Below are 144,179 nucleotides of genomic sequence, written 5' to 3'. Positions count from 1 at the left end.
AAGTAAATAGTACTCCTAAGAAGTATGTCACCTACAAACTTGATGAAAAAAAACACTATCATTTTTCCGCCGTGATTTATACACCACACAGCAATTATACAAATGGCCCTTGAAACATATAAAAAAAATTGTTTCCCTCATAATTCCTCTCCACCACCTTATGGGCACTGTACAGAGTTAATAGTGTTCCTAACCTGCCCTCTACTACTTTCTTTCACCATACTCCTTTGGAAAATGCATCACAATATCACTGACAACAGTGAACCGTTCCCACCCAATAAAGAGCAAACTTGTGCTCGGAACACTTTAGCCAATAAAATGTCCATGTTGCTCCCCACAGGAGGAAGGAGTGACCACCAAACCTTCTACTTTTATTACTTCACAGCCAAGGAACATTAAGCTTTGTAAAGTCCCGCTTGGAGCACGTTACCCTAATACTCCCCGAACAGGAAGGAATCGCTTACAAAACTTTTCCACTGACGACTTCTACGACTAACGGTTCCTATGAAAAAAATAAATATAAATCTCCAGCACAGTAACTATTTCAATTAGCAACATTTTGTGGTGAACTTCTAACCTCTGTACTCACGCAAGTGATCCATGAACTGTTACTATGGTAACAGGCAGAAAGGTACTGGCTGTACAAAAAAACGTTATATTTACCCTGGAGCCTCCACAAGACCGAAAGGAAAGCAAAATACCACATTTACAACCCCCTTGCACAGTTTTTTTAATAAAAAGAGGCCCCTCGGGGGGAGGCGGTCCCTGGAACTATATAGTTAAAGACCCGGGGGTAGCGATCCCCATGCAGGGGGATCCTCTGGGTCCCCCATTATGAAAAAAAAATTGTCCCCGGGATTTGGCCGCCCCGGAGGCTAATTAACAATAAAGCGGGATTCGCGCTTTTTTTCTTTTTCGCCCAAAACGGGTACCCCGTATTTAAAAAAAGATAATAAAAAAAAATCCCGCATGACGTCATGTACGGCGCCCCGTACGCGTGCGGCGCGAAAGATTCTCATTGTTCAAAAACATATATTTATGTCTTTAATGTACATATTAAGGGAAGACATTATCTGGGATAATCACGAAAATAGTTTTTAAAAACTTTAAAAAGCGTATATTACTTTTAAAAGCAATTACCAAAATAGCGGCCGTATGTCGTAAGAGCAAAGATGGTTTGAAGAGTTATACATTTTATAAAACAATATAGTACTGCACGCAAAAGGAGAAAAGTCAGCACAATTATTGACCCCTCTCCCAACATTTAAAAGTCCCTGGAGGAGGTGGTAAATTAATTGAGACTGAATACGATAGTACAGCCTACTGTGCTGACGCTACCAGGAAAACACAACAACAGTACATGGCCGAGATTTCCATTGTAGTGATTTCTTAGTTGCAGGTCTAGTTGTCAGATCGACACACACAGTCCCTCATGGCTGGTTTACACCCACATCACACCCATCCAGCACATTCGTCACTACACACGTGACCCTATGCATAAAAAAGACGGAGCGCACATGTTGTACGTCATTTTAGAGTTGTTCCCAAAGTACCGAACAAGGGGCCCACTACTACATGCGTGGCCTCCTTGGTCACTGAGTTAGTGGTGCCCGAAGCACTGAGCGGGTGAAGAACCTGGGATGATAATGATGGGAGCAGGAGTATGTCATTAGCCATAGAGATATCAAGACTCGGCACCATATATGGGACTTCTTTGTTGGAGATCGGGACTACATCATGCAGAAGGTGTCTTTTCCACAAAAAGGTGAGCAGTGAGACTTGAGTACGCATCGGAGGGAGGCAAAGGGTTGTAGCAGACAAGATGCAAAAACGTAACTTAGCGTTTTAGACAAACGCACTCCTATATAGTGTATTAATTTCTATGTATAATTTTTTTCCCCAATAGCAGGAACGTTTTTATAATCGCTGAAATGGCCGGAATATTACCAATACAAACAATTCATAGAAATGTGAGAAGGAACGTGTATAAAAGCGCTTATTAATGAGGCTTTGATGTCTCCCCCCCGCTTACAGACCCTGCAGCTCCACTCTTCTTTTTCCTTGAAGTTAAGCCCCCCCGAAAACATTTTCTAGCCCCCCTCGATATTTTTGACTGTGGTTGCGCCTCTGGCTTCAGGCACCCCCCCCCCCCCTGTCGTGTGTGTCTCTCCCATGTTTTAATGTCCTTTTTCTCTCTTTCTCTCTTTCTCTTTCTTACTCTCTCACATCGTTTCTCTTTCTTTTTTAAAGTTTTGGACGCTGCTATCTCTAGTCTGTTATATACAACCTTATCTGAGTTGAAGTGGTGAACTCTCTTGATTACTGTGAAGGCTTCTTCAACACGTAGAGCACCCTCTTTCAATCACGCCAATGGCACTAGGTGAGCAAAGAATTTTGTTTCCGAAACAACAACAAAGTATTTGTGAAAGGAGAGAGTGGGTAGTGTGCAGCAGCTTCACTTTGTAGAAATGTATAATTACCTCCGAGCAGTGACAACAGATAGGTTACAACAGTCTGAGAAACAGATCTACAAGCTTATTGCGCCACTTTTGTGTCACTTTTAACATGGGAAAAGTGGCGCAAGGAGCTTATAAATCTGCATCTGACTTTGCAAGGAAAAATCTCAACTCCAGACTCTGCGGGACAGTTTTAATGTTGTTTTCTCTCTCTTTCTCTCTCTCATTCTCTGTGACATCATTTATCTTTCTCTTTTAAAGTTATAGACACTGCTGTCTACTTTGACGTGTAAAAGCAGAGTTGAATTGAGGTTGTGAACTCCGGTGGCCGCACTGTTTGGCCGCATTGTTTATACAAGGTAAGCACAGTGGCCTAGATATACAATGCCTCCATTGCAATGCATTAGAATTAAGTCGGCGTATTTACAATCCCGTTGTGCCACTTTTGTGTCAGTAACGCAGTAGGCACTTCAATATAGACACCACTTGATCGCGGGACTATAACAGAAGTGAAATGTACTGGGCACACGGCACACGTAAAATCGTAGTGTTACCTTCACTTGTAATGCTTCACCTTATTTAGTCACATCTACATAGCTTTAAACTCTTTTTTCTTTTTTGTTTTGCAGATTACCTACCCAACGTCTTTTGAAGTCCACATCACAATTTGTTTATAACACTGTTTTATTAAAGTTATTTTTCTAGTTATTTATTACATTATCTTTAAGTTACGTTTACAGTTATTGTTGTTTTAATAAAAGTTAATTAAAAAAACTATATACTTGTTTTTTTTGGGGGGACGGTCCACAACAAAAATAATATTTATAATTTGAAATACTATAGTAAGATGTTTGATAGTAGGGTTGAAAAGTACTGGCTTTACAATAAGTTATATTTTCTCTAGATGGACTACAACATAGAAAGGAAATCAAAGTAAAACAATGTGTACCACATTTACAAACCTCTTGCGACATTTTCGTGTGCAAACTACCCCCCTACAAAATTACCTGTGTGGGCCTCAATGACGCCCCTCAAACCATGAAAACGACCGCCCCCCGGAGTTTCTATATAGTGTGAGGGAGGCTGCGTGGCCCACCGCCTGATGCCCTGGAGTCCGCCACACCCCGACCCGGTTCCTGCAGTGTCCTGGGGGAAAACAGTCATTACAATGCGGTCATAACCATGCGTGATCATCACCACTAATTCATTAGCACGCATATGGCTTTACAGCGCATGCCTTTAGCATGCATGCTTTTACAACTAGTATTCATTAACCACGCATGATAAAGGCATAAGGATGATAATGGCTTTGTGGTGACAGACACACGTTTTAATGGCTGTGGCTTACGTGCTTCAAATTAGTTTTTAGGTATGCGTGTGACCAAGTCTGATAACATCAGAGGCCAAGGACAAACACCGTGGTGTCTGTGGCAGGAAATCTCATCAATCACAGAGAAGATAGGCGGAGGGTAAAATGAAAGTAACAGGTATAATAAAAATAACGGAGGAAAACTACTAAAATGGCGGTGGACGGAGTATGTAATCAACGTTTGGCGCCTCGGCAATACGTTTCAAATAAATATAGATAGAATATGATTATTATTATATTACAAAAGTATAGCAGCGGATGACACACACGGCCCGGGAAAAGAAAACGGCAAATTTAATACCTGAAATGAGGACAGCTTTGCTTGGCGAACTTGAAAAAAAAGAAATAAACATGGGCTTCGAAACGAGGCTGCGCATGTATAGATAGTACAACTGGTGCACAAAAAAACCCGGAAAGTTTTACATACTATCATAGAAATATAGCTTTTTTTTTTTACCAGTAAAGTTAGTTCTCAAAAAGAACTGTTTTTTTTAGCCCCAATGCCCCCACGATCCCAGACGGCTCCCCGCGTCCTTCGAGAGCCCGCATTGCTTTGTCAGAGAGAGCAGCTTACATGCTGCTCTCTCTGACAAAAAACAATCTGCTTTCCTACTTGAAAGAGAGAGCAGATTAACTTGCTCTCTCTTTCAAATAGGAAAGTGGTTTGCTGTGGTAAAGTGGGAGCCGCGACGGTCCCGCCCTACCATAGCAAACAGCAGTGTCCCGGTGGTAGGCACCCCGAGACACTGCAAGAACTGGCTCTGGGAGGTGGGTGGTCCCTAGGGCCATCAAGGGCTCCAGGAGGGGGGCCACGCAACCCCCTCCCAACATTAAAAAGCCCCGGAGGGTGCAGGTCCCCGGGGCTGGAGGGTCATTTTACATATTACTGCCCCAGGAAGGTGGCGGTACCCGGGACGTGTACGGGGGGAGATGGAGGGGGAGCTGAAAACATTCTTTAAATTTTTTTTTTTTTTTAAAACCCCGAGGGGATGCTGGTCCCTGGGGAAGTGGGGAGGGGGGGTCCGTGAGCCCCCTGCATACTTCTAAATAAAACCCCAGGGGGTGGCTTTCCCTGGGTCTCAGGAAGCCCTATTAGCCCCCCATTATGGAAAAAAAATGCCTCCGGGATTTGACCCCCCGGGGGCTAATTAAGAATAAAACAGACTTCTAGTTTTTTTTCCTTTTCCACCGCGTACGCGTACAATACACATACCCTGCGATTTCTTATTTTGAAAAAATTGGGGGCCTAAAGATCCATGTAGGACCCCCTGAGCAGGCCTAGAGGGTCAGGATGTTTCTGCCCTGCCCCCTTTCCTTATTTTTCAACTTTGTGTTATGGTTTTCTTGTGACTCTGTTCTACCAGGGCAGAAGATGGCTGCCAACACTTCCTGGTTTGGAATGTTGACAGACAGTTGACATCCAATCAACATGCAGCTCGTGCTCGGAATTGTACGAATTTCCGTACACGTACAGTACTTCGTCTATAGATATCACTATGATTTTACTTTTGATTTTCTCAGGAACTACTGCACGGATTTACACCATTTAACAAACAGCACAATCTGCGAACCGAACTCTAACTGTCTGCCGAATTTGGTGTCATTTCGTTCAGCTGTTCGGGCTGTAGGCCTGGCTAAAGTTCTCCATGGAAAATTGCATGGGGAAAACACGTTTTGGGACCCCCTTTTTTCTCCACCCCCACTTGACGAATCACCCCCAAACGGAGCGGAGCCGAGCAGGCCTTTTTCTTGGTGAATTTCACGAAGATTCATCCACATGCGCCAAAGTTATTTCAAATAGAATGTTGTGGATTTCCTATGGAAAGTAGGTCCGCCAGTAGGTAATATATACACACACACACACACACATCTATATGTATCCACACGGAGAAAGAAATGTTAAAGCCATGTTTCAAAATTGCCAAGTTTGTAATTCCATAGATAATAGAAGTGGGAGCAGCATTTCAAGTTTATAGTCCTCATATCCTAACGTATTTCAGCTCACATCACGAGCCTTGGTCACAGGTAAGGAAGGTTACTCTGTTGAGCCAGTGACCTTGTGATTTAAATGCAGGCTTGCATTGCACCCAGTGGTCATGTGAAAAAATAAATCACCCAGCATGCATTGTCAGTAAAATACTCAAGTTCCAAAATAAACTTGCAGTGCTTTCCGATAAAATGTCATTGTAGCACTGGGTCTGCAATTATATTTTCAAGTAAAAAGCATGCTGGGTGAATAAAAGACTACATGCATTTGAATTATTAAAATGTATTTTAGGTACACAGTGAAACAGTAAAATACTCTTTCCAAAAACAGGGGAATTCTGAGACCAAAAGAAGCAATTCCATACTGCTCTTTTCTACTTTACTTGCCCCATGTACTTAATTATCTGGGAAGTTCCTCTGGTAATACCAATGCAGCGGGTCGTGCTCCCATTTCCGTATTGAAAAGTCACTGATTCCTCCATACATGGAGCCCTATATAACCGCATCAAAGAATCTGTTAACTAAACTTAATTTCCACCTATTTAACTAAGTGATTGAACTGATTAGGAGAATGTGTTGCATTAGAAATAAATGTACGTAGATTACGGGTTCAATTGTCATAATAACAATAGTAATGATCACAAAAGCACTAATAGGAATTTATTTAACACTCGAGTCAAGCTTAAGGACAGGAGCACTACTAATTTTCACTTTCACAGCACTAGAGAAGATTCCTTTTGTTACTCATTTGTGAGCTCTAAGAAAGATGACTATTATACTAATGTCTATTCTAGGTTAATACAAGCATACAGTATCACAATGTACACAAAAGATTGCTATCTCTGGCCCACTTATCCTCATCAGTGTCAGAAGAGGTTACCTACTAAAGCATACCTTTATCCTATGCAATTTCATGCAGTATTTTAATGTCATTAGTATAAAAGGACATTTTTAGTACTTTTATTCTAATCATGATTTAATACTTTCCCAGGTCGCACTAATAGAAAGCATGAACTCACACTCAGTAGCAAAAGGAATGCATACAGCCTGGTATTATTTCTTCCCTCATAGACCCATAGATAGTGTAAAGGTTTATAAAGACAACCTAACCTGTTTAATGCAACCTATAGAAAAGGTTTACATAATGGCTTTAGAAGAAAGATGCATTAATATGACATTTGCTAATGACAGAAAGAGTGATGTTTTACAGAATGCATGGAAGATAGAAGAACATTTATTTGGAAAGAAAATAGTCTACCCTAAACTTGAAAGCCAACACAAAGGGAAAATGTGTGTTTACAGAAGATGGACACCTAAAAGAACTAGACATGTAGGGATTAGAAGTTGCAAACACACTTTCAAACTAATAAGTTGAACTTGGCAAATTTTCAGGGAGACAAAATTGCAATTCCAGAGGTTTATTACATCTGTGGACAGAATGCTTACTTCCTACTGCCAACTGATTAGGAGGGGATCTACTACTTAGGCATATTAATGTAAAAAATGTATCATGTAAAATGTATAGCTGCACTAACACCTGCACATAGGGAGAAATGTAGCACAGAAACAGAAGCTGAGTTAGTAGGGGACATATATGGAACTGTCATTCCACCTGTAGGAGTTGTTTTGAATGGCAAAAAGATTAGAAATCTGTCAGCTGTTATCAACAAAATGGCAACTAGCACATCTGGAAGCTTTGCTTTTAATAAATACAGAACTCATAGCTATAACATCAATGGTCTTACAAGCCCATCTTGCTTTAGACATTCTACATGCTGAAAAAGGTGGAGTCTGCCAGATGCTGAAATTAACTCACTGCTGCACATACATACCAGATAAGAGCAGACAAATAGAAGGATTTGCAAAGAATATATCAAGTTTGGAACCTGAAATACATAAATTGGAAATACCAAGCCTGTATGAACATTTTGGGAAAGAAATTGCCACAATTGGGAACTGGGTTTCAACAGCAGGGAAGGGTATACTGAAAGCTATATGTATAATAGGGCTTTGGCTTATATTTCACTATGCACAATTTCCGAGCTGAAAATGCATACTCCAAAAGAGACAGGAAACATTCCAAAAGAAATCACACGTAAGGGACATGGCATTACATGGCATTATGAATGACGATTATATGAATTCACTAAAATGGAGGGGCTTGGAAAGAAAAAGACGAGGCTGAACTTATGATGAAAGAGCACTTTGAAACAGACTTAAATGAGAAACGTAAATGTGTGATGATTTTACAAGTCATCAGATGGGGAAATTTTTAAAGCTCACAACATTTATGCAAATGCAAATTCTGTTTATTGTCTGCAGAAGGCTTTCATTTCGATCATTCTTCACTTGCTAGGTCACAGTATTAATTTATTCAGCTCTATCCATTTAAAAAAAATATTGCTTTTAATAAAATAGCAATTTAACATTATAATCGAGCTCCAGGGCTTGACTTTTTGTGAAATGCGCTCTGTCCTGAGAAAATGTATTCTTACTTTCCTCACACCATATGACTTCACTGTACTTAGATTTTTTTCTCTGCCTCATATGCATAATGATAAATATCTGGATCAATGACACTTATATAGTGCAGAGACATAACAAATGACAACAGTAAAAATCATGGTCCTCTTTAACATAAGGTTGTCAGTGACCACAGGCATAGCTTGATAACATATAGTCTGCTCATTCTTGATGCTGAGTTCTCGAGGCCTCAATGTAGGTTTGGACACATGCGATCACCTTTGACCAATATGTGACTACAGGGCTCTCCCGCCCCAGAGTATTCAGGTAGTAAGAGACTGACTGTTTGCAAAAACACTAATGGAGTAATTCAGAAATCCATATGTTACACATTGTAATCCTATTGCCTGTCTTAGCATGCACTTGATCTTGGTGCTGAGGAAAGCCATACTGAGGCCCTGGGGCGGCATAGACATTATGAATGAAACATGTCGACCTTTATGAAGGATGTGAGAGGTGACTAATTCCTCGCCACGCATCCACCACTGACTGTAATCCTTGTCTAAGGGTACCATTATAAAAAGAATTGGTGGGTGAGAGGTCTCTTAAAAAAACTAAAGCGGTTTTATTCACACTCTGTGAGACAGACATCATTAAGAAACTTGGTATCTTGCTCGCTCCTCTTGATTATTTATTTATTTATTATGCATCTTGTATCGTGCAAACTAAACCCGGAGGTGTCAAGGCGCCTAACAAAAAAGATCAAAATGCAGGGCACATCTACTCATACGCTTGTCCAAAGAGGTGTGTTTTAAGGGCAGCTCTAAAAGTCTGAAGGGAGGGGAGGGACCTTAGCTCTAACGGAAGATCGTTCCACCATTTAGGGGTCAGATGGGAAAAAGCCCTACCACCCCATCTGGTTTTCCGAATACGCGGAACGCGGAGAAGAAGATGATTAGAGGAGCGGAGGTTCCTGCCAGGCTGGATGGATCCAATGCCTGTAGGGCTACTTTTCGCCAGAGCCTTATAGACCATACACATGGACTTAAAGACTATCCGCTCCTTGATCGGAAGCCAGTGAAGCTGCTTCCTGGCCAGCGTGGCCGAAGAGCGGCGGGAAGATCAAGGACAAATCTGGCTGCCGCATTCTGGACTACCTGCAAGCGCTGCAGCTGACTCTTATTCAGTCCAGCATACAGCGCATTGCAGTAGTCCAGGCGAGAACCCAGAAGGGCGACAGCAAGTTGCTTTCTTGCCTTCAAGGAAAGGTAGTTCCTGATTTTCCTTAGGATGTGGATTATACCCCAACAGGTAGATACCGTCCTGTTGACCTGTTGGCACATACCAAGAGTGGGGTCAATCATAACCCCGAGATTTTTAGCCGAAGAGGTAGGTTTAGGGCAGGCACCCAATGAGTCGGGCCACCACTCCATAGACCAAATGTCTTCCTTTCCGCCGAACACCATCACCTCGGTCTTCTCCCCGTTCAATTTCAGTGAGTTGTAGATCATCCACTGGCTGACAGCCTCCATACAAGATCTAAAACTGGAGGCTGTCAGCTCGGTTGACTGGGAGAAAAACACGAGGATCTGGGTGTCATCCGCGTAGGAGACTACCTCCATCCCAAAGGATCTAATAAGTCTGGCAAGGGGGGTCACGTAGATGTTAAAAAGGGTGGGACTAAGCGCCGACCCCTGAAGGACCCCACATTGCACAGACAGGGATGGAGATAGAAATTTTCCCAGCATTACCCTCTGCTCTCTATGATCGAGAAATGAGGAGAGCAACCCCAGGGCTGCCCCCCGGACCCCAATCTCACCCAGTCGAGATGTTAGGACACGGGGAGACAGGGTATCGAAGGCAGCCGTGAGGTCCAGAAGGATCAGGAGGGATGTCCGACCCCCATCCACGCTCATACGGATGGAATCGAGCACCAGGGTGAGGGCAGACTCGGTGCTATGTTCCCTCCTGAACCCATGCTGGGAAGGATCCAGGCAGCCCGAGTTCTCCACGAAGCTAGCAAGATGCCCATTTAAATGGGCCTCAAGCATCTTCGCGGGGGCCGGGAGCAGTGAGATGGGGCGGAAGTTCTTTAATACCCCAGGATCTAGGGAGGGTTTCTTAAGCAGTGGTTTTACCACAGCATTTTTCCACTGCTGTGGAAAGACACCCTCCCTCATTACCCCATTCATGATGTCAAGTAAAGGGGGTAAGAGAGATCCTCTGCACTGCTTCAGGATCTTAAGAGGGCAAGCATCCAGCGGAGACCCTGACTTCGTTTTGTCAAGCAGCGTCTCAAGATCTTGATTAGTGTACTAACAGAACACTTCAACATGTTTTTCTCCATTGAAATATCAGCTGACATAAGTGCAACATATGATTTTTGTCTGCAATTAATATGTCTATGAATAATTACTCCGTCACGTCTAACTCCAAAACATTTTAAGAGAAGAGATGTCCTTTTATAAGTCACTCAATAGAACAGTTTTATATCTGCCAACAAACCTAGCAATGAATCCAGTGACCTCCAGATCAGTCTCCATCTTATCTCAAAAATACCTCTCGAAGCTGACTTGAAAAACTGATCTTTAAGTAAAACTTCTGATTGTCATCTCTCTTTCAGTTCCATACTCTCCCTATCTCCTCTCTGAGCACGACCTACTCCATCGCATGCATATTTTCCTTAATATCTAGTATTGTATCTTTGTAAATCACAACCTCTCCTCCTTCCTTTGAAATGAATTCTCTCTGCTATCTAACAACACCTAATCTCCCATCGCTCATCTATTTATCCCACCTACCATGTGCATGAGCTCGCACACACCCTCACTAATGATCAGAACAAAACTATATTAATTTAATCCACCACAAAGAAATTGAAGTGAATGCATGGAATGGTTTATTTAGAAACACAAGACCAATCCCAATAGCCAAGAATAATCCATAATAGTGGAATAACCACTAACCTTGGGCTACGGAGCAGTCTTGCTGTCCGTCATAAAGCGATTCAATGCTCCGTCCTTGGTAGGAAGTGGTATATAAATGCAATTACAATTAAAATCTTAATTGAAAATTTGGGAAGGGAAAAGTCTTTGGAGCCTTCCAGAAATAACAGAAAAATCATACAGCTGTTATGTGTCTTGTCAGTGAACTCTCTAGGCTAGTAGCAGCACCGATGAATGGATCAAGAAACACTAGGATGGTTATGGATTTTGCGGATTCTTGTGAAAGCAAATACTGGTTCCTGATTCCTTGTTTTCTAGTTAAACTGCAAAGTAGATTGCTAAGATACAGAGGTCTATTTAAATAAATGTTTTGTAAATCAGGATGAAGACTTTAATTTATTCCAAATTTCATTGGGTGTCTCTTAAGGTCTCCTAAATTTGGAGAGATATGATCCACGATGGGATGAAGATCAACTGTTAGACCTGTCAACCTTAGGGTGGTCTTTCCTCAAACCTTTTGTACTCACCATTCCATTTCCCTTAATTTATTTTTGCTGGCCTTAGGACTCTGTGCACGTTATCACTGCTAGACAGTGTTTGTGCTCTCTACCTAAAACATGGAATAATTAACTTATACCTAATTGGCATATTTAATTTACTTGTTAGTCCCTAGTAAAGTGGTATACACTATACACTATACCTAGGGCTGGTAAATTGAATGCTACTAGTGGGTCTGCAGCACTTATTGTGCCACCCACCAGGTAGTTTTATTTAGGACCATGTTTCCATAGGAAAATAACTTTTTGCATTACTTATATCTTTGGTATCATATGTCAAATCTTCATGAACTTTTTCAAAGAAAGGGTGGTTGTAGGTCTTGTTATGCATGGACAGTTTTGGGGCGATTCATCAAAGGAGGGTGCAAAAAAATGGGTTCCCCATGTTAATTCCCATATACATGGCTGCAGCTGAACCGCTGTATGGAATTACACCAAATTTGGCAGAAAGCTAGCTTTTGGTCCATAGAATAAATTTTTTGTTATTTGGTGTAAAACCATGCAGTAGTTTGTGAGATGTTAGAGGAAATCCAAATCTGTAATCATGCAGAAATCTGCAGAGCTCTGATTGGCTGCCAACACCTCAATGAGGAATTGTTGGCAGCCATCTTGGTACTCAGCTTCAGCGTAGGAGTACACATCTATCGGTGCCATGGGATGTTTAAATAAATGTGCTAGTATGTAACTGCCTGCTATAATACCTCTAGGGCTGGCTAAACGTGTATGTAAGTGGCTGCACAAATACTTCAGGGCCTGTGTTAGGCAATAGAGAGCTATGTAGGTATCACTGAAACTACCTTTGAGTCTGCTGCATGCATAAATAGTTTCTGGTGAGTGACTGAATGCATAAGTGCTTCTGTAGCTATCTTTGTAACTGAAAGAGAGGCTTTGTGCTTTTGTGAACAAATACAGCAATTGTTTTAATGTGGCATAGAGGCCTGCAAGTGCACAAGTAAATTATTCAATGTCAATGTCTGAAGCATTAAAACATCATCCTTTAAGGCATACCTACAACATATCTTGGAAGTGTGTTATGTACATTAAAATGTAGGTTTGACATTTCAGAAAGACAAATACCATGCCAACTGAAACTTGCAGTGAGAGTGCACAGACACTTCCCCCGGGATAGGGCCACCAGGGCTGAAATTGTTCCATGCAGTCCACCTCCCCATTGAATTAAGTCCAGGCCCAGGAGGATGGGGTTCACAGAGCTGAAATTGGCATTGGGAGGAGTGGCTGTGCAGCCTCCTCCCCCATGCAATTAAGGTAAGAGAGCTCGGCCTATTAGATCATTATGGCGTCAAGGCAGGCGCGTTCATTAAGCTCTGTAACAGACTGCACAACTTCCGGGAATGCAGCCTGGAGGCCAAACTTTGGAACAAAATAATGACCAGCACATCCAGTCAAAAATATCGGTACCACCTGGCACACTCTCTACATTTACTCAGAGTCACAGAATATTGGGGAACAAACCCATCACAACAGGCATTAAATATTGTCTTCAAGCAAAGTGTCCGGCCTTGGTCTTTTCATTCCAACAGGGCAAACTATCTAGAAGGAAACACGCCTGGGCCGTTATTTCTGACCCCAAACCGGTTGTTGAGAATTAATCCTTAGCAATCACATTTTCACTCTTTTGGAAGCTAAAGTTTATGGCCCTAAAGTTGGGCGAATCTGCCAGAATGGTGGCACCCCTGTGTTAGTATCAAAATCAGGGAGTGCGGCTACCACTCTGAAAGCATGGAGCATATAGCCTGCACATGCCCAGCTTTGCTTAATGACAGACTGATTTTATTGCGGGAGGAGTGGAACAAACTTGGACCTCGCCCCTATCGTCAGGCCATAATAGCTTCTATGAACTCAGAAAACAAAAAGTTGAACATCCGGTTCACTAAATTTGTTAGCAGAGCAGCTAAAGCGCTGGGGAAAGACAGGGCAGCAAATCCTCCGTTGGTTGGTCGCGCCACTTCATCACCACAAAACCTCTTAACAACCGCCAACTTATCCAGCATGGCCCATCTGAACATTGTTTTGATCTCACAAATTAATTGTCATGTTCACTAGCTTCCCTTTTAGATTTTTTTCAAAGCAATGCTGTGACTGTTCTGTTACCCAAGACTTCGAACCATATAGGCTACAATCTCAATACTAGGATTCTCTTAATCGTAACCCATTTTAAAGTAAGATTATTGCACTGTTTTTGTATTAACTTGGGTTCTTTTTTAAACTTTGCTCTGTGTATACATAAATTACATGGTTTTTAACATTTTGTTATGGTGTTTAGTAATCGAACAATAAACTTTGAATTGAAATTGACAGAGCTAGGTGTTATGAGTTGTTGAGCACACCTCCATACTACTATTATAAAGAGAGAGCCCAAACCTTTGAGGCGGGTAAGCTCAAGAAGTACAGCACCAATCACAGCACCCAATACAGCATTGGAAAGGACAGTTGTAGCAGATGGACAGAGGCTATACAGCTGCCCACCATAGACATTACAAAGGTAAAATAACCTTAGGGGTAAAGTAGTCCCTTGTGGGCGTGGGCGTTGTGCTGTCAGCGATGGGTGCGGAAAAAACAACCCTTCACAGTACTCCCTTGTGGATGTGGGCATGGGCGTTGTGAGAGGGGCGTGGCCCAACACCAATGGGCACGGCATTGACGGGGCGCGGCATTCACGCGGCATTACTGGTAAATGGGGCGCGGAAACACTTTAAAAAAAAACGTTACAGTACTCCCTTGAGGGCGTGTGCGTTCTGCTACACACGCTCACGCCTTAACATATTGCTCCGGGGCTCAGGCGGGGGCTGAGGCAAGGCAGCGTAGCAGCGGAGATTACACACTTACCAATTTCAGTGCCCTGAACTACAGCGGAAACACACGCTCACGCCTTAACATATTGCTCTGGTGCTCAGGCGGGGGCTCAAGCAAGTCAGCCTACCAGTGAGGATCACACACTTCTCAATTAACACTGCCCTCAACTATAGCGGACAAACACGCTCGCGGATGGAAACTCCAGCGTAAACGAATTTACAACAGCCACACAACGTCGGCCACAACGCTGTCGGGGATTCTACAACCAACGGACTACACAGCACCCCCAAGCTGCAAACGTTACTGCGGAGGAGGCCCATATCACGAACGCTCTTCCTAACAGTGCATGCACAAACGGACGCCCATATTGCACAGAAAGTACCAAGTAACGTTACCGTATATGACCAACTTCACAAAACAGGTAAAAGACGACGTGCAAGCTCATTGATAAAGGACGCAACTAAAAATGTTGTATAACGTGAAATCTTAAAATAAATTTTGCTTGCCTATTACAACCATTGCACACATTCTATTTCATCCCCGGATAACGTCGGGACGGGCTGCTAGTACATTATAAACAAGCATATTCAAACATCAGGGATTGCACCTGCGGTGCATTCAACAGTGGAGGACAAGCACTCTACTCCCCTAATATGATCCTAAGATCGATAGACAGATACTATAGATTTTAAAGCATACACCATTGAATTTAACTACAGTTGTAAACAAAATAATTGATGAACATAGGAGATTTTTTGAATGTCGTTTTTTTTCTTCCAGATGTCCTTATTTTAGCCAATACGTGTTTTGTCATTAAATGGAAAGTATCCCAATGACTTCATCAGGGATGGTCTGCCTCAATTTCGACTGTCAGACATCCCAATCATGAGTTTCTGCAAAGGAGGACGATAGGTCAGTAAACTTGAATAATTTGAGATCCAAAATAACAGAATGCCACAGTATCCATTGTGGTCCCAGGAGCATATTGGTCAGTATAGCACCAAGCGTCCTGTGTGTGATGGCAGAAGTGTAGAGTATAAGTTGTCCCTCAATTTGGGGCTGATCAGCAAATTAGTCCCTGAAACAGCGAGTGAGCAGCACACTCGCTGTTTGGGGGACTACTTCGCAGCTAGCGGTGGGACAGTAACATTCGTGATTTAGGCACACAAATCATACAGAACAGAGGTATTCTATTCATGGGTTAAATTCTCATCAGCAGATGCATGCACAAATACATTTCATTCTTACACTGAAGATGAAACACCTGATAAATACGGTCCTTAGGAGGACATTCAAGTTCTGCTCACCTACCAGGAGCTTATAAACTGGTTTAAAGGCACCCTCCCACATACAAAGAACAAAGTAAGACTCGGTCTGCTCGGAAGAGATCGAGCCACTTGGCCAACACTGGCAGCTTACACCGCATCCAGACAATGACTCAATAGTAGTAGCAGACTTACGTCCACTTCATCAAAAACTAATAAAACTTTACAGAAACTTAACACAATTTGTGATGAGAACACTCACACTTCAGCCAGCAAGGGCTACATAGGCAGGACCAATTCAGGGGTCCACAACTAAAATTAATCCACAAACTCTACACGCAGTTATGGGTAAAATGCCCACTAGATGGGAGCAAATGCCATTCTGGATAACTCAGAAAATAACACAGCTAGAGGCAGTGTTTCCACTCACAAGCAATCAAGAAAAACACAGATCATTAACTTATCTGCTTGCCAATGGGGATAGCTCCCCAGATAGAGGGTTGCACCTGTTGGGGTACAATCTTCCCTGCCATATGTACCAGGACTCATGGTATCCCTTCAATAGCAGTAATACCAGATGTATTAAGACAAATACTGAATGAGTATGGAGCAGAACCTACTCTTAACTTAGGGATGTAACGTGCGTGTACACAGCGGTAAAGCACTCACAATTTTGACAATATTCTCTTATCCCAATTATGTGAAACTATTTGTGGTTGGTGTGCTGATTCTGAAGTGGATCTACCCGGCCACAAATTCTACAAGAATATAAGAACTAGGACAACGTGTCCTAGACAGATTCTGTACTACCTTAATTCACTCCTACTGAGTGAAAAACTTTTTCTAACGCAATTCAATGAATCAATCAAACTAAAATTTGACAATTATACAACTCGTGCAAAAGTACAGAATCAATTAAAAATAATTTCTTTTATTCAAAAGCACTGTTGCTTGAACTTCGTAATGTTTTGAAATGCGAAGATTTACAAGCTTGTCAAATATCAAATCCGAATGCATTTCGGGTGCTGAGGGTCAGAATGACTGAACATAAGAGCAGAATAAGAACACGCACTTTGAGCTCCCCGCTAGCTACTCATTGGGTGGTGGTAAATAATACGGTAGCTCAAATACGATTCACTATCCTTTAGGTAGTGCCACAGAGACAAGACAGAGATACATCAAGATTTACAACACAGAGAGAGACATATTGGATTAAACATTTGAATACATTAATCCCACATGGGCTGAACAACAAACTGGAATTTTCCTGTTATGTTATTTTTAATTGATTCTGTACTTTTGCTTGAGTTGTTTAATTGTATAATTTGAACACACCTCGGATTCCCTCACCACACAATTTGAGGGGCGGCATGGAGGGGGTACAGTAGATGACATCGTTTATACTGTTTCAGACAATTCATCAGACCCCGAATGGAAGGGATGGTTAGTTTGGCCCACAGACACAAATAGATGTCAGTCAAGATTCAAGGGTAACACCGCAGGGTTTAGTATCCATAGGCCAGACCCACGCTATGCACAATAGGAACACAAGGGATTGTGACATCATTCAGTGTTGGTAATATATGCCTCGATTAGTTAAACACCTCAACACTGTCCCAGGTAAAACAGCACTTGTCCTTAGTGACAGAAGACATGGATCTAAGGGATTTTATATTGGGTCCCAGAAAGCCATGTCAAAAATGTTTCTTACACCATCTTTATAATGACATTTGGAAAATCTCTCAACAAGAAGCTGCAGAGAGTCTTTGTGAAATTGACATAATTAACCAAGAAAAAGCTTTAGAGATTCTTGATATTGGTATGACCACATTGACATCCAGGATTTATTCACTGGGCAACATTGTATCTTCTACTATAGATATACTAGAACAGGATTTGTCCATATTACATCATGGAAAGTCTCAGTTATGTTCTATTATGTTTTTAAGCTGGACACTACAATCATTGCATTCTGGTTATTTGCCTTGGTGATTTATCAACAGTACATCCCTGTTCTCTGCATATAATCTAACTAAAAAGCACAAAGAGGAGCAAAATATACAAAGCTGCGTATTGAAAAATGTGATTACTTATCTTTCACTGTGGCAGAGTCAACATCCACAGAATGGTTAATTCATGGCCATATAACATAGGTACTGGACTGTTAAGAACCTTTCAGACAGTCTTCGGAGGGATTCCAGCCTTCGTACACTCTGCATTCAGAAGCATTTTTGGAGAACTTCCGCTGATCCTGTTTCTAATAGTAGGTATCCTGATTGTCATTTTTCTGCTACGAAATGGACATCCCAGTCACCAAGGAGATGGAATAAACTCTCTTGGAGTGCAAATACCATGATCGCATGGAACTCCATCTGGGCACACCTCGCCTTCGGGAACTAAGAGAGTCTTCGTTCCCATCATTTCTACCAGTCTGGATTGACTGTGTTCTGCCTGTCCTCTACTGCCTATCCTGCGGACAAGAATGCATGTTGGATCTATGTCTAACACTTCCATTGGTTGTGCCACTGGAAGTGGATGCTATATTTGACAGTGTATTCCCATGTTGATGTCGGCATTCTTAGAGCCACCACAGGATACTTCAGCTCCTGTTGGAATGGAGACTGGCTCCTCTACAGCCACACAAGTCATGGATACTGTACAGGCTTCCCCAGCATCAGCTATGGGTACTTCAGAAGATCATCTGTGCTCGATTGACCTGATCTGTGAGGTGTTGCGGAGATCATCATCTGTGATGGCAAGCAAAAGTGATGTTTTGTCTCCCACACAGGACACATAAACATTTGTCTCATTGTGTGCTGGAAAGAATTTAGCCTTTTTCAAAAATAAGTAAAACTTGGAATTTTAAAACAAAAAACACTTTTTATCTCTGTTGCTGAATACCATGGGTTTCAAAGCGATACAAAAGGGGATGATGGACGGAGCTTTGAGCAAATCAAACACTCACCCCAGTCAACTGATCTGGGTTTAATCCATCACCATTCTTTAGCCCACTCAGCCACCCCAGTTCAGACATGGCCATATGCAAATCAGTCTGACCCTGTGCCTCATGGGAACAGTCCAGCCCGAACTGCCAAGCCATGTCTTCCCTGGACCGGAAACAAGCATCCTGGGACCGGTTTCAGATTCATAATCCTCATCAGCCAGGCTATCTTGAATCCAGTGGCTAAGTGAGCAAGGGACTCACGTCTGAGCATACCCTGCCACACTTAGGGCGAACAAAGCAATACAAAAGGGGATGATGGACAGAGCGTTTGAGCAAATCAAACACTCACCCCCAGTCAACTGATCTGGGTTTAAGCCATCGCCATTCTTTAGCTCACTCAGCCACCCCAGTTCAGACATGGCCATATGCAAATCAGTCTGACCCTGTGCCTCATGGGAACAGTCCAGCCTGAACTGCTAAGCCATGTCTTCCCTGGACCGGAAACAAGCATCCTGGGACCGGTTTCGGATTCATAATCCTCATCAGCCAGGCTATCTTGAATCCAGTGGCTAAGTGAGCAAGGGACTCACGTCTGAGCGTACCCTGCCACACTTAGGGCGAACAAAGCGATACAAAAGGGGATGATGGATGGAGCGTTTGAGCAAATCAAACTCTCACCCCCAGTCAACTGATCTGGGTTTAATCCATCACCATTCTTTAGCCCACTCAGCCACCCCAGTTCAGACATGGCCATATGCAAATCAGTCTGACCCTGTGCCTCATGGGAACAGTCCAGCCCGAACTGCCAAGCCATGTCTTCCCTGGACCGGAAACAAGCATCCTGGGACCGGTTTCGGATTCATAATCCTCATCAGCCAGGCTATCTTGAATCGGGTGGCTAAGTGAGCAAGGGACTCACGTCTGAGCATACCCTGCCACACTTAGGGCGAACAAAGAGATACAAAAGGGGAGATGGATAGAGCGTTTGAGCAAATCAAACACTCACCCCCAGTCAACTGATCTGGGTTTAATCCATCACCATTCTTTAGCCCACTCAGCCACCCCAGTTCAGACATGCCCATATGCAAATCAGTCTGACCCTGTGCCTCATGGGAACAGTCCAGCCCGAACTGCCAAGCCATGTCTTCCGTGGACCGGAAACAAGCATCCTGGGACCGGTTTCGGATTCATAATCCTCATCAGCCAGGCTATCTTGAATCCAGTGGCTAAGTGAGCAAGGGACTCACGTCTGAGCATACCCTGCCACACTTAGGGCGAACAAAGAGATACAAAAGGGGAGATGGATAGACCGTTTGAGCAAATCAAACACTCACCCCCAGTCAACTGATCTGGGTTTAATCCATCACCATTCTTTAGCCCACTCAGCCACCCCAGTTCAGACATGCCCATATGCAAATCAGTCTGACCCTGTGCCTCATGGGAACAGTCCAGCCCGAACTGCCAAGCCATGTCTTCCGTGGACCGGAAACAAGCATCCTGGGACCGGTTTCGGATTCATAATCCTCATCAGCCAGGCTATCTTGAATCCAGTGGCTAAGTGAGCAAGGGACTCACGTCTGAGCATACCCTTCCACACTTAGGGCGAACAAAGCGATACAAAAGGGGATGATGGACGGAGCGTTTGAGCAAATCAAACACTCACCCCCAGTCAACTGATCTGGGTTTAATCCTTCACCATTCTTTAGCCCACTCAGCCACCCCAGTTCAGACATGGCAATATGCAAATCAGTCTGACCCTGTGCCTCATGGGAACAGTCCAGCCCGAACTGCCAAGCCATGTCTTCCCTGTACCGGAAACAAGCATCCTGGGACCGGTTTTGGATTCATAATCCTCATCAGCCAGGCTATCTTGAATCCAGTGGCTAAGTGAGCAAGGGACTCACGTCTGAGCATACCCTGCCACACTTAGGGCGAACAAAGCGATACAAAAGGGGATTATGAACGGAGCAGTTGTGCAAATCAAACACTCACCCCCAGTCAACTGATCTGGGTTTAATCCATCACCATTCTTTAGCCCACTCAGCCACCCCAGTTCAGACATGGGCATATGCAAATCAGTCTGACCCTGTGCCTCATGGGAACAGTCCAGCCCGAACTGCCAAGCCATGTCTTCCCTGGACCGGAAACAAGCATCCTGGGACCGGTTTTGGATTCATAATCCTCATCAGCCAGGCTATCTTGAATCCAGTGGCTAAGTGAGCAAGGGACTCACGTCTGAGCATACCCTGCCACACTTAGGGCGAACAAAGCGATACAAAAGGGGATTATGGACGGAGCGTTTGTGCAAATCAAACACTCACCCCAGTCAACTGATCTGGGTTTAATCCATCACCATTCTTTAGCCCACTCAGCCACCCCAGTTCAGACATGGGCATATGCAAATCAGTCTGACCCTGTGCCTCATGGGAACAGTCCAGCCCGAACTGCCAAGCCATGTCTTCCCTGGACCAGAAACAAGCATCCTGGGACCGGTTTCGGATTCATAATCCTCATCAGCCAGGCTATCTTGAATCCAGTGGCTAAGTGAGCAAGGGACTCACGTCTGAGCATACCCTGCCACACTTAGGGCGAACAAAGCGATACAAAAGGGGCTGATGGACGGAGCATTTGAGCAAATCAAACACTCACCCCCAGTCAACTGATCTGGGTTTAATCCATCACCATTCTTTAGCCCACTCAGCCACCCCAGTTCAGACATGGCCATATGCAAATCAGTCTGACCCTGTGCCTCATGGGAACAGTCCAGCCCGAACTGCCAAGCCATGTCTTCCCTGGACGGGAAATAAGCATCATGGGACCGGTTTCGGATTCATAATCCTCATCAGCCAGGCTATCTTGAATCCAGTGGCTAAGTGAGCAACGGACTCACGTCTGAGCATACCCTGCCACACTTAGGGCGAACAAAGCGATACAAAAGCGGATGATGGACGGAGCGTTTGAGCAAATCAAACACTCACCCCCAGTCAACTGATCTGGGTTTAATCCATCACCATTCTTTAGCCCACTCAGCCACCCCAGTTCAGACATGGCCATATGCAAATCAGTCTGACCCTGTGCCTCATGGGAACAGTCCAGCCCGAACTGCCAAGCCATGTCTTCCCTGGACCGGAAACAAGCATCCTGGGAACGGTTTCGGATTCATAATCCTCATCAGCCAGGCTATCTTGAATCCAGTGGCTAAGTGAGCAAGGGACTCACGTCTGAGCATACCCTGCCACACTTAGGGCGAACAAAGCGATACAAAAAGGGATTGTTTTTGCGAATACCATGGGTTTCAGGCACTAATAGTTGTTCAGACCATAGAGATGAACATATTTTAAGAGACTGCTTTCTTCAGTTTCTACTAGATTTTTAGCATTTTTTTACAATTTCTTTTACTTATTAATTCTCTGCGACCTTTAGAAGTACATATAATATTTTAATATGTCTTCCAGTCAGATAAGGAGTGGGTGTTATGTTTCATACAGGTGACCGATATAGGCTCAGGTAGCAATGAGAACTTTCACCTAAATTCCCCTGACATTACACTACATAATATTTCTCAGTACTGACCTTTTGCCTTGTTACGGTAATGCCTAAATGACATGGGGATTTCTCTGAAAACTAGCCTAATTCATTATGCATGAGGATTCTAGAAATCACAGCAAGACTACCATCTCCTGCATAATAACTATGTATAAGGGTCATTCCTTCTGTCATCCTGGTCTGACATGATACAGCAAGGTGTATCCCCTGGGGGTACCACATTGGGTATAAAACACCATATTTTTTCTGAGGCAGGAGAGGAGAAAAGGACTTCCATGCTAACACACTGACACGAGACGCTTAGGTTGCTGCACGCAGACACACCAGCACACAGTAGTCTGACGTCCCTCTGGGGTGTTCATCTCGAGAACAAGACAGGGTACCACAGTCTCTCACTTCAGGTAATGGGGTTGATTTTATCGTAGCAGGATTCTTGGCTCTACACCTACATACATGCTAGGTACATGTAGGTACATCTGGTTAGGGTCGCATCGTAAGAGTAAGCAGTATTACAGTCATGTATTTTTATACTTGCCTATATTCATTGTTTTAGCATTATGGTAGGAATCTGCCATCCTTTTACTCAATTGGTGTTTACCATTATTTGTATCTGTTTCTGTCCTGTGGTTGTTTCAGCACACATATTTTACATTAGAATGATGCTGGTTCAATAAATGCTTTTTGGAAAATGTCACCACCGTTTATTCTGCGTATTTCTCTGAGACGAAGTGAACACGAGTGACTGAGCGAAAAGTACTGTACTGTATCCATGATCCCTGATGGGATAGAGTTGTCATGTTCGATAGTTTCCAAGAACTATTCTCTCCTTGGTAAGAGGGGTTTATAGTGGCACTGTGAACTAGCTGGTATACAGGCTAACATACCCGGTGGGGGCATCTGGAATCAGTCTGGACACCAATCCCGCAGTGTATGTTATCTAAACGCGCAGATCCTATATAGGTTTATCGGAACTATACGACACCCACTGCCCCTTTGATTTGTAGCCGGACCCCAGGAGATCAGGTCCTGTTTTCGTGAGGGGGCTGTGCAGCTCCCCTCCCCCATCAAATCATGGCCAGACCCCGGATTGGGGTGCCCAAGGCTATTCTGGCCCTGATGCTCATTGCACAAAACTTAAACCTCAACTTTAGGCACATACACATTTAAACATAGCAGGTGCCCCCAAGTTGAAGCTCCACTTTTGTAAAGGACATTTCATCCTAACTTCTGGGATTGGCGAAGGCTAAGCAAGAGTGTTTTCTCTGCAATTCTATATTGAAAAATGGTCGGAAATCCTTAATAGAGGTGACTGCATCGTTCATCTACTGAAGCGTAATCTGTATGTGACCGTGATGATTGGGTTCTTTCTTGTCCTCTCCTGGTGAGAGTAGAGTCCATTTTTCCATTAAATTGTTAAGAGTATGCAAATGTGGAAATCACTTAGATGCTTCCCCATTTTGCCCCACCCACCTTAATAGTAGCCAAAGGTATTCCTGCCTTTTGCCAGGATGATGGACAGCTTAGCAAGCAGTCCCCCCCCCCCAGCGCGTTTCCCGCTGATTTTGGTGAGGAGTTCTTGATGCTGGGAAATATGAGGCCATCTCTTTGAAGCAAAAATGCACTTACATTTTCAAGTTAAGTCAAGTCAAGAACTGCTTTATTCGATTTTGTTTCTTGAAAACCATAAAAGCACAATAAAAAGAATAAAAAGTGACAAACACATTTACATAAGCATTAGTATTGTACATCATCATTATGCTTTTAATACCAAATACGTTAATATAATGAAAAGCAGCTCATAATATTTACACAAGAATATTAAACTCAGTCAGTAAATATGAAAAATTAATTCATGGTGTTCCTATGTCTAATAATAGCTTTTAAAAATGACGACATAGCCAGCATAATCAATTCGTTCTCTAGCATTTGAAGCCTCAAAAATGCTATTCTGCATTGTCTAAGTCCCCACTTCTTCACTATAGGTAATAAAAATCTTCTCCTGGGTAAATCATAAAATTTACAGAAAAGTATGCAATGTAACATAGACTGGGTGGAAATATCATCACATGGGCATGGTAACAGATTTTTAGACCATGAGTTTACCTCTGGGAATGTAGCCATTCTAAAAAAGGACCCGCAACGGAAACGTGTTAGTAGTATGCGAGAGTAGCAACTTTGAACCTGTATCAAATAGGGTTGGATACCATGAAATTGCAACATTCGGTGATTCTCCATGACTGAGGTCTTTTCTTTATCAGAAAGCCAACGCTTGTTCTCTAAGTAATTCAAAAAAGTTACTTTCAGGTTTGTCCTCGATATACTTTCTAAACAGTTTGGAGAATCAAAATATTCAGGATGACCAATGTCATACAATAGTTTTTTTACATATTTGATCCATAATAAGCTGGCTACCCCCTCTAATTTGAGACAGTCCTTGATTACATCTCTATTAAAAATAGTCTCAGCAGAGGACCACACCTTATGCCACAATAAAAGGGGATTAACTTTGATAATATCAGATATGTAAGGCAGGCCAAGTTCCTTATGGCATGCAAATGTAGCAGTAGAACCCGAGACAGCTAAAAGATAACGCAAAAACTCATTCTCACAGCGTTGAATTTTTTGAATGTCCTCTATTCCCTAAATCCCCGCCCCATATGTCGCAGTAGATACACATTTGGATTTATAAATATCCACTAGCTCCGGAACTGGTCGGCCGCCCAATGTCTTTGAAAAATTACAAACTGCACCTATAGCTCTAGAAAAAGACAATTTTCTCACATTTACAGCTGATGAACATGAGCCCGATTTCTCAAAATTAATGCCCAGGTAAGAAAATCTGTCTGTCGTGTTTATTTTTGTCTTTTCAATAACATTTTTACATCTATTGCCTTTTTTTATCCCACAAAACATAGTAAAGGTTTTACTTTTATTTATTTTTAAGCCTCTATCTTTCATATAGGTTGTAAATTTGGTAACAGCTCTTTGGAGACCTATCTGTGTCTGTGCCATGATAACTGCGTCATCCGCGTATAGTAAAATGGGGACTGGGGTGTTCTCAATCAAAGGGTAATCCTGCCTGTCCTGAGCCAAGTAAAACCTACACTATTTATGTATAGGTTAAACAAAAACGGGGCAAGTATACACCCTTGTCCTACTCCCTTGTTTGTGCTAAACTTAGTTGTACATTCTCCCTGTTTGCCATACCGGACCCTCGCCCCCGCTCCCCAGTATAGCTCCTTGATAAATAATAGCAAGTTTGGGTCATACCCATCTCTCTCAAGGTGCTCCAGAGTTTATCATGGTTTAAACAGTCGAAGGCTGAACTTAAGTCGACAAACGTTAAAAAAAGTTTTGCCCTTTTTGCTAATACATATTTACCTATGATTAGAGCTATATTTAATCCCAGCTCAGTCGTTCCCAGTCCTGCCCTAAACCCGTATTGACACTTCGAAAGTAAGCCTGTCTCTTCTACCCAAAATTGTAATTTATTTAAAATCAATCAATCAATCAATCACATAATTTGTATAGCGCACTGCTCACCCGGAGGGGTCTCAAGGCGCTGGGGGGGGGGAGGGGTCCGTCACTGCTCGAAAAGCCAGGTCTTGAGTTGCTTCCTGAAGGAGAGATGGTCCTGGGTCAGCCGTAGGTGGATGGGGAGGGAGTTCCATGTCTTGGCCGCCAGGTAGGCGAAGGATCTTCCTCCGGCAGTGGCTCTGCGAATGCGTGGTACGGCGGCGAGGGCGAGGCTGGTCGATCGTAACTGGCGGGTGGGCGTGTAGAAAGTCAGGCGGTTGTTGAGGTACTTGGGGCCCAGGTCGTGGAGAGCCTTGTGTGCGTGTGTGAGGAGTCTGAACATGATCCTCTTGCTGACGGGGAGCCAGTGCAGGTCTCTCAGGTGGACGGAGATGTGGTTGTGTCGGGGGATGTCCAGGATGAGTCGTGCGGAGGCGTTCTGTATGCACTGGAGTCTTTTCTGTAGTTTGGCTGTGGTTCCCGCGTAGAGGGTGCTCCTGTAGTCCAGTCGTCTGGTGACGAGTGCCTGGGTGACCGTCTTCCTGGTTTCGGTGGGGATCCATCGTTAGATCTTGCGGAGAATGCGCAAGGTGTTGAAGCACGATGATGAAACGGCGTTGACTTGTCTGGTCATCGAGAGGGAGGAGTCCAGGATGAAGCCCAGGTTACGTGCATGGTCAGTTGGCTTGGGAGTGGTGCCCAGGGCAGGGGGCCACCAGGAGTCGTCCCAGGCGGAGAGCGATGATCCCAGGATGAGGACTTCCGTCTTGTATGAGTTCAGTTTCAGGCGGCTGTTCTTCATCCACTCGGCGACGTCTTTCATCCCTTCGTGTAGGCTGGCTCTGGCGAGGTCGTTGGTGAGGGAGAGGATCAGCTGGGTGTTGTCGGCGTAGGAGATGATGTTGAGGTTGTGTTGGCGTGCGATGGCTGCGAGAGGGCTCATGTAGACGTTGAAGAGGGTTGGGCTGAGTGATGATCCTTGTGGTACGCCGCAGATGACTTCGGTGGCCTCGGATCTGAACGGGGGGAGGCGAGGAATGAGATGATCCACTCCAGTGCCTTCTCTTGGATTCCGATGTTGCTGAGGCGCTGTACTAGGGTGTGGTGGCAGACAGTGTTGAACGCTGCAGAGAGGTCCAGGAGGATGAGGGCCGCTGTTTCCCCATTGTCGAGCAGGGATCTGATGTTATCGGTGGCTGCGATCAGGGCGGTCTCGGTGCTGTGGTTGGCTCGGAAACCGGACTGCGAGGGGTCAGGGATCCGTTCGTCTCGAGGAAGGCGGCGAGCTGTCTGTTGACGGTCTTCTCAATGACTTTGGCAGGAAAAGGGAGGAGCGAGATGGGGCGGAAGTTCTTGAGGTCGGTGGGGTCCGCTGTCAGTTTCTTCAGGAGGGCGCTGAGCTCGGCATGCTTCCAGCTCTCCGGGAAGGTGGCGGTGTTGAAGGAGATGTTGATGATGTCCCGGAGTTGGGGTGCGATGATGGAGTCGGCCTTGTTGAAGACGTGGTGGGGGCAGGGGTCGGTTGGGGATCCGGAGTGGATGGTGTTCATCGTGCTGGTGGTGTCTTCGGTGCTGACCGGGGTCCAGGCGCAGAGGGTGGTGGTGGGGGGCGCTGGTTCGGTAGTTGGGTGCGTGGTAGGTGCATCGAAGCTGTTGTGTATGTCGGCGATCTTGCGATGAAAGAAGGAGGCGAGTGAGTCGTAGAGGTCTTGCGAGGAAGGGATGTTGTTGTTTCCGGCGCTGGGGTTGGAGAACTCTTTGACGATGCTGAAGAGTTCCTTGCTGTTGTGGGTGTTGTTGCCCAGTCGTTCTTTGAGTGTTGTTCTTTTGGTGGTGCGGATCAGCTGGTGGTGTTTGCGGGTGGCGTTCTTGAGGGCGTTCATGTTTTCTGTGGTCTGGTTGTGGTGCCAGGCTTTTTCAAGGGTGCGGCAGTTCTTCTTGGAGTTTTTGAGTTTGTCGGTGAACCAATAGGCTTTCTTGCTGCCGGGTCTGCTGGGAGGGATACAAAAGGGGATGATGGACAGAGCGCTTCAGCAAATCAAACACTCACCCCCAGTCAACTGATCTGGGTTTAATCCATCACCATTCTTTAGCCCACTCAGCCACCCCAGTTCAGACATGGCCATATGCAAATCAGTCTGACCCTGTGCCTCATGGGAACAGTCCAGCCCGAACTGCCAAGCCATGTCTCCCCTGGACCGGAAACAGCCATCCTGGGACCGGTTTCGGATTCATAATCCTCATCAGCCAGGCTATCTTGAATCCAGTGGCCAAGTGAGCAAGGGACTCACGTCTGAGCATACCCTGCCACACTTAGGGCAAACAAAGCGATACAAAAGGGGATGATGGGAGGGTTCTTCAGTGGTGCGAGGTCATCTGCGCAGTTGGTGAGCCACTGTGTGAAGATGCGGGCTGCTTCGTTGGGGTCCGTTGTGCTGGTGGGAGGGTTCTGGCTGAGGGACGTGGTTAGCTGGTCGGCGGTGATCTTGCTCCAGCTCCTTCGGGGAGCCTGTTGCGGGTGGTGGTGGGTCGTGGTTCTTCTGAAGCTGAAGTGGACGCAGCTGTGATCAGTCCAGTGTAGTCCGGTGGAGTGGCTGAAGGAGATGTGCTTGCTGGAGGAGAAGACGGGGTCAAGCGTGTGGCCGGCGTAGTGATTGGGGGTGTTCACCAGTTGCTTGAGTCCGAGGTTGGCGAGGTTGTCCAGGAGGGTGGTGGTGTTGCTGTCATTGTTGTTCTCCTGGTGGAAGTTGAGGTCCCCTAGGAGGATGTAGTCAGCGGAGGGGAGGGCGTGCGGGCTGATGAAGTCTGCGATGTCTTCGCTGAATTGTGTGCGTGGTCCCGGGGTCTGTAGATGAGAGTGCCTCTGAGGGTGGTCTTGGGGTCGGTGTGTATCTGGAAGTGGAGGTGTTCGGCGGCGGTGAAGGTGTCGTCGGAGTTGGTCGTGATGCGGATGGTGTTCCTGTGGACGATGGCGATGCCTCCTCCGGTCTGGTTGACGCGATCCCTCCGGGTGATCTTGTAGCCTTCCTGGATGGCTATGGCGATGTAGGGGGCTGAGGAGGCGTTCATCCATGTTTCTGTGAGGAAGGTGACGTCTGGTGATGTTGTGTCGAGCAGGTTCCAGAGTTCGTTGGCGTGTCCGTGGACGGAGCGGGTGTTGAGCAGGATGCACTTGAGGTGGTTGTTGCTGGTGTCTGGCTTGGCGGGTACGGTGCAGGTCCGGAGGCAGCGACTTTCATAAGTGAGTCATAAGTGAGTCCAATAATGAAATTGGACAATAGCAATTAGGTTCATTCCTATCTCCCTTTTTGAAGATGGGAATCACAATAGCATCTAGCCAAGTGGGGATAAACCTATGTATATTACAGCTATTCAAAACATTTGTTAAGAGCGGGGCCCATAGCTCAGTATTAGACTTTTATACGTCCACTGGCACACTATCAGGTCCTGGGGCTTTCCCTGAGGCACTCTCGTTAATGGCTGTTAAAACTTCTTCATAGGAGATTTCAATATTCAAGGGGAAAGATGTAATGTGAACGTTATCATCTCCCTCTACAGCAATAATTCCCTCACTCTGGGTTAAGACGTCAGCCTTATAAAGGTCCTTAAAATAATAACTCATTTATCTTCCGTAATTGCCACGTCGATAATATCGTTTAACCTATCTATGAGAAAGGGGGCATTAACAGCCCTCCAGAAGCCTGTGTTATCCTTTGTTATACAGGCCTGATGTAATGCCTGCCATGCTTCCATTTTCAACTGGGTCTTACGCTTTTTAATTGCTTCTTGGTAATCAATTCTAGACAGTCTCACTTCTTCCTTACTTCTGGTCTCTTGTTTTAGGACCTTCATTAAATGAGCATGTGCCTTACTACAATCCCTATTGAACCAGCCCTGTGCCTTATTCATGCCCCGTTTCTGCGTCCCTGTGAGAAGATTTTGTGTTTCCTCTAAGATTCTAAAGAAGGTCTCGAAAACTAGTACATTATCACCTGTCTGCGAGAGGCATGTTTCAAAGTCCATATATTTGTTTTTTACTAGGGTTTCAAGAAAAACCATGGGGTCCACTTTGGTCCAGTTTATGGTGTATCCATTTATCCTTGCGAGATTTATTTTGTAATTATATGTTGTTTCTATTGCTTGGTGGAGATGTGCCTCTTTGCAGTCTTTTTGTCTTCTCAATAGCAGAATTCATGTTCTCACATATTTCTGGATAAAGATGCACCTGTTAGAGTAGTCATCAAATCTAGGTGGACCACCACTTGCATCATTGAAAGTAAGGCACATGGGTAATATGTCCTCCAAACTGACCATCTGGTGGAACTCCCTAAAGCTCCATCTAAGACCCAGCTAACCTATTGCAACATCATACACACCAGGCTCCCTAAGAAACAGATAAATTTGCTACAAATGCTTCAAAAGCGGTATGCAAGAATATGGTTGATCATGAAATTTCGTAGCCACAAAACGCCATCTTGGAAAGCACTGCATTGTCTCCATTTTAATGTAAGCATCATTCCAAAGCTCTTTGCACATTTCAGAATGCCTTTTTGGCCTTGGGATGAAATATAACTTGCTCAACAGATACATCAGCTCAGCAATTGCCATATTGTTTACCCAACAAAAGGTCAAATGGGTCGAGTATAAAGGAGAATTATAGAAGTTGAGATTCCAGAAGGTGGGACGGTTAGAAGCCTAGCTGTAGGGCAGGACCAACCTGCACGCACTTTATGAAGGCTCTTAAACTAGAAAATAGTTGATTTTGCCCAGAACTGATGCAGCCCACACAATTAAGGAGAGTGAGTAAAGAAATTGAAAGATAGAAAATAAGGAATAATGGACTACGGGCCAGATGTATGAAGCGTTTTTCCCGCTCGCAAACAGGCTGATTTGACGAATCGGTCTGTATCCAAACGGGTAAAAGCCTTTTGAGATGTATCACAAAATAGGGAGTCACAAAAATTGCAATTCCCTATTTTGTGAATGCATTTAAGGAATCACAATTTGTGATTCCTTAAATGAAATGCAGGGAGCAAATGTATTTGCGACCTGGCTTTAAGGAATCGCAAATTACCACGAACTTCAAGTTGGTGGTAATATGCGAATTCCATGTAAAATGCAATTTTTTGCTTTTTCAAGGTGCCAAGTGGCGTACATACATGCCCTTAGGGCATGTATGTGTGCCACATGTGCAGACATGCATATTTCAGGGGTGCAACAGGGTGTCCATTTGGCACCCTTGAAATTGAATGCGCTATTTGCAAGTACTCACAAATGGCGCATGCAATTCCCATTCATTCCTATGGGCCTTTAGGCCCTTGGAATGAATGGGAAGTCATTCCTTATTTGTGACTCGCAATTTGTGAGTCACAAATACAGAATATGTAGGAATCACACATTTTTCAGCAAAACCTACATACATTGCGTTTTGCGATTCTCTAATAGCGAATAGGTAAATTTCGCTATTATAGAATCGCAAAAGCAATTCTTGATACATCTGGCCCTAAAGGCCCATCTTTCACTGATTGCAGTCAGACTTTCCTCTGCAATTCTATGTACAAGCTCTACTACATGGATAGAACATCGAAATAACTCAAAGGTTCACTGTTAATGTCTCTTAGGCTAGGTGTGGTTTTCTGTAGAGAGGGAGAGGTCCAATACGTGCCTTTTGTAAATGTGTTTAGTCTGGTAGATAGCAGATTCGCTTTTGCATTGTGCTTCATCCTGACCACAACCAGGAGCCCTGAAGTGGCTGGGTCGGTGGTTGATTCGTGCTCTCTTCAGAACTGCGAATGTCTGGCATGATATCATAAGGTGGTTTGGTCTCATGTTTCGGATGGGAATTGACAAAGTCAATGGGTCTGATTTGAACCTTTAGTTAAAATCCAAAGCTGTTGGCTTTGCCGCTGCTTGCCATCAGCAGCCCGACATGGAGATGACACTGAACCACCAGTTGCAATGGAACATAAATGATCACATGTGCTGTAGTAGTGGCCATGTGACAAAATGAAAAGGAGCTCAGCTGTCTGTTGTGCCCAGTGTAGCTCGCACCATGTCCCTTGTAGGTGTTTGACTATTATTCAAAGTGAGGAATAAACCTGATTGATTCGAGGAGCAAGGTAGGGTGGTGGCCTAGAAAAATTAATCATGTACATTTCCAAGGCCTCAGCAAGTAGTCAACGTGGTGCCAAATAGGTATGCGGGGGATTAGCTAAAAGGTCAGATGAGTCGATCTCCCTGCGGGTATATAAATTGGTTCAGTCCCTATAAACACAAAATTCGGGGGACTGCAAACGAAGCGTCAGCCATGCGTAATGCGCCTTCATGTCACAAAACGGGTGCCCAGGTAAAGCGCGTGATACCCGATGTCTCGAGCTGGTCCCAGCCATTGGCCCCTGTGAACTTACCGCGATATAAAAAAGTTTTCAACATTTACTGATGTAAATTGAACTTTTGTTCTACCTATCTCAAGAGGTCTTTATTGCGTCACACGTCCTACAGGTGTACATTCAGACTGACTGAGGCCACCCGAAGCCGTAAGCTGCTTGGACGACTGAGAGCGCGGCACAATGGAACAGTAATGATAGGTAAAAAACTTACAAAGAAGTCGTTAGTACATAAGGTAAAAGTGACAATTGTGAGCAACAAATTCATGAGGTAGCAAACGGTGCTTACAGGGGGAAAAGGTTGACAAGTGTGAAGGTCACAAGAGTAACAAAATACAAACGATACGTAGGCAATGGTGGCACTTGGGCAAGTATCGAAAGCAAACAACATGTGAGAGGTAGCAAACAGTGTGCTACAGGAGAAAAGTGGCGTGGCATGTTACAAAGGAGTACGAAACGCAGGTACAATGAATACTGCAACAAACGTTACGTAGGCAAGGCTGTTTAATATAATTGTAATTGACTGAATTGGTGAATGCCAACAAACTGAACTTAACTTGATATTTCGAATATTAATGGCTCACATTCCTGAAACATAAACTGAATACAGGAAGACTTACTGTAGACATGAAATCCCCTAGAAATTAGGAAGCATTTCATAATAAAACTTTTGCATTAATGTCTTTCTTACATCTAGTTTATTTGATGACGTATCTATGCACCTACAGGCGAATTCGAGGGGTTCAAAACAAATGTATGTCAATGTGAGGACCTACTTCAATGCAAATAGTCACGTGCGATCCCCCGAATAATATGTCTGGACAAAAACAATTAACAGTACCCAAGGTATCTCGGTAGGAGTTGTGGCCTATGTGACTAAGGGCGTGGCCTAAGAACGGTATCTAAGCAATACCCATAAGAGGTGCGGCTTATGTAATAAGTGCATGTCCTATGACCCGTGCTAAGAAATATACATAAGTGGTGTGGCCTATGTAATTGAGGATCTGACCTTAGCGAGGACTCGAATTCTGGGTTTCCCGGGAATGAGATGGGGTCAGCTAAAGTGCAGACTGCAGCAATGTCTAGCAGAACGGGGCGGTCCTCCCAGCATCCTGATTATCCATCTAGGGGGGAATGACCTGGTCAAGGTGGGGAGGAGAGCCTCTATGGAGGCCATGCAGAAGGACGTGACAGCTATAACTAACAAATTGGGAGCAACAGAGGTAATATGGTCTGAGATTGTGCCCCTAAGGCCTGGAGGGGAGCAAGGTCGGCAGTTGCTATAGAGCAAGGCCGGAAGAGGGTCATCAGGTCCATGCAGAAATTCATTAGGCATGCGATGATACAGGAAAAGACTGAAGGTATTATGAAAGGGACGGAGTCCATGTCTGGGCTGGGAATGGATGTCTCTCTCCTAGAGTTACATGAAGCCCTGTCGGCGGCAGGGTGGAGGTAACTGGTAGGTGGGGGGGGCTCTGTCATCGATGGGGGCCTCCTCCAGAGCTGTGGCGGAGTACAGGGCGATCTGGAAGCAGATGGACAGTACGGGTACCTCTGCGGCAGAAGGATACAGTCTAAATACCTCTGCCTGGCACAGTAGGGTGCCCGAGCCAAGAACCTGGAGCCGAGGGGGTTCCAGGAAACAGCGTTGGCGCCCCATTAGTCCTTCGGGCGGTCGGGGGGCCTGAACCGACCGGGGGTGTGCCTCATCTCCCGCCCTGACAGGGGGGGCGGGAGTCTAACAAAATAAAGTGATAATGTACTGCACCGTCTGAGCATCGACTCGCCGTGCAAGATGGCTCCGTGGGCATGCGGGTCAGCGAGAGGCTGCCGCTTTGGATCGCCTGTAAGATGACCCACCTACCAGTACCTGTGTTGTACGAAATAAACCTGCACCACTGCTTTCCCATAAATATGTCTCATGGTTTCCTTGGTATGTAAGTGTATGCGCGCAGGGCGAAGTAAGCACTGATGGTGTGGGCACTATGGAACATAAATGATCACATGTGCTGTAGTAGTGGCCATGTGACAAAATGAAAAGGAGCTCAGCTGTCTGTTGTGCCCAGTGGTAGGACGATAGCGAGCCACTGGAAGCAAAAGGTGGCTGGCCACCAAAAGTCTTGTGAGATTGAGACTTCTGGCTGCCATCTTGGAGTAGGTGCGTTGTCATTTAAAAGGATATCAGTTAGGGTCAGACACATACTCAAGCGATGACAACTATACATTAAACCATGACGATAAAGCAAAGAGATTATGAACTGAACATGTGATGATTGAGTGTGTTTTAAAGATCTAAAATGGCTATTAGTACATTGCACTGGAAGGCAAAATAATACATCCAATCAAGCTAGTGGCCTGATGTAAGTAATATTATCTCTGCAGAGGAGCAAATGTCCACTTTAGGTATGTGTTTAGGTATTGCTAACCGACCTAAAAATAAATGTGTTCTATGCTAGTTAACTACGTGACAATGTATATGTTGCTTATCACAAATTTGATATTGGCCTTGACTTCTGGACCATTTGTTGAATGAGACTCGTAATCAGTCCTAATTTAGTCATGTCAGCAACTTTGCACGGGGAAGGGGTATTTGATTTGGATGTATACCTGATGCTCCTAGGGTGGTGCTTAGTGGGCATAATTTTGGTAGCATTGTTTTCGTAGCATATTATTCTCGTATCTATGTGCATTATGTTTTGTCCTTTGTAATGTGCGGTCTGTTGTAGTGTGGTTGTTGTTGTGCCAAAGCCCTTAAATGGTGATGCACGGAGAGCATGTGGCCTGGTAATATACACTTAGGGATGTGTTTATGGGTGTGCCATGGGAGTTTGCTGTTTTTTGTGTTCTTAACATGTACTTCATCATCCCCTTGACGTTTGTCTGTCCCCTTTATTACTGCCTGTCAGATTTTTGGACAAGCTTTTCAGTTTGGCACGGATCATTATTAACAAAGGATGCCATGCACTGGACCATTAATTTTTCAAAATGGCGATTAAGTTATTTAACCTGAACTCTGATTTACAAGAACACAGCAACAGAAACTGCTCCTAGTAAGCACACCTTACCACGTGCCTTCCCTGCTGGCATCGGTAAACGTCTTAATTAATAAGTAAAAGTGCTCATTTTATCAGCTCCAAAAAGATGAAAACCTCAGAGGACCCTAAAGCTCAGAAGGATGAAAGCCTGAGAAAACCCATTTGGATTTGAAACTGTGACTTTTTCTTTATACACACAAATCTCTTCAATGTGAGACATGTAGTGCACTGTACACAGGACTACGGTGCCCGAGAATATCAGCAATGTTATGGGACCACCAAAAACGAGCAATCGCACTTCATTTCACAGGATTCCATGCAAATTGCCTCGAATTCTTTGGTGTACATTTTTGTGGGCTAGGTGTTTAAAATCCGTTTTTTAGGACAGTCTCTAGCAAGCTCGGTCGAGGTGAATGGCCTAATATGTGTTTTTGCTCCGCTTCCAAATCACCCTGGGCACCTACTTCCGGTGGAGGTAAACCAAAGACTCCCTAACATATGCTTCTGTAAACATAAACCTCGAAATAAACAGTGTTGTTGACATAGTTAAAGATGTAGGTACACGCCAGGACCTTACCATTCAGATAACAGATTATTCAGAAGTGTCATACTAAATGAATAAGCAATTTGTTGGATTTACTCGTAAAACCAACCATTTTGAATGTTCGGATATAAAATTACTTTTATGTATTTATCTTAATGCTTTTCAACTCTGGATCAACTTCAAGTTCTAGTCAGGTTTCATTCGGTTACAGTAAAAGCCATAGGAGCACCACAATACATATAATAGGACAATAAATATACACTTGCATGCAAAATATAAATGATCAAAAATAAAAACATCATATAAAACCATTAAAACCCTGATTTCATACACTCTTACGGGTACTGCCTTAATTTAATTGCAACTTTTAAAAAACAGGATACATTAAAAATGATATCTCCGGATAGTAACTGTAAAAACAAAAGGGCAGGTCGAACTTGTGTGAATTGTCGATCCTTTAACAAGGGGACGATATAAACTTTCCTAGGTGCATCATAGTATCTGCAAAACAAAATCTGTAAAGCGCATAGTGCCCTGCGAAGACACCTGGTCGCAGCCGCAGGGTACTAAATGAGGGAGCATCATGCCAACCACGTCGAGATGCTAACAACTGGGATAACAGATTAAACCTAAACCTTCCAAGCAGACAACGATGATAATTTTTAGTTACATTTGTAAGATAAGGCTCCATGTATTGGGTCACTTCCAACATAACATACACACTGTTAAGCCATTTGTTCTCTATCTGATAATCTCAGTCTCAGAAAGTTGTCTGATTTGCGATCAGCCTTAAAAATTCCCCTAAGGTTAGTAAATAGCTCTGCCCTGCATAGGCTCTGCGCCGACTCTTTGATATATTTAAGCCAGGGGATGAGGACAGCATGATCAAGGTAAATGCAAACTGTCAACATCTCCTTGTTCAGCTTGAGGGCCCCTTTACTTCAAATGTCCACCCGTTGCAAAAGAGGGTGAAGGGCTATTGTATCCGTGAGGTGGCTGACCGCCATGTCATCATTTACTATGAAGGAGGGAAGACATTGAGGAACACATAGAAGTCTCCTTAACAATTTATTTTCTACAACCTGTAAAAGATTATGCTTGGTATATCCCAAAATGTCACTCCCATATGAGGTTTTAGAGACACATTAAGCCATGTAAACTTGCACTAATGCCCTAATTGGTCTCCTTCCCAATCTAGAGGTAAAACTAAATACGGCCGCATTAGCCCTTGTAAAGACTGCTATTTTTCCACTCAGCAGGGGATTCCACCTCAAATCCGAGTTGAACAAAAAACTAAAGTAAGGGAATGCTCTCACCTTGAAAAGAATATTAGTTCCCACATTAAAAGTTTTTGATTTGGTTGAGCTATGTCCTACCAATATCACAAACGATTTACTAACGGTAATATTTAAATCAAGCTCGTCCAGGAAGCCCACAAAGGCACCCAATGGGCTTTCAGATCCCTTGGCATCTTTGCCAATAACACTGCATCATCTGCATGAAGCAAGACTGGCAGAGAACAAGCTCCTATCTGCGGGCAATGAGGAAGGTGCATCCACTAAAACATGTTCAAGCTTACTATTATACAGGGTAAATACAAATAGGGCCAAAATGCACCACTGTCTGACCACTCCTGCCAGTTTTAAAGAAATACATGCAGTATGAGTCATTGGTGTACCTATATATAACCATTGTATTAGCATAAAGGTCCCTCAAGAAGTAGACTATGTACCTATCTAACCCCATTATTAAAATAGTCCTCCATAGTTTATCATGGTTTACCCGGTCAAAGGCTGAGGTAAGATCCATAAAGGCAAGATGGATGAACCCGTACGTGCCACTGTGTATTTACTCAGGACCATGTACAGTTTTAGGAACTGGTCGATGGTTGATCCACAAGGGCTTAATCCATACTGAAGGTCAGATATAATGTTATGTATAGCGGCCCATATCATTAGTCTGTCCAAGAGAACCCATCCCACTGCCTTAACCACCAAAGCCATCAAAGAAATTGGTCTATAACATCGAGGGTTATCCTTGTCTCCCTTTTTAAAAACTTGGACAATAATAGAAGTAGCCCATGAAAAGGACATTTAAAATGCGCATCAATATGGGAGCCTGGGTCTCAATATCACTAATTTAAAGGGGCGTAATCCGCGTCAGGGCTTGGTGCCTTGTTTTCGGTCATTCACAATTTACCCTTCCTTACTTCAACTAATGTGAACAGAAGATTGGAGGTCCCCTCCAGAGGATGCCTAACATTGTTACTTCCAATAGGAATTGTGCTACTATAAACCCATTCAAAGTGAGAGATGGGATAATGAAGCTACAATGTCTGAAGAAAAAAAAGGCTGAATGATAATGCTCCAGAATTTGGCACTATTCTTTAAACAGCTGGCTTCTTACAAGCTCTCCCAGGCTTTATCCCTTATGGCACTCTTGCGTCTGCTAACTTAATGCTTATACTTCCTACAACCAGACACAATGCTAGTGGGGTCTCTGTGCTTGGCTTTCTGAGCTCTTGTTAGTTTTCTTAATGACTGAAAATACCCTTCCTCAAACCATTTAGGTCCGGGTACAGGCCTAGTCACTATTGGGAGGCTAAGAAGTTCAATTACTTTACATGAGATAGTTAGGAGGCCCCCCAAAACCTTATTTTGACTTGAGTCATTATCTGAGCAAATTGAGAGATCCTTTGCACAACATGAAGACAGGTTTGTTAGAAGCACACAGGGGCTACCTTTTGCCAACAAAAAGTTAAGCAAATAGGGTTGTGGTCACTAAAGGGAATTTATACTACTCTAGAGCCAGAAATCTAAAGGAAAATGGGGGATGTGACAAATACAAAACCTTTTTATTGAGGCACACCCCTCTCTGTAAAAATTGGGTTAACTTCCAATGAGTCAGAGAAAGCAAGCTTATCTAGGGAAAAATTAAGTTCATATTCATTCAAAAAAGCATTACAAAAATTCCTTTGTGTGGTATGTTTAGTCCTCCTAGTAATATACATCTCCAAGGCCATTTAGATGGCACCAGGGGACCCACACACAAATGAGTATTACAATCCTCTGCCACAATTACATTTGCTGCCACCCATTTCATCACTCAAGCTTACTCATGAAGGAGCCAAAGTTATGTAGATCACACACATCACAATAGGAACTTTTTGAATTGTAAAGATTCTGCAATGTTAATTTTGGAGCTCCTGTGAAAGAAAATGAAATGATATTGCTTGAAGGGTTGAGATCTCAGTGGGGAGTTCCTCAATATATCCTTGGTTTGCAAGGGACACAAAAATGACCAGTCCTTATTTAGGCCGACCTTAACTGGATTTGATGGTCAAAATAAAGAAATACATGCGCCCTTCCAACAAATTGTTAGAAAGAGCCCATGTCTTTTGTAAGCATATCACCCCGTTGTTCTTAACACTGCTTTCCCAGTTCACATCTTTCGTTTTCACAGTGAGCCCCATGATGGTCCAACTAATAACTTTGAGGTCATTGAAATTTATTTCGAACAGATCATCATGAAGGAGATTATTGAGCTCCTGAATGGGGCTGTGCAAAGGATCTTGATAGCTAAATCAGTCACAGAGTTCAAAAGAGCTCAAGGGTGAAAATCTATTGGAGATGTTCAATACAAAAGGCTCAGGGGCACCATTGTGACAATGGCATGTTGTTTTGTAGGGTGCCTAGGTACACAACCCACGGCTTCTGACCTTTTAAAATAAGCCAGCAGCAGAGCAATTACAGAGCTAGGTTTGCTGTTATTGGGCAGGCTTATGGATGCAAGAACTCAGCTTGCAAATAAGGTTCTGTTATCATTTATAATCACCCAGTCACCAGCAAGCTTTTGCACAGTTTTCCCAATCAATATTACCCTTCAAACAAGGTTGATTCAGTCACCTATGTGTGTCTCCAAAGTGGAGTGCAACCTCAGCCAGTGAGTGATCTTGTTTTTAAAATTAGTATGGCTCTCTACTGTGTTAATTTGTAGCAGTGGCATATTGCCTAGCTCCATCACGTTTGGAGTGACTTTTGGGTGTAAATTGATGACAACCTCAGAGTTCGACATGGGCGAATGCTCTCATTTTGTGGTGGCCATATCTTTTCCTTTAAGCCTTTGTGGTAGTTGTTTGGGACTATTGATATCATTCACCCTTGTGTCATTTGGTAAGGAACCACCTCTCCTCTTGCGGTCAGAATGCCAAGGGAGCTAATCAAATGGATCGGAAACTTGGTGAGGCCTTGGCACCTCACCCAGTTTCCCCAGCAACTAGGTGGGTCCCATGACAATGTCCTTCTTTCTTACACCCTTTTGATCTGCTGCTCTACTTGAGGGTAGATCAAGCAAGACATGGGTCCGCAACTCCCCAGACTGGACCACCACAATATTGAAATAAGCAAACAGGATGTCTGGCGGGTTATTTTGATTAGAGTTGAAATAAACCTTAGACCATTAATTCCAAAGTTTTTAAGCTTTATTTCACTTATTTTTGTTATTTCAACAAAGACATTCATAAATCAATAGAGCATGTCTTTTCAAAGAAACATCACATTAGTAAATTGCACAATTCAAAAACATTTGAAATAGAACTATATACAACATTTACATAGTGCAAAAAAAAATGTGTGAGAAAAAATAATAATCCGCGAAATAAAGCTTAAAAACGTTGAAAATAATGGTCTTAGGTTTATCACAACTCTAATCAAAATAACCTTCCCAGACATCCTGTTTGCTTATTTCTACTTGAGGGTAGAGGCACTGACCGATGCTCAGTGGTCATCTCTTTGGCTATAACCATTTGCTAAATAGAACCAAGTCAGCTGTCAGGAGAGTCAAAAAGGTTCTTAATTAGACTTAACATTTTTGAGTAAAATTTGGCCAGGAGCACCTGAACCTCTTGCATGGATTGTAAGATCCAAAGGAACATCTGGGGCTCTTTGTAACGGGAGGTAAGGAAGAATGGTTGCTTGACTTTTGAAAATGGCACGCTCTTTTTGTTTTCCTCTTGGCAACTAGAAGTTGAAGATCTGGAATTATTTCCTACTGTAGTAAGGCTGGGACAGGAAATGACTGATGGACTTTTACCTGAATCTGCATAGTGCCATGACCGACAGGCTTGGCGGTAGTTTCCAAGACTGCAACGCTTGCATGGTGCACATGCTCTCCAATATTGTCAACATTAGGGGTTTCAGCCCACTTAGTAATCTCCTGACCAGCATGAACACACAAGGAAGGATCCTCCTCAACATTGACAATCTCATCCTTAAGGTCCCCAACCATGGATGAGAAGAACAATAATATACTAGACTTACCCCTAGTGGGTTTATATGAAACCCCATTCTCCACGGTAAAAGTTCAGGAGGGGGTGTTGCCTTCCATTTTCCCATTGTGTGCAGCACCAGCTATCTAACCCCATGCAGATAAAAGATAAAAGAGGATGGGCCCAATCCAGTCTCACCCGGGCTTGGATGGGCACCCACTGGCCTGCTCTTGGCCCAATCGTTGACTAGGTACACAGGCATGTCCCTAGCGAGTCCCAGGCTGCTGGAATCAGCAGTGAGTTAAGTAGTGCTGGTCAGAAACACCTCCCCTAAGGCACTGGAAACTGTGGCTTGAAGTACTTGGATCCCCCACTGCTGATTCCTCATCCCACATTGCGAGAATTAGCAGTGCGCCTAGTGGCGCTGGTCGGAAGCATCTCCTCTGGCACACTAAAAACTGGGATGTCCCTGTGCCCCCCACTACAGCGTTCTCCATCCCGTCTCGATCATTCCATGCTATGCTTTTTTTTTAAAGTAGTGCTGTTTTTGGCAGCAGATGTCACTCCACAAGTTAATCCCACAAATATAATTTACACATATATTAAAATTGAAATGCCCACACGCACAGCGTTAAACTTGAATGCTGCCAGACCACATTTATTTTAGACGCATAGTCTAACCACCCCTAAGGCCTTCCATTCTGAAGGCATAGTTTATGCCCAGAAAGTGGAGCCTGTCTACAAGGCAAGACTCATCTTCAGGAAAAATATACAGTTTGACGGCAATTACATCATGCCTGTGTGACATGGTGAAATTAGTATCACTTAATGTTTCTATTTGAAATGTATATCCAAAGTGGAAGTGCATTTCCAGTGCCCAAATAAAGTTATTGGGCCCAGTCCAACAAGCTGAGGTACATTTTGTGCTATTCCATGTAAGAATTAAAACACCAAGGTGGATGTGCAAATAGAAATGGTAGAGGATCAGCATGTCTAAGTTGGGTAGCTAGTCAATGCCTTTTCCGATTACATCATGAGAGGTCAACAGTGGTCCATTAAAAGAAAGGGGTTGCACTGCTCTTGTAATATAGTTGGAGAATGCAGAGATTTTCAGATGAGATCATGATTAGATTTTTTTAATGGCAGACATCCCTCAGCTATCTATATACAGATCAACCTCTATAGGTTTTGTGTAAAATCCAATTCAGGAGCAGAAAAGAGTTTGCATCAATTGGAAACTGATGTGGTGCAGAAATGTTACACTATTACGAACCCTCACAACTTTCACCAGGTATAACTTGATGAAATTTGTACAAGGAAAATACTACTCTGAGAGCAAAGGCACACAAATGAAATTGCAGTGTTATCCCCCTTCCTTGTGGTGCTGAAATGTGAACCTGACAAATATAGTACTCGGGTATATCAGTAGCTACTGAATACATGGTATAACAGAATCAAATAATGGATCACTGATAATGAGGTCTTCTTCCAAACACAAAAAAACAAGTAGTACCCCTTTTTGTGAGATGAAAACCAAAGATGGCAAATTAGCAAAATCAGAGTTGTCAAAACTATTTCCTAAAAGAGAATAATAAGGATTATCGAAGTGCAAATCTGCTATACCTATGGTTTATTGGAGCGCATTACAAATCCAAAATGCTTGCCTGCTATAATAACGAGTGAGATTCCATATTACAAAAATATAGCTACAGGCTTTACCACAGAGTAATATCAATCCACCTTAAAATTATATTGCATTTAGCACATGCTGTTCACACTATGTCAGGCCTAATGCTTTGCCCAAACGTTTCTTAATAAACAGATCAAATCTATGGGATTTGGCATAACTGTTTCCAATGAACCACAAAGGCCTTTTGTCTTTACCATTAGCTTGACTCCCTAACCAACAGAGGCCAATTAACGTGCGCATAAACTGGCAGCCATCATACTTACAGTTATAAACAAAAAATACAGTTGGCAAGACAAAGCAGAACCCATCTAAGAAGGGCCTAACAAGGATTATCACTGTAAAAAAAATCTACCTCCACGGTTTGTCGGAGAGTGTGACTAACAACAGTGCCCTTTTCTACTCTGGTATGCAAAGAGATTTCTTGTAACAAAATACCTGTGAGATAATGGGTTGCTGGTTGACTAGAGTGTGAGCCCTGGTCAAACAGCAACTAAAATTTTTGTCAGGGTGAATCACAGGCCAACATAAATTGGCCTATGATCAATCCCTGGTAGCTTGGCTCAGGCTTAAATCAGAGGCAATGTGTAAAGTATTTGTACAACACTTCAAACAGTAATAAAGAAAAAACACCATAAAAACGGATCGCACACCAAGTTAGAAAAATAGAACTTCCTTTAATCAATGAAACAAGACCAAAACAACAAAAATCCAATCAGTAGAACTGGAGATAGGCAATTGAAAGAAGTTAATGAAAAAAGTACAAAGCATGAACTGTGAATATCTGGTCACGATGGGCTGGGAGAAAGTCACAAGTTCAGACCAACCGCGATGGAGCGTGGACCAGCTACAGGGAACCAGTTAGGCCCCCTGACTAGAGTATTTTAAATCCTGGTTTGCGGAAAATTGTGAGGATCGGCAATGATGATGTGTCACACAGCCGAAGCGATGCGTCGGTTCCATGATGTGGCGAGGCTGCGATTGGAGGGCCTGCGTCATCATTGAGGTTTCCCATTGACAGGGTTTGTGATGTGAGTTCTGCCACAAGGATGTGGCATGAAGTCAGTATGATGGGTCAGTTCTGAGGAGCTTTGAGGCTGAGATATGGAGTACGCCATCACCTTTGATCCTGCTGTAGACAAGTGGGGTGAGAGCCTGTGCTGAGGATGTGTCACACAGTGGCGGTTCCGATGCGGCTGCTAAGGCAATGCGGGTCTTTGGATGGGTCCAATGCACACAGCAAAGGCTATTCAAAAGTTCTGCTCAAGTTTGTGCCACACAGCAGAGGAGATGCATCGGTTCCACTGGATCCAGAGACTGGAAAGCACCTTAAACCCATTTTTTCTAAGGCTCCAGAACTTGGGTGGCACCACATTGCAGGGAGACTCACAGATGGCAGGTGCAAGGTTTTGGAAACATGTTATGTCCCTGAGGCTTCAGATCAGAAGGCCAGTCAACTAGCCCTTGGAGTCACTCTGGGTTCTGGGTGCAAAAGATGAAGGCCCAGTCCCCCTCATGCAGGCAAGAGGGCAGCAGATCAGCACAGTAGGGCAGCAGGCCTTCAGAGTGGCAGTTCAGCTGAGGGGCAGTACTTTGAGCACAGGGCCGCACTGGCTACCGGGCAGTTGTGTGTGCTGCTGAGCAGGGGGATGATTTCTCCGTGGTATGGGGGTATTTCGTTGATGGAGACCTGCGTGCGCTTTGAAAAAAAAAGCAAAACAAATTTCGTTTTGCACACACAGGTCCCCATCAACGAAAGCATCCCCCAGCTCGGCAGCACACACAACTGCCCGGTAGCCAGTCCGGCCCTGTTTGAGCACCACAGCAGTCCTTCTTCCTAGCACAGTATTCACAAGTCTATACTACTGAAGAGTTGGGATCTTAGGTCCAGTATTTATACCCAGTTGTGTCATTGAAGTGGGGAGAAGCATCTTAAGTCATGCCTTTGAAACAAGTCCTGCCTTACTGGCCCTGGCTCCAGACTATAGGGGGTAAACAACCCTATGTGTGGTGGCAGGACACAGCCTATTCAAGTGTAAGGGTGGCTTGTTCCAGCCCTTACCTCCCATCCTGCCAGTGATGGCTCATTTAATCACACCTAAGCCACAATTGTGTGTAGCAGTCTAGGGGGAATACACAAAGCATAGCACTCAACAACACCAAGTCAGGTGACCTAGAGATTGGCTTCAGGCACCAAATGGCTAAGGCAGGAATATGCCAACTTGCTAAAAGTGGCATTTTCAAAATTGTAATTTAAAATCTGAATTCATCATCAGGTAGGATTTCTCACTACAATTCCAGAGACACCAAACATGAACTGTTTTCATGTTCCCGTTTAGGAATTACACTTATAAAATGTAATAATGTAATTCCAATGTTTTGCTATGGGAGAGGTAGGCCTTGCAGTAATAAAAAAAACAAATTTAAGATTTTTTCCCTACCAAGACATGTAAAACTTAAAAGTACATGTCCTAACTTTTAATGCAGTGCATTCTACACTCTGGGCTGTTCAGGGCCTACCATAGGGGTGACTTACATGTATTAAAAACAAAGGTTAGGGGCCTGACACAAGATTTCTTTTGCAAGGTCGAAATCGCAGTTTAAAACTGCATACACACAGACTGCAATGGGAGGCTTGAGACATGGTTAACATGCTACTTAACTGGCTGGCACAATCAGTGCTGCAAGCCCACTAAGTGCTAAGCAAACAAATGATGGACGGACTGCTGAATGAATCTTACATTTACCCCCAGTCAAGAGAACTGGGTTAAATCCATTGTTCTTTTGCTCACGCTGCCACCCCACTTTAGAGCCTGCCATATGCAAATTAGTCTTTACCATGCTCCTCGTGGGAACAGTCCTGCCCTAACTGCCAAGCCAGGTACTCCCTGGACTGGACACAAGCATCCAGGGACTGGTTTTGTGGTATTACACCTCATCAGCCAGGCTAGCTTGAATCCAGTGGCACAGTGAGCAGGGGACCCATGTCTGGGCATACCTATCCCACTTAGGGTGAAAAGTCCTTCGCAAACAAATGATGAACTTAATGCTGAATGAATCATACATTCACATCCAGTCAAGAGATTTTGGTTAAATCCATCGTTCTTTTGCTCACACTGCCACTCCACTAGTAGCATTTCATTTACAGGCCATGAACACAGGTACTGCCACTTTTCTAGGGACTGACAACTAAATTAAATATGCCAATTGAGCATAAGCCAATATAACATGTTTTAAGGAGAGAGCGACAGCACTTTTGCACAAGTTAGCAGTGGTAAAGTGCGTAGAGTCCTAAGTCCTGCAAAAATGAAGTCAGGAAAAACAGAAGGTCTGAAGGAAAAAGTTTGGGGAAACCTCACCAAGGATGTCAGGTCTAGCAAGTCTGTAACACAACAACAGTCCACCTTAAAAATGCTATTCAAAGTAAATACTACTACCTTTGCCACCAATTCTCACAGTAAACAGATCAGGTCTATGGTATTAGAAAAACACTTTTTCCCAGTGAACCAATCAGGTCCATAATCTATATCATTGGTTTGTCACTATAATCAACTTACGCCTCCTTTATTGAACATAAGCTTTCCCTAAAGGAAATCACCAGGCATACCTTCATAAAATTACAAATGTATACAAATTTACACTTTGAAATACAAAACACAGGGCCATATTATCAAGAAAGGGCGATACATTATGCCGCTTTTATCGGCAGGAAACTGCCGCTAAAGCGGCGATAATGGGCTTGATAATATGCCCTTGTGAATTGAAATAGAAGCCCAGGTTCTGGTGTTAACCTGGGCTTCTATGGCAATTCACAAAGGCATATTATCAAGCCCATTATCGCCGCTTTAGCGGCAGGTTCCTGCCGATAAAAGCGTCGATAATGTATCACCCTTTCTTGATAATATGACCCACAATCACTTGTAAAAGGGCCCATCAAGGATTATCACAGTGCTAATATTCTATTCACATGCTTTGTCAAAGGAGTTAAGTAGCCCCAAAACCATTCAACTCTAAGTTCATCTCTTTACAGAATTTCTTGCAGAGTACTCCACCATTAAATGCTTTTCACACTAACTATTTACTGCTTACTGCCTTTATAGTAATTATTCATAATAAACACATCAGGTCTATATCATTAATCATTGGCCTGCCACTATTTTCAACTCAGTCCTGCTGTATTGAGCATATGCTGTCATACAAGGCAAACCCAGTGGAATACAAGCACTCATTTTCAGTAGAAGCCAACTTCTGCCCAATCAGATACTGTACTCAAGGCAGTGAACGTGGGTGGACCCTAAATCCCGCCCGCTCTCAGTGGCACTTCTGAAAGCTTTTTTTTATGTTGACTACTTAAGTTTAGCGACAGTGGCGCTGTCAAACCACCAGACCTAAAACAACACACTCCTGCGTTTGTTGTTGTGAACAAAGAGATACAAAGGGGAAAGAGCAGCTCCGTTACATTTTAACAACGATCCAATTAGAAAATTGAAGCATGAAAAAGAAATGTGAATATATTTGCGATGCAAGGTTTCAAATTTTAAAATGTCTCCCAGCATACAAATCCCACTTTAATAAGCTCCACTGCAAAACAAAAAAAAATCAATATTTGGATACAGGTAATAAATGCTGCATGAGATGTTTTCTTCTGTAGGCGACAGGGTAAATATTTTTTATATCAAAGCATGCTGTTGCTCAGGCTGGACTCGTGTTTTTCTAGTGCAAGTGGATTTACTGTTCTGTTTAAAGTTTTACGTGCCAGTGCCTCGAGAATGCTGTGAGTGGAATGTGGAACTGTTATTTTCAGGGAATAAACCATGTTGTAGTGCTATGGCCGCAAGGACCAGGCATGGAAAGAAAAAAATCATTGTATAAGTCACCTCTTTTTTTCCGTAATACTTAGTTTGCTTTACCATATTTATGCAGCATTTAGGCGTTTTAAATGACACGGGAGTTGCTACTACTCTGATTTCTGATTAGGCGTCATATGGTTTTAAAAACACATTAAATGACTGACCCCTTTGAAATTAAACGGTGCCAATTGCGTCACCTCCACCTGGAGTAAATTTAAATTAAAAGAGTGATGAAAACACATAGCAAAAACGGTGTTAATTGTGCCGTTTCAAAAGTTAGGATTTTAAATTCACCCCCCAAAAATTCACATTTGGTTATGTAGTAGCTATTCGGCAATACAGAAACCTTTTTGGAGCCTCATATATTAATAATGTCGCTAACAACAATACCTCGATTTTGGTTCAACAAAGGTGCTCGTTCAAAATTATGATTCTATCCCAATGTGCCATAAGACAACTATACAATCAACATGAATAATAAAATTGAGTCCAGTAAAAATAAGGTGGGGTTTTTGAAATAAGGGACTATCACCGTTTCTGGCTGGTGGACACACAGTACATCATTTTTGCTAGTTAGCTGGCTGTCATTTGGTGTTGAAGTTATGGTTTGCATGTCTTATTTGTGACTTAAGGATTACAGAGCTAATTATAACTGAACGTTAACTGAGGGTTTTAAGGTGAATTTCAGCAGTTTTTATTAAAAATACATTAGGACTCATAACCACTGCCCCAGGCATGCCCTTTGGTCAGGCCTTGCTTCCAACCTGCCGCTTAGGGCCAATCCTACTTGTCAATTATTTGTCGAAATATCAACAACAGAAAAATCGTGTCACCAAAATATCATGGCAAAAATATGGTGGACCAAAATGTTGAGGCTGAAAATGCATATTGGTAAATATAGATCTATATATGTTGAACATGGGGGTTAAATGGGATGCTGGAAACTGCACAGAGTACGTTAATGGAGATCGAGTGTTACAATAAAGCAAGGACTGACTATCAAAAAGGGGACACAAGTATAGCAATTCTAAAAACAACATTGCAACATTTACTAGTCATGAAGGAGGAAATTGCACTGTAGTAGTGATGTAGTATATAGAAAAAAATGGGGCATAGGCAATAATACATCGAGGGGTTATTTTGAGTCAAGCTAACATGAAAGATAATACTAAACATACACAGGGAAATGCAGGAACATGTGATATAGTCAACCAAACACTACATGTAAAGCGATTATAGGTATATTGAAGGATGCCATTACAGAAGGTCAAATAAAAATTACCAGCAGGGACGTTATAGTTAGTTTCTGATTTCACACACACAAAACCATAGACATTCAACAGTTATAGTTACCTCAAGTAACTATAACTCCGCCCTAAGATAATTATAACTCACACCCTCGCTATTCACTGCTAATTACCTGACATTTTACATCACTCATGGGTCTGTGAGTAGTTGTGTAAGTGAGTGTGTGAGTGGTGGGTGTGTGAGTGTGTGAGTAGGTGTGTGGGTCTGTGAGTGGGTGTATGATTTTTTTAAAATGTGGTCTGGATCCATGGATCCACTTAAATACACCTGAATCCGTGACGATCCTGGTGGATCCGAGGTTACTCGCACACTCAAAAAAAGCATTTTGGACAATTTCTTGCCCATGAGGGTTCCCTCACAGACCTCCTCCATCAGTCCCATTGGGTCAGGGTAGCTCTACCTTGACCCCTTCTATCACTTTTACATTTTATTTCCCACCTTGAAACCATGTTCCGATGCACAAAATGGCAGTCACAACTTTCCTCTCAGGTAGCGACCAGCCAATCATGTTATTGCCATTGGCATGTTGATCCTTGGAACAACCGTGGTGGATCCATGTCTCTAGTTTTACATACATATTTTTTCTTTAATAACTCCAAACCTACTAAACAGTTTTGTACCATATTACAAAAAGCACACCTTCTGGACCAAATCGAGCTTTCTGCCAAATTTTGTGTAATTTTGTTCAGTAGTTGAGGATGTAGTTGTGTCTAAAATGGGAATTTGCATGAGGAAAACATGTTTTGGGACCTCCACTTTTTCTCAGCCCACACTTTATGGATCACCCAACAATTTTCCATAAAGCAGCTGAAGTGACTGGCAAACTAGTTTAGAAAATGTTGTAAAGATTTGTCAAATATCACCAAAGTCATTTGCAAAAAATAAAAATTCTTTCCTATAGAAACTAGGTCTTAGATATATCTACCAGCTGGCAACTGCCAAATATAGTTCATAGCAAAACTAGGTCTTTACTATAGCTATCAACTGGCAACCTCACTGGCAAATTCACTGAAAAAACCATAGGTTTCACACATAATATAGTTAGGAATTAGCATTTAAAAAACCTTGCAAATTCATTGAAAAACCATAGGTTTCACACACGTTATAGTTAGGAATTAGCATTTAAAAAAGCTTAAAAATTCATTTAAAAAACCATAGGTTTCACACGTTATAGTTAGCTAAACATTTCTCTCATGCAAAACCTTTGAAATTCCTCCATTATAGTTAGCTATAACTTGCCCGCCCGCAATGCACTGCTTATGATGTCACATATTACAGGATGTCAGTGACATCACTCATGACATCCTTGATGACATCACTGATGACATCATCCTTGTGGCAGACCTCCTCTCACTGTAATATAACCTTTGATACACACGATCAAAAATAGAAAGTAACATTTTCAAAAAAATGGAGATAGCAATTCCAGTTAGAATAACATATTCAGTAATTCCAAAATCTACATACACCGCCACTCATTCACCAACAATTCTATATAGTCACTCATACATGTACTCACTTATCATATGTACTCATACACCTATACATCCTGTTATGCACCGACACTCATCTATAGAGTTACTCACACACATACTCACGCGTGCAAATAAACTATCAAATATCAATTTCCTTGCATATACAGCTATACACCCACCACTACACTAACTTCTACAGATTCGCACACATAAACAATTACTTATAGAAACTCATTCTTATTTATACAGGAAGTCTTAGAATCTCTCGCTCTGACATATACTCACTTATATACATGAATACTCACATATACTAGTTTAAAACAAATGTAGTTACTCATAAAGATACTATTGAGACAGTCATTCACTCACTAACACACCCATACACACACTCATCCACCCATACAGTCCTGCACACATGCTGTCTTCAAAACACATACAAACAGTGAGTCAGTCATTCATGCATCTGTGCGCTAAGTAATACTCCCCACCGAACCATACAGACACTCATTCTGATACTCAAAAAAACAACTAATAACCCATATACACACTCATGTAGCTACTCACCAACCCATGCAGCCACTTATATACAAAGTGAGACACTGATACAGATATTTAAATATTTAAAGATTACTCGTTAATACACCTATTCACTAAGATATACTTAATAAGTCCGTTATACAATCAATTTTACAAAAAAACCCATCCATTTAGACACTTATTTACCCATTTATTCTTCCATCGACCTTTAGATATATATATATAAAAAATATTTATTTTTCAGAAAGACATACATTCACTGGATGATGTCATCAGTGATGTCATCAGGGATGTCATTTGAGATGTCATCAGGGATGTCATGAGTGATGTCACTGACCATGTCATGAGTGATGTAATATGTGACGTCATCAGCAGTGCATTGCGGCCACGCAAGTTATAGTTAGCTGAGCTAACTATAACGGAGGAATTTCAAAGGTTTTGTATGAGAGAAATGTTTAGCTAACTATAACATGTGAAACCTATGGATTTTTCAATGAATTTCTAAGCTTTTTTAAATGCTAATTCCTAACTATAAGTGAATGAAACCTATGGTTTTTTCAATGAATTTACAAGGTTTTTTAAATGCTAATTCCTAACTATAACGTGTGTGAAACCTATCGTTTTTTCAGTAAATTTCAAAGGTTTTGTAAATGATAATTTATAAATGTATACATTATTATGTCTTTCTTTTTATACTAATTTCTTATATTTTTAATATAAATGTTTATATTTATTTTATTTGTTAGATTATATTTCATATTCTTATTATAAAATATTAACAAAACTAAATTGCAAAGACATTTTTGGATTAATAATTGCTTGACGTCGATTGCAAGTATAACACAGCTCCACCAATGCTCTTGGGGCCCTATGCTCATAATGCTCTATCAATCCTTACACCTCCTTCAAGCATGTGCAAGGTTTTGACGCAGCATAAGCTCAAAAGTGACTGAATGAAATGTTATACATTTCACTCAGTCACTTTTAGGAGGCGTTGCTGCACCCCCTTCTGCACAAGAAAGCCTCTTCTGGCGCAGCGCTTTACAATGTAATACACCCTCCAGATGCGTCACATTCTTAGTAGCATACACCATGGCACATCTTTTGCACCACCGCCTTGTCACAAAAGTGTCGCAATGGCTGTGTAAAAGAGGCATAAGGGGTTTGTAAATCCGCCCCTAACACATACAAATTCACACAGGCAGTTTCACCAGCAGCACAAATTAAAGCATAGACTTGTAACATATTTAGGTACATATGTTACATTCAAGTGCTTCGGACATACTACAGTATACTATAGATAAATACCTTATAGATTTATGCTGTAGCACTTCCTTATAGTTCTGCACTTTCACATTCTCCATACACTAGTAAGATATTCATTCATTCATTTATGAACTACACATTTATTCTGACAAACTTTTACACACTAACATAGAAATATAGTTCTTTCTTTGACCAGGGAAGGTAGTTCTAAAAAGAACTGTTTTTTTTGTTTTGTAGTTTTTTTTGTGTTTTCTCAACAAATTCCAAGTGGAACAAAAGAATGAAAAAAAAACAACTAATGACGAGGACAGCAATGATCCTGCATCCTGCGTTTCATCAGATCTATGGACTGTTCCCCATAACACAAAAGTTTATCGCAATAAATGCATAGAATTTTAACTTTAGCAAAGTCGGAATCAATGTGTGGGTGTGGACTGCTTGCTGAAAATGCTGCTGCCGCAATTGATGTGCTTGGTGCAGTAGCAGGTGGATTCTCGTGCAACCTCCGTCTTGCAGCTCAAGCAAAGTTCTTGAGGTGCAAGTTCTTCATGTGTCACACCATATTTGCTGTGCCAAAGGAGTATTTTTTAGATGGATCACCCCTTGAAAGAGTTGTTTGGCAAATTTTACAGGTTACTTTTGGAGCATTAACCTTTTTTTGTCCTTCTGGAAAAGTAAAAAACTTCCAAATTAGAGCTTCTTTCCTCTTCTTTGGACGTTCTTCAGGAATTAAATCTCCCTCTGAAGAACTGCTGGAAGATGACTCCATTGCTCTTATTATTGTGATCTTCCTTCTATTTGAGAAGATTCTCAGAAGAAATGCTACTTCTTAGAAACTCAAAGTCGAATAATTATAATGGGACGGAACTTTCGACAGTCGCAATAGCAAAAGTTATGAACCAATCAAATCTCTACTTTTAAAGTCACATGCCTTTCCGTATGCTTATGATGCGCTTACGCAGCTATTTCGATACCAGAACGCATGATGATCTAACTCGATTTGTGTAATTGTTTTTAAAAGTAATATATGATTATTACAAGTATTAAAAAAAATTATTATCCCAAATGTCTGCCCTTAGTATGTACATTAAATACATAAATAAATATTTTAAACCAAGTAGAAACATTGCCCCCTTTCGCGTACAGAACGCCGTACATGACGTCACACGGAAGCTTTAATGCGACGCTGAGTATGATAAGCAGTACAAACTATGGTGCGATCACCCTCTCAATGACAAATCAGAGCTCAGGGCGCGCTAAGGAGAATGATTAGAAGTGTTCACTCATTGCAGATCCGATTCTGGGCCTGCTTCTGCGTACATTATAACGCCGCCCCATCTCTCTCTGTTGTTAATTGTTAGTGCACACACTCATACTTCCACATGCACGGTGCACGCCCGCCCACACTACCCACATGTCAGCACCTAGCATGCTTGCTATTAGTAAGCCTGGAAACCAATACATTACCCAATGGGATGTCCCCCAGGGCCGTCATTCTTGCAGACCGCGAAAACGCTACCAATGACGGCCCTGGGCTTGGTTTGGTCAGCCCCCGCGGTTCCCATATAATGCGGACACTGACGTGAGCACGCTCTCTTTTGCCTGCCTGTGCTGCGGTGACAGACAGACTGTCGAAAACACCCCAGACTCAGCGAAACTGCAGCCTTTGAAGACACGACAAAAGACAACATAAGCAAAGGTAAGAGAAGACATCACAACACCAGCCTCCACTGTAAATTGTATATGCATAATGCTATTTTTTTCTCCTTCATATGGCTTTCCTACCCCTCAATGGTTTTAAAGTGTGCTTACATAATTGAAATATTTCTTTATAAGTCACGAGGTCCTATACACCTCTAATTTTAAAAATTGTGCGTGCATACATTTCTGTGTCGTATTTCTGTACTACACCACGTGCTTAGGCCTCTATTATTATTAATTAAGCGTCCTTGATAGTATTTTTTTTTCTGCTTCACGAGGCCGTCCCAGGCCTGTATTCAGTTATTGATCTTTCTTTGTTTGCTGAAGCTGCAACAGTCTAACTACGGAATATTAAGAACCCACAGTAAAATTCACTTTTGATAGTAGTTACGTAACTCAGTTTACGATGACTAATCAAAATGTCCTTTTGTTTCCTACAGCAAACATCCTTCAGAAGCAACCATGGCCTATTGAGCAACAGCAATGGAATTGTCTCCAACGTATTAAATATACTTTGACGGATAGAAGCAGAGTTCAAGTCGAGTGGTGAACTCCGCTGGCCGCTCTGTTTATGCAAGGTAAGCACAGCAGCCTAGATCTACAAACCCTTCATAGCAATGCATTAGAAATAGGTCGGCATGCCGGGCGTCAATAACGCAGTAGGCACTTCCATATAGACACCACTTGAACGTGGCACTATAACAAGTGAAATGTACCAGGTACACTGCACTCGTAAAACTGTAGTGTAACCTTTATTTGTGAAAGCAGAGAGAGGTCCATATTATCAAGCCTTGGCAACAAAATTATCGGCACTTTATCGGCAGCAAAGTGCAGCTAAACTGGCGAAAATGAGTTTGATAATATGCTCTATGGAATTCCAATCAAAGCTCATGGTAGATGTGAAGGACATCTAACATGAGCTTCGATTGCAATTCCATAGTGCTTATTATCAAACCCATTATCGCCACTTTTGCGACACTTTCCTGCCGATCAAGTGGCAATAATTTTGTCGCCCAGGATTGATATTATGGCCCAGACTGCGTAGTGTACATCAGCTTCTATGTAAAATCTATAATTACCTCCGAACAGTGACAACAGATAGGATACAACAGTCTGACAAACAGATCCACAACCTTATTACGCCACTTTTGAGTCACTTTTAACATGGGTAAAGTGATGCAAGAAGCTAGTAAATCTACGTCTGACATTTCAAGAAAAAATCTCCACTCCAGACTCTGCAACACAGTTTTAATGTTGTTTTCTCTCTCTTTCTCTCTCTCTCACTCTCTGTGACATAATTTTTCTTCCTCTCTAAAAACTTATAGACACTGCTGTCGCTTGGAAGTGTAGAAGATTTGTTCAAGTGAAGTTGTGAACTCCACTTTCTTATGTGTTTGGCCGCAAGGTTTATACAACGGTAAGCACAGAGGCCTAGATCTACAAATCCTTCATAACAATGCATTAGAAATAAGTCGGCATAACGGGCGTCTGTAACGCAGTAGGCACTTCCATATAGACACCACTTGAACGCAGCACTATAACAAGTGAAATGTACCAGGTACACTGCACTCGCAAAACTGTAGTGTAACCTTTATTTGTGAAAAGAGAGAGGGCCATATTATCAAGCCTTGGCAACAAAATTATCGCCACTTGATCGGCAGGAAAGTGTCGCTAAAGTGGCGAAAATTAGTTTGATAATAGGCTTTATGGAATTCCAATCAAAGCTCATGTTAGATGTGAAGGACATCTAACATGAGCTTTGATATATATATCCAAGAACAACGCTGCAAGACTCTGAACACAGCAGCCACGGACACACTTAGGACTTTTCAAACAGCATAAATGTAATTGAAAAAAGAAAGGCAGAATGTCAAGAACACTCTACGCGTTTCAGGATCACTCCCTTGATCACGAGTGTAGGAGTATATGTCACATCCACATTTAAAGAAACATGTGAAGAAAACAATAATAACGAGTGAAAACAGACTTTCATGAAGTTAACCAATCGTGAAGATAATGCCACAAAAATATGTACATTAATGAAATATTCTTACAACAATTCAAATCTGACATTTCTATGACTGTGCTTTTAAAAGTCATCACGACGCCCAATGTTCAAGATTTCCATCATAATTATCAGTATAACCAGGGAAGGTTAACTAATGTCAAATTAAAATTACCATATCATCTAAACTTCATTTAGTGCATAATGACAGAATCAAAGTCATTTACTCAACGGGACTGATCTAGTACCTTTCTTGATCGATGCCAGTAAACAGTGCTTCTCAATGCTACAAATTAACCCAACATTTCAAAAGAAAAAAACTTTATCAATACGATGGTTGAACACACAGATGAAATGTCAAGAATTCATTAGACCAATTAAATATCTATGTTGGTACTATGATCGTGTAAACCAATAATTTTTGCATATGCTCAAAATAGTCATAGTGGTTCACTTCAGTTACACTAATAATAAATACTTGATATATATATATATAGTTATAGTCTTAATGTCCCAGTGGGCTTAGGGGTAACACAGCTGCCGTTATGGCATAATTCTTCAATCTTTGGGTTATAGCAAAACCACCAGCATATATATACATATTTTGCAGCTCCTTTCATACACCGCAAACGGGTGCTCGTCGGGCGGGTGTGTTCCCGCCTATTTATTACGTATTTATTATGCTACCAGTTACATTGGGTAATAGTACCCATCAAGGATGACAGCACTCGCGGGGTGAGTTCCAAAGGTTTATTCACAAACTTGGACTCGGGCACACAGACGCGTTTCAGCACTTTGCCTTTGTCAATGTTTGCATGAAACGACGTAGCCACCATTGCTTTTTTATACAATGTCTATCAACAAACACGTTGTCAGTTTCCAGGCAAACAAAACTGTAGAAGAACCATTACACATTGCAAAGCATCTAAGCAAGTGAAAAGGTTCCGCCATCTTGTGATAGCAATGACCGAACTACACTGTGATAAATATTTTTATATCACATTCATAAAGTATACTGATCACTTGGTTTAACATATGCATATTAACCATTCTAAATAATGCCTTTAGATGGGCTTCAAATTTCTAAAACCAAGTTCCTATATACAATACATAATTCACCCCTGAATGGGTTGTACGTTTTTTTCAAGTGCCTTTATACAATTTATAGTTACGCCCTGGATGGGCATGTTCCCAGCTCATTTTGCTCGGATTCAATTCATGATTTCAACATCGCTAACATCATTTGGCACCGACATTAGCTCATGGAGTTCAAGCTTCTTATAATATTTCAAAATCATGTATCCTACAAATCAAATGGCTCGAAAGCATGCTACAGCATATAAAACCTTTGAATACCCAAAATTAGTTTTAACGTATGAAATTTCCACATACAGAATTAACGAATAGAACAGTGATTAGCCCAGATGCACGGCAAGTTCTTCCTCTGTAGGTCTATTATATAGCGTGATTCTAAATGTCTCAATCTCTGTATCCTGTCTCCTCCCCTTGGATTAATTGATACATGGTCCAAGCAATAATGCACTTACCACACGGACATAATCTGTGCTTTCAGAGTTGTTCTAATAGGTTCAACATTATGGTAACTGTGAACCAAATTATCTTTTAAGGACCTGGCTTTTCTAAATGTAACTAAAGGGTTGGATGGTAAAACTTCACCTATAACATTATCAGTAAGCAAAATATGCCAATTCTTATGCAATATCCTTTCCAACTGATTTGCGTTTTCTGAAAAGGTAGTGATCATCCTAAAAGCCCCCTTATCGGGCTTTCTGATATTCTTATGGATCAGTAATTCTCCCTTTTGAATGCAGTTTACTCTTGATAGGTCATTTGACAGAACTGCTTCACTGTAGCCTCTCACTCTGAAGCGTCCCATACTAGATTTTGCTGCCTTCTGGAATTCTATATTACTTGTATTGTCTCTCTTAAGTCTTAACAGTTCCCCATAGGGGATACTGTTGATGAGTTTCTTGGGATGACTGATTGTAGCAAAAAGAGTAGAATTCCCTGCGGTTGCCTTCCTGTAAAGCCTGATGTGTAGTTATCCTTCCGATATATACACTGTAAGGTCTAGATAATTTACCTCCTTAGTGCTCACTTCACCTGTAAATCTCAAATTAATGTAGTTACAGTTCAACATTTCAATATATGATCTTGCTAACTCTGGGGAACCATCAAACACAATAAAAAAGTCATCAATATAGCGATGCCAAGATATTATCTTTTTGTTCCAGATCTGATTAGGTGCCGCCCAGGCCACTTGCTTCTTCCACCAGCCCAAGAAAAGATTTGCGTAGCTGGGGTGAAGCAGGTGCCCATCGCGGTCCCAGATACTTTTCTAAATAGCTGGTTTTGGAACAAAAATATATTGTGAGTCAAACAGAAATTGATAAATTCAAGTATCATGCTACTATGTTCAAAGTGCTTCAAAGCACGAAACTCCCAAAAATATTTTATGGCTTTCAAGCCGTCAGTGTGTGCAATACAGGTATAAAGACTAGTGATGTCAAGCACTATTAGGCAGAAACCCTCTTTCCACTGAATCTTATCCATGTGTACGAGAAAATCTTTAGTGTTAGTGTCCTTCAGATAGGATTTCAATGTTATCACATATAGAGAGATGAAAAAATCAATGTACATGGACAAATGTTCAGTTAACCTGCCTTGTGAGGCAACGATCGGTCTTCCGGGAGGGTTCCTAATGTCTTTATGAACCTTTGGCAGGTAATAGAATGTGGGAATGATTAGATTTAAGCATCGTAAAAATAAATGTTCCACTAAATCCAACATGTTCTTTTTAAACCAGGAGGAAATCAAAATATGATAATCCATGATGCTCTGGTTATATGTCTGTTCATTAGTCTTTTCATAACAAAGAACGTCATTCAATTGGCGAAACGCCTTTTTCATACTGAGCTTGAGCTAGCAGGACAATGTTGCCTCCTTTGTCCAAAGGCTTACAGATCAGGGGAAGTGTCTTGACATAATTTATTTAGTGCTATTTGTTGTTCTTTGAAGAAGTTTGTTACTCTCTTACTGTATTTTTTATCATTATGTAAGCATGTTAGTTCTTTCATCACAGCTTCTGAAAAAGTGTATTAGTATCCGTGGCCAATTGAGGAAGAAATACCGAGGCAGGTTTGAATGGACTGAAGACGCCACTTTGTTGAATTTCTAGCTGGGCCACTAACTGCGTGGGGCCCATTCCCTGATATTCTCTTTCAGTAACCTCTGTTCTTAGACTTTCCAATGTCTTTAAAGCCTCAATGTCTTTGTCAATAAAATCATCCATCTCAGTTCCAGTAGGGCAAGGATGTTTTCATTTAGTTGTAGATGGTTTCAGCTAGAAATATTTATGTAATTTCAGTTTACTGGTCAAGACTTTTGACCACAGCAGAAGACTCATTTTTAAAACTTGGTCTTTCCTTTTGTCCACAAAAGAAAATGGAATTTACCCAAACGTGGATAGATTTGTTTAAGTTTACCCGTAAGCTGCAATTACATAAATATTTCAAGCTGAAACCATCTACAACTAAATCAAAACATCCTTGTTGTATAGGTTAAACTAAAGAAACTGGGCGGCCGCAGATTCAGCTACCTAGCACCCAAATTGTGGAACTCCCTCCCCCTTCAAATTAAAACCTCTGGCACCCTACTAAGCTTCCGAAAGAGCCTAAAAACATGGCTCTTCTCAAACCTCATTTAAGCTATGGCCCTCACCCTCAATCCTAATCACAACGCCAGGAAACCTCCGGTGTCAGTGCGCTTTATAAATACAGCATAAGATAAGATAAGGTGAATTGGTTGGTGTGTGAGTAGACGTATGAGTAAGTGAGTGGGCGTGTGTGTCTCTATGGATGAGTGAGTGGTTGTGTGAGTACTTGTATGGGCCTGTGAACGGGCATGTCAGTGGATATGTAGGTATGTGAGTGGGTGTATGATAGGTTGTGTGAGTGGTTCTGTGGATGATGTTTTTAGTGATGTCACTTGAGTTGTCATCAGTGATGTTCACTGACCATGTCATCAGTGATGAAATATAGGAGGTGTTGGAAACTGGCCTTCTTTGTAGATGCCCCCCACTTTTTCTCCCATTTTAGACTGCTGGATGCAGGTTTTTGAGTCTGATAGTACACTCTGACCTGCTAACCAGCCCCCAGTGCCCCTGCTCTTTCCTCTAAAAGTGAGGTGAATTGGTACACCCAATTGGTAAGTCCCTTATAAGTCCCTAGTAAATGGTACCAGTGGTACCCAGTGCAAGGATGGTAGAGGGGTCACCAGGGCTACAGCACTGGTTGTGCCAACCTGTGTAACCAAACTAAAAGGTCTGCCATTCCAGCCCTGCACAAGCTGCTTGAGAGTGTCTCTGCACACACCAGGTGCTGCAGAGCCACACCACGGCCTTAACATAAGTAAGTCACTCTTAAGGTTGTCATCCTAAGCCAGGAGGTAGAGTGCATTACATTAAAGGTTTGGATATATATGTTTATATATATATAGCTCGTTTGTAAACCTATAAACCAAGGTTTTACTGTAAGTGACCAGCCGTCCGTAGAGTAACATAGGCTGGCTACGGAGGAAACTTGAGCTTGCCACCTTCATTATGGAAATGCCGTTTTGTGTCATGTTTGGTGTTAAAAATCATTCTTTTTCACCCCAACACGATTGTTGAGTCAAGGGTGAGCTGGCATGCACAGGGGTGCCACCCTGATTGGGTGTCCCTCTAGGATACCATGACCCAGTGCCTCACAGGCTTCCCTGAGCAATTTGCCTCCATGAGTCTGCCCTCTTAGTTGGATGAACTAGCACTCCTCCAGAATGGAGACGAAGGCCTGGGTAAGAAGGAGATCACACCTCCTCCCTTCCAGTATGGCTATTGCTTACAGTCATCAAGGCAGTGAGCCTCAACATTTTTCACCCCCATTGATGTGTAATTTCTGGTCCCTACTCGCGGACAAAGCCCTTACAGCCCTGTCCAGCCTGACAGGTGGGAAAATCAGTTATTCTGGAGGTGTACACCTCCAAACGCCTTGAAGGTGGGCTAGGAGGTCTGTACAGCCAAGGAAGAGTTCTGCAATGTTAGAAGACCCTATATTAGAGGACTCTGAGTAGAACAGTGATGTACACCCACTCAGTGGTGGTTAGCCGCAGAGATCAGTAGCCCATTGGACACTGTCCATCATGACCTTAACAACCTCTAAAATAGGATTTAAGGGGCTATCCTGGCACCAGAACATCAGTTCTGACTTTGAATCCAAGAAGAAGTACAAAGAAAATGCCATCACTGAAAACAGGACTTTTGACTCAGCCACAGTCAATGAGATGATTCTGAAGTGACCAAGTCAAATCAAATCAGGTGTTTGTTAAGAGCGACTACTCACCCATGATGGTCTCACGGCGCTAGGGGTGTGGGGGGGTTCACAGGTTCCAGTCCATCAAGGTGGGGGTCTGTTGATGAGACAGGTTTTGAGGTTTCTTGCAAAGATGGGGAGCAATGTTATCTATCTGAGGTGGAGCGGAAGGTCGTTCCAGGTACTGGCCGCGTAGAAGGAGAAGCAGCGGCCTTCCAATCTGGTATTTCTGGTGAAGGGGACCACGGCGTAGGAGAGCTGGGCTGATCGTAGGGTCCTTTGGGGTGCGTGGAATTTGAGACAGCTGTTCAGGTATGCTGGTCCAGTGTCGTGGAGGGCCTTGTGAGTGTGGGTTAGCATCTTGAAGGTGACTCTAGGTTCGATGGGGAGCCAGTGAAGTGTGCACAGGTGCTGGGAGATGCGTTGCCGTAGTCGAGCATGCTGGTGACCAGGGTGTGAGTGACGGTCTTTCTGTGTTCGAGGGGGATCCATTTGAAGGTCTTATATAGGATGCAGAGGGTGTGGAAATAGGTGGACGAGACGGAGTTGATCTGGTGGTCCATTTTGAGTTCTGAGTCCAGGATGATTCCTAGGTTGCGTGCGTGGTCCATGGGGGTGGGTGGGCTTGCGAGGGCGGGGGGCCACCAGGTGTTGTTCCAGGCATCTGGGTTTGGGCCCATGATGAGTACTTCTGTTTTGTTTGTGTTTAGTTGCAGGCAGCTGTTTTTAATCCATTTGGAGACGGCTTCCATGCCTTCTAGAAAGTAGTGTCTGGTGGTGTTGGGTTCATTGGATAGGGAGAGGATGAGTTAGGTGTCGTCTGCGTATAACACAATGTTGAGTCCGTAGGTTCTAACGATGGGGGCGAGCAGAGCCATGTAGACGTTGAAGAGCGTAGGGCTGAGGGAGGACCCCTGGGGGACTCCGCAGGTGGTGGGTGAAGGGTCTGAGAGGAAAGGGGGCAGTCTGACCCACTGTGTTCTGCCGGAGAGGAAGGAGCTGATCCAGTCGAGGGCCTTGTCTTGGATCCCTGCATCGTGGAGTCTGCGTATTAGGGTGCAGTGAGAGACTGTGTCGAACGCCGCTGAGAGGTCGAGGAGGAGGAGTGCTGCTGTTTCTCCTTTGTACAATAAGGTACGGATGTCGTCTGTTGCGGTAAGGAGGGTGGTTTCCGTACTGTGTTTTTTTCTGAAACCGGATTGGGAGGAATCGAGGATGTTGTCCTCTTCGATGAATGTGGCGAGTTGGCTGTTGATGACTTTCTCAATGACTTTCGCTGGAAACGGGAGCAGGGAGATGGGTCTGTAGTTTTTGAGGACGGTGGGGTCCGCCGAGGGTTTCTTCAAGAAGTGGTTGATCTCAGCATGTTTCCAGTCATCAGGGAACGAGGCTGTTGCCAGGGAGCGGTTGACAGTGTGGCAGAGCATGGGTACCATGGTGTTGGTGGTTTTTTGAAAATGTGGTGAGGGCAGGGGTCCGTGGGGGCCCCAAAGTGGATTGATTTCATCGTCTCCAGTGTGCCTTCTGTGGTGAGGGCTCTCTAGTTGTCGATCGCTGGCTTCAGGGTGTCGGGGGTGGTTGGTGAGGGTTCAGTGTGTTGGTTGTCTTCGTCAAAGTTGTCGTAGATGCTCTTGATTTTGTGGTGGGAAAAGGTGCTGAGTTTGTCGCAGGTTGGTGGACTCGCTGGTGGGTTTGGCGAACTCCTTGATGATGTTGAAGAGTTCTTTGCTGTTGTGTGCATGCGTGGAGATTCTGTCTTCAATCGCTTTTTTCCTTGTTTTTATGATGAGTTGGCGGTGGACTATGGAGGCGGCTCTGACCTTGTTGTGGGCTTCTGTGGATTTGGTATTCCTCCAGGCCTTTTTGAGGCGGACGCAAGTGCGTCTGGCCTCTCGAAGTTCGGTGGTGAACCATCTAGCTTTCTTGGCATGGGTGTTGTTGTTTTTCTTGAGGGGGCTATGGTGTTGGTGCTGTTGGAGATCCATCTGTGCAGGGTTTGGGCTGCGGTGTTGGTGTCGTCGTTTTCGGCAATTGTTGGGGCTGAGTTGCTGAGTGATGAGGTTAGCTGGTCGTTGGTGATTCTGCTCCAGTTTCTTAGTGGAAGCAGGTGCTGGTGTCTGTGGATGGTTGGTGTTCTGGAGGTGAAGTGGATGCATCGTAGGTCAGTCCATGGGAGTTCGGTGGTGTGGCTGAAGGTGATGGAGTTTCCTGTTGTGAAGAGTGGGTCGAGGGTGTGTCCTGCTGAGTGCGTGGGTTCGGTCATAATCTGGCATAGTCCAATGTTTTGGAGGTTGTCCAGGAGGGATGTGGTGCTGGGGTCCAGTTGTTTGTCGAGGTGGAAGTTGAGGTCTCCTAATAAGGTGTAGTTGGTGGACACGATGGCATGTGGGTTGATGATGTCTGTGATGGAGTTGGTGAAAAGTCCGTGGGGTCCAGGGGGTCGGTAGATGAGGGTTCCACAGAGGGTGGAGGTAAGGCTGGCCAGTATCTTGAAGTGAAGGTGCTCCATCAGGTCTGTGGGCTCGTCGGGGAGTGTGCTCAGGTGGAGGGTGGATTTGTGGACGATGGCGATTCCTCCTCCAGGACGGGTGGGGCGGTCCTTCCTGGAGATCTTCTATCCTTGGGGAATGGCAATGGTGATTTCTGGTCCCGAGTGGTGTTGGTCCAGGTTTCTGTAAAGAATGCTACGTCCGGGGTAGTGCTGTCAAGGAGGTACCAGATTTTGGTGGCATGTTTGTGGAGGGATCAGACATTGAGGAGGATGCAGTGCAGGGTCTTCGGTTCAGTTGTGTTCTTGCGGGCAGATTGCGCTGGGTCAGTGGTCCTGGCGGTGCTGCAGGTGTGCCGGCAGCAGTGACAGCTGAAGGGTCTGTGGGTGTCGGCTGGTGATGCTAGCTTGCGGTTGTTGTTGCGGCCTGGGTTGAGAGCGTGGAGTGAAGACCGGGTCATAGCGTTGGCAGTGCAGAGATCCAGGGTTCCTGGCACTGGTCGCAGACAGGCGCAGACGGGCTTGCCTTTGGCTGCCATTAAGTAGGGTTCGGGGAGGGCTGGACAGCTGGGAGGCGGGAGCAGGGAGAGGAGCTAGATTGGACCGGTCGCACTGGTCATGCTGGGGGGAGAGGCCGCGGGGACAGCAGTGATGGGGAAAAACGGGCTAAAAAAGTCAAAAAGGAAAAGGCAAAAAGAGAGAGTAAAGTGCAAATAAGGCAGCAAAAGTGCCAGAAAGAGTGGAGAAAAGACACAGAGGACACAGGAGAGTGAAAGGGGGAGATTGAGATGAGGGTCAAAAACAAGTGAAAAACGGAGGAAAGACACAGGAGAGTGAAGGGGGTGCTTGAAATGAGGGGAAAACTCACGAGTTTGAAGTTTGTCTGTGGCAAAGGCTTGTTGCTCCTAATAAGAGGGACTTCAGTGGATGCCAGAAACTGAAGCAGAGCCCCTTGAATTGGTAAGACCAGTCACCGGCAAGTTGCAGAAAAATCAATGTGCTGTGTGTCCTGCAAGCCCAGAGTAGTAGCTAAGCTTTCACCAAGTTTCAAGACACTATTCGACTTCTGTCGACCTCCAGCCACTGAGGTAACAGTGGACTACATTTGCCGTAGCCAAGGCTTGGTGATCGGCATTCGGGTGATCAACCCCTTGAGTTGCATCTCCAGCCAGAATACCTGCATCATGAAGTTATAGTTATCGAGTGTGTGGTAAAGCATCTTTGGTGCGACTTGCCCCAGTAAATGACAGCTGCCTGCACCTCTGCACCCGGAGCCACAGAACAAGGTAGAAGAAATCCAGCAGTTGAACTGAGGTCCTGGGACACCTAAGGCCTCTACTCTCCATGGGTAGGGTGGAACTTCATATTCAAGTGTAGTTTTGCAAGCGCTGCAAGTTTGACAGCTCCCGTGGATCTTGTTCAGTATCAAGGACAGCCAAGTCACCTCTGCACCCGGACTCCCTGGGCAAGGTAACAAAGTAACAACTGTTGGAACTTGGTCTACGGACCTGCAAGACCTTATCCACGAGAGGGTTTGTTTGAACGCACCCTGCAAGTGACCGAGTGGCACCTGTGTTTCCCCCCTTTCATTTCAATGGAACCAGTTTGAAAGATTTACTGCATTTATTTTTGAATAATATAAACATTCACAACTCTGGTTGTTTGTATAATACAAAGTTCATTTTGGTATTTATATTTATATCAGAATAAGCTCTATTTTTGTAAATTGATGTCAGATTTCTTTTGAGTTGTCTCAATTACATATGCACCATAATGATACTGTAAAATGCTTAACACATGTTCCTCCAGTAATGCCTGACTGTTCTTTGCCACACTACCAGAACTGAGCTAAAGATTATTGTTGTTGAATCCAAGGATCATCTCTGTGTAGTGTGAGAATATTGTATTGTTAGACACCCCAGCCGTACCACCTAATAGTCCACCTTGCAACATTGGTGCAAGGTGTACCTGTGTTTTGTAGTACCACTGGTCATAGGTATATTGCGCAAGAGAAATCCTCAACTGACTTTAGCATCAGAAGTATTTTTTAAGATTTTTCCAAATATACGATTTCATTGTAATTTGTTAGAGTCCTGTGCTACATCCCTTTTCCAATGACATTAAAATGTAAAAATTAGTTTAGTATTTAGGGTAACGGTTTAAAAAGCTGTATAGGTGTTTAATGCGTTTCCATAACTTCTTAGCAAATGGTGCATAATGGAGTATGTCCTGAGCCTCAATCAACCTAGTCTCTGTTTCTGAAGATCAAAGATCTGAGGGCCTATACAAACTTATAGGCATTAGCTTTAGAGCAACCTCTAAGAGAGGTGGACCATCTGGAACAGGCCTTCAGAAACTATGAGGTAGAAAACGTAGATAGGGAGGATCACTCCTCTGTCAGTCACACAGCAGAAGAGGATGAGGAGTTGGTCACAGCCCAAGTTGATGAAGGGGAAGCCTCTGGTGATCCTGAATAATTGAACTTCCCCAGACCCCATTCACTAGTGAAAAGTGACAGAGGTCACTCTAGAATCCCCTCCACTGGGAAGGTGGTAGGAAACTTCCATTACTAGCTTGATTAACTCACCTTGGAGGAGAAATGACTGGAAATGGAAGAGAGGTGTAGTCCCCAAGGATGGTGGCAGCAACAAAGGAAATGAGGGGTGTTTTGACCGTAAGAACCCCAAAGTGATTGTCCCAATATTTAGTGATGGAGATGACATAACCAAGTGGTTTATAGATTTTGAGAGATCTTGCGGCATGAAGAGGGTAGGTCACCAACACTGGGGCACTCTACTTTGGGAGTTATTCTCAGTGAAGGGCAGAGATAGACATCTGACCCTTGAGTGTGGCTGTGTCCTATTCACTCATGAAGGAGACACTGATTGAGGGGTTTGGACTCACCACAGAGGAGAACAGAGTAAAGTTTAGAGAGACCAAAAGAGGCAGGACAAAACTTCTATGAACTTTGTTGACTCCTCAGTCAAGGCACTGGATGGCTGGATAGTAGATGATAAAGTGAACACTTATGATGGGCTGCATAATTTGTTTATGAAGGAGCACGATTTGAGTAACTGTACCGCAGATTTATTGAAACAGCATCTGGTATATTCTGATTTGACTTCCCCTATTGAGCTGGGGAAGAAAGCAGATGTGTGGGCATGGTCAAGGGTACCCAAGAAGTCCCAGGTGGGTGACTCCAAACAGGGGGGTTTAGGCCGACAAACGTCAAAGCAGGGAGGTGATATGCCCACTAAAGAGACTCCCTCAGCACCCCAGAACCTAAAAAGTAGGAGAACAAATCCCACCCTAACTCTGAAAAGAAGAGTCAGAAGGACCCAGGACTTAAAATGTGTCTGGATAACAGGTTGTATTTTGACGTCCAGCAGTCAGGTCTCCTCAGAGGTGACCCAGTCTGTTCGAAGAAGAAGGTGGTTAGCAATGGGCTATCCAATGTAGCTATAGTGGAGGACTCCTCAGATAAGGAGAACCTAATAGCATTAAGCTGGAAAACAGGACCAGATGGTAAGCTGGTGATCCCTGAGGGTGGGAGTATGCACTTCCATCCATTCCATCCATTCAGGTGACTGGGATCCCTGCCTCTGGCCTCAGAGACGCATATGCCATTCATTCCACATTGGTAGACTGGTTGGTGACCGCAGAACAGCATTTGAAGGCCGAACCCAAGAAGATAAGTGTAGCCTCGGGGAAGGTCTCAGTTAGACGGTAGACAGATGATGGCAGTGGTTATCTAAGGTAGACAGCACATCCATTATGTTTGTAGAAAATGGTTCTTTCAAAGCATGCTCTATGTCCCCATACCGTGCCATCCACAGTACTACACAATATATACAGAATCCTCCATAAATATACATACAAAATACAACATAGAGAGAGCGCAGAACAAATAAGTGTATGGCTAACTATCCACAGTCAGTACAAATATTTAATACAAAACATGCATCAATTATTTGTCCAGCAAGCGATCTTTGTCACAGTCGTTAGATTGTAAATAACATTGATTCAGCCACAGCCGACACGTGTTTCGTCGCCATTCGCAACTTTTTCAAGGGTGTCAAACAAAATGATACAGTGTATTTGTAATATTGTAAACATCTATATTTAATTGGAAAGATCAACACAAAAACTTATTGTGCCTCATTCGCCATTGTGCTAGTTGAGCAGTTCCGCTCCCTTTTGAGTGGTGCTCATGTAGAATTGTGAAAGATAAGTAAAAGCGTGTATACAAGCTCGTGTAACACCCCAGTGTATAAAAATAAAATAAACATTTTAAAACAATATTGTCGCAAAAAATGTGTGTGCCACTTTCCTGGTGACACAGAAATGATAGAATTGAAAAAGAGAAATCAGTGAAGACACCTCATATCTGTGTAGTTAGTTTTTTGAGAAATGAGAAAGAAGAGAAAAAAATTATATATAAATACCTCCAAAATTAGGTAGATTTTGACTTAAGAATCACGTATGTTCAGTAGATAAAAACCACGCGAAGTCTGGATAATATTTGTCCAGATTGCTGATATCGCTCCCAAGATGCAGACTGGTACTGGAAAACAACACAATGTGCCTCAGTTTTCCTTGAGATATAAACCAATGATCAAAACTTTCTTCTAAACCTTGTTTCGAAATGGTAAATTTGGCCAAAAATTATAACCTTTTACATGTTCCAAAGAAATCTACAAGTTTAGGCAATTCCTCTAAATGTCCAATGCAACGTGTTCCATGTCACCTACATCTATTAAGAAACTGACTTTCTTTCAAGTCATGGTCAATGTCCTGCACGTACACACTAACCTGTTAAAAGCTGGCAATTACACAAGGTGTTTCTTGATTTTTATTATTAATGTTGATTACCAGCTTAGTATCATAGTATAAATACTTCACAGAAACTTCAACATCAAAGTAAAATACAACCTTGATGCAACCACCTGAACACTATCTAGTGTGACCTATCCGCTGCTACCTGTAGATTAATTAGCCATATTTATAAAGAAATCTTTGTATTCACTTACTCCGTAAAATACCATGTGTAGTTCTCCGAGAAGAATGATGAAGAAATTTTAAAACGTCACAAAGTAAAGAATCCCTTTCATCTGTATTCTGAATTCGTTCACTGTAATGACAAAAAGAAATAGCATATGTTGTAGGCGAGGCGCGTTAGAAATCGTATGCCCATTATCCTCCAAAAATGGAGGAAAATAGCCTGCATTCCACCGATATGTAAAATATACGTATATGAGCTTACCTCAGGGACGGGCGTGTTCTATCCTACAATGTAATCCTACCACTGGTGTATAGTTTCCAGCAGGGTCGACGTACCGCCCGATTTAACCCGTCATATTTTCGGAAGTATAATGGCTGCAGAGTAAAGACAAAAAAAGGTGGCTATAGTCCACAGTGTCGTAAGTTACGATCGGTCATATAGACCAAAGGTCCTATATCTGTAGCGATGCTGTCTCCCTAACTTATAGAGCATAATGTGCTCACCTCAGGGAAAGTAGCCTCCAGTCCACAAGGAAAAACAGGAAAGGTGTAAAGGTCCCGCATTCCTTGCCATTCAGTTTATAACTCCGCGTCATCCCGGCGTTCTAAACAAATGATTAGCGTTTGACCCGACGTTTAAACAAAACGTAGGATCAAGAAACTTTCGCCATTCTAGTAGTTTGTCGTGAAGTGTTTACTTATTATATTAACGCGTACAAGATAGCGAGCATCCATAGAGACCGAAGTTTCCGATCTTTGTCAAGTGCGAATTTAAATGATTTCTAAGCAAAAGAGTTACCCGCTAGCTGGAAAAAACAGTTCAGAAATGCCAACAAATTATCGTATCTTGACTGGTTAGTAACCCATGAAAATTGGTGTAAAGACCAGAAAGAATATCAAACAAGAAACGAAGTTGAGTAATAGTTTTGTGTGACTCACATAATAAATTCAGAGCTTGTTTTTAACATTCCACAATAAGAAAACTCTTGGTATATGACCCAAATTTTGCGGATATAATGGTCAACGGCAGTAGAACCCTCAAGTTATTTTCCATAATCCAAACACGACTTGTCAATTAACATAAATACTAACAGTTATTGTACGCATATTTTCCCATTAAATTTGTTTATAACCAATGCAGAATCAATAGAACATGATTTTTCTGTACCTATTATAATACACAACTTTCAATCCTTTCTCGATCTGTTAGTTAACAGTGCTGTAATTCAGTTATGGCATGTACAAAAGTAAGAAAGCATAGTCACACAAGTTCACCATGAATGTACAACATTATAGCTAATCTACTTACGACATCTGAAATATTAACTAGGAAGAACCTGACATCTCATATCCTCCATATCATACGCAAAGGAGTCACTTGACATTTAGCACATATGGAGAAGACATGTGTTACAAGAGAGTGCAAGATAAGAGACAAGCAGTAGATATTGATTGTTTTCTCAATCCTTTAGGAAAACATACATCTCTTTATCGACGTTAAGCCCATACTCGACCGCTCGCAGTTTGCATATCCAAGAGGCTTCCAATTTGCATTGACAATGTACTTTGTCACCCCCTCTGGGGTTCTCTAATACAGATTCTATTCCGTGGAACTTCAGATGTAATAGTCCCGCTGCATTATGTTTCTCATTGAAATGTACGGCTAAGGGATAACTGGCGTTACCATTTCTAATGGCCCATATGTGCTCCTGTATGCTCTCTTTTACCAGTCTAATCGTGCTTCCCATATAAATGTTTTGACAGACACATATTATACAATAGACCATGAATTTAGTATTGTAATTCATGAAAGAATTGATTTTATGTTCAATCAATGAATTGTATCTAAACATCTTGATCTTGTCCACGGTATGGGGACAAACAGAGCAATGGCCGCATTTGTAAAAGCCATCTATTGGTCCACCTAGCCAGGTTGGACCTCTCCCTGGTTTCTTGGGACTGTAAAAACTGGGGCTTAGTCTGTTACGTAAAGTTAGACCACGCCTATAAACAATAGTTGGTTTAGCCCCTGTCACCTCCTGAATGTCCATATCTGTTCTTAGTATATGCCAATGTTTTTTAATTATGTTGTATAGTTTGTGGCTGTATGTGCCGTATGTTGTTACCAGCACTACGTTGGTCTTATGGGCACCTTTTCTCTTGTTCTCCTTCTTGGGTGAATGTGTAAGTAGTTTCTTGCGATCTAGAGTGTTGTGCCTTTTCTTTCGCTTTGCCAAGGATCGTATGTTCATACCCTCTAGATTCAAACCTCCTGAGTGTATTTTTTATTTCATTTTCAAAAGTGCTATCCTCACTACAGTTTTGGCGAACCCAAGAAGATAAGGGTAGCCTCGGGGAAGGTCTCAGTTAGGCCTGTAGCCATAATACCCCTAGAGAGGGAGGGTATCCTTAGTTGGCATAAGGTGGTGGTAAGGTCTGACCTTCCTTTGGATTGCCTCTAGGGTAATGACCTACCAGAGCTTCGTCAGAACCCAAGTCTGGTGGGTTCCCAGAGCACCCCCCAACCCAACATTCCTGGGGAGCTAGTAACTGAAGTTGAGGGACAGGTATCCCAAAATAAGGGAAAAAATGAGAAGGCTGCAGAAGCCACTTGTAAAGAAGGAACCAGTGAGCCAAAGTCCTTCTGACCCAATAAGTGTAGAGCCCAAAGTTGGCACTGGTGAGGCTTTAGCTGTTCCTGAAGAAGTCCTCAAAAGTTAGGCAGCTGTGCAGAAAAAGGGTGTTGCCCCAACTCTGACAGAAGGGAGAGGGGAAGAAGGGTGTTTGCCTCAAGATGTGGTAGCCTTCCCACTGAGAACAGCAAGAGAGGTTCCAAGAACCCACAGTTGCCCCCGAGGCAGCTCAACCACTTGTCAGTGGAGAGCTCAGGGTATAGTTGTTGGATAATAACATCTGTCAGTAGCCTCTGCTGTGTGCTGGCCTTCATGGCTGCACTATCTTTAGCGTGGAAGAAGACCCCATAGCCAAAAGCAAGTTAGGGCCTCTGGCCCTGCTGGTACTCTTCCTGGTGCCCACCTGATGCACCCAACAGTATTTTTCATGTTGAGGGCTGGGAGAGAGACCCAGGACCCCAGTGACACCTGCCAGTTCACCTCCAATTACTGTTTTGATTGTTTCCTCTGTGCCCACCTGGAGCACTCACATTAATTTCCACATTGGGATCAATGTGGGCTGCTGTGGGGAGCCCCAAGCCCCCGCCACTCCAACCCGCTTCCTAGTCAAAACCATATTGAGTGCTAACGGGAGCTGACACCATTTCTTTGCTCCACCTTGGCAGGAGCAGCATTTTTCACTGCTCATGCCTGGGCAGGAGCAAACGTCTGTTCCCTGCCTGGGGGAGTGCAGGCAGAGTATGCCCACACTCTCCCAGGAAGTTACCTTCATTGGCTCAGGGAGTGGCCTGTATGCCACCCTCCCCCTAACATCTATGTTTGGCCTGGTGGTGGAGGGGGGTGTCAAATGGCACCAAAGTTATAAGCAAAAGAAGGGAAAAAATGAGAAGGCTGCGTCAAGCCACTTGTAAAGAAGGAACCAGTGAGCCAAGGTCCTTCTGACCCAATAAGTGTAGAGCCCAAAGTTGGCACTGGTGAGGCTTTAGCTGTTCCTGAAGAAGTCCTCAAAAGTCAGGCAGCTGTGCAGAAAAAGGGTGTTGACCCAACTCTGACAGAAGGGAGAGGGGAAGAAGGGTTTTTGCCTCAAGATGTGGTAGCCTTCCCACTGAGAACAGCAAGAGAGGTTCCAAGAACCCACAGTTGCCCCCGAGGCAGCTCAACCACTTGTCAGTGGAGAGCTCAGGGTATAGTTTTTGGATAATAACATCTGTCAGTAGCCTCTGCTGGGTGCTGGCCTTCATGGCTGCACTATCTTTAGCGTGGAAGAAGACCCCATAGCCAAAAGCAAGTTAGGGCCTCTGGCCCTGCTGGTACTGTTCCTGGTGCCCAGCTGATGCACCCAACAGTATTTTTCATGTTGAGGGCTGGGAGAGAGACCCAGGACCCCAGCGACACCTGCCAGTTCACCTCCAATTACTGTTTTGATTGTTTCCTCTGTGCCCACCTGGAGCACTCACATTAATTTCCACATTGGGATCAATGTGGGCTGCTGTGGGGAGCCCCAAGCCCCCGCCACTTCAACCCGCTTCCTAGTCAAAACCATATTGAGTGCTAACGGGAGCTGACACCATTTCTTTGCTCCACCTTGGCAGGAGCAGCATTTTTCACTGCTCATGCCTGGGCAGGAGCAAACTTCTGTTCCCTGCCTGGGGGAGTGCAGGCAGAGTATGCCCACACTCTCCCAGGAAGTTGCCTTCATTGGCTCAGGGAGTGGCCTGTATGCCACCCTCCCCCTAACATCTATGTTTGGCCTGGTGGTGGAGGGGGGATGTCAAATGGCACCAAAGTTATAAGCAAAACAAAAAATACTTTTTTAATGGAAAATTATTCCTAACCACCAATGGGTAATATATTTGGCAAATCTTCACAAAACCTTCAAAAATACATTTTGGGTAGGGGTGGACAGAATTAGCAGAGTTTGATTCCATGGAATTTCACAGAATTGCATACATTTCAGTGAGAATTAATGGAAGTCTGCAACAGCACAAAGTGAACATTTGGCGCTACTTTCTTAGCATGCAAAAATGGTGCAAGGATGTATTTTGCACTAGAAAAATAATGCAGCCAAACACCATTCAGTACCCTTACATACTTTGCAGAGTATTAGGGTGCGGCCACCGAGCGGTGTGCATTGGCTTCTAAACTTTAGAAACCACTGAAAATAATTATGCAGGGCATATTCCTCGGCGCCCTTACATACTCTGCAATGACTTCAGCAGAGTACGTAAGGGCGCCGAAGGGTATGCCCTTCAGTGACTCTGCAGAACTTATTCCTCGGCTCCCTTACATACTCTGCAATGCTTACTGCAGAGTACGTAAGGGCTTTGAGGGGGTATGCCCTGCAGTGATCTCTAAGCAGGATGGGAAGGGGAGCAGTCCCTCTATGTTTGAAAAACGCTGTAATTGAGCAGACCAATCTCAAAGTACAATAGGATTGGTTACCATCACATCAATAAACATGTGGTGGCAGCCTTTTTAGGTCTCTGTCACCCAGCCATGGCGCGTTTTAAGTTGGGGGATTAAGTTCCATTGAATCCTGATGGTCCCTGAGGTCCAACTAGCCCACCAGGTACCTCCAGTAAGCGCCACGGAGCTGCGTTGCAAAGAGGTGTAAAAAGGGGCGTGGCCTTAGACCACCTTTCCGCAAAGCAGCCCTGGGGTTTTTACTGGAGGTACCTGGTGGGCTAGTTGGCCCTCAGGGACCCTCAGGATTGAAGGGTAATTAATTCCCAAACTTAAAATGCCCCACAGGGCGTGTTTGCATACATGTCACATCAGGCCCCACCCTCTCCCTTCACCACTGTGCAAACATGCCCCATGGCACATTTTAAGTTGGGGCATTAAGTCGCCTTGAATCCTGAGGGTCCCTGGGGTCCAAATAGCCCACCAAGTACCGCTAGTAGGCTCCACAGAGCTGCCTTGCAGAGAGGTGCAACAAGGGGAGTGGCCTTGGACCACCCCTCTGTAAGGCAGCCCTGTGGGGCATACTGGAGGTACCTGGTGGGCTAGTTGGCCCCCAGCGACCCCCAGTATTTAGGGGAATTAATTCCTCAACTTAAAATGCGCCACAGGGCGCATTTGATGAGTGTGGCTGGGAGGTGGCAGGGCCTCCGGCACGATGCCGGTCTTTTTTTTTTTAGAAGAGGAGCTGTGTGGCCCCCTTCTTTTTCCTTCTTTTGGGCCCTGGAGACCCCATCCCCCAGGGCCTGACCCCTTTTAAAAAAAAAAATCTGAACAGGAAGGGGGCCACGTGGGCTCCCTCTCGTGGCCAATTTCGGCCCGGGGACCCCATCCGCCGGGGCATGGCCACATATATTTTTTTTAATGAGGGGGGCTGTGTGGGCCCCCTCCTGAGGCCTCTATTGGCCCAGGGGACCCAATCCGCAGGGGACCCAATCAGCAGTTCGGGCTATAGCCTTGGCTAAAGTTTCCTATGGGAAATTGATTTTCTGACCTCTATTTTTTGAATTTCTCAGTAATTACAGAACGGATTTACACCATTGAAAAAAAGTGCTTTTTCTGAACCAAGGGCTACCTTTTTGCCAAATATGGTGGGTCCAATGTTTCCTATGGAAATTAACATGGAGAAAACACGTTTTGGGACCCACTTTTTTCTTGGCCCCCGCTTGGCGAATTGTCCTAAACTTTAAAGACAGGAGCTGACCAGATCGGGCCACTAGTTTTGAAAATTTCACGAAGATTCATCAACACTTTTCCTCTAGAAACAAGCTCCTACCTATAACTAACTACTGGCGACCACCAGTAGGTAATATATATATATATATTCACTGAAAAAACCATAGGTTATAGACCATATATAGTTAGGAATTAGCATTTACAAAACCTTGAAAATTCACTGAAAAAACCATAGGTTATAGACCATATATAGTTAGGAATTAGCATTTAAAAAACCTTATTTTACTCACACAAAACCATTGAAAATCCATATATAGTTAGTTGCACTAACTATATATCGCGCACCCGCAATCCACTGCTGATCATGTCACATATTACATCATTCATGACATGGTCAGTGACATCACTGATGACATCACTGATGACATCTCAAATGACATCACTGATGACATCACTGATGACAACATCCAGTGACTGTATGTTTCTGTAAAGTTAAAATATGTCTTACATATTGAAGAATGAGTGGATGTATAAGTGTCTGGATGAAGGATTTAGTAGGTGCGTGACTGACTGTATGAGTGAGTGATTAAATGTGTCTCACTGAATGCATGGGTTAGTGACTAAACTGTCTTAATTTGTGCATCATTATGTCTGTTGTTCTGTAAACTGCTGCATGTGTTGATCATTAGCTATACGAGAGGCTATATGTGTTATTAATTGGTTGCCCAAGTATTTATATGGGAGATTGAGTTTGTGTGGGGGTGGCTGGAAGGTGTGTGACTCTATGCATAGATGTGTGAGCAGTTTATTCACTAGGTGTATGAGTTCAAGAGTGCATGTGGAAACAGCTACATAGGCAGTTGACTGTGTGCATGAGTGAATGGATATCTCAATGCTACATGTCATAGTAAGTACATATGTAAAACACAGTACATGTGAGAGTTGGCATATATAAATAACTGTGCATGAGAGCCACTGAATGAGTGAGTGAATGTATCGATCATTGTGAACTTGTATCAGGGATTGTATAAGAGAGTAAATATGTGTTAGTATATGTTTCAATAAGTAAGGTGTGTTTAACTGTATAGTTGAAGAAATGGAGGTGAGATTGTTTCTTTGCATGACTGACTGGGTGTGTGAGTAACTCCATGGATGAGTGGCAGTGTGTGAGTGTCTGTATACACTGAGTGTATCTCAGGTTATATTAGAGTCTGAAGAGGTTTATCGTATTAGCACAAGAATGATGTCATTTGAGATGTCATCAGTGATGTCACTGACCATGTCATGAATGATGTCATATGTGACATGATCAGCAGTGGATTGCGGGTGCGCGATATATAGTTAGTGCAACTAACTATATATGGAATTTCAATGGTTTTGTGTGAGTAAAATAAGGTTTTTTAAATGCTAATTCCTAACTATATATGGTCTATAACCTATGGTTTTTTCAGTGAATTTTCAAGGTTTTGTAAATGCTAATTCCTAACTATATATGGTCTATAACCTATGGTTTTTTCAGTGAATTTCAATGGTTTTTTAATAGCAAATATCATAAGCTGTCGAATGTCAAGTACGTGGTAAGTGAAAACATGTTCGCGTTTATGCACACTGATCTGCTTTGAATGGTGCCCCCCCCCCCTCATTTCTATTAGGAGTACTCTCTCTTTGCAGATAGTGAAAGGTAGTTAACGCAGGCCTTTGCCCCCGTTGTAATCCGTCGTGCCTGCTTCTCTCTCCATTTGATTGATTGTTATCCAAGTATTTACTGTTTTAGAATTAGTTCTCTTTGGTTCATTCTCTATTTACAAACAAACACAGAGTCGCAATACTCTGTTTAGTCTTTGCAGATAACGAAAAATCGTGTAAAAAAAAAGAAAAGGAATCGAGCAAAATCAGTAGGCCACTTATGGGATCTCTTTTTGACCTCGCTAAAATAGAAACATTAGGAACAACCCCTCATGACAAATACAAAACTAGTGAGATGAACTGAACTCCACACAATGATGGCTGCAAAACAGCTCGGCTCCGCCACCCACCCCGCCCAAAATAACGATAAAGAACGGCTGCCATGATTGGTTGCGGAATGACCACGACGGAGCTACAAAATGGTGCTGCTCTCATGCTAACCTCAGCTTCAGTCTGAAACATCCAGAAACACTGTAGACTACCAATTCGATCAGTTCCGGTAGCGCCCCAATGTAACCCGGTAGAGAAGAACTAGCCCTCCCCTCTTTGACTGATGGTTCTTGTTGCCTGTCCCTTCTGTTGTCATTTAACAGAACTATTTAGCCTGCTGAAAGGGGTTGTGTTCCGACCGCTGGTTGGTGGAGACATTTTGACTATATTCTGTACCTGCGTTGTCGCGTAATGCGTCATATGACGCGCCGCGTTAGCGCATCCGGAAGTCATCCGGGGCGCGCAGCGCGTAACGTAAGCATAACAAGTCATGTGACTTGTTAATAAAACTTTTCATTGGTTCATTTTACTTTTCTTATTGTAATGATGAAAGGCTTGGTCATATGACCTAAAAATTACGCTTTTCATTACTTCCGAACATTATTTTTTTTTAAATATATGTTATAATGTTCCAGGCTAATGTACTTTCCCGGAAATTTTACAACTGTCCTGCAAGTAAAATATATTCTTTTTTCGAGAAAAAGAGCGTTTCTTCGTCCCATGACGGAGCCGTTGAGCAAAAGAGGGTCGACCTGCTGTCTTAGTCGCCGATACGCCTGAATATGAGATTCTTATCGATCACTTTATGTTGCAGGAATAGAAAACACAACAGCCCTTGACCATTTATCTTTACTGCGTTCCTTCGTATTATACCTTTTACCCTTCATGTAATTGGTCTGCTTTATTTCACTTGCCTTTTAATGATTCTAAAACAGTCACTATTATTAAAAACTTTACCAATGTATATACTACTACCATGTTTTCTTTTAAAAACCTTTATTGTGAAAATTTCATTATACAAATACTTGCCTATAACCACGTGGGCCTGCCACAGAGCAAACTGTAATCGTATATGATGAATAGACATTTACACTGTAGAGGAACGTAACGGGCGGGCCATTAGGTTGCAAGAACTAAGGTGTCTAACAGTTACGGAATCGGTGGACGTACATTTTATAATTAAAATACGACAGGGCCAGTTACAATAAAATTATCTAGATATACATTTGCGGGCAAGTACCATGGGTGACGTTAATTCGAACTTTCAACAGTACAGTAATCAATAACACATCAGAACTTAATATCAATAGGGATGTCGAAATATTCAATCAATTCTCGTCCCCGCCCGCCATGTGCTTCAAAACTGCATACGTATCTCGTGATTTGAAGGTTCTGCAACCAGTACACAACAAGGAGTTACGAGTCCCATTTATTCCGGCGCCATTTTGGGCGAGGACGGGCAGGTCCAGGATATAGTCAAAATGTCTCTACCAACCATCGACTATGATGATGTTCATATGCTGTATTTATTAGAGTAACACTCATCTGTCCACATGAAATTAATTTGCCACAATCTAAACATGTCATTTTAATCTTTCCAAAGTTCTTCTAAATATTTGGGACCGTTTCCCTTGCCTCTGAAGCTCTCAGTGCCACTTCTTTGATGAATGTACTAGCAGGTCAGGGGTTCTCCTCCAAATCTCTCTTTTATGCAGCACTATAATTAATTGGTGCCACCTCTCCATATGACGATGCATGTTATAGTTACCACAACTATATTTTTTTTCGGTTCCTCTGGAGAGTTCATCGTGGCAGATGAAGCGTGTAACGTACCGGGCATTTACCTTTTTTTGCATGTACAGGAAAGGAAAAAAAAATCGAGCGTCCGAGTTCTAAGGTGTCCCAGGGCCATTTTAGTGGACCAGGCCCAAATCCAAAGAACAGGCCGCCATTTTGAGAGTCCTCTTGCAGCCGCCTGTCGCTGTAGCATCAAGAGCAGCCAAAACTCAGCTGAATGGCAACTGAAACGGTAAAGGGGCGCCCCACTACAGCAGACGAGCCTCCACCTAGGAAGGCCCATTCACGCCGGCTCCCCCCCCCTTCGGGCACCCCACGCCGTTATTCGGAGCAGTATTGTAGGATGGCCACACCAGTGCGGCAACTTGCTAGACATCACCTCGGTGGTAACCGAATCTCAACGCCTTGTGGTGTCTTCTATTCAGAAAACATTGTTATGCTGCCTTCGACCTATTCTCCGCAAGTGCGCACACAACTCAACTGCATAGCTTGCTAGACACCACCTCGGTGCCATCCGGATCTTGGAATGTCAGCACCTTTTGGTGTCTTCTCTTCAGAAAATATTGTTGCGCTGCCTTTGGCCCCATTCGCACATCAGTCCGCTACTGACGCCATCTCACAGGCTAATGGGGCGCCCCACGCCGACTTTCAGCATTGTAGAATGACCACACCAGTACAGCAACTTGCTAGACATCACCTCGGTGCCATCCGGATCTCGGCGCCCCACTGCAGATGAAGTGCCTCTCAACTATGAAACCACCACGGTGACATCCGGATCTTGGCGCGTTGTGCTGCCTTCGGCCTATTCGCACATCGGTCCGCTACTGACGCCATCTCACAGGCTAATGGGGCGACCCACGCCGAGTTTCAGCATTGTAGGATGACCACACCAGTACAGCAACTTGCTAGACATCACCTCGGTGCCATCCGAATCTTGGCATCTCAACGCCTAGTGGTATCTTCCATACAAAAAATATTGTTACGCTGCCTTTGGCCCCATTCGCACATCAGTCCGCAACTTAGACATCACCTCGGTGCCATCCGGATCTTGGCATCTCAGCGCCTTGTGGTGTCTTCTACTCCGAAAATATTGTAGAAAATATTGTTGCGCTGCCTTTGGCCCCATTCGCACATCAGTCCACTACTGACACCATCTCACAGGCCAACAGGGCGCCCCACGCCGACTTTTACCATTGTAGGATGGCCACACCAGTGCCACAACTTGCTAGACACCACCTCGGTGCCATCCGGATCTTGGCATCTCAGCGCCTTGTGGTGTCAGTCAGAAAATATTGTTGCACTGCCTTTGGCCCCATTCGCACATCGGTCCGCTACTGACGCCATCTCACAGGCCAACGGGGCGCCCCACGCCGACTTTCAACATTGTAGGATGGCCACACCAGTGCGGCAACTTACTAGACACCACCTCGGTGCCATCCGGATCTTGGCGCGTTGTGCTGCCTTCGGCCTATTCGCACATCGGTCCGCTACTGACGCAAACTCACAGGCCAACGGGGCGCCCCACGCCGACTTTCAGCATTGTAGGATGGCCACACCAGTGCTGCAACTTGCTGGACACCACCTCGGTGCCATCCGGATCTTGACGCGTTGTATTGCCTTCGGCCTATTCGCACATCGGTCCGCTACTGACGCCGCCTGACGTGCCAACGTATTTTCTCCGCATTTTATACCCTATGCCGCATAACAGGTCATGTGACTTGTTTATAAAACTTTTCATTGGTTCATTTTACTTTTGGTTTCCTAATGATGGAAGGCTTGATCATATGACCTAAAAACAACACTTTTCATTGGATGAAAACTTTTTTTTTTCCCCAAACGATGAAAGCCCCACCTTGTTTCTGGATGTTTCAGACTAAACTGGCGTCAGCATGAGAGCACCACCATCTCGTAGCTCCGTCGTGGTCATTCCGCGAGCAATCATGGCAGCCGCTCCCCACCAGAAGCCTGCAGGAGTCGGGGCCCCCAAAACTTTTGATGAATTCTCAAGGCGGAGGGGACGCTTTCGAGAATGGGATCCAAGACCTAGCAGACAAGCGTCCGATTTCCAAGGTGTCCCAGGGCCATTTCAGTGCACCAGGCCCAAAAAGGAAAGAGCCTGCCGCCATTTTGAGAGTCCTGTGACAGCCGCCTATCGCTGCACCGCAAGAGTGGGCGCAACTCAGCTGAATTGCGGCTTTTGACACAGTGGACCAAAAACGGACGGAATGGCAACTGAAACGGTAAAGGGGCGCCCCACTACAACAGATGAGACTCCACCTGGAGAGGCCCGTTCACGCCGCCTCCCCCGGGGCGCCCCACGCCGTTATTCGGAGCAGCATTGTAGGATACCAAAACCAGTGCGGCAACTTACTGGACATCACCTTGGTGCCATCGTTCTGCTGCCTTGGAACTATTCGCACAACAGTTTGCTACTGATGACCCACCCCCCGCGACGCCCCACGCCGTTATTTGCTGGGTGGCAACTTACTAGACATCACTTTCGTGTCATCTAGATTTCGGCGCGTTCTGCTGCCTTGGAACTATTCGCACAACAGTTTGCTACTGATGACCCACCCCCCGCGACGCCCCACGCCGGAAATCTGGACGTTGTGCTGCGTTGGGACTATTCGCACAGCCGACCGCTACTTCGTTGTTTTTCCCTAAAAATGTTTATATGTTATTACTATTTTTGTTTTCTTGTATATATTTATAAATTATTAAAGTTTTATAATCTTACTACTTTGTCGGAGTGCTATATATTTTTAATGTGACACATAATTGTAAAAACTTTGATGTACAAAGAGTCATCCCTGGAATCTTCCGCTTCACGCTCGGTCCCCTCCCCAATCACAATACAGGATGGTTTTCAGATAATAGCAACGCTTCTGCTGTGACGGATCTCATCGAGTGTGGACCTTGATCTACTATAACTCCTTTGAAGAGGGGTGATTCTTTACAGCTGTGGCCATAAACTACACCTGCAGGGCTAACTGATAGCCTAGGACCGGCCTGGACAATCGGACACAGAGGAAAAGGAGTGTCAGAGGGTGCGGTAGTGAATAGGGCGAAAGGGAGGTGTCGGGCGGGCACAGGGTGTGATTCTCAGGGAAGAGCAGCGCAGATGGGGGGAGGTTTATTACCCATGCATAACACAGACAGCGGGGGTGACCACTGCCTGGGTGAGATGCTTGCGAGGGTGGGGAGCCATGCTAAGGATCGACAGCGTGCACAGAGTGGGTCTGGTCAAGGCATCTAAAATGGCTGCCGTGCACGACAAAAGTGTGGCATTTGAAAAAAGACAAGATGGCGCAGACAATGTTTTTCAACACTTCCTGATTTCCTTCGAATCGAACGTTAACAGACGTTGGGGCATATTACCAAAGTTAAACGATATTTATCCCTAACGATGCATTGCAAAGATTTTTTTACCGTCAGAAATTATCGCAGATAAACCTTGCTATTATCAAGGTTTATCGCAAATACGATAAAAAACGACCGCAATGCATTAATATCGCTGAAAACTCCGCGATATTCATGCATTACCGAGCTAATGCTCTTAGCCATGTTATCCACCTCCCATTGGATAACATGGCTAAGAACTGCTCAGGGCAGCTGTTACTTTTTGGAGATATTCGCGCTTATCTCGAATATTTCCAAAAGTTGATAATAGGAGATAGCGATGTTAGCGACTGTTTCCAGTCGCTAACATCTTGGCATACCCACTTTGCATGTCATTAGTGATAAACATCACTCACATGCAAAGTGGGGCCCAAGATGGTCGCTATCTCCTACTAGCCGTCGCTAACTGGTGTTAGCAACAGCTAGGTAATACAGATATAATTTTATCTCCGCGAAGCGGAGCGCTGTTACAGATATATATCTTGTTTTTGAACGTTAATTTCTCAAAATGCACTGAAGCACATATATTGAGACCTAGCAAAGGCACATCGGGCTACCAGTCCCTAATATTTTACCAAGTTTCGTGCAAATCCATTCAGCCGTTCGATTATTATTATTATTTTATTTTTTGCCCCGCGGGGCCCTTTTAAAACCTCCACATCAAACTTAGGAGGTCAGCGAGGATCTACTATGCCCCCTTATGGTCATTTGCCCCTTCGCTTTGGCCTCCTCTTGTCTCTCGATCCTACCGAGAGACAAGATGGCGGCCGCTACGTACTGTTTGGAATGTTTACAGACACCGGAGAGCCAATCAGCTTCGCTTCGCAAAGCTCCGTAACGCGAAAAGTACGCAAAGCGGTGCGCTGTTACAGATATATATCTTTTTTTGAACGTTAATTTCTCAAAATCCACTGAAGCACATATATTGAGACCTAGCAAAGGCACATCGGGCTACCAGTCCCTACAATTTTGCCAAGTTTCGTGCAAATCCATTCAGCCGTTCGATTATTATTATTATTATTTTTTTTTTGCCCCGCGGGGCACTTTTAAAACCTCCACATCAAACCTACGGGGTCAGCGAGGATCTACTATTCCCCCTTATGGTCATTTGCCCCTTCGCTTTGGCCTCCTCTTGTCTCTCGATCCTACCGAGAGACAAGATGGCGGCCGCTACGGACTGTTTGGAATGTTGACAGACGCCGGAGAACCAATCAGCTTCGCTTCACAAAGCTCCGTTGCGCGAAAAGTACGCGTCCTGGAGTGCTGCCCGGTCCGCTGTTACAGATATATATCTTTTTTTAAACGTTAATTTCTCAAAATCCACTGTAGCACATATATTGAGACCTACAAAAGGCACATCGGGCTACCAGTCCCTACAATTTTGCCAAGTTTCATGCAAATCCATTCAGCCGTTCGGGCTAAAAGTGAGGCCAACCGCCCTATGGAAAACTCAATGTTAAAAACACGTTTTGGGACCCCCCTTTTTTCTCAGCCCCCCCTTTACGAACACCCCCCAAATTTTCAAGGGCTGCTCAGAAACAAACTGTTCCATTTTCCTGAAAATTTCAGCCAATTCCGTCCACAAACGCCAAAGTTATTAGACATAGAATTTTCAAAAATCCCATAGAGAAAAAATCCTAACTATATATACCTACTGGCGACCGCCAGTAGGTAATATATATATATATATATATATATATATTACCTACTGGCGGTCACCAGTATAACTACTGGCGACCACCAGTAGGTAATATATATATATATATTACCTACTGGCGGTCACCAGTAGGTAGTTATAGTTAGGACCTATTATCCATAGGAAATCAGCAACATTCTTTTTGGAATAACTTTGGTGCCGGTTGATGAATCTACGCGAAATTTCCAAAACTTATGGCCTGCTCCGGTCCGCTTATATTCTGAAAGTTTCACAGTGATTCGTCAAGCGGGGCCGAGAAAAAAGGGGGGTCCCAAAATGTGTTTTCCCTATGCAATTTCCGATAGGAACCTTTAGTCGCAGCTACAGCCCGAACTGCTGAACGGAATTACACCAAATTTGGCAGAAAGGTAGACCTTGGTTCAGAGTCATGCCTTTTGGTTAAATGGTGTAAATCCGTTCAGTAGTTCCTGAGACAATCAAAATTGAAATCACATATATATCTATGGCTGCGGTGGATCCGCGTACCCTAAGTGCACCCTGCCGAGCACAAGTTGTATGTTAATTGGCTGTCAACACTCTAAACCAGGAAGTTATGGCAGCCATCTTGTGCCTCGGTAGAACCGAGGCAGAAGAAAACAGAAGAAAAAACACGCAGAACGCAAAAAGGGGCAGGGTAGAAACACCCTGACCCCCTAGGCCTGCTCAGGGGTTCCCAGATGGTCCCCCAAGGCCAAATCTGCGAAATCAATGCAGGGATCCTGCCGATTAAAAAAAAATGAAGCGTGGGCTCCCTCGCTTTGATGCTAATTAGCCCCCAGGGTGCCAAGTCCAGGGGGCATGTTCAAAATAATGTGTGGGGCGGCCCAATCCCCCCACACTGCCCCGGTGACCACCACCCTCCGAGCAAAGCATGAATATTTGCGGGGGCATATTATAGTTAGGAATTAGCATTTAAAAAACCTTTAAAATTCACTGAAAAAACAATAGGTTTTAGGGGTGTTATAGTTAGCTGGACATTTCACTCGTACAAAACCATTGAAATTCCTCCGTTCTAGTTAGTTGTACTAACCATAACTCGGGCGCCCGCAATCCACTGCTGATGATGTCACATATTACATCATTCATGACATGGTCCGCGATATTACTGATGATATCACTGATAAGCATGGGCGTAAAATCCGTTCCGCTCGCGGATTTTGCGGATTTTCGGCAAATTCGCAATCGGCGAACTCGCGCGAATTGGCCGCAAATCCGCAAATCCGCACGCGGCGGATTTTTTTGCTTGGTGATACAATATTGCGGCCCGCGGCGTGGCGCGCGGCGTTCACTTTCCGTCATTCAGCGTTTGCCGAGTTGTTTTTCTCGATATTTTGCGAGTGCTGCGCCATTTTGGATCTTGCTGCGGGATCCCGCGGAAGTTTGGCCACCGCGAATACGTAATCGCAGCTTGCCACCTTGCACAGCACGCATCGCGAGAGTTCGCAATTGCGAACACGTAGGTGCGGCGGGCAGCAACAATCTCGCACTCGCGAAATAGAGATTTTGCAATTCTGCACAAGAAATTCACCAGCAAACAGCATAAACCTTCAGAAAATGATGATTTTTATCAGAATCACTCCTCAGGTTGACATTTGCCTGCACTTTTTTTTGCAAGGAGTCCATTTTTTTTGGGGGGGGGAGGAAGGAAGTGCCCCACAGTCTCCAACTTCCTGTTCCTGTCCAGCAGGCTCCTCCCAGTGCTTTCTTCATGTGCTGGTCACTTTCATTTGGACCTTGACCTGGAAATATTACTTTTTGTGGATGCTGCTGGATATTTGAATTTGAGGCCTTTTTGACTTTCTTTGGATCACTTTTGGATTAGAAATCAACTTTCACAAGTAAGTTTGTTTGGGGCATTACAGTTGCTGCAACTACAATTTTGGAACTTTTTCAGAACATTAAATAAAATATATTGTGGGTCGCCACAGTATCCAGTAGGATCAGGGTTGGTTATGGGTGCATGATACAACTGTTTTGTGGAATTTAAACATCATTGAGGCCATGGATGGGCTGGGATTGTGCTTAATTTTGTGTTTTTTGTTGATTTTTTGGGGCTGCTGTTGGGGCCTTTTGCCCAGGGGTAGTGAGTGGTGCATGGACTGAGTCTGCCTGTGGGGTCTTTTTAATGTAAACATCCTGGATGGCATTGGATTGTGGTGATTTTTGTGTGTTTTTCGTTTTTTTTGGGTGTACTGTTGATGTGGACTGGCCACGTGGGTGGTGGTGGCCATCTTGAGTGCTGGTACAGACAACATGTCCTTGGGGTGCAAGGGGCCATTTTGAAGAGAGGCAGTGTCTGAGGCCTGCACTTATTTTGCCTAGCTTTCATCCATTATGCCCAGGGGTAGTGAGTGGTGCATGGGCCTAGTCTTTCTGTGGGGTGTCTTCTTGAATTTAAACACCATTGAGGCCATGGATGGGCTGGGATTGTGCTGAGTTTTTTGGTTTTTGTCGTTTTTTTGGGGCTGCTGGTGGGGCCTTTTGCCCAGGGGTAGTGGTGCATGGACTGAGTCTGCCTGTGGGGTCTCACTCTCTTTAATGTAAACATCCTGGATGGCATTGGATTGTGGTGATTTTTGTGTGTTTTTCGTTTTTTTTGGGGTGTACTGTTGATGTGGACTGGCCATGTGGGTGGTGGTGGTGGCCATCTTGAGTGCTGGTACAGGCAACATGTGCTTGGGGTGCAAGGGGCTATTTTGAAGAGAGGCAGTGTCTGAGGCCCGCACCCATTTTGCCTAGCTTTCATCCATTATGCCCAGGGGTAGTGAGTGGTGCATGGGCCTAGTCTTTCTGTGGGGTGTCTTCTTGAATTTAAACACCATTGAGGCCATGGATGGGCTGGGATTGTGCTGAATTTTGTGGTTTTTGTCGTTTTTTGGGGGCTGCTGGTGGGGCCTTTTGCCCAGGGGTAGTGGGTGGTGCATGGGCCTAGTCTTTCTGTGGGGTGTCTTCTTGAATTTAAACATCATTGAGGCCATGGATGGGCTGGGATTGTGCTGAATTTTGTGGTTTTTGTCGTTTTTTGGGGGCTGCTGGTGGGGCCTTTTGCCCAGGGGTAGTGGGTGGTGCATGGGCCTAGTCTTTCTGTGGGGTGTCTTCTTGAATTTAAACATCATTGAGGCCATGGATGGGCTGGGATTGTGCTGAATTTTGTGGTTTTTGTCATTTTTTTGGGGCTGCTGGTGGGGCCTTTTGCCCAGGGGTAGTGGGTGGTGCATGGGCCTAGTCTTTCTGTGGGGTGTCTTCTTGAATTTAAACATCATTGAGGCCATGGATGGGCTGGGATTGTGCTGAATTTTGTGGTTTTTGTCGATTTTTTTGGGGCTGCTGGTGGAGCCTTTTGCCCAGGAGTAGTGGTGCATGGACTGAGTCTGCCTGTGGGGCCTCACTCTCTTTAATGTAAACATCCTGGATGGCATTGGATTGTGGTGATTTTTGTGTGTTTTTCGGTTTTTTTGGGTGTACTGTTGATGTGGACTGGCCATGTGGGTGGTGGTGGCCATCTTGAGTGCTGGTACAGGCAACATGTGCTTGGGGTGCAAGGGGCCATTTTGAAGAGAGGCAGTGTCCGAGGCCTGCACTTATTTTGCCTAGCTTTCATCCATTATGCCCAGGGGTAGTGAGTGGTGCATGGGCCTAGTCTTTCTGTGGGGTGTCTTCTTGAATTTAAACACCATTGAGGCAATGGATGGGCTGGGATTGTGCTGAATTTTGTGGTTTTTGTCGTTTTTTTGGGGCTGCTGGTGGGGCCTTTTGCCCAGGGGTAGTGGTGCATGGACTGAGTCTGCCTGTGGGGTCTCACTCTCTTTAATGTAAACATCCTGGATGGCATTGGATTGTGGTGATTTTTGTGCGTTTTTCGTTTTTTTGGGGTGTACTGTTGATGTGGACTGGCCATGTGGGTGGTGGTGGTGGCCATCTTGAGTGCTGGTACAGGCAACATGTGCTTGGGGTGCAAGGGGCCATTTTGAAGAGAGGCAGTGTCTGAGGCCCGCACCCATTTTGCCTAGCTTTCATCCATTATGCCCAGGGGTAGTGAGTGGTGCATGGGCCTAGTCTTTCTGTGGGGTGTCTTCTTGAATTTAAACACCATTGAGGCCATGGATGGGCTGGGATTGTGCTGAATTTTTTGGTTTTTGTCGTTTTTTGGGGGCTGCTTTTGGGGCCTTTTGCCCAGGGGTAGTGGGTGGTGCATGGGCCTAGTCTTTCTGTGGGGTGTCTTCTTGAATTTAAACATCATTGAGGCCATGGATGGGCTGGGATTGTGCTGAATTTTGTGGTTTTTGTCGATTTTTTTGGGGCTGCTGGTGGGGCCTTTTGCCCAGGGGTAGTGGTGCATGGACTGAGTCTGCCTGTGGGGTCTCACTCTCTTTAATGTAAACATCCTGGATGGCATTGGATTGTGGTGATTTTTGTGTGTTTTTCGTTTTTTTGAGGTGTACTGTTGATGTGGACTGGCCATGTGGGTGGTGGTGGCCATCTTGAGTGCTGGTACAGGCAACATGTGCTTGGGGTGCAAGGGGCCATTTTGAAGAGAGGCAGTGTCTGAGGCTTGCACCCATTTTGCCTAGCTTTCATCCATTATGCCCAGGGGTAGTGAGTGGTTCATGGGCCTAGTCTTTCTGTGGGGTGTCTTCTTGAATTTAAACACCATTGAGGCCATGGATGGGCTGGGATTGTGCTGAATTTTTTGGTTTTTGTCGTTTTTTGGGGGCTGCTTTTGGGGCCTTTTGCCCAGGGGTAGTGGGTGGTGCATGGGCCTAGTCTTTCTGTGGGGTGTCTTCTTGAATTTAAACATCATTGAGGCCATGGATGGGCTGGGATTGTGCTGAATTTTGTGGTTTTTGTCGATTTTTTTGGGGCTGCTGGTGGGGCCTTTTGCCCAGGGGTAGTGGTGCATGGACTGAGTCTGCCTGTGGGGTCTCACTCTCTTTAATGTAAACATCCTGGATGGCATTGGATTGTGGTGATTTTTGTGTGTTTTTCGGTTTTTTGGGGTGTACTGTTGATGTGGACTGGCTATGTGGGTGGTGGTGGCCATCTTGAGTGCTGGTACAGGCAACATGTGCTTGGGGTGCAAGGGGCCATTTTGAAGAGAGGCAGTGTCTGAGGCCTGCACTTATTTTGCCTAGCTTTCATCCATTATGCCCAGGGGGAGTGAGTGGTGCATGGGTCTAGTCTTTCTGTGGGGTGTCTTCTTGAATTTAAACACCATTGAGGCCATGGATGGGCTGGGATTGTGCTGAATTTTGTGGTTTTTGTCGTTTTTTGGGGGCTGCTGGTGGGGCCTTTTGCCCAGGGGTAGTGGGTGGTGTATGGGCCTAGTCTTTCTGTGGGGTGTCTTCTTGAATTTGAACATCATTGAGGCCATGGATGGGCTGGGATTGTGCTGAATTTTGTGGGTTTTGTCGATTTTTTTGGGGCTGCTGGTGGGGCCTTTTGCCCAGGGGTAGAGGTGCATGGACTGAGTCTGCCTGTGGGGTCTCAATCTCTTTAATGTAAACATCCTGGATGGCATTGGATTGTGGTGATTTTTGTGTGTTTTTCGTTTTTTCGGGGTGTACTGATGATGTGGACTGGCCATGTGGGTGGTGGTGGCCATCTTGAGTGCTGGTACAGGCAACATGTGCTTGGGGTGCAAGGAGCCATTTTGAAGAGAGGCAGTGTCTGAGGCCTGCACTTATTTTGCCTAGCTTTCATCCATTATGCCCAGGGGTAGTGAGTGGTTCATGGGCCTAGTCTTTCTGTGGGGTATCTTCTTGAATTTAAACACCATTGAGGCCATGGATGGGCTGGGATTGTGCTGAATTTTGTGGTTTTTGTCGTTTTTTTGGGGCTGCTGGTGGGGCCTTTTGCCCAGGGGTAGTGGTGCATGGACTGAGTCTGCCTGTGGGGTCTCACTCTCTTTAATGTAAACATCCTGGATGGCATTGGATTGTGGTGATTTTTGTGTGTTTTTCGTTGCTTTTGGGGTGTACTGTTGATGTGGACTGGCCATGTGGGTGGTGGTGGTGGCCATCTTGAGTGCTGGTACAGGCAACATGTGCTTGGGGTGCAAGGGGCCATTTTGAAGAGAGGCAGTGTCTGAGGCCTGCACCCATTTTGCCTAGCGTTCATCCATTATGCCCAGGGGTAGTGAGTGGTGCATGGGCCTAGTCTTTCTGTGGGGTGTCTTCTTGAATTTAAACACCATTGAGGCCATGGATGGGCTGGGATTGTGCTGAATTTTGTGGTTTTGTCGTTTTTTTGGGGCTGCTGGTGGGGCCTTTTGCCCAGGGGTAGTGGGTGGTGCATATGCCTAGTCTTTCTGTGGGGTGTCTTCTTGAATTTAAACATCATTGAGGCCATGGATGGGCTGGGATTGTGCTGAATTGTGTGGTTTTTGTCGATTTGTTTGGGGCTGCTGGTGGGTCCTTTTGCCCAGGGGTAGTGGTGCATGGACTGAGTCTGCCTGTGGGGTCTCACTCTCTTTAATGTAAACATCCTGGATGGCATTGGATTGTGGTGATTTTTGTGTGTTTTTCGTTTTTTTGAGGTGTACTGTTGATGTGGACTGGCCATGTGGGTGGTGGTGGCCATCTTGAGTGCTGGTACAGGCAACATGTGCTTGGGGTGCAAGGGGCCATTTTGAAGAGAGGCAGTGTCTGAGGCTTGCACCCATTTTGCTTAGCTTTCATCCATTATGCCCAGGGGTAGTGAGTGGTGCATGGGCCTAGTCTTTCTGTGGGGTGTCTTCTTGAATTTAAACACCATTGAGGCCATGGATGGGCTGGGATTGTGCTGAATTTTGTGTTTTTTGTCGATTTTTTTGGGGCTGCTGGTGAGGCCTTTTGCCCAGGGGTAGTGAGTGGTGCATGGGCCTAGTCTTTCTGGGGGGTGTCTTCTTGAATTTAAACATCATTGAGGCCATGGATGGGCTGGGATTGTGCTGAATTTTGTGGTTTTTGTCGTTTTTTTGGGGCTGCTGGTGGGGCCTTTTGCCCAGGGGTAGTGGGTGGTGCATGGGCCTAGTCTTTCTGTGGGGTGTCTTCTTGAATTTAAACATCATTGAGGCCATGGATGGGCTGGGATTGTGCTGAATTTTGTGGTTTTTGTCGATTTTTTTGGGGCTGCTGGTGGGGCCTTTTGCCCAGGAGTAGTGGTGCATGGACTGAGTCTGCCTGTGGGTCTCACTCTCTTTAATGTAAACATCCTGGATGGCATTGGATTGTGGTGATTTTTGTGTGTTTTTCGTTTTTTTGGGGTGTACTGTTGATGTGGACTGGCCATGTGGGTGGTGGTGGCCATCTTGAGTGCTGGTACAGGCAACATGTGCTTGGGGTGCAAGGGGCCATTTTGAAGAGAGGCAGTGTCTGAGGCCTGCACTTATTTTGCCTAGCTTTCATCCATTATGCCCAGGGGTAGTGAGTGGTGCATGGGCCTAGTCTTTCTGTGGGGTGTCTTCTTGAATTTAAACACCATTGAGGCCATGGATGGGCTGGGATTGTGCTGAATTTTGTGGTTTTTGTCGTTTTTTTGGGGCTGCTGGTGGGGCCTTTTGCCCAGGGGTAGTGGTGCATGGACTGAGTCTGCCTGTGGGGTCTCACTCTCTTTAATGTAAACATCCTGGATGGCATTGGATTGTGGTGATTTTTGTGTGTTTTTCGTTTTTTTGGGGTGTACTGATGATGTGGACTGGCCATGTGGGTGGTGGTGGCCATCTTGAGTGCTGGTACAGGCAACATGTGCTTGGGGTGCAAGGGGTCATTTTGAAGAGAGGCAGTGTCTGAGGCCTGCACTTATTTTGCCCAGCTTTCATCCATTATGCCCAGGGGTAGTGAGTGGTTCATGGGCCTAGTCTTTCTGTGGGGTGTCTTCTTGAATTTAAACACCATTGAGGCCATGGATGGGCTGGGATTGTGCTGAATTTTGTGGTTTTTGTCGATTTTTTGGGGCTGCTGGTGGGGCCTTTTGCCCAGGGGTAGTGGTGCATGGACTGAGTCTGCCTGTGGGGTCTCACTCTCTTTAATGTAAACATCCTGGATGGCATTGGATTGTGGTGATTTTTGTGTGTTTTTCGTTTTTTTTGGGGTGTACTGTTGATGTGGACTGGCCATGTGGGTGGTGGTGGTGGCCATCTTGAGTGCTGGTACAGGCAACATGTGCTAGGGGTGCAAGGGGCCATTTTGAAGAGAGGCAGTGTCTGAGGCCTGCACCCATTTTGCCTAGCTTTCATCCATTATGCCCAGGGGTAGTGAGTGGTGCATGGGCCTAGTCTTTCTGTGGGGTGTGTTCTTGAATTTAAACACCATTGAGGCCATGGATGGGCTGGGATTGTGCTGAATTTTGTGGTTTTGTCGTTTTTTTAGGGCTGCTGGTGGGGCCTTTTGCCCAGGGGTAGTGGGTGGTGCATGGGCCTAGTCTTTCTGTGGGGTGTCTTCTTGAATTTAAACATCATTGAGGCCATGGATGGGCTGGGATTGTGCTGAATTTTGTGGTTTTTGTCGATTTTTTTGGGGCTGCTGGTGGGGCCTTTTGCCCAGGGGTAGTGGTGCATGGACTGAGTCTGCCTGTGGGGTCTCACTCTCTTTAATGTAAACATCCTGGATGGCATTGGATTGTGGTGATTTTTGTGTGTTTTTCGTTTTTTTGAGGTGTACTGTTGATGTGGACTGGCCATGTGGGTGGTGGTGGCCATCTTGAGTGCTGGTACAGGCAACATGTGCTTGGGGTGCAAGGGGCCATTTTGAAGAGAGGCAGTGTCTGAGGCTTGCACCCATTTTGCTTAGCTTTCATCCATTATGCCCAGGGGTAGTGAGTGGTGCATGGGCCTAGTCTTTCTGTGGGGTATCTTCTTGAATTTAAACACCATTGAGGCCATGGATGGGCTGGGATTGTGCTGAATTTTGTGTTTTTTGTCGATTGTTTTGGGGCTGCTGGTGGGGCCTTTTGCCCAGGGGTAGTGAGTGGTGCATGGGCCTAGTCTTTCTGGGGGGTGTCTTCTTGAATTTAAACATCATTGAGGCCATGGATGGGCTGGGATTGTGCTGAATTTTGTGGTTTTTGTCGTTTTTTTGGGGCTGCTGGTGGGGCCTTTTGCCCAGGGGTAGTGGGTGGTGCATGGGCCTAGTCTTTCTGTGGGGTGTCTTCTTGAATTTAAACATCATTGAGGCCATGGATGGGCTGGGATTGTGCTGAATTTTGTGGTTTTTGTCGATTTTTTTGGGGCTGCTGGTGGGGCCTTTTGCCCAGGAGTAGTGGTGCATGGACTGAGTCTGCCTGTGGGGTCTCACTCTCTTTAATGTAAACATCCTGGATGGCATTGGATTGTGGTGATTTTTGTGTGGTTTTCGTTTTTTTGGGGTGTACTGTTGATGTGGACTGGCCATGTGGGTGGTGGTGGCCATCTTGAGTGCTGGTACAGGCAACATGTGCTTGGGGTGCAAGGGGCCATTTTGAACAGAGGCAGTGTCTGAGGCCTGCACTTATTTTGCCTAGCTTTCATCCATTATGCCCAGGGGTAGTGAGTGGTGCATGGGCCTAGTCTTTCTGTGGGGTGTCTTCTTGAATTTAAACACCATTGAGGCCATGGATGGGCTGGGATTGTGCTGAATTTTGTGGTTTTTGTCGTTTTTTTGGGGCTGCTGGTGGGGCCTTTTGCCCAGGGGTAGTGGTGCATGGACTGAGTCTGCCTGTGGGGTCTCACTCTCTTTAATGTAAACATCCTGGATGGCATTGGATTGTGGTGATTTTTGTGTGTTTTTCGTTTTTTTGAGGTGTACTGTTGATGTGGACTGGCCATGTGGGTGGTGGTGGCCATCTTGAGTGCTGGTACAGGCAACATGTGCTTGGGGTGCAAGGGGCCATTTTGAAGAGAGGCAGTGTCTGAGGCTTGCACCCATTTTGCTTAGCTTTCATCCATTATGCCCAGGGGTAGTGAGTGGTGCATGGGCCTAGTCTTTCTGTGGGGTATCTTCTTGAATTTAAACACCATTGAGGCCATGGATGGGCTGGGATTGTGCTGAATATTGTGTTTTTTGTCGATTGTTTTGGGGCTGCTGGTGGGGCCTTTTGCCCAGGGGTAGTGAGTGGTGCATGGGCCTAGTCTTTCTGGGGGGTGTCTTCTTGAATTTAAACATCATTGAGGCCATGGATGGGCTGGGATTGTGCTGAATTTTGTGGTTTTTGTCGTTTTTTTGGGGCTGCTGGTGGGGCCTTTTGCCCAGGGGTAGTGGGTGGTGCATGGGCCTAGTCTTTCTGTGGGGTGTCTTCTTGAATTTAAACATCATTGAGGCCATGGATGGGCTGGGATTGTGCTGAATTTTGTGGTTTTTGTCGATTTTTTTGGGGCTGCTGGTGGGGCCTTTTGCCCAGGAGTAGTGGTGCATGGACTGAGTCTGCCTGTGGGGTCTCACTCTCTTTAATGTAAACATCCTGGATGGCATTGGATTGTGGTGATTTTTGTGTGGTTTTCGTTTTTTTGGGGTGTACTGTTGATGTGGACTGGCCATGTGGGTGGTGGTGGCCATCTTGAGTGCTGGTACAGGCAACATGTGCTTGGGGTGCAAGGGGCCATTTTGAACAGAGGCAGTGTCTGAGGTCTGCACTTATTTTGCCTAGCTTTCATCCATTATGCCCAGGGGTAGTGAGTGGTGCATGGGCCTAGTCTTTCTGTGGGGTGTCTTCTTGAATTTAAACACCATTGAGGCCATGGATGGGCTGGGATTGTGCTGAATTTTGTGGTTTTTGTCGTTTTTTTGGGGCTGCTGGTGGGGCCTTTTGCCCAGGGGTAGTGGTGCACGGACTGAGTCTGCCTGTGGGGTCTCACTCTCTTTAATGTAAACATCCTGGATGGCATTGGATTGTGGTGATTTTTGTGTGTTTTTCGTTTTTTTTGGGGTGTACTGTTGATGTGGACTGGCCATGTGGGTGGTGGTGGTGGCCATCTTGAGTGCTGGTACAGGCAACATGTGCTTGGGGTGCAAGGGGCCATTTTGAAGAGAGGCAGTGTCTGAGGCCTGCACCCATTTTGCCTAGATTTCATCCATTATGCCCAGGGGTAGTGAGTGGTGCATGGGCCTAGTCTTTCTGTGGGGTGTCTTCTTGAATTTAAACACCATTGAGGCCATGGATGGGCTGGGATTGTTCTGAATTTTGTGTTTTTTGTCGGTTTTTTGGGGCTGCTGGTGGGGCATTTTGCCCAGAGGTAGTGGGTGGTGCATGGGCCTACTCTTTCTGTGGGGTGTCTTCTTGAATTTAAACATCATTGAGGCCATGGATGGGCTGGGATTGTGCTGAATTTTGTGTTTTTTGTCGTTTTTTTGGGGCTGCTGGTGGGGCCTTTTGCCCAGGGGTAGTGGGTGGTGCATGGGCCTAGTCTTTCTGTGGGGTGTCTTCTTGAATTTAAACATCATTGAGGCCATGGATGGGATGGGATTGTGCTGATTTTTGTGGTTTTTTTCAACTTTTTGGGGTGTATAACTGATGTACCTCTGTCTTCCATTGCTTTTAGGTGCACAAGAGAACCACCAGTGCCAGGAAGAAGTCCTTCTGCGGTGTGTGCAGCACAACGTCACGTGTGGCCACAGACAACTCTGCAACTTGTGCAACTGCGGCCTGCTGTTCAGAGTGACATCTGAAGAAGATGGCCCCAAAAAAAGTTCCCCGTAGCTCCTCTAGCAAGAAAGATGCCAGAAAGGAGCAGAAGAAGCAAGTTACCAAGCAGACTGGTGTGCCGCCCGCCACACTTTTTGGGAATAAAAAAAAAAGTACGCCTGCAGCAGCAGCGGGATCTGCTGGGGACCAAGCTGGGAGCAGCACCCACGCTCCATTGGGCTCAGTGCCACCACCCCCACGCCAACTTAAGTCCAAGCCCTTGACTGCTGCAGAGGCAGCCAGTCTACTTGTTCAATCACCATCGACCAGTGATGTTGGCTCATCGCAAGAAAGTAGCAGCAATGTCCCTCAATCAACACAGGTTGTTGTATCACATCTGACGAGTGTTGAACAACCACAGCCGCAACAACAACCACATGTGCAAGTACAAGCCCAAGTACATGTGGAAGGAGAGGCGGCGCAAGAAGAGGAGCAAGCAGAGGTGCATGGAGGGGCACAACAAGTGGCCACAATAGTTGTTCCTCCAGAAGTAGGGGCACATCTGGAAATCGACAATCAAGCCGAGGTATCATTCGAGGAAGCCACTCCTCCTGATGATCATTCATTGTCTTTCACATCCAGAGCAAGGAAAAGATCAAGGGTGTTGGTGTCTACATCTTCTTCAAGCCCACCTCCTTCTGATGATATGGATCTTACTTGGGAACCAGCACCACTGCCGTCTGAGAGTGAGCCTGAGGCACACCATGATCTGACAAAGGTAGCTAAGCGTAGAAGGAAGGTCGTCGAAACTCTCATAGTTATGGAGTGTGATGACGCTCAACAAGAAGTGGCGTATACTCCTGCTGCTGAAGGCTCTGACAACGACAACGCAGTCATCACTAGCGTCACTGAAGCCCCAGCGGGCATGCAGCAAACAGACATTTTGACCCTAGCCCGACAAGCTGCTGAGCGTGATGATGAAGTCGACGAGGAGGCAATGGGAACACCACAATCATTAAAGTTAACTAGTACACCCCAACCTACCGCTTCCATATTTCTTACTCGCCAGAAGGGACCTCCATCCACCTCAACCTCAATTAGTGGTGGTGAAAGTGCACAACGTAGTAAAGTTCAGCAATACACATCCTCCACTTCATCTGGCATTTAGCAGCATGACCACCACCAGTATCGCCTCCTTCGGCCCCCACAGACATTTCAAGTCCGCAGTTTATGACTTCTTTAGTGTTTGCCCAAAAAGGGAAAACATAGCCATTTGTAGCATTTGTAACCTTGCAGTTAGTCGTGGTAAGCTTGGTACCAACTATGGGACTGGAGGCCAGAGAGGTCATCTTGACAAACAGCACACTGTCCAATAGTTTGCGCACCTAAAGGAGATCAAGGAAGCCCGAATTGCAAGTCGAGAAAACGTTGATGTTCCATCTGATGATGACGAGGAGGAAGAAGTGTCACACACTTCACTTACACCCAGTACCCCTGTCAGCACACCCCCTGTGCGCCACACTAAGAGTGTGGGACCGAGTGAGACACCAATGCGTAAAAGTTCATCAGCGAGCGTAACTGGGTCGAAGAAGTCATCATCATCATCCCGTAAAATGGTCCAGGGCAACATTAAAACAATGTTGTTTTCAGACGCGCCATATGACCGCAACCACCCAATGGTGCGTCTGTATAACACTAAGCTGGCTAAAATGCTAGCGCTGGATCTTCTCCCTTTTTCTTTTGTAGAAGGGGTTGGTTTTCTAGAATTAGTGGCAGCGCTCTGCCCTAAATGGAAGGTTCCTAGCCGGTTCTATTTTGCCCGAGTTGCGGTTCCAGCACTACATGAAGATGTGCTGGAGGTGATTGGGGCAGCTTTGCAGAAGAGTGCTGTTCACACTATACATCTGACAACAGACATGTGGACCAGTGGCGCAGGCACTGATTACATGTGCATCACTGCACACTGGGTCTCTTTTTCAGGGGTTAAAGCAAAGCTAAACGCAGGTGTTAACCTGGACCAAGTTTTTAAAGCTGCTCGGAAACATGCAACACTAGCCATGTTTGGCTTGGAGCAACGTCATACAGCACAAAACATTTTGAATGAGTTCAACACAAAGGTCTTTCACTGGCTGTCCCCAAAAAAACGCGACATTGGTTATGTTTCCACGGATAATGGCGCCAATGTAGTTAAGGCCATGGATCTGGGTGACTATTTCAGAGTGCCGTGTTTGGCGCACTGTATAAACCTGGTTGTTAAAAAATTATTGGATAAAGACAGTCCAGCATGCCATTTAGTGGTCACCTGCCGAAAAATTTGCAACCATTTCAGCCATTCTTTTAAGGCCCGGAAGCATCTGAGGCGCCTGCTACATGAACGTCGAATGCCAGTGAAAGCACTCATCCAGGAGGTGCCAACACGTTGGAACTCAACCTTCTACATGCTTGAGCGTCTGTATGAGCAGTTTACGGTACTCGATCAGTATTTCTTAACACTGGGTACAGCTGTGAAGGACCTGAGGTTAAATGCGGCGGAATGGGAGCTAGTTAAAAGCCTGACAGACATACTTCGTCCTTTTGAGGTCTTCACGCGTGCAGTCAGCAGAGAGGACTGTCATTTGGGAAAAGCTATCCCATTGTTGCGCATGCTGGAGCACAAATTGAAGGCGGTGTCTTCTAAGTTTCAAAAAGATGAAGAAAAGCAAGAAGCTTTTGTTTTGGCGGAGAAATTATTAGAGCGCCTACTTGGCGATGAACGTCTTCAAAAGATCCACTCAGAACAGCATTACATTTGTGCTACTATTCTGCATCCACGCTACAAAAAGGTGCTGGCAGGCAGTGCATTATTTCCTTTTAGTGATGAAGATGTTACAAAGTACAAACGTTGGGTAGCCTTGTCAGCCATGAGTTTTGAAAGAGAACGGAAGCAAATTGAACGAAAAGGCAGTACATCAGCATTAGCAGGCCATCCCCAGTCAAAAGACTCCACTTCTGCACCTGTGGCTGTGGCAGAAGTGACCTCTCAGCCATTAAAGACACCGGCAACCGCATCATCTGCACCAGACACAACAGAAATATCGGGTGATGATGATAGTGAAGAGGATTGGCTAGCTGAGCTTGGGTTTGATTCTCAAAAGGTCCGAGCAAAAATTAAGCAAAGTGGAGGAACCGTGGAGAACTTTGAGTCGATGGTGCAGGACTATCTGAATGACTCAACAGAGGTCTATGTTAATGCTGACCCATTGACGTATTGGCATGGGAAAAAAGAATTGTGGCCAGAGATCACCAACCTGGCTATACATTACTTGTCTTTCCCACTCGCAAGCGTGTCTTCTGAATGTGTTTTCAGTGCTGCTGGTGGCATTGTAACTTGCAAATGGACCCGCCTCTCGCCCAAAAATGTGGAGAGGTTAACAATGATCAAGATGAATGAGCACCTCATACCACCAGATTTCAAAGTACCAGATCGCACGACGGAAGAAGACGAGGAGGACAGCAACGTAGATGAGGGAATTTCTTCTGTGTTAGGTGACACTGACCTACTCCTGCCTGAATTCGCAGAGTATGAGGACGAACTCTTCTTCCCTGACACCGAGCCCTGAAAATGAGCCAATAAATGCAAAATTTTCTTTTTCGTACTTATTCACTTTTATTCCTGTGTTTCTGTCTTTCTTTGTTTTGCACAGTTAATATAATTACAACTTTAATCACCTGTACTTTTGCTTTTTGGCTGTTTGGGGGTCTTCTACTTGTTTTCGCCTGGGTTGACGGCTCTGGGGCCATTGCTGGAAAGGTCTAATACCGGATAAAACTGGTTTGGACAACATCCATGAGGAAAAAGTTTTTGCATATTCTGACTTTTCGCTCAATGTAGCGTTTTCGGGGGCCTGTTTGGGGGGCTTCCTGGTGTTTGTGGGTGGGTTTCGGGGTCTGGGAGCACTACTGGGTATGGATAGTTTAGATAGCAAGAGGTTTGAAGGAAATCCATGGAGGCAGAGGGGAGTTAGGGCCTAGCTGCAGAGCGCGCGCTGAGTGATTTTGGAAATTTTCCGAAAAGTGACGAAGTCCCAATTTTTGTACTTTTGCTTTTTGGCTGTTTGGGGGTCTTCTACTTGTTTTCGCCTGGGTGACGGCTCTGGGGCCATTGCTGGGAAGGTCTAATACCGGATAAAACTGGTTTGGGCAACATCCATGAGGGAAAAGTTTTTGCATTTTCTGACATTTTGCTCAATGTAGCGTTTTCGGGGGCCTGTTTGGGGGGCTTCCTGGTGTTTGTGGGTGGGTTTCGGGGTCTGGGAGCACTACTGGGTATGGATAGTTTAGATAGCAAGAGGTTTGAAGGAAATCCATGGAGGCAGAGGGGAGTTAGGGCCTAGCTGCAGAGCGCGTGCTGAGTGATTTTGGAAATTTTCAGAAGTGAGAAAGTCCCAATTTTTGTACTTTTGCTTTTTGGCTGTTTGGGGGTCTTCTACTTGTTTTCGCCTGGGTTGACGGCTCTGGGGCCATTGCTGGGAAGGTCTAATACCGGATAAAACTGGTTTGGGCAACATCCATGAGGGAAAAGTTTTTGCATTTTCTGACATTTCGCTCAATGTAGAGTTTTCGGGGGCCTGTTTGGGGGGCTTCCTGGTGTTTGTGGGTGGGTTTCGGGGTCTGGGAGCACTACTGGGTATGGATAGTTTAGATAGCAAGAGGTTTGAAGGAAATCCATGGAGGCAGAGGGGAGTTAGGGCCTAGCTGCAGAGCGCGCGCTGAGTGATTTTGGAAATTTTCAGAAAAGTGTCAAAGTCCCAATTTTTGTACTTTTGCTTTTTGGCTGTTTAGGGGTCTTCTACTTGTTTTCGCCTGGGTTGACGGCTCTGGGGCCATTGCTGGGAAGGTCTAATACCGGATAAAACTGGTTTGGACAACATCCATGCGGGAAAGCCTTTTGGCACTTTTTGTAACTTAGGGTTCGTTAGGGTTAGCCCTAGCAGCAGGATTGCATGTGTTTCGGGGTGTTCTTGATTTTTGCAACTGAGTTCTGGGGTCTTAGAGCACTCGTGGGAATGTGTAATTTTGGTTGCAAGTGATTTGAAGAAAATCCATGGTGGGAAAGGGGGGATCACTTACTCTGTGAGAGGCACTTAGTGTTGAAAACATTTAGCCATTTACACTTAAAGGAAGAAAATGACACAGACTTAAGTTTCAGGAAAACAAACTTACTGTTAAACCCCCACCCACCAGACTCAAAAGCAGTAAAAAACAGGTATGCTCAGATAAAGTTTCAAAAAGTATATTTGTATAGCCCTAACAAAATAATCTCCCTCAAGACCCTCCCTAACCCCAACGATTGTCTTTCAAAAGTCCCAAAAAGAACCCAACTCCCAAATCCTACCCCCCAAAAGTCTCTAAAAAAGGGGCAAGGGACACTACGGCAGGATGCTGTTCACTGTAGCGGCCTGGGCATCATACTCCTTGCGGAGGGTGGCATGGTCGGAGCGGAGGCCCTCCACCAAGTTCTTATAGGTTAAGACCTCCTGCTCCAGGTAGGACAATCTGAGGGATAAGCGGCGCTGGCGTGCCTTGCAACTCCTGTGGGGGCCAGCTGATGTCTTTGCTGCTCGGCGGTGGCGGTTGGCTTTGGTAGCCCGGCTCCGTACAGCTGGAGCACTGCGCTGGCTGGCAGCCCGTGTGGGCCCGGAAGAGGATGCAGCTGTCGCAGTAGATGTAGTAGTAGACTTCGTGTCCTCCTCCTCCAGGGCCAGCAGCCGCCGATATTCAGCGACAGTGGCATCCAGCCTCCGTTGCCGGGCCATTCGAGCCTGCTCCTTCCTTGATGGTTTTTGGGATTTGGAAGGAGCAACTATATAAAGAAAGAAAGACATAGTCTGTAACCAATGCTCTTAAGATTAACACAAAATTATTAAGCAGAAAGTTGTGTCACAGTACAACTAGCAACTTGAAAGCACAGTACATAACTATTGAGGCCAGTATCTATCTAACCTCCCACTTCTTCATCCTTGCTCTAACATTAGTGTGAGTTTAAGGAACAAATTCTACGAGCACTATGGACTTCCATTACAGTCGACTATGACAGTACACCAGTCTTATTCTTCTTCCTCTCTCTTGTTTAGGAAAGTTGGTACGTTATCTTCTGCAAGCCGGCATAATGCCAGCGCAGTGAACTTGCACCCGAGAAAAACAGACGCCATGATGAGTGAGACAGACTTGCGTTACTGTACCGGTACAGTACATGCAGGTGGTGAAGCTCATATTTTTCCATTACAGGTGGCACTGAGAATACTCTGTTAAAAGGGCTACTGCTTAATTAATTTAACTTTCACCCTACAGTGCAAATGAGTACTAGAGAAGGAAAAAGAAGAAACTAAATAATCTGATTATCTATCACTTCACATGGGATGTATTTGATTACATATGGGATGACTTTAGGTGCTTTGCTTTTTATTGAGTGAACAGTGATACACCCACACATGAATGACGTACTACTAGTAAACTAAAATTATTAAGAGAGGTAGGGAGGGTCCACCGTAATAACCGGATATATGCTGTGCTTGCAGTTGCAATACAAACTACTGCTACTATTCATTGTAGTATTTGGACAAAATTACAACTTCTTTTCCTTGCCTTTCCTACACTGGAACGGATGTGCGGGTGCGGTGTTACATGCTCTTCAAAGTAACACTTAGTTCATCCAGTGACCGTCTACTCTCTTTAGGTACACATATGCTATCTAAGAGTCAGATAGTACCATGATCCAGGCATCCATCCATTCAAAGTATATGCACACATACAGTTTCTGTTTCACCCACCAAGGCTGTTCTCCTTCCACCCATTCTTGCTTCATCATTCACCCAGCCATGCACCATACCATATTATTTCCTTCTCAGCCACCTCGGGGACCAAGCAAACACATATCATTCTTCTTTGCCAGTCATCATTAAATTTCTCGTCCTTCCACACTTACTTACACCCTTCTTTCGCTTTTCGTTCATCCCATCCATCAAGTTCATCTCAGATCTGATTGGCATTCTTCTCGCCAAAAACTTCACAGCTAAGTCGAAGTACATTTAGAGGAGGCTACTACCTGGTTGATTTATAATACACCCGTGCAGAAAGCACACTCTGCAGTCTTCAATCTCAATAAGTAAGTAATATATAGCTTACCTCTGCCCGCCACCACCGTGTGAACCCTCACAGGCATTTTGGTGTCGTCCGGCACTTGCACCGCCTCCTCCCCAGAAGTGTTGTCCTCCTCATCATGCACCACCACCACCTCCGCGCTGGCCCCGCCACCAGATGTTCCACCTACAAAGTACATTTAAGATTGTTAGAATACACCACTCACTACGATATAATATTTGGTCTAGGAATAAAGAAATGTCAAATAAAACAGAAAACAATGTAATAATTTGTGACTGTCTAATCTAAAGTAAAAATGTTCCTTTTTCCAGGGAAGGCTCAGTGCATAGAGCTATTGCTGACTAGAATGGGAGTCCAATGGAATTGCCAAATGTGCAATCTTAGTTAGCTACATAGACAGACTAATGAGAATAATCTAGTAATACCACAGGGAGTCATAGACGAGGCAGGATAAGAATTTAGATACAGTCTACAAGAAGATCAAAGACGATTTATAAACAATCGAATGAGGAACGCTAGGAAAAAATAGGTACTCTATATTAAAATGAAAACTTAGTGGGGCCACTGCCCTCGCCTGGCCGATCCTGGCCTTCTACAGCAACAGCAACCACCTCCTCCTCTGTCCTCTTGCCCCTGGGGGGAGCTGATGTACAACATGAAAGAAAGAAAGACCCGAAAACATGGATGATTGTTGTCAACCAAATCAAACATTTCAAAAGAACAATAACAAAATATTTTGGCGAAATAGCAAATAGACAACTATTCAACGGGATATATTGACCGATCTCATGTGGTCTACTACGTTATTAGTATTGCTTGATATGCGGACCGTCGACTTGGAAAGTCCTTATGTAACTCACTAAACAAACTACTAAAAAGGTTTGCCTAGGACTGGCAGGCAGCAGTCCGCAGCACGCGAAGTGACAGACAAAGTCCATCGTGATTGCAGATCAGTGAATACTCAAGCTATCAATCCACCACTACTATTTCTTCTTATCGCCATGTGTACAAAGGAAGGACTGGACTTGAGTCTGTAGGGGCTGATTTAGAAGCCCCTTGCGGCTCTTTTGCTCCATTGTTGCGTGACTTTTGTGACGCAGCGGCAGAACAAAAGAGGCGCCATGGTGCGGCGTATATTAACAACGTGACGCATATGGGAGATGCATCACGTTGTAAAGCCCTGCGCCATCAGGGGGCGTTCCGGCGCAAGGGAGGGCGTTCCTGCGCAGGAACGCATCCTAAAAGTGGCTGAGGGAAATCTACAAGATGTCAATCAGTCACTTTTAGGACAATGATGCGTGAACCAAACCCTGCGCCTGCTTGAAGCAGACGTATGGCTTGATGCAGCATTGGGGAGATAGGGCACCCCAGAGCATTGCTGGAGCTGCGCCATCGTTGTCACGCAACTCCAGCAATGCGCTGCCTTTACGGCACAGATGCGTAAGGCTTCTGTGACGTTTTGGGCCCATGGTGCGCCACATTGTAAATACGATTCAAAAAGGGGGTGGTGATGGACGGCGCACCATGGGTGGTGGTGGCGTGGCGCACAATTACTGGCGCATCCCTGCTACTTTGCAGGGATGCGCCGGTAATTGAAAATCTGACCCTTAGTGTCTAGCATTACGCAGTTCTTTACACTACACTCATACATAATTTCTCAGGCCAATGAAATGAACACAAAATAGAAAACAAATAAGCATAGTAGCAAGGCTACTGAGAAGGAGAGCAGTGCACCTGAAATGCACAGAAGATTTTGAAATATAATTTACCTACAATGTAATCGGCAGCATTATTGCTCTTGGTAAAAAACAAAAATTTGCAATATAATAACACACAGAGCGGCAGAAAACAGTGTAGTGATGAAATAGCTAGAAATAGCTACTACTACTCACCAAGCCCGGGGATCTCGACGCCGAGCACGTCCAGCAAGTCGCGTTCCCGGTCCATGAGATCCGTCCAGCGGTGGGTGGCCTGGTTGTAGGTGCGCTGTGGAAAAGTAAATTTTGCCATGTTATATGTCCCTACGTGTTCCCCATCCTATGTTATATGTACATGATCGATATGCATATGTATCCCCCTATGATCTATTAAAGACGCAATTACAGTTGTGTCCAACTCTAGTATGCCAGTATCCAGTTCTCGTGAAAGCAACGAGTATTAGGCCTATGTTGCCACGTTTTACAGTGTGCACGTTAATTCATTGAATTGTCCCCGTTCCTAGGCCTCAAAAGGGCCCGGACGCCAGATTCAAGCTCCAGTCTTCTGAACCCGCTCCGAGGAGCGATACAGCCCCCACCTGCATCCCTGACCCTTCACTTACTTCCTGCCGCGCGGTGCCCGGCCCGGCCTGGCTCTGCCTGCCTGTCTGCCAAGAGTATGTTATGCTTCTAGTTATCAGTCCAGCCTCCTCGTTTTCACATTCCTTAGCTACTGAACCGTATAAACAGCTTCAGCTATAGTCTAGTCTTTATGTCTCCATGCAAGAGAATTACTGTATTAATATTCATAGAAGATTCATAGCACACGCATTACACGAAGAATATATGCATGCACCAGCCTTAGAGTCAAGTAGCCTCTGCCCTGATAGCTTTTAGTTTCTATCAACATGTACTCCAAACACAAGATACCAGATATGCCATAGGTACATGTCGTCTTGACCCTGCAGACTTTAGTCTCCTCTTCTAGTGCAGAAGTCATAGCCCCCAGTTCTCCCTAGTCACACGTCATTGCCCGTTTGCGCGCACCACTAGGTTAAAGGTCCCAGCTGCTCAGGTAGCCCCCTCCATGTTTCCACCCCAGTTATGACACTTCTGTGACGTCTACATCACATGTCTATGTATACGCCCTGTACACGCCTTCTTGTTACACCCATTTTGTTCTTATCTTTCGCGACTGCTACGAGTTACGCCTACTGCTACGCCTATTGTATGCAATGTAATGTAATGTATTATACTATATATATGCTGCACTGTCGATGAGGCATTGCAGCTGCCATCCATTCCATTTCCGTGCAGGCTATCCCGTTCCTGTCTCTTCCCTTATGCCTGATTAAAGCCTGTTAGACTCAGATACCTCGAATCCTGTCTCTTATTTATTGAGCTATCTGTTTTATTCAATGTATTCAAAAATAGTACCGGTAATTAATTATTTATTTACCACATAATGGCGCCCGAATAGGGACTTGCCCTTTCCCCACGCGCCGGCGAAGCCACGCAGGCCCCCTGACCCTCTGCAGCCGTGACGGAACCATACCGTGCACGTGCAGATATTTCTGCTTCAAGTATACCTCAGGCCCACGGAGGAGACGGGGACTGCGGTCCAGCATCCAGACGAGGCGGTGAGGAATGCGGCGAGTCCCGACTAGAGCCCAAGCCGAGAGTACAAGGTCCGAGGTATCCGGAGGCCCACCTGTAACTGAAGTCCGAAGTTCGTAGTCCGACGTCGTAGCAGTCCAGTCCAGTCCGAGGCCTTCCAGTTTCTTGCGGCCCGGTGAGTACCGTTGCTGGGGTAGTATCTAGACAGGGTCAATTAAATTGTCTCTGGTCCGATGGGTTTGGGTACACAGATCCAGTCCGAAGTATTCACCTAGGTGGATACGGGTCCGACGTGTCTCTTTATGGGACCGGTATGTTCTGTACTGTTTTAGCAGTGCATCCAGTAATTCTAGTAAGTCTGTTCTCGAGAAATTCATGTGTTCTGTTTTCAGTGTATCAGGTAGTATTCTGTTCGAACTGTTATTAATGTTATTTAATGTGTTTTCAATGTCGTGGTATGAGTGATTTGTTTTGCTATTCATTACTGTGTTTATCGTGTATTGTATTGTGTTTGGATTCAAGTCTAGAATGCCTCTGTTTTCCAAGTTACGTCAGATAGGAACCCGGAAAGGGTTACTCGAAGAATCAGTTCCTGTCCCGCCTAGGGACAGTCCAGGACATTTTATGTATCGTAAGCATGGCTTAAGTGCCATATTGTATTTAGATTTATGGGTCGACTATACCAAGGATCTAGAAGAGAAATATAGATGGCCTGTATCAGGTACATGGGATGCCGAGTGCATCATGCGAGTAGAAGAGGCATTATGGAAAAAGAAAGCCCGACAGTCCCAGAAAGATGCCATCGAGTTATGGCGCAAAGAATCTCATAGAAGAACCGAAAAAGAAATCAGAAAAACAGAGTTAAGTAGGGAATCCTCAGAGAGAGCCCAAGAAAGGGAACTTCTAGAAGAAGGTGAACGAGTTAGAGCAGAACAGTCAGACAGACAGAGAAATGCTCTTATAAGGGGCATGTATCCTCTTCTTGCCGAGGGCTTGCCGAAGGCAACCCCGGAAGCATCCAGTAATTTTCCGCCACCATTAGTCCCGACTAAGCTACGTCATAAACCGACCGCAGCTGAAATTTTTCTTTCGTCCTATTTGGACGATACAGTTCCAGAATATGCAAATCATATTCCGCCTGTTCAACCTCAGCACCCTGTTAATAATGTAATCCCTGTTCCTCCAGCCACTGGTCCCGGGGACCAAGTTAATGTACCCCCGGCCCAGCCTACAGTAAATGCACCCGTTTTTCCAGTCACGTTACCAGCACCCGCACGTCCGGTATTACCTGACGACTCTAGCCCAGGAGGGGCGGCGGGAGGCGCTCCTACCACCCCGCCTCAAACAAAACGAATGACGCTGAGAGAAGCAGCGTTACAACGTACACCGAAAGTCTCTACGTACGCAGCCCTCAAGAAATACCTTACTGATTGCGTAAATGATTCAGTACCAGGTGAAGATTACATGATACTGTATTCAGTACGTTTACGACGAGTTACCACCTTTTTGGTTACTCTGCCAGACATGAAGGACCATCTAGATAGAATATATCGTTTTATCCGTACAGGGGAGGATCCAGAAAGTATTCACGAAGCTATGGCACACAGAAAAGTCGAGACTCAACATCTGATTTTACAGTTTTTGATCAACTGTTTAATAAGAGAACAAGACTATCCTGAGAAAGATAAAGATAAGATGAAAGTCCTGACAAAGTGGAGTGATAATATAGCCGAGGGAAAACACAAGACACAGAATTGTATAGACGCTATGTACAGGAAAATCCGTAAGGAAATTCTAGACATACACGAAAAAGAGAAAGCAAGAAAAATAGCCGAGAAAGAGAATGACTCTTCAAGTGAAGAGGTAGACAGCGAGAATCCCGACAGAATAGCGTATGTAGGTAGAACTAGACTTTCCGACAGACATTCACGTCCAGATTACAAGAAAAGTTTTCCTCCTCCAGTGCCAGAACAATGTTCTCTTGAGCAAGTATTCCAAGCTACCGATAAAATTCTGAAATCACGAATAGGTTATAGTGAACTTAATACCATGCATGAACAAGAACTAGCCTGATCAGCAGTCCGATGGACTAGTGATTCTACCACATTTCCAGATGAAATCGTGGCACAAATGTTCCTGAAACTACCCCCAGCCGAGCAACGTCTGGTGGGTATGTATATGATCCAGCACCTCATCACACTGTATGAGGTTCAGCATTCTGATCCAGGTCCTTTACATGATGTATTGAACGAGTTACTCCAGTACAGATGGAAAGGTCTAGGTACCGATTTAATTAATGTCATTCTAGAACAGCGCCACAAATACCGAACTTTTCTGAATCCACATTTTGTTCACGTCTCACCCCCAGAAAGTAAATCATTCTACATAGATAGACAGAATCCGTTACGAGAAGTACATCCAGTTAGGACAACGGGGGGTGCTCTAGAACGAGTATTTGTTTACACCCCCATCACGAAAATAGAACTTTTGGAAATGAAAAAGTTAATTCCCTGTCACGACAAAGATCCAGCAGGGTTTCACCGTGAACTAAAAGACATGCTCCGTATGGGAGAATACACGTATCCTGATATCATTAAAATGTTAAAGGTCTTGTTGCCTGCGGGCATATATGAAAAACTTAAAGAAAAAGAATGGGAGGTGGGAGAGAATAAGATAGATTGGTCCGCATTAGAAGCCGAAGATAATACACGAGTACCAGGTACCGGTCTTGGGGATAAAGCTAAAGCTTTGCCCGAACTGTTAATACAAGTCTTGCCAAGATTACTAGCCACGAAAAAGGAAGACTGGGATGCCATCTCAGCCTGTAAACAGAAACAAGATGAAGATACTAGTGACTTTTATTCTAGATTCGAGAAATGTTTCATTATTAATAGTGGTCTGAAAACAAGTAGTGAATCGTATCCACATCTTTTTGTTACCAAACTAGTCGAGAATTCAAGTCCACAAGTTAAAAATCGAGTACTGAAAGTCGAGAGTTCTTGGCAAGCTAATACTCCATCACAAATGCTCCAGATGCTCCAGTATCACCAGAACAGAATCAGGGAAGAGCAGGAACATGAAAGAAGACGTATGAAAGACACGAAAATGAAAGTATTAGTTGCACAGTCTGTTCCACAAGACAGTCAGAAGAGGGGTCCGAATCAAGCCAGTCATCCTACAGCTCCCGTTAAAGGGACATGCAATTATTGTAAACAACAAGGTCATTTTATAAACGAATGTGCAGTTCTGAAACATAACATAGCTACTGGTAAGACTAAAGAGAGACCGCGTCCGCCTAGACAAGAACAAGTTTCACAGACTTCCCAGCCACCGCAGAACGCACAACAGACAGTTACAGTACCGCAGCCTATCGCTGCAACACAGCATGTTACACAGCAGATGTACCAGTATGCACAGACAGAGTATCCAGATTATCAGCCGTATTCATGAAACAGCCTAGAGAGGGAGGTTGGCTTGCCTCTCATCGAGATTCCTGTAGATCAAGAGGGTCCCTATGTACATAGTCAAGTATTAGGGAAAGACAGAAAGTTTCTGATTGATACAGGGGCAAGTAGGACCACCATCAGTCATGACGAGGTTCCAGGGGCTCCGCTCTCAGGCTCTAGAAATGTTTCCCTTGGATTTTCAGGAAAGCCTATTGTTAATGAAATATCGAAACCAGTTACTCTAGAAGTTGGTCCACTGTCCCGAACTACTGATTTGTTACTTACGAAGTCATGTCCAGAAAATTTATTAGGCATTAAGACACTGAAAGAATTAGGTGGTTATGTATTACGTGATTTTGATCCAAGATTATTGAATGTACCACAGCATTTATGGGCGCAAGGTCCAACTGATGTAGGTTGTATGCACATTACACCCTATCGTGTCACTCTGAAACAAGGTGTTGTATTACCACGAATCAGACAGTACAAATTGCCACCTGAGGCTGTAGCAGCCTTATCCAAAATTATTGACGAGCTTATTGTTCAAGGAGTAGTTGTAGAAACTGACTCCAATGTATGTAATTCTCCTATCATTCCAGTCCTGAGACGTACTGATCCAAATGCACCTCCAGTTTATCGATTAGTGATCGACCTTCGAGAACTTAATAAATGTATCATACCACAGTACCCAGTAGTCCCAGATATTTCCTCACTCTTGACTGCCATTGATTCTGAAGCCACGTTCTTTACTGTAATTGATCTCAAGAACGCATTCTTTAGTGTCCCCATTCATCCAGACAGCCAGTTTCTTTTCGGATTCTGTTTAAATGGAAGAAGCTATAAATTTACACGAGCTCCTCAAGGATTCACAGAAAGTCCTAGCATTTACAGTCAAGCACTTAAAAGACAACTAGACAATATTCACATGCCAACTGACACTGCCCTACTCCAGTATGTCGATGATCTACTGATCACAGCCCGTTCTGAACGTGACTGCGAACGTGCGTCACTGACAGTCTTGTATTTCCTGGCCGAGATGGGGCACAAGGTGTCCCCTTCCAAATTACAATTCTGTGTCCAGCAAGTGGTATACTTGGGACACTTACTGTCCAAGAGGGGTAGGCAGTTGACACCTGACCGTATCCAGTTAATAGCGCATCTTCCACAGCCCAAGACTCAGAAGGAGGTACGAGCTTTTATCGGCCTCACTTCTTACTGTAGACAATGGATTCCTCAGTATGCATTTCTAGCCAAGCCACTGATACAGTTAACGACACAGGAGGCAGCCGTATCGACTGTCCTCCCTTGGACCCAGGAACATACACTTGTTTTTAATGAATTAAAGAAAGCTTTATGTAATGCACCTGTTCTAGCAACACCAAACTACAGTAAGCCTTTTACACTTTTGTTACTGAACGTGATGGTACTGCATTATCTGTTCTCACACAAGATCAAGCAGGACAATACAAGCCCTGTGCTTATTTTTCTAGCACATTAGATCCAGTAGCCCAGGCTCTGCCTGCGTGCCTCAAGTCAGTTGCAGCCACAGCTCTAGCTATCAGACAGAGTGATTCCATAGTGTTAGGACACTCCCTGACAGTACAAGTCCCACACTCCGTGGAAGTTCTTTTAAACCGAACACAGACTCAGCACTTGACAATTGCACGTTTAACAGGTTATGAACTGACACTGTTCCAGCCACATATAGAAATCAGACGCTGCAACGTTTTAAATCCAGCTACACTGTTACCGTCAGTTACTTCAAATACTGCCACACATGACTGTGTGGAAATTGTTAACACCATGACAAAGCCAAGACAAGACTTGACAGATATTGCATTACCAGATCCCGACCTGACACTTTATGTGGATGGTTCATGTATGAGAACAAGTACAGGAGAACTAGTAGCCGCGTATGCAGTGACTACTGACACCGAAGTTATAGAAACACATCGTATTGACACCCTGTCTGCTCAAGCAGCAGAGCTCATCGCTCTGACCCAAGCCTGTATACGTGCCAAGAACCTGAAAGTTAACATATACACAGATTCACGTTACGCATTCGGAGTCGTACACGACTTTGGAGTGCTCTGGCAGGAACGAGGTTTCATGACTTCTCATGGAACCAAGATTCAGCATGGTCTCCTCATTCAAGCTCTGTTAAATGCAATACATTTACCGACAGCTATCGCCATTATGAAGTGCAAAGCACATACGAAAGTTACTGATATCATTTCCCAAGGTAACGATCTAGCAGATCGTACAGCCAAGCTTACAACTCAGACTCCGGACATTCCAGTTAACAAGACATCGACACACATTCCAGATCAGACTACTTGTATGACAGTTAAGGACCCTACACAAGATGTACTAGATATCCAGTCACATGCTACCTCTGATGAAATCAAGAAATGGTCCGAACAAGGAGGGGTCCAGACAGATCAGGGATGGTTGACGAAGGGAAAAGCCACATGGTTTCTCCCCGACTCAATGGTTCAAGTCATTATTAATACCGCACATAGTCCAGTACACCTAGGAGAAAAGGCCATGTTAGACAGTATCCAGAACATTTGGTTCAACAAGCATTTACGAGCAGCAGCCAAGCAGAAAGTACGTACTTGTATGATATGTTGTCAGTTCAATCCAGGTAAAAGTGTCCCGGTGGAACAAGGTGGATTCCATCCTCCTGACCACCCTTTTGAAGTCCTCCAGATGGATTATATTCAGATGGAGCGATGTCGAGGTTTCAAGTATGTCCTCGTAGTTGTATGCGCTTTGTCCAGATGGACAGAAGCATATCCAGTTCCAGATTACACTGCCGCGACCACTGCCAGGCAGTTGGTTCGTGAGTATTTTCCCCGCTATGGTTTGCCAAGGGTCGTGTATTCAGACAACGGCCAGCCATTCTCCTCTGAACTCATGAAACAAGTATCCCTTCTGTTAGGGTACCAGTGGAAGTTCCACTGTGTACGGCACCCTGAAGCAGCTGGTCTAGTTGAGAGACATAATCAGACATTAAAAATCCGCATTGCAAAAGTATGCGCAGAGAAAGGTGTAGATTGGTTGGTAGCACTGCCAGTTGCCCTTTTTTATATGAGAATGGTTGCACACTCTAGATCAGGTCTGTCCCCGTACGAGGTCGTATTCGGCCGTCCTCCAAATATGTGGGGTACACCTATGCCCCGAAAGATTACAGACGTTTCCAGTAATATGCTGACAGATTACCTAGCTTCCTTGATGTCTGCCCTACACTCTTGTAGTTCACAGGTCGCCGCTGCTTTTCCAGACAACACTCAAGTGAAACCGCACGAAGTCATACCAGGCGACTTCGTCCTCGTGAGAAATTTTGTTCGTTCAAGTCCGCTGGAGCCCCGCTGGAAGGAGCCCAAGTTGGTGTTATTAACAACAAGGACCGCAGTCAAGCTCGAAGGACGCAAGGGCTGGGTACATACCAGCCACATCAAGAAATTCCATGGATTACGACCAAAGACATTTATCAAAGACTGCCCCGTTCTCAAAGACTGCCCAGACACAGACTCTAAACTTCCACTGTTAGAGAAAACTCCGCAGCAGGAGTATAAAGCCAAGTTGAGGTCTAGCAAGTCAGACAGTTTAATTGTTTAAGTCCCTCTCGGGTGAAGCGGTTAGACAAGTTCCTGACATGTATGAGACAGACCCATATAGTGAGAGAGTTAGTCAAAACTCTAAGAGAATACGCTATCTAAAGAATATTTGCAGTAGATGCATCGTTACTCTGTTATTTTTTATGTTTCTGAGTCTTATGGTTACCTGCATAAGTTATGCTTTTCATTTATGTTTTCCTATTTCACATGTACATATGTTTCCTAATGTTACAGTAGAGCACACATTTAGTGACCTGCCTCCTCACGAGTTATCCTATCGTCTTGCTATGCGTAATAACACATTTATCAGAATGTTACACTATTCACACCAGACCAGCAATGCCACTAATTGTTGGGTGTGTGGTCGACTTCCCCCTTTCCAGACACCGAAGGGAGTTCTGCCACTTTTTCCTTATCCGTTTTCACACAATGGTTCGTGTGGAGCATGGTCCACGTTAACGTCATCCCTAACTGATATGTCCCTTTTGAATCGAACATGTTTCCCAGACAAGGAAGGTTTTCCCCACGGAACAGGTTCTGATCTAGAAAATGAAGTATATGATTTAGGTAATTATTCCTCGAATTTCATGGTCCTGAATGTTCAGTCCGAGACTACTCCAGACTCGCCTTCCATAACAGTCCTACCCGTCAAAGGCGAATTATGTGTCAGAAAGAATGGTTCCGCACATGTAGGACATGGTGATTGTACTACTGTGGTCGAGTATAGTGACAGTGGGAAATCTATTTTCAAAGCCTCACATCATTCTTATTTTGTGTGTGGTCAGACCGCATATGTTCGTCTGCCCCTCGATTGGGATGGAACATGTTACATTGCCTTCCTACTGCCACCAGTTTTTCTAGCCCCATCCGATTATCACAGAAACACACATCTAGTACACGTTAGACATAGAAGGGAGACTGAGTCCCCAATTGTCGATCAAACTGAAACTGCTCTAGAACAATATCAAGACTTCAATAAAGGTTTCTTTTTCTTCATAGGTCCTGTCCAGAATAGTAAGTTAATACGTAGGTTAACCAGAATCCTTGAAGCAGTAGTGAATGAGACTACTTCCGCTCTAGGTAATTTAACTGAAGAGCAATCTGCCATTAGATTTGTCGTGCTCCAAAATCGTCTCGTCCTTGACGTCATACTGGCCGATAGGGGAGGAGCTTGTAGAGTCATCGGATCTAGTTGCTGCATTTTCATTCCTAATAACGCACCGTCTGTATATTCAGCTATAACCAGACTTCATAAAATTGCCCATCGGTTACACCAAGATCCAGGCACCTGGACATGGTCCGGTTGGCTCTGGAGTATAATATCTGCCTGGGGATGGAAGGTATTGTCATTTATAGGTATAGCAGTAATGATCATATTCAGTTGCTGCCTCTGTTTACAATGTGGCCCTGCGATTTGCGGCATGTGTGCTACCTCCTGTATTCCTAGTCCTAAGTCCCGTTCCAGGACAATTCGAGACGAGCAAATGATGCTATATGAACAGATAGATGGTATCATGAGTATTGATGTTTCCTGATGGAAACGTAGGGCACAAGGAGGGAATGTGGAAAAGTAAATTTTGCCATGTTATATGTCCCTACGTGTTCCCCATCCTATGTTATATGTACATGATCGATATGCATATGTATCCCCCTATGATCTATTAAAGACGCAATTACAGTTGTGTCCAACTCTAGTATGCCAGTATCCAGTTCTCGTGAAAGCAACGAGTATTAGGCCTATGTTGCCACGTTTTACAGTGTGCACTTTAATTCATTGAATTGTCCCCGTTCCTAGGCCTCAAAAGGGCCCGGACGCCAGATTCAAGCTCCAGTCTTCTGAACCCGCTCCGAGGAGCGATACAGCCCCCACCTGCATCCCTGACCCTTCACTTACTTCCTGCTGCGCGGTGCCCGGCCCGGCCTGGCTCTGCCTGCCTGTCTGCCAAGAGTATGTTATGCTTCTAGTTATCAGTCCAGCCTCCTCGTTTTCACATTCCTTAGCTACTGAACCGTATAAACAGCTTCAGCTATAGTCTAGTCTTTATGTCTCCATGCAAGAGAATTACTGTATTAATATTCATAGAAGATTCATAGCACACGCATTACACGAAGAATATATGCATGCACCAGCCTTAGAGTCAAGTAGCCTCTGCCCTGATAGCTTTTAGTTTCTATCAACATGTACTCCAAACACAAGATACCAGATATGCCATAGGTACATGTCGTCTTGACCCTGCAGACTTTAGTCTCCTCTTCTAGTGCAGAAGTCATAGCCCCCAGTTCTCCCTAGTCACACGTCATTGCCCGTTTGCGCGCACCACTAGGTTAAAGGTCTCAGCTGCTCAGGTAGCCCCCTCCATGTTTCCACCCCAGTTATGACACTTCTGTGACGTCTACATCACATGTCTATGTATACGCCCTGTACACGCCTTCTTGTTACACCCATTTTGTTCTTATCTTTCGCGACTGCTACGAGTTACGCCTACTGCTACGCCTATTGTATGCAATGTAATGTAATGTATTATACTATATATATGCTGCACTGTCGATGAGGCATTGCAGCTGCCATCCATTCCATTTCCGTGCAGGCTATCCCGTTCCTGTCCCTTCCCTTATGCCTGATTAAAGCCTGTTAGACTCAGATACCTCGAATCGTGTCTCTTATTTATTGAGCTATCTGTTTTATTCAATGTATTCAAAAATAGTACCGGTAATTAATTATTTATTTACCACAGCGCCGGACCCCAGAGTGTTCAAACATGGCCCGGCACACCTTCTCCCACCGCTTCCGGCGCTCCCGGATCCCGTAGCCGGTAGCGATCTTGCCGCCTCCCATGATGGTCTTGGGGAGGCGGCGCTGGACATGAAAGACTAGTGCAGCCACCTCCTCCCCACTAAAAATCTCCCGAGCTATAACTTGCTCCCCCCTCAAACACCCGCATGGGAGCCGGGCACGGGGTGCGGGACCCTTCCCCTTCGCGGGCTGCTTCCCGGCTCCCTTTACCATGGTCTGGGCAGAAAGGAAGTAAATAATAAAGAAGAAATAGAATAGGGAAGAAGAAAAGAAAAGCGTTTAAAAAAGTAGTTTAAAATTAACAAAAAGTAGCAGTAAACACAAAAATATAGAGCTAGAAAAATAGAGGGATAGATAATAAGTAAAATAGATAAAAAAAACTTCAAACAAGCAAAGGATGGCATAGATTCATAGAGGATACAGAAAGCATGCCCAGAACCATAGCAATGAATGAGAAACAAGATGGCCGCGCCCGTTCACGACCGCGTGGGTAAGTTCGCGCGAGATTTTCCTCGCGACCACACGCGAAATTGTACTAGCGAGCCGCACACTTTGCGAGATTACACATAGCGCCCGGAAACGGAATTACGTCACGCAAACAAGATGGCTGCGCCCATGTACGACCGCTAGGGTAACTTCGCAAACGTTGCGCTACAAGCGGCTTGCGAACACGCAAAAAATCATGCGAACAAACACGCCGCAAAAAAAACAAATCCTGTATTCGCACGAATTCGCGGCTTCCGAAATCGATCTTGCACGAATTCGCGCCCCGCGAATCGCGCGAAATTGCAGAAAAACCATTTTTGCAAAACTGAAAGCACTCAGCAGGTGCAAAAGTTCAATCTTAACATTTGTAACCATTCCCTCTAGTGCTTCCTGAGGGGCCCCTTCAGAGTTCAGTTGCCTATTTGCAACTATTCTATGACCCTGCTCTGACCCTCACAGCAGGCTCATAGAATAGCTACAAGTAGGCCACAAAGGTCCTGTGAAAAAAAATTGCACTGCAACAGAAAGCAAATTACAGATAAGGAAGCAGGTGCCAGACTGGCAGTTTAAATTCAGTGACACATTAATCAACCCCAAATTAATTCATGTCAGTTGAAGCAGGGCAGGTGTGCTTGCTTTTTTTCACCCCCATAATCTACAGTGATAAGCAAACCAGAGGGTGGCACTGGCAGTGATGTACCAGAGGGTGGCATGGGTGTACCAGAGGGTGGCAGTGGTGAAACAGAGGGTGCTGTGAACCTGTGATGATGAACCAGACGTAGAAACAACATAGTCGCGGCCGTTGCGAGCCAACAAGTAAGTTCGCAATTGCGAACTGGTACAAAATACTCGCGAACTGGCAGAAACCCTTGTGAACACAAAAAAAAATCCGCAAATTCGCGAGAGTTCGCGGATTTTGCGGATTGCGAATCCGTAAATACGCAAGTTCGCGGATTGGCAATTCGTAAAATCCGCCCATACTTACTGATGACATCATCCACGTGACAATCTGATATATCTCATCATACACTAGTATAATCTTTCAACCCGGTCCTCTGGGACCGCGTAGGTTGAGGTTGGACCCTGAGTGAGCATAGAAATAGCGGCCTGGAGCGGCCCCCGGTGCCAGATTCTGTGCAGCCCTGGGGCTTCAGTGGACAGCGGTAGGCCCGTGTTGTGGAACTCCTTTTTGGCGGCATCAGGACCCGTGTTGAGGTGCTTCCCAGACCGGATTGCACTCTTGGCGGCTTCCTTGTGAGAGACTTCTGCGAGGAGCAGCGATGTCCTTGTGCCTGTAGGCCCTCAGGATCGGGCTGAGACGGAGGTACCGGCACGGGGGAGTGTGAAACTGACGGCACCCGGGGACGCGCTAATTGAGGTCGGGAGGCTTGAGCATGCTGCCTCTGGCCAACGCTGTTGGAAGTCTCGCTGAGGGAGGACGGCAGGCGACCCCCAGGTGCTACGAGTGGCATGCCTACTGGTTGACTGGCAGTGGCCCTTGGAGGGTGGAGGAGCTACTGGAAGGGGCTGATCCTAGACCCCTTAGATAGCCGGGGTGGGACGCCGCCTTGGAGGCTGCAGTGAGGACCGCTATAGGGCCACAAGAAAGAGACGCGGGGGACATAGTTAGCCCCCTGTGGGACGGCGACTCTTGCAGCAGGCTTTGGTGGCCTAGAGGCCTGAGAGGAGTGGCCCCATGGATTTTCCTTTGTTGGACACCGACTGATTGCCTGGGGGGCTGAAAGTGGTGAGCGACCTACACAAAGACTTCCCGGTTCTGGCCCGGCACACGGCGGAGCGCATTGCCTGGGACAACAGTGCGGAATAACTCTGGTGATGGCTTCCGACAGACCCGCGCTGATGATGGGGAGGGACAGACCCATTTGTGGAGCGCAAACAAATAAAATTATGCAATACATGGTACCAGGCCCATCATCTATGGAGCGCAACAGGCCGGACCCTGAGCAGGGACTGCCACAGGAAGCCGCAGCCCAAGATAAGGCAGACTTCCTGGAGGCCATCAGGGACTCACGAGTGTTACTAGAATCGAAAATGGACGGCATGGCGATGGACATAAACCACCTATGCCTGGATCTGCGAAAGGTGGCAGACCGAATTACTACCACAGAAGGAGACCTGACCTTCCTGCAGACGGAGGTCCAGCTCCTGCCAGCGATGGTGTCTGCACTGCAAGAACACACCTCTCGTCTTGAGGATAGGGCAGAAGATGCGGAGGGACGCTCACGGAGGAACAACCTCCGCTTCTTGGGTTTTCCGGTGAAGGCGGAGGGACTGGCAGTGGACTTATTTCTGGAGGAGTGGATCGGCACCGCTCTCCCGGGCCTTCGACTCTCCAAGATGTCCCTGGGTCCACACCACCGAAACCTGGGGCGCCGCATCGAACCCTGATCGCACGCTTGTTCAGTTTCAGGGATCGGGATGTGATCCTGCAGTTCATCCACAAGAATGGCCCCCCGAGGTTCGAAAACCAGGAGTTTCACATCTACCCGGATTACACCAAAATAGTCCAAGAATTACGAAACAACTTTCTGGGCGTTAAGCGGAGGTTGTGAGAGCTGAATATCAAATATAGCCTAATTTTCCAGGCTTGGCTCCGAGTACAATATACTGACAAAGTCCACTTTGTCAATACCCCACAGGAGGCCGTGAAATGGATGGACTTGTTAGGTCTGGGGGGGGCAGGATGTACAACACGGATGGCAGGAGCAGAGGAGACGGAGCGGCAGACAGCGGAATCGGAATTATCGCACTGGAGAACACCGTCTTGAGTCGCAGGGGTAGCTGAATCGGGGTCACATCCTGGTGGGTCCGGATGGCACCTTGAGGGAGGAGCATACCAAATCAGAATCAGTTCTCCCCACTTTGCCTCGTCCAAGAAACTCAGTCGGTCGGAACCGGAGGGCACTGCTGAACAGAATGCAGGTGGTTCCTGAGCCGACTGCGTCTGTTGATGTGGTCGGCCAACTGTGGGATGGTGGGTCGACGAGTCTACGTAGGCCACTATGAGTAGGGACCCCATCGGAGGATTGGCACAAACATGTTGAGCAATGGCAGGAGGAGATCCTCATCTGGGGGGACTGTATGAGGGGGGGTGAGACCATAGGGGGGGTGAGATGCTATTCCACCACTAAGCAGTCTGGACACCCCGACTGCACTGTACTGTGTCAGCTTGGCTAGGTCGCTGGTCGGATGGGGTCATGCATTCGACTGACTGTTAGTGTTGCCTACAAGGTTGTGGGGGGGTTTCAGGGGAGGGTGGTGGCTATGGGGTGGAGTCCTGCATCTTCAGACCACAGTTGGACTGTGAGAATGAGGTTCTACTGCCTAGGGGTGGGGGGGATTGTTTCCACTGTTCTGTATTATTGTTATTGCTCTTTGTTGGGGATGTTTTTATGCAGGGTCACCAGAAGTCATGAGAGCTTTCAGAGGGAGGCGGAGGACCCCGTCAATATGCCTTCTAGTTCATTCCCTGTCTCCCCAGGGTGCCATGGGTGCCTAGTTATCACTATTTATGGCAGGCTATCAGCAGGCTTACAAGCTTATAACATGGAATGTTAAGGGGCTTAACAATAAAATTAAGAGAATTCAGATTGTGACCTATCTCCAGCGATGCAAGATAAGTGTGGCCTTTTTACAGGAGACACATCTCTGGGGAATTGCCTGAAGTATGTTCAGAGGAGGTGGAGGGGCCATTTTTTTGCGACCTCCTATTCGGGGTTCACCAAGGGGGCACTGGTGTGGGTGGCACCGGGGGTCCCCTTCAAAATGTTGAACTGCTATCTGAATTCAGAGGGACGATACGTGGTGGTGGAGGGGACATTGGATGGGAGACACCTGTGCCTAGTGAATGTTTATGCCCCAATCGCCGATGATGGGGAATTTCTTGGGAAGGTCCTGGGGAACCTGGATTTGGTGCCTGATGTAGAACTGATTGTGGCTGGAGACTTTAACTGTGCCATTGATGGGGATTGAGACAGACACCCTCCAAGACTAATCGCTAAACCCAAGACGTGCGCGGCCATGCAGCAAATGCTTAATAATTATCACTTGCTGGACATATGGCGACACCGCCACCCGGATAGCCGGGTGTATTCTTGTTATACCCCTGCGGCCAATACTTACAGCAGATTAGATTATTGTTTAGTACCAGAAGCGGCAGCCGGTCAGATTTTAGAAATGCAGTACCTGGCCCGCTATCTGTCTGACCACTCCCCTCTGCTGGAGGCCTATACTTTGGGCCGCCCACGCTCAAAAATACTGTAGTGGTGACTTAATACAGAAGCGTTGACCAACCCGGTTTTTAAGGAAACACTCATGACAGGGCTGGACGGCTACTTTGAGGAAAACTTGAACACGGCTAGTTTGAGGGCATTTGAATGGGACGCAATGAAAGTGGTGTTGCGGGGAATATGTGTGGCCACAGAGGTGGGAGTGAGGAGAGTGTTTGAGCGGGACCTAGCACGTCAGGAGGACCGCTTAAAGGTTCTGGAGGAGGCCCTCCCCACAGCCCCAGAGGGACCGACTAAGTGTACGGAGCAAAGACAGAAGGTAGGGGAGCTATGGGAGACATTGGGCAAATATAACAGGTCCACTAGCAGACGTCGGTGGTACACTGAGGGGGACAAAGCAGGGCACCTACTGGCATGCCTGATTAGGGAGTAGACTCAGCCCACCCCCATACTAGCCCTTAGGTCCACTCAGGGTCGGGTGGTCTACACCCAAAAGGAGATAAACACGGTCTTTGCCGCACACCTCAAGAAAATATATTTTGAGCCCGCTACCACCCTGCCGTCTCTGGAAGCCCATCTTACCGAGGTGGACCTGCCCTGCCTCCACCTGGAAAGCCAGTAGTCCTTAGGGCCACCTATCTGGGGCGAAGGTGAAGGCGGCGATCGCACACCTGAAAACAGCTAAGTCCCCTGGCGCAGACAGCCTGGCAGCGGAACTTTATTAGGAGTTTGGGAGGATCCTGGTTCCCCAGCTCCTGGAAGTAGTCCTGGAGGCTGAGGAGGCGGGTATGCTGGCCGCCTCCATGCGTGAAGCATTGATTGTGATGATCCCCAAGGCGGGGAAGGATCCCTTGCTCCCGGCCTCTTATAGGCCGATATCTATGCTTAATGTCCACCTGAAGATTATTAGCCAGGTTTTAGCGAACAGACTGCTCCCGTATCTTCGACAACTGGTGCATGACGAACAGTCTGGTTTTATCCCAGGCAGGAACAAGCTCCGGAATATCCGTCGCCTGCCCCACGTCATGCAGTCCCTTGAAGGGGGGGCAGGGCAGAGCACCCTAGTATTTCTTGACATCGAACAGGCGTTTGATTCGCTCCGGTGAGAATATCTATTGCAGGTGCTGTTAAAAATGTGGCTGGGTGATGGGTTTGTGAACTGGGCAAAACTCCTTTATACTGGGCTGACAGCTAGGGTCCGCACGTGGCGTTATGTCTCAGACAACTTTTCTATAGCAAGAGGGACACGGCAGGGGTGTCCACTGTCCCCCTTACTGTTCGCCCTTGTGATGGAGCCATTGGCATGCCATCTTTGTGGGGTTCTGAAGGGGAGGGGTATTCGGGTGGGGGCTGTGGAACATGTAATATCAATGTACGCGCATGACGCACTGGTATACCTGCGGGAGTCAACGCATTCGCTTCTGCTATTGATGACGGCGTTGGGCCAATTTGCCGAGGTCTCTGGACTGTATGTCAGCAACACCAAATGCCAACTATACCTGGTGGGGTCTGCGACTGAGCAGAGCGGAGTACATCTCGCAGAGATGGGGATCCCCTGGGTGCCCTATGTGTTACGCTATGTTGGGATTTGGATAAGCAGGGACAGAGGCGTTTTTTATCAACATAATATGGGGAGTATCCTCAGAGGTCTCCTGGGCAGTATTGAGTTCTGGAACACACTTCCACTCTCGCTAATGGGGAAGATTGCCCTTATAAAAATGGTGATATTGCCACAATGTCTTTACACAATGCAAGGCTCCTTTTTCGAAATCCCGCACCAGGTTTTCAAAGACTTTCATTCGCTGCTCCTACGCTTACTTTGTAATGGCAAACGCTGTCGGGTAAGTCTGGAGGTCATGAAACGCACCTGGGGTAAAGGTGGCCTAGAAATCCCTGATCTGGAACTATATTATTTTGTGTTCCAATTACAGGATGCAGTGGCTTGTTTGGACACCGACCCCTCATGGGAGCGTTCGCTCCTAGCCGACACTTACGGGGACCGACAGCTGGGCGCACTTTTGTGGCACTCGGATGGTCGCCAGAAGCAAGGCCCCCCACTAGGTGGATTATTGGTGGCCGTCTGGGCCAGGGTGATTAAATGAATTCTCAAAGTGAAACCGTTCACACCTGAGGCGGATTTTTGGTTGATGCCTCCTTTCGCGTGTATTGAACGCGTAATGTCTGTAGACAAATGAAAGGCAGGAGGCTGTCTTATGTTGATGGATCTCTACCCAGAGCAGCGGTTCATTACGTACCAGGAAGCAGTGGAATCATTTGAGTTAGGCCCAGGGCAGTTCCTACAGTACGCCAAGATAGCAGCAATGGCACCGCAGTTATGGCCTACGTTCCTGGACGCCCCAGAGCACACACATATCCTGGTCACGCTGATTACCAAGGCGGGCGGGTGGAAGCTGGTCACGCATCTGTATAGGGCGCTTAGGGAAGACAGAAAGGGTGCACCTCTTAGGGTGGAGGGTAGATGGCAGAAAGTGAGCCAACAGGAGATAACGCAACGGGACTGGGAGTAGATTCACAAGGGAGTCCGAAAAGGTGTCAGTCTCCAATAGATTCAAGCATATCCAATACAATATGATCCATATGACATATCTATCGCCCAAGCACTTACACACCATTGACAGTCCGAGGGCCTCATGTTATCCCAGATGCCACTATGACCCGGCAGATTTCACACATATGGTATGTTCATGTCCAACGAAACAGGGATTTTGGGTAACAACCCTAGAGGACCTGCACAGGATCACAGGTTGGAGGGTGGCTCTGGAGGTACGCACCTGTATCCTGGGACTGATCCCCCAAGACCCTAAGCGCAAACCAGTAGAAAATTCCTAGTATTAGGACAGGTGAAGGCCAGACGACGAATAGCAATCCACTGGTTGACACAGCAGGGGCCACCACAGCACGTTGGAAAGCGGATCAGAAGGAATGGGCACTGGCAGAGGAGGGGCACATGCGTAGTACTAGGACGGACGCTAAACTACCGGAGGTGTTACAGGGATGGGGGTTAATGGTCCAAGCTATAGACGGGGTCGCCCCCCAGCTCTACACAGGCAACTGCCACGGGAGATAGTCCGGATGGAACAGAGTCCCCAGACCCCACCTGAATACCCCGACCTGAATGTTTGTTCTCTAGGCCTTGTGATGGGTGAACCTGGTGGGAGGGGGGGGTTTAAGTTTGGGGGGGAGTTTGTTTACAAGTTATCAAATTACCAACGTGACACATGTTGATGATGCTTGCACTGATTGAGGATTTGATTGACGCTTCAGTGGACACTTGTATTGATTCATTAACCTCGGACCGGGGAATGTCTTGCTCACTGTATGAAGTGGTACGTGTGATGTAACTATTTTCAGTTGTAAAGTATGTCAAGAAAATTGCAATAAAGAAATTTAAAAAAAAACATGTCAGAAACCTATGTTTTTTTCTGTGAATTTCTAAGGATTTTTAAATGCTAATTCCTAACTATAAGATGTCTGAAACCTATGGTTTTTTCAGTGAATTTCCAAGGTTTTTTAAATGCTAATTCGTAACTATAACATGTCTGAAACCTATGTTTTTTTCAGTGAATTTCAAAGGTTTTGTAAATGACAATTTTTAAATGTATTAATTGTTATATTTATTTTTTTGATACTGATTTACTAATTTTTTTTAACTATATTTAGATATTTAATTTTTTGAATTACATTACATATTTTTGATATAAATTGAAAAAAATGTTTTGAAAAATATTGAAATTCTAATATTGTTTTTTTAATTATTTTTTAAAATATATTTATATATATTTTTTAAAGCAGGCAATGATATCCTATGGAAGGAAATCAAGTTACTGGTAGGTACGGTTAGAATTACTTTTCAGGATCAGTACTGGGCTCAAAGATGCAGCACTGAGGTCTCTCCTGATAACAGGTGAGTAAATCAGAATTCGTAGTTCGGCAGATTTTAGAGGAATATTTATAAGTTTAAAAAATCAACACTTAGAAACTTTTTCAGCAAAAAGCAGGCAATTATATCCTATGGAAGGAAATTCAAGTTACTGGTAAGTACGGTTAGAATTACTTTTCAGGATCAGTACTGGGCTCAAAGATGCAGCACTGATGTCTCTCCTGATGACAGGTGAGTAAATCAGAATTCGTAGTTTGGCTGATTTTAGAGGAATATTTTAAAGTTCCAAAACTCCACACTTAGAAGAATTTCCAAGTGAAACAAGTCAATGTTAGCCTATGGAAGGAAATTCAAGTTACTGGTAAGTACGGTTAAAATTGCTTTTCAAGATCAGTACTGGGCTCAAAGATGCAGCACTGAGGTCTCTCCTTATAACAGGTGAGTAAATCGGAATTCGTAGTTAGGCTGATTTTACTTCGGTTCAGTATATATAGAGTGTTAGGAATTAAGCGGTTATTTCCGCTGCTTACTGCCTTTTAGGGGCATGCATGATCAGGGTTGCACGCGCGCGCTGTTTTGCACGCATTTCTGTCAGCATAAAACGGGCTGTCTTACCTTAGTGAGACGATTAGTTTCACTTCCCGGTCCCTGTTACCCGGAAACGCTTGGCCATTGGTTCCAGTTTCCTCCTGTCGTTTTTGACCTTTGCCTGGATTTTCCCCGTCCTGTGTTTTCCTTTGGATTGTGGCCAGTTCGTCTGCAGGCTTGCAGGCGCTAAGGGGCCTTCGTGGACATCTACACCTTTTTTGCCCTCCCTGCATCCTTCTTGTTTTGGGGCTTTGCTGTGAATTCCTTGTTACCTGGATTCTTTCTTCGTTGGGACAGTCAGGTACGCGGCTGAGTCCCTGACTTAATCAGAAGCAGTTACTTCCTGGGACATTTTTGTATGCAGTTCTCATCGTTGTTTGGACCTTTCATACGCTGGGGTGTTTTTCTAATGGCCTGAGGATTCTTTACCTATTTAGTTAGTTAGGAGGGTGGATTGCAGCTTTGTCTTCAGGCCTCTTTTATTGAGGGTTTTTTTTTACGACTGTAGTATGTTTTTCCCTTCTTTATTCACAAGCAACCAGCAATTGCCTTCTTTTATGCCATTTTGGAAAACACACTGTTGGTAGAGACTGCTAAACTACTGGAGTTCCTAACTTTGGTAAGGAGAAGTATTTCTTGCGCGTTGCAGCACTGGTTCATGCATGCTATGGGGCTTTCTATGTGGGGTGGGTTTTTCTCATCTCTCTTTTGTTTGTTTTTTATCCAGAGATTGGAAGCTTCTTCCCAGTGGTAGCTGTCCCCCATGAACAGTGAGGTGGTTGGTTTGGTCTGTGGACTTCTTTCTTCTTCACTCCCACCCTCTTCCATTTTTTCTGGTGGCTATTTGCTGTATGTATGTAAGTGGTAGCTACCGGGGCAGAGATAGGGGACTGGGCTTATCTTCACTCCTGCAGTGTGGGTTGATATCTGGTGGTATCAGGACATAGAGCCACTTTCCTACACCATCCCCTCCGTTCACCACTGTGCAAACAAGCCATGTGGTGCATTTTAAGTTGGGAAAATAATTCCTCTTCAATCCTGAGGGTCCCTAGAGTCCAACTAGCCCACTAGGTACATCCAGGAAGCACCACAGATTTGCGTAGCAGAGAGATGTAAAAAGGGGCACGGCCTGCGCCACCTCTCTGCAAAGCAGCTCAGTGGCGCTTCCTGGAAGCACCTGGTGGGCTACTTGGCCCCATGGTTCTCAGGATTGAAGGGGAATTTTTTCCCCAACTTAAATCGCGCCACAGGGCGTGTTTGCACACATCACCTCAGGCCCCGTCCCCTCCCTTCACTACTGTGTAAATGCGCCCTGTGGCCGTTCTAAGTTGAGAGATTAAGTCCCCTTGAATCCTAAGGGTCCCTAGGGTCAAAGTAGCCCACTAGGTATCTCAATAGCACAACAGAACTGTGTTGCAGTGAGGTGTAAAAAGGGGCGTGGCCTCTGAACACCTGTCTGCAATGCAGCTCCCTGGTGCATACTGGAGATACCTGTTGGGCTATTTGGCCCTCAGGGACCCTCAGTATTGAAAGAGAATTAATTCCCCAACTTAAAACACGCCACAGGGTGCGTTTGCACAGTGGTGAAGGAAGGGGGCATGGCCTGAGGTGACATGTCTGCAAACACGCCCTGTGGCGCTTTTTAAGTTAGAGAATTAATTCCACCTCAATCCTGTGGGTCCCAGGGGGCCCACGAGACCACTAGGTACCTCCAGTATGCGCCACGGGTCTGTGTTGAAAATAAGTGTTCCGAGGCCACGCCCCTTTTTACAAAACTCTGCAACACAGCTCTGTGGCACTTACTGGAGTTACCTGGTGGGCTAGTTGACCCCCAGGGACCCTCAGGATTGACAAGGAATAAATTCCCCAACTTAAACCACGCCACAGGGTGTGTTTGCAAGCATGTGAACTCAGGCCCTGCCCCCTCCCTTCACCACTGTGCAAACGCACCCTATGGTGCGTTGTAAGTAGAGGGGTTAACTCCCCTTGAATACTGATGGTCCCTGGGGTGCAACTAGCCCACCAGCTACCTACAGTCAGCGCGACAGAGCTGCATTGCAGAGAGGTGTAAAAAGGGGCATGGCCTCAGTACAGCTCTCTGCAACGCAGCCCCCAGGCGCATCCTGGAGGTTACTGGTGGGCTAGTTGGCCCTCAGGGACCCCCAAGTATTCAAGGGTAATTCGTTCCCCCTCTGCAAACGTGCCAGGGGGCATGTTTGCAGAGTGATGAAAGGAGGGGGCGTGGCCTTGGGCGCGATGTTGGTCTTTTTTTTTGAAGGGGGCTATGTAGCCCTCCTTCTTTTTCAATTGTTTTGGCCCTGGGGACCCCATCCCCCAGGGCCTGCCCCCTAATTATTTTTTTTATTTAAAAAATGTGGAAGGGGCTGCGTAGCCCCCTCTTGAGGCCTTAATCGGCCCCGGGGACCCCATCCCCTGGTGCATGGCCTTTTCCTTTTTTTATATGTTTTTTTTTTTAACTGTTGGGCCTCCTGGGCCTCTTATGGGCCCGGGTACCCCATCACCAGTAAGATAAGAGAGTTTCCCTTGGCAAGATTACTAGCTAATCAGGCCCAAATGTTAATATTGGACATTCACGTTGGACAGATATGACAAAACATGTATGTATAAAAATTATACCAAATTTATTATTGTGTTAAAAACATAAAAAGTCTTAAAACTGGTTTACATTCAATCAATATGTGCTAACTAAAAATGTTACAGTTCTAAATCACACCAGGATCATCCACCTGAGATACCAATCTTAAAACAGGATAAACAGTGTCTATATAATTCATCAGTTGAAAAAACACAACAGTGGGGAGAGACACACAAAAGACAATATAGTTTGTCATTAAGAATTAGCACATCGAGTGTTCAAATTTCAAACCACCAATCCTGGACATATAGAATTCTTGCAGTATACAGGAAAGGCTTGATTGCTCAATTGTGCAGTTTATGTGGCGTCGACGCGTTTCGATGGCTTTTATTTCAATTTTGTGCCATCTTTTTCAAGACAGTTATTTGGTCTCTCTTTTTCAACGGCACTGGGTGGTTGCCTTGTGATTTAACCAATCCTGTGGATAAACATACTGCAATCAATATCTTTTGCTGCATATGTGCATTTACATTGCTTGCTAAAACCTTTGTCTAAGCTTCAATTGTTTATTACATTGGGTGCACCATGCTAGGTTCTATCTTAAGTATCAGCTCTATTGTTTGTCGTATACGCTAACTTTACAGAATTACAGTGCTTTATCTAAGATGTGATTTAGACTCATAATACACATCACATTAGATATACAGTTCAGGATGTTCAAAAAAGCATCAATTCTATTAATTATATTTTAAGCGTTTAAGGTAGGACACGGAGTCAAGATCCATTTTCTATTATCTCAAATAACATGTGTGATTTTCTGGCATATTGCTGGCCTAAACATTTTCAGAAGTCCACATGTCCAGCATTATCATGTGTGCTTTTTGAATTTTGCTTACATTCCACCAGTGAAAGAACCCTCTAATTAAAGAGCCCAAGGGAGATAAGCCCATTTAATTTCCGTTCAGTATATTTCATCTGACCTGGTTCACTCTACACCCTAAGAAGTTCATTATTATAGGCTGTATTAGTTGTTACCTTTATCTCATGTTATTTTGCAGAGGTCTTCTGCTTTTTCGACCTCCTCATCATAAGCTTGTGGACTGATCTGAAAGACAATTAGTTGTTTTTCTCTGAAACTGTACCGCCACATAGGGGGGGGAGATTCCTATACAAGAAGAATTTACTCTCTTATTTTTTTAAATACATTTTCTTTACTTTGGAACCCTCTTGTTACCTGAGTGTCTGGTTTCTTCTTTTATATTGCTTCATCTCCTGCTACTCATAAAGGGTCTTGCGTGGTTATGTAGGATCAAAATCTATGCAGAAAGGAATGTTTCTGTTTTTATCATTTGTATTACATTCTGTTTTTTATACTACCTCACTGACATCTTGTTTGTGTATAACAGTTTCATTAATCTATTCTTTTTAGATTACCTGTTTGAAAAATGATTTTTTCTAACTGTTGGTGTCTTTTGGCTTTTCAATCATCCACGGTGCCAACTTCTTAAAAACCGTAGCTTTATGTGCGCAGTATTATCTAGAAAAGATTAATATATATTGGACATCTTCTCGCAGTACTATTTACCAATTTTATAGATTACCCTATAGTGTTACCCCGGAACCCACCTTGTATCGCAAAATCATGAATCGTCCAGGGGTGGATACTCGGGGCCGTGGAACGATGTTATATCACCTAAGTGGGATTGAATTGAAACAAAGGGGCTAGATTAGTGCAAAATCATGCCGCCCTTGGTTTAAAAAATGTGCTCGTTCTAGACGAAGGAACCTCCGTCGCCTACAGGGTTTCTTACCGGTTGCACGTTTTCACCCCAGCGTCTCCACACCCGACCAGCGTTCTTCGGTAGTTCCTCTATTCTCACGGGAAGGCTCGGATTTCTACACCTGTTGTTCTACCTTTTTATACCATTGTACGTTGATTTCAATTGGCCAATTCCTTTTAGTTCAGCTGTTCTTGATGACTTACGGGTATGTTCGGTTGTATTTAAATTCCGCGTTTTGATTTGCCGAGCGCTTCACGTCTCGTTTTTGTATTCGATGCGTTACAAGCCTCGTTTTCATTCACTGTTGCTTTCCGATTTCAAGCCTCTTTTTCAGTTCGGATCCAAGCCTCATTTTGGCATTTTATTGTACGTGGTGCCGACAACAAGCATTGACTTTCTCTACTCTGAGTAACTTCCAATGTTTTCAATTTACCCAATTTTACTGCAACTCAATTGGGTCTTTTTATTGGGGAACGACATTTCTAGTTAATTCGAAGTGCACCTATATTATTAATATATTTAAAAATTCCACATAGTTTCTAAAACCATGTTGCCATATTTGTTATCGTTAACTTAACTATTAGTTTTTTAACATATTACTATTAAATTTATTCATGACCTGCCTTATGTATTTTGGGCCTAATACAGTTTATCAGTTATCGGTTACAAGTTTCATCCAGTCTTCTTTTGAATTAAGGCCGTTTTCTACAGTGTCTAGAAAGCACATGTACCATTGTTCACGTGTTTTCCTGATGGCATCCAAATTTCCACCTCTTCTATTGACACTTATTTTCTCTAAGATAAACCAATATATATTAATCTTTTCTAGATAATACTGCGCACATAAAGCTACGGTTTTTAAGAAGTTGGCAGCGTGGATGATTGAAAAGCCAAAAGAAACCAACAGTTAGAAAAAATCATTTTTCAAACAGGTAATCTAAAAAGAATAGATGAATGAAACTGTTATACACAAACAAGATGTCAGTAAGGTAGTATAAAAAACAGAATGTAATACAAATGATAAAAACAGAAACATTCCTTTCTGCATAGATTTTGATCCTACATAACCACACAAGACCCTTTATGAGTAGCAGGAGAAGAAGCAATATAAAAGAAGAAACCAGTCACTCAGGTAACAAGAGGGTTCCAAAGTAAAGAAAATGTATTTAAAAAAATAAGAGAGTAAAATTCTTCTTGTATAGGAATCTCCCCCCCCTATGTGGCGGTACAGTTTCAGAGAAAAACAACTAATTGTCTTTCAGATCAGTCCACAAGCTTATGATGAGGAGGTCGAAAAAGCAGAAGACCTCTGCAAAATAACATGAGATAAAGGTAACAACTAATACAGCCTATAATAATGAACTTCTTAGGGTGTAGAGTGAACCAGGTCAGATGAAATATACTGAACGGAAATTAAATGGGCTTATCTCCCTTGGGCTCTTTAATTAGAGGGTTCTTTCACTGGTGGAATGTAAGCAAAATTCAAAAAGCACACATGATAATGCTGGACATGTGGACTTCTGAAAATGTTTAGGCCAGCAATATGCCAGAAAATCTACATGTTATTTGAGATAATAGAAAATGGATCTTGACTCCGTGTCCTACCTTAAACGCTTAAAATATAATTAATAGAATTGATGCTTTTTTGAACATCCTGAACTGTATATCTAATGTGATGTGTATTATGAGTCTAAATCAGATCTTAGATAAAGCACTGTAATTCTGTAAAGTTAGCGTATACGGCAAACAATAGAGCTGATACTTAAGATAGAACCTAGCATGGTGCACCCAATGTAATAAACAATTGAAGCTTAGACAAAGGTTTAAGCAAGCAATGTAAATGCACATATGCAGCAAAAGATATTGATTGCAGTATGTTTATCCACAGGATTGGTTAAATCACAAGGCAACCACCCAGTGCCGTTGAAAAAGAGAGACCAAATAACTGTCTTGAAAAAGATGGCACAAAATTGAAATAAAAGCCATCGAAACGCGTCGACGCCATATAAACTGCACAATTGAGCAATCAAGCCTTTCCTGTATACTGCAAGAATTCTATATGTCCAGGATTGGTAGTTTGAAATTTAAACACTCGATGTGCTAATTCTTAATGACAAACTATATTGTCTTTTGTGTGTCTCTCCCCACTGTTGTGTTTTTTCAACTGATGAATTATATAGCACTGTTTATCCTGTTTTAAGATTGGTATCTCAGGTGGATGATCCTGGTGTGATTTAGAACTGTAAAATTTTTAGTTAGCACATATTGATTGAATGTAAAACTGTTTTAAGAATTTTTATGTTTTTAACACAATAATAAATTTGGTATAATTTTTATACATACATGTTTTGTCATATCTGTCCAACGTGAATGTCCAATATTAACATTTGGGCCTGATTAGCTAGTAATCTTGCCAAGGGAAACTCTCTTATCTTACTGTTGACAAGTACCCTATTCCCCTGGTTCAGGGGGTCTCTCTCTATCGAATTCAATATTTGAGGACGGTTCTTTTGGACCGGAGAGGTTCACAAAATCTAGCCCCAGTAATTTATTTAAACTGAGGAAGCTATATAATATCCAAAACTATTAATTTGGAGTGTATATTAATAAGCACAATATGGATAAATTTATAACATTTGGATACACAGAGGACCAGTCAAGTAAAATGCTGAATCAAAATCCTCAAAATAGAAGTACTATGGTAAATAGCAAAGACGGGCATGAAGACTTAATCAATATCCTTAACCTTAAGAAAAAACTAATAAGAACTGAGTTGCATGCTGAGTTCTTGACAAGGTACCTAAGAGCAGGAGTCATACCCCTGGGGTTACGTATTAGGAACGAACCGGGGTTATTTACTGATAACGAGAAGTTTCTAGAGGTCTGGACCCATATCGCCAATCGTTGTAGTCGAGATTGGTTGATACTTATAATAGAGACAGCTCAAGGAGTTATGATCCTCGAAAGAAAACAACTAGATGACTTAGAGACAGCATTTAAACAAAACTCATTGATTGAGGATGTGAAAAAGAAATTGGAAGAACTAACTCAAGAGACAGAAAGTTATCAGGAGTACTTAACAAACAAAAAATCTATCAAACTTAGGAAGGACATTGAAAAGTTTAGTGCAGAATCAGTTTACCCATTTTTGAACAAAGATTACTATACTAACAAAAATGATCAAAGATGGGAAAGGCCCCAACATCCTAGACAAATTTACTCTCGGGGAGGAAACAAAAGAGTAACATTCTCAGAAACCTCTGGGTCCAGCGATGAGGATGACCATATGAATGAACAAACAGGTAGAATGGCCTCCAATCACCAACAGGAACCCCATTCTTTTTTAGGAAACCGCCCTTACAGGGGTCGGAGAGGATATCGGAATCTCCCCAGGGAGGAGCCGATGAAGAACCATGCACCTCAAAATCAAACCACCCCCAATTACTTGAAAACAAGGAACGCCAGATACTGGAGGTAACCAATTCCCTATCATTAATCTTTCTGATAGGGTACTCTCAGAAGATGAAAAGGAGGTTCTGAAATATGGATTTAGCTTTGCCCCGACTGCTCCACCAAATAAATTTGAATTAGAGAAGGACATCAAATGCTTTTTTAGAAAAATTAGACTAAACAGGTTCTTTGCAGACAAGGTATACGAGCCAGGTCCAAACATAACAGGCTTCAAACCTAAATCAAAATTCACTCCAAATCTGAACCAAGTTGACAAAAATTTTGAACTGTTCGAGAGAATAGTGGAAATAGAGATCAAAAATAGTCTAGAAAACACTCGGTTACAATCAAACAACTTATCGAAAGACCATAGAATAGCCTTAAAGAATCTACAAGACTGTGACCACGTAACAATAAAACCCGCTGACAAGGGCGGCGGGGTCGTGGTCTTCGATACTGCAGACTATGAAAACAGAATGAAGGCACTCCTAAATGTCAAAGAGCATTACATCCCCGCTACATTTAGGATGTTGGAGGGACTAAAAAGAGAGGTGGCGACATTCCTAAATCATGGCAGAGACAATGATCTAATCTGCGAAGATGAATATAAGTTCCTTTTCAACAACAATCCTATCATCCCGGCAATCTATGGACTGCCTAAAATTCATAAAGATACCCTTGACCCACCCATGCAGCCCATAGTGAGCAGCCTAGGGTCCCTATTGGAGCCTTTAAGCAAATACGCTGATTTTTTCTTGCGTCCCTTGGTCCAGCAACAACGTTCGTACGATACGCCATACGTGATGTATGGCGTATCGTACGCTCGATCTCCACTGCATGTTGGGACTTATAGTCCTAGGGAGTTCGTTATTTGTCTCTTTAGTAGATTTGCAGAAGCACCTTGAAGCAGGTGTTATCCTTTAGTAGGAATTGAAAGGTGAGTCAATTTCTCTTGTAGATGCAGGACTCACTGTGCAGCAGGTTCGGCACAGTTCCAAACTGCAGCCTCGTCGATACGCCATACATCACGTGCACCAATGGAAATGAAGCCAGCCCCTGATGAGAGATAAATGATCTCGAAACGCGCAGGGCGTCTTTTAATTAACTCTGAATGCTGAGTCCATGGACACACTGTAGCATGACTCCTAAAAGTAGAGGTGGATTGCGAGGAATAATTTACACGGTTGCCTTGCCGTGAGGAGAGCACCATCGTGAAACATGACGAGGCTGCAGTTTGGAACTGTGCCGATTCTGCTGCACAGTGAGTCCTGCATCTACAAGAGAAATTGACTCACCTTTCAATTCCTACTAAAGGATAAGACCTGCTTCAAGGTGCTTGTGCAAATCTACTAAAGAGACAAATAACGAACTCCCTAGGACTATAAGTCCCAACATGCAGTGGAGATCGAGCGTACGATACGCCATACATCACGTGCACCAATGGAAATGAAGCCAGCCCCTGATGAGAGATAAATGATCTCGAAACGCGTAGGGCGTCTTTTAATTAACTCTGAATGCTGAGTCCATGGACACACTGTAGCGTGACTCCTAAAAGCTGGGGTGGATTGCGAGGAGTAATTTACACGGTTGCCTTGCCGTGAGGAGAGCACCATCGTGAAACATGATGAGGCTGCAGTTTGGAACTGTGCCGAACCTGCTGCACAGTGAGTCCTGCATCTACAAGAGAAATTGACTCACCTTTCAATTCCTACTAAAGGATAAGACCTGCTTCAAGGTGCTTGTGCAAATCTACTAAAGAGACAAATAACGAACTCCCTAGGACTATAAGTCCCAACATGCAGTGGAGATCGAGCGTACGATACGCCATACATAACGTGCACCGAAGCCAGCCCCTGATGAGAGATAAATGATCGCGAAACGCGTAGGGCGTCTTTTAATTAACTCTGAATGCTGAGTCCATGGACACACTGTAGCGTGACTCCTAAAAGCTGAGGTGAATTGCGAGGAATAATTTACACGGTTGCCTTGCCGTGAGGAGAGCACCATCGTGAAACATGACGAGGCTGCAGTTTGGAACTGTGCCGAACCTGCTGCACAGTGAGTCCTGCATCTACAAGAGAAATTGACTCACCTTTCAATTCCTACTAAAGGATAAGACCTGCTTCAAGGTGCTTGTGCAAATCTACTAAAGAGACAAATAACAAACTCCCTAGGACTATAAGTCCCAACATGCAGTGGAGATCGAGCATACGATACGCCATACATCACGTGCACCAATGGAAATGAAGCCAGCCCCTGATGAGAGATAAATGATCTCGAAGCGCGTAGGGCGTCTTTTAATTAACTCTGAATGCTGAGTCCATGGACACACTGTAGCGTGACTCCTAAAAGCTGAGGTGGATTGCGAGGAATAATTTACACGGTTGCCTTGCCGTGAGGAGAGCACCATCGTGAAACATGACGAGGCTGCAGTTTGGAACTGTGCCGAACCTGCTGCACAGTGAGTCCTGCATCTACAAGAGAAATTGACTCACATTTCAATTCCTACTAAAGGTTAAGACCTGCTTCAAGGTGCTTGTGCAAATCTACTAAAGAGACAAATAACGAACTCCCTAGGACTATAAGTCCCAACATGCAGTGGAGATCGAGCGTACGATACGCCATACATCACGTGCACCAATGGAAATGAAGCCAGCCCCTGATGAGAGATAAATGATCTCGAAACGCGTAGGGCGTCTTTTAATTAACTCTGAATGCTGAGTCCATGAACACACTGTAGCGTGACTCCTAAAAGCTGAGGTGGATTGCGAGGAATAATTTACACGGTTGCCTTGCCGTGAGGAGAGCACCATCGTGAAACATGACGAGGCTGCAGTTTGGAACTGTGCCGAACCTGCTGCACAGTGAGTCCGGCATCTACAAGAGAAATTGACTCACCTTTCCATTCCTACAAAAGGATAAGACCTGCTTCAAGGTGCTTGTGCAAATCTACTAAAGAGACAAATAACGAACTCCCTAGGACTATAAGTCCCAACATGCAGTGGAGATCGAGCGTACGATACGCCATACATCACGTGCACGAATGGGAATGAAGCCAGCCCCTGATGAGAGATAAATGATTTCGAAACGCGTAGGGCGTCTTTTAATTAACTCTGAATGCTGAGTCCATGGACACACTGTAGCGTGACTCCTAAAAGCTGAGGTGGATTGCGAGGAATAATTTACATGGTTGCCTTGCCGTGAGGAGAGCACCATCGTAAAACATGACAAGGCTGCAGTTTGGAACTGTGCCGAACCTGCTGCACAGTGAGTCCTGCATCTACAAGAGAAATTGACTCACCTTTCAATTCCTACTAAAGGATAAGACCTGCTTCAAGGTGCTTGTGCAAATCTACTAAAGAGACAAATAACGAACTCCCTAGGACTATAAGTCCCAACATGCAGTGGAGATCGAGCGTACGATACGCCATACATCACGTGCACCAATGGAAATGAAGCCAGCCCCTGATGAGAGATAAATGATCTCGAAACGCGTAGGGCGTCTTTTAATTAACTCTGAATGCTGAGTTCATGGACACACTGTAGCGTGACTCCTAAAAGCTGAGGTGGATTGCGAGGAATAATTTACACGGTTGCCTTGCCGTGAGGAGAGCACGATCGTGAAACATGACGAGGCTGCAGTTTGGAACTGTGCCGAACCTGCTGCACAGTGAGTCCTGCATCTACAAGAGAAATTGACTCACCTTTCAATTCCTACTAAAGGATAAGACCTGCTTCAAGGTGCTTGTGCAAATCTACTAAAGAGACAAATAACGAACTCCCTAGGACTATAAGTCCCAACATGCAGTGGAGATCGAGCGTACGATACGCCATACATCACGTGCACCAATGGAAATGAAGCCAGCCCCTGATGAGAGATAAATGATCTCAAAACGCGTAGGGCGTCTTTTAATTAACTCTGAATGCTGAGTCCATGGACACACTGTAGCGTGACTCCTAAAAGCTGAGGTGGATTGCGAGGAATAATTTACACGGTTGCCTTGCCGTGAGGAGAGCACCATCGTGAAACATGACGAGGCTGCAGTTTGGAACTGTGCCGAACCTGCTGCACAGTGAGTCCTGCATCTACAAGAGAAATTGACTCACCTTTCAATTCCTACTAAAGGATAAGACCTGCTTCAAGGTGCTTGTGCAAATCTACTAAAGAGACAAATAACGAACTCCCTAGGACTATAAGTACCAACATGCAGTGGATATCGAGCGTACGATACGCCATACATCACGTGCACCAATGGAAATGAAGCCAGCCCCTGATGAGAGATAAATGATCTCAAAACGCGTAGGGCGTCTTTTAATTAACTCTGAATGCTGAGTCCATGGACACACTGTAGCGTGACTCCTAAAAGCTGAGGTGGATTGCGAGGAATAATTTACACGGTTGCCTTGCCGTGAGGAGAGCACCATCGTGAAACATGACGAGGCTGCAGTTTGGAACTGTGCCGAACCTGCTGCACAGTGAGTCCTGCATCTACAAGAGAAATTGACTCACCTTTCAATTCCTACTAAAGGATAAGACCTGCTTCAAGGTGCTTGTGCAAATCTACTAAAGAGACAAATAACGAACTCCCTAGGACTATAAGTCCCAACATGCAGTGGAGATCGAGCGTACGATACGCCATACATCACGTGCACCAATGGAAATTAAGCCAGCCCCTGATGAGAGATAAATGATCTCGAAACGGGTAGGGCGTCTTTTAATTAACTCTGAATGCTGAGTCCATGGACACACTGTAGCGTGACTCCTAAAAGCTGAGGTGGATTGCGAGGAATAATTTACACGGTTGCCTTGCCGTGAGGAGAGCACCATCGTGAAACATGATGAGGCTGCAGTTTGGAACTGTGCCGAACCTGCTGCACAGTGAGTCCTGCATCTACAAGAGAAATTGACTCACCTTTCAATTCCTACTAAAGGATAAGACCTGCTTCAAGGTGCTTGTGCAAATCTACTAAAGAGACAAATAACGAACTCCCTAGGACTATAAGTCCCAACATGCAGTGGAGATCGAGCGTACGATACGCCATACATCACGTGCACCAATGGAAATGAAGCCAGCCCCTGATGAGAGATAAATGATCTCGAAACGCGTAGGGCGTCTTTTAATTAACTCTGAATGCTGAGTCCATGGACACACTGTAGCGTGACTCCTAAAAGCTGAGGTGGATACGAGGAATAATTTACATGGTTGCCTTGCCGTGTGGAGAGCACCATCGTGAAACATAACGAGGCTGCAGTTTGGAACTGTGCCGAACCTGCTGCACAGTGAGTCCTGCATTTACAAAAGAAATTGACTCACCTTTCAATTCCTACTAAAGGATAAGACCTGCTTCAAGGTGCTTGTGCAAATCTACTAAAGAGACAAATAACGAACTCCCTAGGACTATAAGTCCCAACATGCAGTGGAGATCGAGCGTACGATACGCCATACAGCACGTGCACCAATGGAAATGAAGCCAGCCCCTGATGAGAGATAAATGATCTCGAAATGCGTAGGGCGTCTTTTAATTAACTCTGAATGCTGAGTCCATGGACACACTGTAGCGTGACTCCTAAAAGCTGAGGTGGATTGCGAGGAATATATATATATATATATATATATATATATATATATATATATATTACCTACTGGCGATAGCCAGTAGGTATATATAGTTAGGACCTAGCTACCATAGGAAATCTGCAACATTCTATTGGGAATAACGTTGGCGCCGGTTGAGGAATTTGCGTGTAATTTCCCAAAATTTTGGCCAGCTCCGCTGCGCTCTTTCCCTGAATGTTTCGGGGGGATTCGTGAAGTGGGGGCTGAGAAAAAAGGGGGGTCCCAAAACGTGTTTTCCCCATGTTAAGTTCCATAGGACGTTCTGACAAGGCTTCAGCCCGAACCGCGGAACGGAATTACACCAAACTTGGCAAAATTGTAGGGACTGGTACGCAGAAGTGCCTTTGCTATATTTGGTGAAAATTACTTCAAAAACACATATATATCTATATGAGCTCACCCTAAGCTTACCCACGAGCTGCATGCTGATTGGCTGCCACTGTCTGTCAACACTCCAAAACAGAAATTGTGGGCAGCCATCTTGTGCCTCGGTAGAGTGAGGTACAGGAAAGCAGAAAAACAAATGTGTAGAACTCAAAAAGGGGGCAATGTACTAGTGTATGAAAAGGTGTATGTGATTGTCATGTGGATGATGTCATCAGTGATGTCATCAGTGATGTCATTTGAGATGTCATCAGTGATGTCACTGACCATGTCATGAATGATGTAATATGTGACATCATCAGCAGTGGATTGCGGGTGCGCGAAATATAGTTAGTCCAACTAACTATATAGGAGCAATTTCAATGGTTTTGTATGAGTGAAATGTCCAGCTAACTATAACACCCCTAAAACTTATAGTTTATTGAGTGAATTTCAAAGGTTTTTTAAATGCTAATTCCTAACTATATAAGGCATGAAACCTATGGTTTTTTCATTGAATATATATATATATATATATATATATATATATATATATATATATATATATATATATATTCACTGAAAAAACCATAGGTTATAGACCATATATAGTTAGGAATTAGCATTTAAAAAACCTTATTTTACTCACACAAAACCATTGAAATTCCATATATAGTTAGTTGCACTAACTATATATTGCGCACCCGCAATCCACTGCTGATGATGTCACATATTACATCATTCATGACATGGTCAGTGACATCACTGATGACATCACTGATGACATCTCAAATGACATCACTGATGACATCTCACTTGACATCAATGATCACATCACTGATGATATCATTCATGTGACAATACAATGCATCTCCTCACATTTTAATATAACCTCTGTTTCACCCAGTGTTAAAAACAGAGTATAATTTTTGAAACCATTGACACACCAATACTAGTTACTACATACGTACTCACTGATTCCTACGTCTACACACACATTCACTCATTCACCCATACAATCATTCATACATACAATCACTCATGTTTACAACACAATCATATGCACTCATACACCTATACAGACACTCACACTCTGCCACTCATCCATGGAGTTACTCACACACCTAGTCAGTCCTGTAAAGAATCAATCACACTTCCATTTTCTACTCTATACAGTTAAACATAGAGCACCTTACGTTTTCAACCATATACTAACACATACTTACTCTCTTATACAATCATTGATACAAGTACACATTGATCTGTACAGAGTCACACACCTCCCATCCAGCCACACACACACTCAGTCTCCCATGCAAATACTTGGGCAATCAATCAATAACCCATATAGTTACTCATATAGCTACTGATCAACACATGCAGCAGTTTACAGAACAACAGACATAATGATGCACAAATTAAGACAGTTTAGTCACTAACCCATGCACTCAGTGAGACACATTTAATCACTCACTCATACATTCAGTCATGCACCTACTAAATCCTTCGTCCAGACACTTATACATCCACTCATTCTTCAATATGTAAGACATATTTTAACTTTACAGAAACATAGTCACTGGATGTTGTCATCAGTGATGTCATCAGTGATGTCATTTGAGATGTCATCAGTGATGTCATCAGTGATGTCACTGACCATGTCATGAATGATGTAATATGTGACATCATCAGCAGTGGATTGCGGGTGCGCAATATATAGTTAGTGCAACTAACTCTATATGGAATTTCAATGGTTTTGTGTGAGTAAAATAAGGTTTTTTAAATGCTAATTCCTAACTATATATGGTCTATAACCTATGGTTTTTTCAGTGAATTTTCAAGGTTTTGTAAATGCTAATTCCTAACTATATATGGTCTATAACCTATGGTTTTTTCAGTGAATTTCAATGTTTTTTTAATAGCAAATATCATAAGCTGTCGAATGTCAAGTACGTGGTAAGAATTTTTTTTTTCGTGTTTATGCACACTGATCTGCTTTGATTGCTGCCCCCCACGCCTCATTTCTATTAGGAGTACTCTCTCTTTGCAGATAGTGAAGGGTAGTTAACGCAGCCCTTTCCCCCTTTGTAATCCGTCGTGCCTGCTTCTCTCTCCATTTGATTGATTGTTCTCTTTGGTTCATTCTCTATTTACAAACAAGCACAGAGTCGCAATACTCTGTTTAGTCTTTGCAGATAGCGAAAAATCGTGTAAAAAAACAAAAGGAATCGAGCAAAATCAGTAGGCCACTAATGGGATCTCTTTTGACCTCGCTAAAATAGAAACATTAGGAACAACCTGTTGAAAATAGCAATGCGTATGTATATAAGCGGCGTTCATTTGTGTTCACAGTACCCCTTGTTGATTGTTTCAATCGAGCATTGAATTGTTCGAAGTTAATTCTCTTAACGATCTTCTCTACCTGCAAACGAGGAAGAATAGGAATATTCTATCTCCCTTTGCAGATAGTGAAGGGTAGGTAACGCAAGCCTTTAACACGTCGTACCTATTTCATTCCTCATTGATTGATTGATTGTCCGAACATTGACTGTTTGGGAATTAGTTCTTTTTGGAGGTATTCCCTGTTTGCAAATAAACGTAGGAAAATCTTTGCAAGTAGTGAAAGGGTACGTAATGCGGACCGTTCTCCCCCGTTGTAATCTGTCATGCCTATCTACTCCCCACTGATTGATGCACCTTTTTCACCCGGACCATTTACTAGAGATACGTCATCTGGCCCGACCAGAGAGCACCCCTAGTGAAAAGGACATATGCAATAATAACGAAGTGATCACTGTATCCTGTTAACAGAAACTTTACCATGAAACAACCTGGAAAGAAAAAAATAGGAAAACGAAAATCAGTAGGCCACTGATGAACATGAACTTTTATTAAACAACGAACAAAGAAACGATAACATAACGTAATGATAAAACCTATTAATGTCCTAGAAACAAGAAAACGTTAAAATATGCCAGTGGTGAGAGACCAGAAAAACAGTAAGAGAAACCAAATCACCCCTCGCTGTCCCACCGCCTGCCACGCCAAAAAAATCGATAGACTAGGGAAAATGCAAGTCAGTAGAACATCCACCCCCACTCTGGAAACTTCCAAGGTGGGGCAGGGTTCCGGCTACGCCCAGCCGGGAGCAGCCCATATAAGGCAGGTCCTGCTGCCACGCCTCGGCCAGGAGATCCTAACGTAGGGTGTAGCCGGAGGAGAGGCCGAGACCAGCGGGACCCGGCCAGGGGATTGCCTTTACAACGCTGAACAGTTGCAGGGGGGGGGGAATGTCTCCTCGACCCTCCCCTCTCTCTCCCAGTCCGGCCGCGGTGGCCCTTGAGAGTTGCAGGTAGTCCCGCCACATGCTCTTCCGGTCCGACCACCAACGGTCGGGGGGCCGAGGCCGACGGGATCCGGCTGCAGCCGATAAACCAAGAAACCCGTTCATGGGGCCAGAGCCAGGGGCGTCCGGCCGACATCCACCGGAAGCCCGGCCCGAAGACGGACGGGACACTTCTTTCTTTTATAATGGCTGCGACAACACTGGAGGGGGATGTCTTGCACATGCCTCCGACCCCCCCCTCGTCCTCATCGCCTGGTCCGGCCATAACAAATCTCAAGCGAGACGCCGTGGGGTGCACTGGGAGGGAGAGACGGTGCGAACAGGCCTCTCCCGCCTCCCCAGGTGGAGGCTTCCCAGCTGCACCCTCAGCGCTCCAGGCGGTGGCATCCTAACAACTACAGTGCTGCACAGTTTCGGAACGACCTAGATAACGGTTCTTCCACTGTGGCCATGCTGCAACGTCTCGCCCGGCAGGGTGGAGCCCGTCCGCTCATGTGACCCCGCGATCGCCGGTAGCTGCCGAACTCTCAAAATGGCGGTCGACCTGGCAAGAGCGGGCCCAACATAAAGAAATGGCCCGGTCACTGGTTGACTCCACCACCGTAGTCCTCCACGACCTTGAAGATTCTAGAGGAGCCGCGGGAGTCTCCGACCCCCGATGGGGAATGACTGCCATGATCGCCCGTGGAGTGACGAAACTGTATCCGCGGGACGTCGGCGCTCCCATGCTGGCGCCAGCCTCACTTTGAATTACTACAATCCTGCAGACCTTACTTCCGGTGAAAGCACAGTGTGACCCGGTAGGAAAAATTATTGCACCCCCTCCCCTTTTTGACTGATAGTTCAAACCACCGATCCTTTCCTTTGCCCTTTTAACGGAACTTTGGACTGCCTCCCCCTCTTTTACATTTTCTAGAGAAAACAAAACATTAACCACTACATTAGCATAGCAGTTGACACCAGAACTGTTTTCAAATTGAAAACCAACAACATCTTCAACAGAATCCTTTTTGTTTCTGCTGTGACCCTGCTACAGCACAGGCATTGTCCCCAGCAGTAATTCTGCAATGCCGGTAAGAATAGCTGTGGTGCCTACTGGACTCACTCACCCCCGCGGCGCCCCACGCCGTTTTTTGCTGGGCGGCAACTTACTAGACATCACTTTCGTGCCATCTAGATTTCAGCGCGTTCTGCTGCCTTGGAACTATTCGCACAACAGACCGCTACTGACAAGAATATTTCATTATTGGTGCTGTCAATTTCAATAAATCTATTGGATAATTAAAAAGAAATTGCCACGGTCTCTTCGTTGTTTAAATGTTTTTACTGTTTTTGTTTTGTTGTATATATTTATATGTTATTAAAGTTTTATATTCCTACTACTTTGTTGGAGTGCTATATATTTTTAATGTGACACATAATTGTAAAAACTTTGATGTACAAAGAGTCATTCCTGGAATCTTCCGCTTCAGGCTCGGTCCCCTCCCCAATCACAATACAGGATGGTTTTCAGATAGTAGGAACGCGTGTGCTGTGACGGATCACATCGGGTGTGGGCCTTGATCTACTATAACTCCTTTGAAGAGGGGTGATTCTTTACAGCTGGGGCCATAAACTACATCTGCAGGGCTAGCTGATAGCCTAGGACCGGCCTGGACATTCGGACACAGAGGAAGAGGAGTGTCAGAGGGTGCGGTAGTGAATAGGGCGAAAGGGAGGTGTCGGGCGGGCACAGAGTGTGATTCTCAGGGAAGAGCAGCGCAGATGGGGGAAGGTTTATTGCCCATGCATAAGACAGAGAGCGGTGGTGACCAGTGCCTGGGGGAGATGCTTACGAGGGTGAGGAGCCATGCTACGAATCGACAGCGTGCAGAGAGTGGGTCTGGTCAAGACATCTAAAATGGCTGCCGTGCACGACAAAAGTGTGGCATTTCAAAAAAGGCAAGATGGCGCAGACAATGTTTTTCAACACTTCCTCATTTCCTTCGAATCGAACGTTAACAGACGTTGGGG

The sequence above is a fragment of the Lissotriton helveticus genome, chromosome 5_1 (genome assembly GCF_964261635.1).
Source record: "Lissotriton helveticus chromosome 5_1, aLisHel1.1, whole genome shotgun sequence".
Lineage (NCBI taxonomy): Eukaryota > Metazoa > Chordata > Amphibia > Caudata > Salamandridae > Lissotriton > Lissotriton helveticus.
This window is presented reverse-complemented; position numbering follows the sequence as displayed.